Source organism: Agelaius phoeniceus, chromosome 4 (genome assembly GCF_051311805.1).
Source record: "Agelaius phoeniceus isolate bAgePho1 chromosome 4, bAgePho1.hap1, whole genome shotgun sequence".
Lineage (NCBI taxonomy): Eukaryota > Metazoa > Chordata > Aves > Passeriformes > Icteridae > Agelaius > Agelaius phoeniceus.
The window spans coordinates 72188274-72332452 of NC_135268.1; the positions used below are offsets into that span (position 1 = coordinate 72188274).

Genomic DNA, 144179 nt, shown 5'->3' on the forward strand with positions numbered 1-144179 from the left:
GAGAGCCTCTTTAGCAAGTGCAATATCCATGGGCCAGAAATCCCTGAGCAGGGACCTCCCTCACTTCAAATCCTTTCTCAGAATCCTGGGAAAAACCTCCTGGGCTCCCAGTGGAGAAGGATTTAACCAGTTACACATCATGGGGGGAAATAAACCCAGCACTGCTGCACATCGCTGGGAATCCAGCCTGTGCTGCAGGAGAGGGGATGCAGGGCTGGGGGTGAGCTGGGTCTGCCCCTGGGAGGTTTCTCCTCTTAAGCAGGGCTTATCCTGCATTTACACTCCCTCCAGGGAAAGCAGGAGGGGAAATGAGGGAGGATTTCAGATATTTATGTATTTAGGATGTGCCTTTCTCAGGTGGGATCATGGGGAAGGGGTTGGTTTGCATTCTTTGAGGGTGTACTTTGTTTGGGTAAAGTTTGGGGCTTTTTAGGAGCTGAACTGTTGCAGTTTTTAGTTTTAAAATTTCTGCTTTCTGGGGTAACATCTCATAGGATCATCTCATAGGATCATGGTCCCTTCCTGGCTTGGAAGGGACCCACAAGGATCATTGAGTCCAATCTTTTTGGGGACAAGGTACAAACTCCCACCAACAAAGAGGACAGGGAAAAGAGGGGATAAACACCTCCAAAACCAGCAGAGCCCTCAGTCACTGATTAGAGCAGTGTGACAGCACAGGCTGAACCCTCCCAGGGTCAATCAGCAGCTCCTCACTCCCCAGCTGTGCTCTGCAGCTGGATCATTCCTTCTCCCATGGGATCCCCTTGGACCTGCAGGGTTCTCAGAGCATGGCCCAGCTCCAGAGGGACACATCCAACACCTCCCAGGGCCTGCAGCTTCCAGACTTGGCCACTTAATCCCAGAATCAGAATTAGATTTTAATATCAGAAGTGGTGGAGATGGGAGGGAGCTCTGCAGGGAAGGGGCCTGGACACAGGGAATGGCTGCCCACTGCCAGAGGGCAGGGATGGATGGGGATTGAGAAGGAATTGTCCCCTGGGAGGGTGGGCAGGGGCTGGGATGGAATTCCCAGAGGAGCTGTGGCTGCCCTTGGGTCCCTGAAAGTGTCCAAGACCAGGCTGGATGGGGCTTGGAGCAACCTGGGCCAGTGGGAGGTGTCCACTGGAGTGAAACTGGATGAGCTTTAAGGTCCTTTCCAACCCAAACCATTCTGTGATTCCATGAAGATGTGACTCCCATAAAATCAAACATCCCTGGAGGTTTGAAGTCAGTGGCTCTGGTCCCAGATGTGAGCAATGTGATGCTTTAAACCCCAGGGAAATGCAAGCCCAGCTCCCAGGGGAAGCAGCTCCAGACAGGAGGGGACCCAGCCTGGGCTCTGGGCTCCCCCCAGCACTGGGGATGCTCAGGGCACCCAGGGCTGCAGAACCAGCCAGGCCATCCAGCCATGGGAAACTCACCTCAAACAAGCATTCCAGGACACCAATTGCTGCTGCTGCTGGGCAGATGAGCCAACAGCTTGCACTGAGTTTTGGGGGAACAGACACAGCAGAGGTGCTTGAGCCGTCCCTGGATCTGTCTAGGCAGGTGAAATCTGCTCCCAGCCCTCCCAAAATCAGCTCTGAAATCAGTCCCCCACATGTTGAACTTGATGAGAAGAATTTCCTGCAGGGTCCTGCTCACATCACTGCTGTTTCTCTCCACGTGCTAAGAAATCCCAACATCACTCAGAACAGGAGGGAGAGACTTTCTTTTCTTTTTTCTTCTTTTGTTTTTCCCAACTCTTTGCATTTTGCTCCCCTTCTGTGGCCGAGTGCCCCTTCTGTGTGCCCCTTCTGGGGCACTGCTCCTGCAGCAGCAGGGATTTGTCTCCTGGATGAGGAGCAGAGTGTCCAAGTGAGCAGCAGCTCCCTGCAGGAGAGGCAGATGGGGAGCAGAAGGCAGCAGCTCCCCCAGGACAGGCTCTTCAATATTTAATGTGACATCAGAGCAGAGCAAAGCGATCCCAGCTCATGCAGCGTTTTGTACAAGGCAGAGGAAGACACAGCCAGGGAAGTGTGAAAGGAAAACACCCAAAAGCCAAAGAGGAAAGTGCTAATTTGTGATTCTAAAGCTTGAACTGCAACAACTCCCTCCCCTCTGCTCTGCCCACAAGGTTGATGGTTTGCTCTTTGCAAGCAGAGCAAAGTGGGATGGACAGGGATTGGTCCTTCAATGCCTTAATTAGACAGGAAACCCATTAGAGAAGATGATTCTAACATTCACAGGCCTCAGCACAGAAAACAACACAGCCCCACCCCATCATGTCTATTTGGGCTCTTTTGGAAGCTTGGCAGATGAAAGGAGGGCACCCCAACTGGAACAGGGGCCATAAAGGAGATTTTTGAAGAGATGGGGAGGTGCAGGGGCTGCACTGTCATGAATCCTCATCATTGATCAGACACTGAGCAGCCACTGCCAGACACAGGCCCAGGTTCTCCAGGAAAAATTCCCACTCAGCATTTCCCCAGTGGAAATTCCAGAGGGAGCTTCTAGAACGGGCTGGGGAAGCAGAGAGCTGGCTCAGGAGGTGCCAGCAAACAGCTCCCACTGAGTTTTGGGGGGACAGGCACAACAGAGGTGCTTGAGCCACCCCTGGCTCTGCCCATCGATGTTCTAGACAGGTAAAAACCCTGCAAAGGGCAGATTCAGAATGCAACAAACAATAAGAAAAAGGTTGGGAAGGAGTAACATGAATGTGTGATGATGGTGCCACTGCCTGGTGGGACACACAGGAGCTGCTTTTGGTGATGTGACAGCTCAGGTCCCTTTCTGGTTGCTGAGAACTCCACAAAAACCGCCCAAACCAACCCCTGCCCTCCCACCTCCCAATCCATCCAACTGTGGGGGAACTTCCAGCTCCTCCCAGGAGTGTCCACAGAGCAGAGAGCAGCAGCAGCTCCTAAAGCAGCCAAAGATCATCAGCAGAGGTTTGTGAAGTCTCTGGGTGCAGCTGGGGATGTGGAATTTTGGGGAAGAACTTACAAGTGTACAGAAGTGTGGCCATCCCCCCCGTTTCTTTCCAGAACATCCCAGTTCCCTGGATCATCAGGAAGTTCATGTTGTGTCCCACAGTGCTGGGGCTCATCCTGGACCCCTTCACCATCAGCAGCTCTGAGCCAAAGCAGATGAATCCCTTTACTCCATCCCCATCCTTCTGCAGCACATCCAAGTGGAGCTTGACATTTATTAAATAACTTCACATGTTGGTGCCAGGGAGTTTGGGGTTGTTGCAGTGCAGGTGTCAGCTCTGCTTCCCAAGCAATCCCAAAAGGGCTGCACTGCTTGTTCAGCAAGTTCCACCTTTTCACCAACTTCCCTTCATTTACATGGACAAACACATCAAATCCCCCACACAGCATGTCTCCAAAAGCAACAAAATAAAGTCTCAGACCAAGAAAACCAGTCAGGTACAAATCCAATTTTAATTGTCAAGCTCACTTCTAGCTCCTACATTCAACGCAAGGATCAAAAACTACAAGTTTGAGAGTAGAATTTTATTCTATCTCCAGTTTCTGATCGTTTTGGCAGCTGTCAAATGGCAACTTCCAAAACCCACTCGTTTCAGAAGCTTTTCCCTACCTTGCAATGCCAGGTGAAGCCCACAGACTCTCCCAACAGCTCTTGACACCTTTCAGACTCAGTTCTTTGGCAACAGTTACACAGAGCATTGTGCGTATATAAAGAGCTTATAACAAAACTTCTTTTACATTCTAATTGTCTTAAACCTTCACAGAAGTATTAAAGTGCTCAATCAACTCTGAACAAACCCTCCTTCCCTAGTCAGCTACTTCCTGGAAACGCCTGCACTTAAGTCAGCAAAACCAGAAGCAAACAAGAAGAGAAAAGGCATGGAAAAAAATAAAATAAAATCCTCTGCAGGATCATGAAAATCCCTCCTGAGACAAGAGGCCTCGAGTCTCACATCTCCCACCCAAATATTGAGACACAGGTTCAAATGTTCAGTCAGTCCAAGCCAGCACAGCTTTTTTTTTCCCCCCTCAAGCTGTGCTGATTTCCCATCAGTTGATTCTTGGGCCCCTGACTTCTGTAAGAACAAAAAGCCTGCAGAACAGAATCCTACTGATGCTACAAAGAAAACACAAACACTGAAGTCACACCTCTGAAGGAAAAGAAAAGATACAAACAAGAGTTGTGGTTGATATTTAACCCTCCCTGCTGCCTGGATTTTCAATTCTCTCTGCACCATTTGACACTACCTGAAATGGATCTTTTAAAAAGGCTTTAAACGGGGACATTTTTGGCTCTTCTAAGTGGGGGATGGAGGGTGCATCTCAAAATTATTTCACCTGGTAAAACCTGCAGGCCAGTCCACCCCACCGTGGCAAATCCCACCCAGAGCCTCAAAGAGGACCAAAGCCACATTCCCTTGGGGACAACCTGTCCTTCCTCCAGCCACAGCACCCAAAATATCCCTTACACCACCCCCCAAGGTGACTTTTTCCTGTGGAGACAGCAGGAATTCACCCACAGCTCACGTGTGTGTTCCAGCTTTACTCAGCCAGAGGATGACACCTCTGATTGCAGCTTTGCTTCAATCTTTTGACATCTGTGGGAAAAGCATGTTATTTCAGCCTCAGCAGCCCTCTGCACTCCCTGGCTCCCAGCAGGTCCTGAGCTGCTGCCTGTCACCTGCCCTTTTGCTGCTGACTGAAGATCAGAGTTGTGCCACCTCCGAAATCCTGCCCGCCCCTGCTCCTGCACGCAGCCCTTGCCAACAGCTCTGAGTGATCCTGCCTCAGAAATGACTCAAAAGCCAGGCAATCTTGGGGAAAATGGTCAGAAACCACGTTTGGGTTTGTACCTGCTCTTGTCAGACATGCAGGAGCTGCCCCTGAGGCTGCTGAAAGCCAAATTCCCTGCCTTGATGCACTGGGGTGGTCACCCTGACCCTGAGACTTCTCACATCATCCTGGTGCCACATGGAAGTTGTGGTTTTGCTGTCTGTGACATTGTTTTGCTTGCTAAGCTGAGGGGTTTCCCCTACAATTCCCTCAGGGATATAAAATCATGGATAGAGGAACTCTCACTGCTCTCCTTCAGAGTCTCAGTACAAAGGGTTTTGTAAGAAAATGCAAAAATTAGTTCTGCACACGTGTTTGAGAGCTGTGGGCAGCTCCACAAAGATTAAATACCTTCTGATCTTTAGTGCAAATACACCAAATCTGCAGTGGCTTGAGCCTAGCTTAGCATCAGCACAGGAGCTTTGCACCCAAAGCCTTCCTCCCTCATGGCTGGGTTGGTCTCCCTCACCATGCTGGGGTGGGAGGAAAAAACTCTGCATCATTTGCTGGGCAAGTAACTGGTAAGAAACATTTCTCTGTGCTGATAAATTCAGATTTTACATTCCTCTTCTTCCCTCATTTCTACTCTTTTGAAAGTTCACCATCAAGGTCCACAATTTTCTGCACATTTTTAGCTGTGACCTGTGATGTGCCAAGCACTGAACTAAAGGGCAGCTTGTTTCACAGTACTCCAAATAAGAAAACTGACCATAGTACAAGCAAAATTAAATAAACTGAAATATAAAAGACAGCAGAAGTTAAGATTCATCCAGAAATATAATATAACATCTGGGAGGGGCAGGGAGGGGGAAACTGGAAATCAGCTACACAACAGAAACAATGAAATGACCAACAAATATTGATTAGGTGAAAAGAGGAAATTTTTCATTGCATTCTGTACATCAAAATTAAATGAAAAATTCACATGGTGGAGCCTCGAGACAGAATGATGAAGGTCTCAAGCCACAGGAAGGAGAAAGCAAAGAAAACACCTTGAAGAAAGCAACACATGAACAGAACCAGTAACTGAGCAGCTTCCAAAGGAATAAAAGTGACCATACCTCAAATGAGAAAAAGCAGCACTGAAGCAGAGAGAACAAGTATATGGTCAGGACATGGTGGGTAACACTGACTGCACAAAACACTTTGTGAATTTGGAAAGAACCAGGCCTATTTGTATATCTATGCAAAATATATACACAACTCCATATGTATATATGTACACATAGGCACTACTGTACATATGTATATGCAACCTCCACACAACTGCCCTCTGGGTGCAAGCAAAAAATGCTGCAGTTGTGCAAAAACCTACAATTCTGTGTTTGATTACCCAGGAGAAACGGGAGAGAGATCCAAACTAATGCCCAAACAGCTCAAACCCAGCAGGGGTTTCATCCACAGGGCCATGTGAGCCCAGCCTCTGAACGTTCCCAGCTCATCTGCTGGGATTAAAGATTCATCCAAAACTGTGGGTTGTAGCAGTACACATTGCAACTGTTTCCAAAGCCATGAATGTGAGAAAACAGCCACCATCTCTGCTGCCATCAGTGGTTTAGCACGAGGCCATCCCACCCAGAACACCAATTTGGGAACACTAGGTGCACAGGGAATTGGAATTTCCAAGGCCAGGCCAGGGCTGTCATTCTATAAAACAAGGGTCTGTTCTTAGTGTTGGGGAAGAAAAGGATGTGGTGCATTAAAAAATCCCCCCCCACCCTCAAACAAGGGAACACAGGCCAACTCTGGATGCTCCAGCCATGCAGCCAGGCTGATCTTTGGGGTTGGTGTGCTTTGGGGGTGTGGAAAGAAGCATTTTCCATAAAGCTCCTTGGCCTGACAGCTCCAGAGAGCAGCGTCCTCTCAGTCCAAGGCTCCCTTGGTCTGGCACAGGCCCCATGGAGCTGTGACAGGAGTGCATTGCCAACGTCAGAGCACGAAGGAAGTGGTGGAAGGAAGCTGCAGGGATGGTCCCAGGCCTTGGCTGGCCCCCAGGGGCTGTCTCTGCTGCTCTGCAGGCAGGGGACACTCAGTACTCTGCATCCATGGCATCCAGGTACTTGGCCTCGATGATCCTGGGGAGCAGGTTGTACCTAGGGCAGAGCAGAGAGAAGGAGTCAGTCCTTGTTTGTGCAGCGTTTTTCTCTTTGTCCTAAAGCTCCTGGGTGAGATTGGCTGTGGGATTCACCCACTGAGGGGGACAGCAAAACCCCACAGAAGTGGGGGACAGCAAAACCCCACAGAAGTGAGGGACAGCAAAACCCCACAAAAGCAAACACAGCATTTACAGAACAGCAGTGCCAGGCTCCCTCTGCAAGAGCCTCCTCCCTCCTTCCAGCTGGAAAGAGAACATCCTCATCCTCATCTTCACTGGAGGAAGTCACTTTCCTAGAGCTCTGTCACCACCAAGTCCTCAGGGTGACAAAAATACAGAGGAGAAGAGCCATGACTCCAAACAAGACCATCCTGACCTGGTGTCTGGCTTCCCCATGGACAGGGATGGACAAACTCCACATGTCCATGGAGATGCATGGACAAACACATGTAAAACAAATTACTTCAAAAAATTTTTATAAACTTACTTTAAAAAGTAAATTTACTATAAAAAAAACTAATTCAAAAAATTACTATAAAATTTTTTTTTTAAATTTGATTTTTTGCAAGAAAATCCTCACAAATTAATATATTTGGGTTAGAAAGGCACTGCGAAGTTGCTCTTCTAAATCTTGTAAACAAATAAAATTATTCACACGAATAAATAAACTTATACATATAAATTTTAAATAAAACTAAATAATATATTTACATAAATAAGTAATATTATATACATAATTTTAAAGTAAGAGTGAACACTACTTTCATACTACCTTCACGCATTAAAATAAAATTTAAATTTATTTTAAGAAGTGTTTTTAAAAAATATTTTAAACTAATTAAATAGTTTGTAAATAAAATAGTTTGTATTTATTATTATTTTATTATATTATTATTAAAGAGTATTATTTTATTCTATTATTATTATAGGGTATTGTTTTATTTTATTATAGGGTATTTTATAAATAAAATTATTATATTTTATTTTATAAATATTATAAATTTTTATAATATTATATTATATTTTATTTTATAAATAAAATACTATTTTATTTATTATATTTTATTTTATAAATATTATATTATATTTTATATATAAAATATATATATTATTTTATAAATGAATATTATATTTTATTTTATAAATAAAATACTATATAATAAAATACAAACTACAACTCAACAACAACCACAACAACAAAAAAAGACAATTAAAAAAAGACAATTAAAAAAAAACCCAATGCAATGTTTATGTGGCATTTCGCCTTGTTTAACAAGGAGGTGACTCTTCAGCTGTTAAAGTAACTCATAAAGCACCAAAAAATCAGTTTCAGATTTCAACAGCTGTGCAAGAGATCCCAAATATGACTTATTAATGAGAAATACCAGGATGTCCTTAAACAGACCCATCATAGAATAAAATGCTTGAGAGCCCAGATAAGAGAACTTGGTGAGAAGATTCTTCTGTGGGCAACCAAAAGCTCCTCATCCCAAAGTTCTGAATCTAGGCCAGGAACTGGGAATAGCCAAAGAGATCAAGTTTTCTTCCAACAGGCTCTTTTCCACTGCAGTCATGGATTTCAGTGGCTTCTCAGTATCTGTCTGAGACCACACCAGTGATCCCCCCTAATGACAACACAAATCATGTTTCTCCAGCTGTTGGATGGATGGAAATGTGGCTTTGGGACGTGGCTGAGTTCTGGGTAGGATACCAAGCCATGCCTTGTTTGATTCTTGAATTTGCCCCCTGGCTACTGTCCCATCTCCTCTTTCTCCCTTCACTTCTTAAAAAAAAAATTGGAGAAAATATATTAAATTTCTTCAAGTGCTTCATCTATTTAGAGTGCCAAATCTTTGGGAAAAAGTCATTAACTACAGAGCTCATGGATCATGGTGCTGCCTTCTTGGCTGGAGGCCACAGAGACTACATGAAGGCAAAAGAAATCAGAGGAAGCAAAGCCAAGGGCAAATTTCCACGCTGTGCCAGGCAGCAGCATCTTCCCTTTGGCAGCAGGGCTGATTATCCAGCTGCTGGGAAAAAACTGCCCTGGAAAGAGAAATGAGTTAGCAACACAGAGGGTATAAAGTGACAGCATCTGATTTACTGAAAAGAAGATAGATTTGCATATTAGTAGCTAGCTCTGATACTCTCATACAAAATCAGGTTTTTTGACTGCATTCTCTCCACACTAATTGAGCTTTTTATACCATGTCCAATACCTGAATTTGGCTGAGTGTGCCCCACGTTTTCTGTTCTGCACTGAGCTGCAATTCCCACAAGAGCCACTCATGCAGCTCTGCTCACAGTTGGAATATTTACCAGCCACTCATCCAGGCACCCCAAGTGCCACCAGTGTGAAGGGCAGGTGAGGCATTACCACCAGAGGAACAATAATTTCTGTGTTTTCCAAGCCTGTTTATCTTTTAAAATCCAGCCCAAATGGCTCTGACATGATCCTGTTGAAAGCCATGGTGGCTCTAACATTTGCTTTTGTTTCAGAAAGGACTGGACCCATCTTTATCAGCCAAGGAAAACACCACAGCAGGTGGTGCAGAGCAGCAAACTGGCAGCCCTGAACTTCGGGATCAGAGGCAAAATCTCTGAGACTGCAAGCTCAAAGTCAAGCAGATATCACTGGTACCATGCTGGCCTAAAAATAATCAAGTGGACTGGAAACTTGATCTGTTCCTTCCAAGATCTTTTTATGGCCTCTCATTATATCCACAGGACTGAGAGCATGAATGATTTAACTGGAGAATGATGGGCAGTGGCTGCTAATGAACCCCAAGGAAGAAATTAGTTAAATTTCTTAATGATTCTCTCTCAATTCTCTCTGTAGGATATTGTGGGGTCCTCCCAGCTTTAAACATATATTTTAAGTTTAAATGTGGCCAGTTTCACCCAATTGATCATTGTCAGGGGCATCCAGCAGTGCAGGAGGTCTGGGAGGTCACCACAGCACTGGGTAAGAGATGAGGATTCCTCTTAGGAAATGTTTCCAGCTCTGCTGGAAAATCAAATTGCAAAGTGATAAGGAACATTATCAAATACTACCTAGAGGTTTGGACTATGGCTTCTCAGGAAGATCAGGCATCTCCCAGGCACTAAAAAGGAGAGTTTTTGCCTCCTGGGAAGCTGGAAGAAGAGCACTTGCCAGCCCAGAACTCTCTGCACAACTCCCAGCAACAGTGAAATCCTGATTTCTCCTCAGGCTTGAGCAGTTGGTTAAAAAAAACCAAACCCTTGTTATTACCCACTTCCAGGAGCTGCTTACTCTGGAAAATGGAGAAAACCCTCCTGAAGCACTCACTTCATCCAATAGTTGGGATTGGAAGGGACCTCTGGAGATGACCCAGCCCAATCCCCCTGGAGCAGGTGACACAGGAATGTGTCCAGGTGGGTTTGGAATGTCTCCAGAGAGGGAGACTCCAGGGCTGCTCCCACCCTCAACAAAAAGAAATTCTTCCTCATTGTGGTGGGAATTCTTGTGTTTTTGTTTGTGGCCATTAGTCCTTGTCTTGTCATTGGGCACCCTGGAAAGAGTCTGGCACCATCCTGGAGATATTTCTATGGATTGGTGAGGTCCCCTCTCATTCCTCTCTGGACTAAACAAGTCCAGCTCCAGTTTCTCCTCTCCTCAGACTTCCAGCAACCCAAGCCTGAAGACACAAGGCATAGGAGACAGGGCAAAAAATACAACCAAGCTTCCTACCTGATGGGGATCATCCCTATCATGATGAGGGGGAAGATCATCTTCATGTAAGGCAGGGGTGACATTCCAAAGCCACAGAGGATGAGGAGCTGCAGGACCTGCAGGCCTGTGAAGTAGTGGATCTTCCTCTGGGGAACTCTGCGGATGTAATGGGTCGGAGGATAAGCGGTCTGGGAAGAGAAGAACCACGAGTTAGACATGCAGGGACCTGGACTTGTGACCCCAAAATGGAGCTTTGGGACACCAGGGCTCGAGGGAAGTCATGGATTTGTACAATGCATGAATCACCATCAGGGTCCTGGAAAGGTTCAGCAGCTGAACATGGGATTTGTAGGGTTAATTCCAGAAACCACAGCATTGGCAGCAAGACCCAGAGGATGAGTGGGCATTGAGAGCCTGGAGAGAACACAGGACAGCCCTCAGGGCCAGGATTGCCTCTGGGAACATCTGGAGTGCCATGAAATACCTTGGGAAGTGCAGTAATGAGATTCCCTGAGGAGGACTGGGATTGTCAGGGCTCCACAGCCAGAGGTGGGCAGGAGAGCAGATGCATCCAGGTGCTGTTCCTGTCCATGGCTCCTCCCCCTGACACCCAGCTCCTCTTTATTTTAAAGCCTTGCAAGGCTCCAGGCTTGCCCCTGGTGCTCCCATCTCTTGGCTGAATGCCTTTAGGGGTTCAGGAGATGAGGGAAATGTGGGAAGAGGCTGTGCTCACACTGTAGGGATTTTCTCAGCTCCCATAAGCCACCCATTTTTGAGAAATAAGGGGGGGAAAAATGACATTAATAGGCTAAATATGGTGGTTTCTTTTGACAGCTCCTTGCTCATGTCTGAGCACAGGCTTTGACTCACTGTCTATACATCAATGAAGAGGATGAGCGACTGTCTGCTGGCACCAGCACAGCCTCAGTGGCTTTCAGATTGTGCCATGACTCATTAAAAGGTTTCCACAAAAGGGAGTTTTCCATATTTGAGAATGCTTTTTAATTTTGCATGCCAAAACCTGGAAAATTCCACACATAATTCCTACTGAAACCAGAAGTAATAAGTCACATACATCAGTAGCTGTTCAAAAATTGACATGACATGACAAATGTAATCTTTACCCAAATTTCGCAGTTTTGACCTCTGGGATGTAATATTAGAGATCAAGACAGATTAGCAGAGATGTAGAGCCAAATATTGGGCTTATTAAGCCCTTGACCCTTGTTATATAAGAGAAGGTGAGCTGGAGATTGCTCCAGGTACCACCTACACTCCCAAACAACACATTTTTAGCACCTGTAACAGAGACAGGTTTAAAAAAACATCTTCCAGGTTTGTTTTCAGCCCACATCACAGAGGTTTCAATAACACAAGTAATTTCATTTTGAGTTTAAAATCCTATCTTGCTGTATTTTACACAAAATGAAAGTATAAAACAGCACCAAGAAAATACCTGCCTGAAGCTTTGCTGGGGAAATCAAAGATCATAATTTCTTGATGTTGTGCTTATTATATATTATTATTTTTTTAAATGCATCTATTCTGCAGATGACAACTTGGTATTCACATTTTCTGGAAAAATCCCTTTGCTCAGGATTTTTCTCCTGGGAAGCTGAGAAACCTCAGAGAAAAAGAAAAACAATAATTCTCTGATTTGCTTCTCCTGTCTTTTGTTCTTTTGAAATGTGTTTGGAGATTCTTTACCCACAGGTGATTGTTTCATTGGATTCTGCTGGGAGTTGTTTTCACTCTTTGGCCAATCAGGGCCAAGCTGTGTCAGGACTCTGGAGAGAGTCAGGAGTTTTCATTATTATCTTTTTAGCCTTTTTTAAGTATCCTTTCTGTATTCTTTAGTATAGTATAGTTTAGTATTTTTTAATATAATATAGTATCATAAAATAATCCATTATTATCTTTTTAGCCTTTTGTAACTATCCTTTCTGTATTCTTTAGTATAGTATAGTTTAGTACTTTTTAATATAATATAGTATCATAAAATAATCCATTATTATCTTTTTAGCCTTTTGTAACTATCCTTTCTGTATTCTTAAGAATACTATAGTTTAGTATTTTTAATATAATATAGTATCATAAAATAATCCATTATTATATTTTTAGCCTTTTGTAAGTATCCTTTCTGTATTCTTAAGAATAGTATCGTTTAGTATTTTTAATATAATACAGTATCATAAAATAATCCATGTTTATATTTTTAGCCTTTTGTAAGTATCTGTATTCTTTAGCATAGTAGAGTTTAGTATTTTTAATACAATATAGTTAAATTAGCCTTCTAAGAACATGGAGTCAGATACATCATTGCTTCCTTTGTCTGGGGAAAACCCAAATACAATACACGACAGCACAGGGGGGGTTAAAATCTCCCCCCAAAAAAATAAACACCTCACAAAAAACTCCCACACTGAGAGTTCGAACACAACTCCAGGTACCTGTTCCTTGAGCAGCAGAGCCACCCTCTCAAAGAGCTGGTTGCCATCGATGGAGGTGAGGGCGATGTAGAGGAAGAGGCCGAAGAGCACCGGCTTTGGGATCCACTGCAGGGGGAACGGGAGCAGCAGCAGCGACAGCCCCACCAGGAAATTGGCCATCAGACTCGTCAGCCGGGTCTCCTTCACACTCACAATCCTGGCAGCAGGAAAAGAGGGCTTAGGAGATGGGAGAACACCCCAGGATTCCTGTTTATCCCAGTGGTTGCTCCATGGAGCACACGTGCCACCGGGGAAAGGGAAACTCATCCCCACCACTGAAATCAGCACTTCTGGCCCCGTGCTGACATTGAGGAGGCAGAGCCTGGCTGGAGCCAGGCCAGGCACTTAATCCACAGCTCAAACAGAGCAGCTGGAAAAGTGCCAAATTCCCCTTCTGTAAAGCTCTACAGATCCTATCCTGAACTAAATTGCCCTCGAAACTGATTCTGTTTAGCACAATGCAGAAAAGAAAAAAAAACAAACCAGCCAAGAATCCTCTTTCTGGTCTTTCCTTCCCTTGCTTTACCCTGGGCACATGCAACTGGCTCCTTTCCCAAAGAAAACTCATTGACTTCTCCAGGATATAAGGAACGTCTTGGAGGGAAAAAAAAAAAACAAACAAAAAAACAAACAGAAAGTCAGCAGTCTCCTCCTGAGAGCGAGTCAGCATTTCTGATGGATTTGAGGATCTCCCTGTTTACATGGAAGGGGAGTGCTGAGAGCACCACACAGGGATTCTATCCTGCTGTGGGCAACTGCCTATTACCATGCTAAACATGTCATTAATTAATGCAAATTTTCCAGAGCTGACAGGCCACAAATTGAGGTTTTTTTGAGGAGAAGACTGACAGGAAAGCAGGCAGCAGCTTTAACAACCTGCTCGAGGGGAGGCTGCTGTGTTTTCTGTGCACTTCAGCTAAACCTGTGAGCATCTCCTCCCAGTCTGAAAAAAATCACCAGAAACAATAGGAGGAAAGGAAACCCACATCTGTCAAGACTACTTACAAGGCAAGAAAAAGAGGATTCCTTTTTTTTTTTCTTTTTAGAAGATAAATCCAACAATACAGTGGATCAGCCAGTGAATAAATCCCCCTATTAAGAGGGAAAATTTTTGCCCATAGGTTGTTTTGGTGTCATTTAGTGACCTCATTCCCTGGATGAGACCCCTCAAATTCTGAATTAACCCTATACACAAATTTCTCTGAGGATTAACACCAAAGATCTATCAGAACACACTTCCCTCCTTTGCACATGCACTGCTGAGACTTCATAATCCCTTCTGTTCTGAAGAAGATTGAATTATTGCAATATTAAGTTGGAGAGTTTTGCTCAGAAGTAAGATCAGGTTGCACTTCAAATCTGTTTATACCTTCAAGGAGAAAACAGGGATGAAGGAGCCTTCCACACCTGTATTTGGACAGGGAGGGAAAGGGTGACAGCCCAAAGCTTGCTCTGAGGATTTGGACAACAAGGCAGAATTAACAGCAGCAGTCATGAGACCTGAGCAACAACAGGTACCACAAACAGCACACAAAATCCTGAGGACAACACTGGAATTCTTCTGTGAGTAGTGGGGCAGGTCCTAAAAACAATCCAGGATTACCAGGACAGGATGCACAGAGGTGTTAACCTTTAAGTAACCTTCCAACAGGTTTAAACCACAGCTTTTCTCCTTCCAAACAGATTTTTTTGGATCCTCTTGCAAGTCTCCTACATCCAAGGGGTCCCTGTCAGTGCCTAGAGAGGCTGAGGGAGAGCAGAGTGCTCCATTCTTGCCAGCTCCGGTGCAACTGGGACATCACCTAAATGGACAGAGTTTGGCATCTTTCCCACTGCCTCCAGGTCTGGATCACCACAGAATTGCTGGAGATGAACAAAACCAAGCAGCTTAAAGTGCAACTGAAGTGCTGTGCCAGAGTAATTCCAGTCTGGCCACTCCAGAGCTGCCAGAACCACCACGAGCCTGCATGGTGGCTCAGAGAAGCAGGAGTTTAAGGAAGCACTGATTTAACCTCATCCTGGTACAGCAAGAGTTCCTCCAGCACCAGGTCAGCCTCAGAGGAAGAATTTCTGCTGTTTCACACAGAGATCTCTCCTCCTGCTGGGCAGGCTCCTGCCCTGCAAGCACACACAAGTCTGCAAGGGAAGTCATGCAAGTGGAAGAGCTCAGGAACAAAAGGAGCTGCAAAATCACATTTCCATCAGATGCAAGGCTGCAAGAACAAGCTCTGAGTGGCAGCCCTTAGGTAAGAGATTTCTGAAGTTCATGGAGTTTTCTGCAGCCATCTCTTAGGGATGCAGCAATCACAGCACTGTGTTTGATCACAGGCAAGATGTACTGCAATTGCTGCCAGCTCCTGCTAATGCCACTTATTAGTTTGGAATATTTTATCAGAACATTGCTAAAATTGCTCATAATTGGACAAACATGATCTTTTTAAAACTGATGTTCCCAGCCTTAGATTGGTTTTCTGCTAATTCCAGCACCTCATTTCCAGAATAAGAACATCATAGTCACATTAAGTCAACAGAGAAATCCTTGATTTCCATGTGTTCAGAATCTGGTTTGGCCCTTGAGGAAACAGCTCCAGAAAGTCTGTGCTGTGATGGAAATAAAGTAATTAATGAAGATTAAAGAGCATAATCCAGGCTCATTTCCCCAAAATCCTCTAAATATGGCTAGCATGGGATTAGCCATTCCTGAACTTCTCCAAGTAAGCAACAAGAGCCTGTTTGTAGATTGCCACAGGAAACTGAAATCGTTTCTCTACAGGGGAGAAGAAAATTTTGCTTTCAGTGTGACAGATCTTTATCCTTGTTTATATCATCATCCTGTGGGAGCTTTGATTTGAGTGCAGGGAAGGAGCCTGCCAAGGGAGACAGAGTTGATTTTCTAATTGAGCTTCATTTCTTTCTCAGCAGAGCTGGCTAAGAGGGAAAAAAAAAAAAAGAAAAGAAAGGAAAGGAAAATAAAAAGATGACTACATTGCTTGGAGCCTCCTGTTCTAGCCCCAGTGCTTTGCAGAGAACAAAAAGCTTAGGTCTCAAAGGGAGTTCAAAGCACTAGGAAACCCTCATTCCCTTTTTCACTCCCAATATCCAGCTCCCAGCACCAATTTGCCTCCAGCAGAGCAGAGCTGTGCCATGAGGAAACACCCTCAGGGAGATCAGAGCAGCCCTCAGCCCTTCCAGGATAATCCCTGGAGCTGTATCTTGGACAGAGTGGCCAAAAAGGCCTCTCTGGTGCTTTTTTTTTGGGCCAGCTGGGTGAAGGAGGAGAGGAGAAGTGCAGGAATTAGTCCTTAGTTCAGGCAGGGGACTTGACTTGGTCAAAGCAAAGCCAGAATACAGAATCATGACAGTGGAAAAACAGGAAAAAGAGGCACTTGGATATTAAAAGTGACAACAGGAGACACAGGAGGGAGGTTTGGCACATGGGTTTCAAAGTGTGAGTTCTGCATTTCCCAAAGAAACAGAGTGGAGGTATCCCAGAGCAGATCATGGACATGAGGAGCAAGGGCATGGATAAAAACTCTACAAAACTCAAATTTCAAAGGTGATTTTTTTCTTTAAATAGGGTTTAGCATTTATTCAAGAGAGACACAACTGTGGAAACAACCAATAGCAACATATCCTAATGGGAATACAAACCCAAGGGACTGATCTCCCAGGAAAAGATCTGCAAAGAGTTACAGGGAGCAGCAGAACTCAGCAATTTCCAGATGTGGAAGGTGAAATTTGTCCATCCCTGACCCAAAAATCAGCTGTGCCTGGCTGGGCTGGGCCATTTGGCACCAAAACAAGCATGAAGGCAAGACTGAGATTAAGACAGACCTACTCCATCCCCCAAAGTCAATGATCACTTAGCCTCACTTTAGGTAAGTGGCAAGGCAGAAAATGGAAACCAAGGCAGGGTAATTAAAACTAATGGTATGTGAGTGGAAATTACCACTCTTGTGGTAAAAGCACTCAACTGCAACAGACTGAGATCAAACAAACCAGATCTGCTCCAGAGCAGAGATTGTTTCATGAGAAAAATGTTTTTAATTTTTTTTTAATGGGTCTGTGATAAGAATGTGTTGCTCAGCTCAGAGCAGCAGAAGAGTTGGTCTTAAATAGAAACCCATGACCCAGCCATGGCTTCACACTTGTTTTTGTTTAAAACCCAGAGAATTTAAGCATCTCCTTCCCAAAATGTGGTGGGAGATGTTATGGGAGCTCTGAAATAATGGTGCATTTTTCCTCCCCTTCGTAATAACCACCAGACAGGTTTCAGGCAGTGATTCAGCTTTGGATTCTTTCTGGGGAAAGCATCTGGAGAGATCCGGCCAAAGCATCTCCTCAGCTTTCCACAAGGCTGAAACTGAAAATGGCCTTGGCTGACTTTTCCAGAGCAGAATTTGCAATGGAGTGGGTGGGATCCCTGTAGGATGTTGCCACTGGCCAGAGCATGAATTTGAGTGCTTGAGTGAAGGGGATGAAGCCAAATCAAGGCTCATTGGGTGCATCTTTCCATCACTTTCCTATCTGGAATACAACACCCAACACACCAACCCCACTGTTCCCAAAGGACTGGGAAGGCACAAAAACGAATCCAAGGAGCTCTACTTACGTCTCATAGATGTGTCCACTCTCCACCCTCTCCTCCACGTAGGCCAGGGCCCGGACGTGCATGGGGGAATGCGGGAAGGCCGCGTGGATCCAGGGCAGGCCGAAAACCGAGAGCCCTGTGTTGATCAGTGCCACCAGCAGCAGGTCCCAGTGATAGGCTGTGCCCTTCACCAACCTGCAATGAGCAGTTGGGGACAGCAGTTACACCCCACAGGCTGCCTGTGTTGGACACTCCAGTTCTCACAGACACACACCCACCGGGATTTCACACCTCTGGATTTACCGTGTGAACACTAAAGGAGTGAAATGTGATGGTTTGCTCCCCAAAGCTGTTGTCATCTGGACAGAACAAGGCTGAGCAGAAAGGCAGCCCACTGAAGTAATAGCCCATGAAAATTTTATCAGTGTTTTTCTCCTATATTTATTGCAAAGTCTACCCAAAATCCATGCGTGTGTTTGCTCACAGAGCCCACGTAGGGAGTGGATAAAATCCTGAGCATTTGTTGTCAAAGTACTGACACTGAAGTTTCTTGTTTGTTAGAACAAGAAACTGATCTGTCTCCTTCCCCACGAGCAGAACACGTGCTTGGTATGCTGCAGTAATCCCCTAATTATGTAATTGCTACTGCATGATAAGAAAATGGGACAGGAATTCATTAAACTTCAGCTCCTCCTTGGTAGTCACAGAATTGTGGAATGGATCACAGAATGGTTTGGGTTGGAAGGAACCTTAAAGATCATCCAGTTCCAACCTCCTGCCATGGGCAAGGACACCTTCCACAATCCCAGGTTACTCCAAAGCCCATCCTACCTCTCCCTGGACACTTCCAGTGATGGGACACCCACAGCTTCTCTGGGCAACACATTCCAAAAGGCTGGTAGCCAGCCAAGGAAATTTGCTTCTAAGTTCATCAAATGCTGCAGAGCCCCCCTGTTTTATTTTTTAAGTGATGGGGAATCTGACAGCCTTCACTGAGGAGTATGAGCACACCCACTTTGCCAGGACTATGCAGAAAAGCAGCACCAGGACTGAACTCACATCGACTTTAATAATTTTTTCCAAGGTCTGTCCCTTTCCTGAATACTCCTATCTTGTAGGAGATATTATGAGATATTATGAGTAAAGAGAGATATTATACTGAGATATTATGAGTAAACTTTAGAAAAAAAGCTGGGGAAGGATTCAGCTCTCAGACTTTGAACCCTCACTGAAAGGTCTAAGGCTTTATCTTGTGCCACTGGAGCACCTGACATCCTCATACAATGTGAGGGATCAGCTGAATTCTCTGTGGGCACCACCAGCTAGAAAGGGAGCATCCTTTAGATGTCAATGCCACCCAAACAAGCTCCACTGAACACCTCAGCACAGACCTGGAGCCACCCATGATACTGCTGGACACGAGGCACATGGAGCTGGTAGAGCTGACCCAGCACATGAAGATCAAAGCCATTGTTTGGGCAGCAGAAATCTGGGGTGGGGCTTGTTTTGGGACAAAAGCCTGGTCCCACTGGGAGTGTGCCCCTCCACTGACTGAGGAGGCTATGGGGTGAGTGGGTCAGGTAGGTGTGTACCCTACAATGCCTCTGGAAGGTGCTGGCAGGAAGGGTGGGATTGCAAACGCGTTTCCTGCGTTGGCTCACGCCTTGGAAACGCAGCCCCTGCTCACGTGCTGCTTTCTCTGAGCAAAGGCACCTTCAGCACCCTCAGGGTCATTGTTTGTTGTCCTCCCCATTCTTTTCAGAAGGCTTTAAGGACATCAACCTGTTGGAATGAATCCAGAGGAGGCCACCAAGATTATCAGAGGGATGGAGCACCTCTGCTCTGTGAGGAAAGGCTGAGGGAATTGGGATTGTTCAGCCTGGAGGTGACCTAATTGCAGCCTTCCAGGACAAGGGGGAATGGACTCAAATAGACAAAGAGTAGATTTAGATGAGATATTAGAAAATAATCCTTCCCTGTATGTGTGGCATAGGGTGCCCAGAGAAGCTGTGGCTGCCCCTGCATCCCTGGAAGTGTCCAAGGCCAGGTTGGATGGGGGTTGGAGCAACCTGGGATAGTGCAAAATGTCTGTGATGGCACCACAAACAGATGGTGTGAAGTCGTAGTTTTCTAAAAACATCTCTAAAAACCCCTGCCCCAACACCTGATCAGCTCAGCTCTGTACCCAGATGCTCTGAAAAACACTCTAAAAAACTCCAAAGAGTATTTTACATTCCTTAAAGACACTCTAGTGGAAAATACCAAAAGTGTAGAAGAAATTCATCTTAGCCAAGAGATGACCCACTTACATACAGATTTATGCAACACTTAAAGGGATATAATAGAGATAAGAGGTGGTCAAAGGAAACGAAATTAGTGTAGCTGAATTTGAGCTTGTCTCCTCTCTCCTAATACTGTGTCACTCCAGCTACAACATGGAGAATGCTAATGGATATTATGCAAGGAGAGAACCCTCCCACGCATCACATTAGCAAAAAATCCTCGGAGACGTGGTAGTTTCCCTGGGAAAAAAGTCATCCCCGTTCATTCTTGACATCACATCTGATTGCAGTTGGCACAAAAACATCAGAGGGAATATTTTAATAGTGCAACATCTCAAGTTTGCATATAAGTGAGACTTATCAGACATTGGACATATTGTTTTATTGCACTTCCACCTTTTTTGCAGTTGGAATTTACCAACTCGAAACACTCCTGATGCTCAGCTGCAGCACGTTGTGCTACAGCATTTATGTAGGTCATTGACTTCTCATTTTCAAAAATTCTCTGTACTGCAAGAGCAGTGCAAGTGTCCACATGTGTCAGACACTCCCTAAAATATCTTGAGGTGCATCCAAAGACCTCGGACTGTACAGAATATCCACGTCACATTCACTATGCCACCTCTTGTCTCCCAAACTCTTCCTGAAAAATGTCTTGAGAGTTTTAGGGGACAAATGATGGTGCCGGGCAGAGAGTAAAGAAGAAACAGGTTGAGGTGGTGAGCTCATGGAGGATTTGTGGTTTTGGCTCACTGCCACAAGACCAGGCTTTGGGGATGGTGAGGAGTTAAGCAGCACAGTTACCTCCACCTGTGACAACAGGAATTCTTAAAAACACACCCTGAATACATTTCTGATGTTCAGACAAGCTTTGGGCTAGCAGTGGTGGTGGCAGACCCAGGGACATCCCTCCACAGAGGGCAAAGCAGCACCAGAGGCGTTACCTGTTCTCTGGGGCGTTGGTGAGGGACGCGACAATGTTCTGCTCGATGAAGAAGAGCATGGAGAGGAGAAATCCCAGCCCCATGGCGCTCATCACCGACCCAATGGACAGGGACTGCACAGGGGCCAGCACAAACAAGCTGTCAGAGGCGTTGTAGTTAAATTTGGACACTGAAAAGAGGAGGGGAAGGATGTTAGGAGGCACCTTCTTACAAAACCATCAGTGTTTTACCCACACCACGAAGTACTGGGAAGCAAGCAGGAAAGGAGGTGTGATGCTCTGGCATGTGGGAGCCTGGAGGCCATGGAAGATGGGTCCATCTGGCTGGTTTGGTTAATTTTTTTCCTCCATCCATTTATGACTTGGCTGCCATCCTGATAGGACAGACCACTGCTAGTCCTAGCAAGGCATTACAGATATTGGAGCAAAACAAAAAGAGGGAAACTTGTTTTGCACAGATGCAACATGTTTTTAGATGAGGAAGCCTTATTTCTAACCAGCACCATAATGCTCAGCTCATCAACCCACAGAGGCATTTGAGAACTTCCTCATCTCCAACAGGCTGTGCAAGGCATTTTAGTATAAAATCTAAATCAAAACTGCTGCTATTGGAAGCAATCCATGGCTAGGGATAAATCACACATGGCCACACATCATTTTGCAATCCAACTGGATGGAATGGCCATCACAATAAAAAAAAGCCATTTCTTATTTGTTTCCATACATTTCCTCACATCACCCGCTCACGTCACTGCAGGACAATGCAATTCCTGTCCCCATTATCACTTCCTGATATGGAAAAGTTGATCTATCTGGCCAATGAATGGTGTCTCATTTTTAGATTTCCTTGTGTAACTTAGAGCTGCCCAGATGCTCTGCACCATTTCACCTAAATTAGGAAAACAAACTGGAGACAAAGAGGACAAACTGGGATGACCAACTCCATGTTGATATGACTGGCAACAACCCTTCCTGCCTGCTGATTACTCTGCCCTTTGTTCTTTGCCAGAAATTGTTCATCTCCCTTATTATGACACATGCCTCAAACTCATTGAAAAGACACATCTGGATAATTTTTCTTGCCCCAGACTCAATCGGGGTTTTGAATGACATAAATCTAATAGTGAGGAAATCTGAGCTCTTGGTGGGAGGTACACACAGTATTTGTGAAATTATTTGGAAGAACTTTATTAGCAAAACCCTTCTAGGCTTTCACTTCTCTCTTTCATAAACCCCAGTATTCCAGAGAACAAAAACAGAACTTACTTTCAATTTCATTGAAGATAAAGGAACCCACAACAGAGAAGGTCAGGACTGAAATGGGTAAGGCACAGTCGGACAGAATTTCACGTACCCTCGCGTGCAAATATGGGCTGAAAAAGAGAAAAAAAGTTCCCATCAGCACCCCACTGTCAGGATAATCACTCAATCCAGACAACATTTAATGCTTTAGAAGTGAAAATTCAATCCCATCTTGCAATGCTGAAGTGAAAATTCAGTCCCCTCTTGCAATGCTGAAGAGATACTTGGAGTGACGAATTAGTCTTTCACTCAGCCCTCAATCTTCTGGAACCTAAAACCTTTGAAGGTTGATGAGTGCAGAAGCAAAAAACAAAGAAACAAGAACATAAGATACAAGCTAGGAAAAAAAAAAAGGCCTTCAAGCACCAATTTGTGTCTCATTTGCACTTTACTTTAATTGATTCCTGCATCTCAAATGAAGAGTTTTAAGAGCAATAGGAGCAAACCCCAAATCAGAGTTGATGTTTGACTCTCAGAAGCACACTGAAGGTATATTCCCAGTAGACCTTCCTGCACCATCAGGAATTTTTGCTGAGCAAAATGGTTCAATGCCTGTTTGGAGAGAGATACAGGGATCCCAACTGGGAGCTCAAAGCTTTTTAGAAAGTCACTTGTGAGGGCAAACCAAAGACAGAAGGACATTGTCCACTGAACAAACATTTTGTTCTGTTGGGAATATTTTCCTGGTGGCCCAGGCAGGTTCATCTCTGCCTTTGGCTTCCACCTGATTTTCCTGGGTTGCAGAATTGGTGAGGTCACACCTTGAGTGCTGTGTCCAGTTCTGGCCCCTCAGTTTGGGAAGGACATTGAGATACTTGAGTGCATAAGAGGGGGCAACAAGGCTGGAGAGGGGCTGGGAACACAAACCCTATGAGGAACCCCTGAGGGAGCTGGGGGTGCTCAGCCTGGAGAAAAGGAGACTCAGAGGTGATCTTATCACTCTTTACAACTTCCTAAAAGGTGGTTGTAGTCAGGTGGGGTTGGTCTCTTTCTCCAGGCAGCACTGACAGAACCAGAGGACACAGTCTCAAGCTGCACCAAGGGAAATACAGGTTGGATATCAGGAAAAAGTTATTTACAGAAAGGGTGATAAAGTTCTGGAATGGCCTGCCTGGGGAGGTGGTGGAGTCACCTTCCCTGGATGTGTTTAAACAAAGACTGAATTTGGCACTCAGTGCCAGGGTTTATTTGAGGTGTTGGGGCTGGGTTGGACTGGATGATCTTGAAGGTCTCTTCCAACCTGGTCATTCTGTGAATTAAGCTCTAAGCTGTTAATGACTCCCTCAGAGAGAACATGAAACAATCAGCAGTCTGAGCTCTAAACAACTCACCTTTTCTTGAACTGATAGAGGGTGTGGCCGAGCCAGAGGGTTCCCAACATCAACATGAGGCTGAGGACGGCGGTCTCGCGCCCGTAGTGCCCATCGTGAGTGCAAGTCTGGTTCTCGCTCACTGCGGAGTTCATCAAGAAGCTGGTGTTGATGCCAAGGCCTGGGATAGCATCAGCCCCTGATTTCCCATCTCCTTTGTGGTCATTGTGGTAATATTTCTTAAAAACTGCACAAACAACCAACAGGCAAGCGTTAGGAGAGGACAATCAAAGCAAGTAAAATAAAGTGGGTTTCTTGCTTGATCACGAAGTATTAACGTTATGCTTCGCCAGCTCTGCCTCTCAAGCCTGCAGAAAGAAATCAGAGCTGTTGCTCTTAGGAAGTCAGTGCTTCACAAATTGATTTTTTCACTTATTTTAACATGTAAGTTAGATTAATCTATAAAGCAACACTGTAAGGACTTCCAGTGCTAATTATGTGGTTTTGTTCCCAACACTGGAAGCACTGCTGTTACATACACATATAAATATTTCTATCTAGACACCTGCTTTCAGCAGCCTGGCAAACAAATTCCATCAGGATTCTCTGGAAGCACTAAGAGCAGCCAGGCTGCACAGATCCTTAAGTGGATTACACAGTGTACACTAATTACTTTTCTTCCAAGGCTAGTCCAGATTTTAGAGGTAAGTGTTGATATGCAAAACCTGGCAGAACATTTAAATTTACAATGCAAATTAAAGTTACAGGCCTGAAGTAAACCTGCACAAGCAAAACACCCAGTAAAGCCTCTGGAACTGTCCATAAATGTTTTAGATCAGCTCAAAGGCATTTATATAAGGAATGGACAGCTGTAAAGACCATCTTGCTCCTGAGCATTTACTGTGTTCCCATTTCTATGTCACTGGCTGGCTCCAAGTGTATAAATATGGTTTTGGGATCATTTAATCTCTTTGGGGAAGAATAGCCTGAAGGAGCAAAGTAAAACCAAAAGATGGAAATTGGGCTTTGCAGCCTCAGTGTTCCCACAATATCTATTCAAATGGCAACATGCAGCATCCACACTTCCCTGTACCCATGGGAAATACAAAAGCATGGAAACCACCATGCCAGAGCTTTGTAGTCCCATTACCTTTCTTCATTTTGGTCAAAATAACCCTAAATACTTTGCATAGAGAACTTCAGGGCAAGGCCATCCTCTCTAGGCAAAACCACAACCACCTGAAGCTTAGGCTAAAATGCACTTCCTAACATTTCCCTCACCCTCAAATAATAATCCAGGTTCTGAAAGCCCCAAACACTCCAGCTTTTCCATCTGCAGTGGCCACAGGGAAAACAGTGAAGACAAACTAAATCTGAATATTTGAAAAGAAACTTTGAATGCTCTTGTGCAGCACAACCAATATTTGCAACCACCTTGAGTCCGGCTGAAGCCCAGGTTGTGTTACTGCTGCTTTGGAGCTCACCTCGGTGTAAAATGCCCCAAGTTCAACCAAGAAGCCATTTGAAATGCAGTAATGAACTTTCTTGCACTATCTTTGGAAGGATTTAAAGGTGCTTTAAGAGGAGTCTGGGCATTCCACAAGTGGATGAGGCCAGCATGGCATGTAGGCCACGAAAGACAAGACTGCCTCTCACTCAATACATCTCTACATAAATTTAAACATCACAGAAGGTTTACAGATCAAAATGTAACCTCTCAAACTACACCAAGAGCAGCCAGGAGTGAGGAGATCACCTTAAAGCTCCAGAAAGGTTCCCCCAGTGAGGAGCAATTCCATCCTGACCCCGGTCCAGAAAGGTTCCCCATCGCATGCTATGGAAGAGGCTCTGCTCTCCTTTATTTCCTCCCTCTGAGTTCCAGCTGCCTCAGCCCTGGCAGGACACACACACACACACCTGCTCTGAAAATAGGTAAAAAACCCCAAAACCTGGGCCCCAGGGCACTGCCATAACCCACAGCCTGGCACAGAATGGGTGGTTAGAAGATTTGCACTTTCCGGCTCTGAACACCAAAGACGCTTTTGTCCTGACTAAAATGATTCTGGCAGCATTTCCTGGGAATTCACAGCTGGCCAGGGAGAAAAGCCTGCTCACCCTGAGTGCTACTGAGTCCTAGGGACACATCTGAGCATCAGAGAAACCAGCAGCACAAACAAGCCAGGAACTACAGAGAATATATTTGCATTCCTCTGGATTAAGATTTGCACTGGAATGAATAACAAACAAGTGACTTTGTTTTGGGTCTTGTAGATTTTCTCAAGCTCCCACAGATGGCTACATGGTAATAACATATTTATGGCTGGGATATATTGCAGTAATATATTTGGGGCCGATCTTTGGTGCTGAGCTTGACTACATCACTCCATGCTCCATCTCTGAGGCTGCAATTCCATTTATATGCACCAACCCAGGCAGGATTGCTCCAGTCCCTCCTGGATAGAGGAAAAACCTTGCTTTACTCTTGTATTTTAATTCAAGCAACAACAACATGCCAAGACAGAGAGTGGAGGCCTTCATCCCATACCACCTTGCTGGGAAGGATTTGATTCCTGAACATTTCTGGTTTGTTTTCACACCAGAGCTCAGTGAACCTTGCTGCCATCATCCAGAGAGAGCAGCAGAGCCGGGGGTGCCCTGGCTGAAGCCAAGCCCTTCTCCAGCCTCCAACAACATGAGCTGGCTTTGTTTTCCTCTGCTTGCTCACCACCATTTCCTGCTCAGTGCAGATGTCAAGATCAAACAAACACGGCCTCGGTGGCCGGGCCAGGCAGTGAAAACAAAGTGTCACTGGGACTGCGTGAACCCTCACGGCTTTGGTTCCCCTCCCCTCCTTTCCTATGCTCTGAACAGGCTGGGAAAACATCTGGGAAGAGGTGGCATTGTCCCCTGGCACTCAGGAAGCCAAGGCACTAACAGGACACATTTAAACAGCACCGAGAAAATATCAGCTTTCACTTCCTACTGAACTGCTCAACCAAAATTTTGAGTGGGAGGAGGAGGTGGCAGCAGTGAACCATCACCTCCTCAAAAACAGCCAGGGAAGAACAAAGATGAGCCTGTGGCCATGACTTGACTGGTGACATGTTTATAAATATGGGCTCTAAGAGGGTTAAGGATAAAAAGTCTGTGCCTGCCAGCACTGGTGCCCTCCTGTGTCAGGGAACAGCTTTGGTCCCACCTGTGGAGCCCTGAACGCTCCCAGGTGCAGCTGAAGCCAACATGAGCTGGCAAAGGAGTTTTGGTGTGACTTTATTACCATCATTCCTACAAACTCATCCCCTCACAAGTACAAAGAACATTCAACTGGTTCACTAATTACACATAAAATCCCAGAATGTGTTGGGTTGGAAGGGATCTTTAAGATCATCTTGTTCCACCCCATCCCATGGGCAGGGACAGCTTCCACTATCCCAGCTGGCTCCAAGTCCCATCCAACCTGGCCTTGGACACTTCCAGGGATCCAGGGGCAGCCCCAGCTTCTCTGGGCACTCTGCCAGGGCCTAACCACCCTCACAGGGAAGATTTTCTCTCTAATATCCAATCTAAACCTGGTTTCTGTCAGTAAGGCCACTGCCCCTTGTCTTACAGCATCTTCTCCTGTTCCCACTGCAATACTCCAAGGATTTACTTCCATATTCCTGAAAGTCTGGCAGACAAGAGAAGTGGATGCTTCCTGCACTTTTAACCTCTGCTATGGGAGATCAGCTCTGGGCTACAGAAACTTTGTGAATATTTGCTCATTTTTACAGAGCAGCTGAATGCCCTGTTGAGGACCACCTGGAGACTGTCCCATGCCTCTAGGACAGGGCACTGACAGCCCACACTCAGCAAAGCTCACAGAGTCAACAACTAACCCATAAAACCTCTGCCTCACCAAGCTCCAAGCAGGATATTTAAAAGATGCAGGTGTTCTACAGAGAAAAAAACACCCTCTGATTGCACAATCAAAGCACACAAGGCAATTAAGGATTCCCAGTCAAGCGAGAAAGTTTCTCACTTCAAATTGCTCTGCAGTGTCAAATCTCTTGGAAAGCATTCCCTTGCAAGCCTGAGTGTCTTAAAAACAAGGAGTGTGCTTGGGTGTATCCTGAAGGATTTCAAAGGATAGCCCAAACTTTGGGATGTTGGACAAATCATAAAAATCAAGGAATTGTCCAGCTCCTCACTGGGATGAACAGAAATGCTGCCACTCACAAGGTATTTCTGCTACCATGATTCACCTTCTGAAATACCTCCTGCCAATAATCCCCATGGGGAGGGAGAGAAGTGGCAGAGGAATCTGTTAAACCCCAAGGCTCCCCAAGGAGATTTAGAATTTACCCCAGAAATGGGAAAACCAAATGGCTGGAAAGGGCAGAGGAGATTTAGGAAGGTGCTGGAGGCACTGCAATCCTTGTACTGCCATTAGAGAAGGGTTTCAGATCCCAGGGAAAACCAGGAAATCTCAACCCATCTTTCAACTCCCTCCACAGAGTCTGAATAAAGAGTCAAGGAATAAGGACTCCAAACACTGCATTTTTTTTTTTTTTTTTTTTTTTTGCCAGCACTCACATCAATAACATAATGGTTTCTCCATTTGGTGAAAATTTAGAAACCAATTCTGTCTCAACCAACAGAAATTAGAGCTGCTAAAAATTCTGCACACCCAGGTAAACTGCTGACAAAGGGCGGCTTCCATCTCACACACACTGATTTTCTTTTTTTCCCTGAAGACTTTGAACACAGAACAAGCAAACATCACACATTTTTGCAGCCTTGTGCTTGCCTTTGACAAGGCAGCAAAGCAGAGATCTGCTCTGAAAAACACTGTTGCAACACTTACCTTTAACAATGCCTTTGATGGCATCAAGCACAAATGTGATGGATATAAAAAGTGCAATTATTTCTTCTGTTGACCTGTGGAAAAAGCCCAGGAATTAATAGAGCTGCATTCAACTCTGCTCAAAGAAAAATTAGCATATTCATCAATTTACATGAAAATATACCAATTTGAGTTAGGCTCCAAGTTAGAAACAAAACCCAGTAAATCAGAGAACTTCTTTCAAGCTGGAACAATAAGCCAAAATGATACTTTCCTCATCTCACAAAATACATTTTGCAGCAAGTTCATAATTAAGGAGCTTGTGGAATGTGTAATTTTTCCATTTGAAGAATAATCTGATCAAAATACGACTTCTTGAAAATAGCTACCTTTTAAAGAGCTTCATCAGGAGGCTGACATTAAAGAGGGAGTAGATCACAAGGAAAAAGCTGTTCCAGAGTCCAATCCAGGCATAGAATGCACTGAAATCCAAGTTGTAGTCATCACAGATTCCTTGGATGACTGCAAAAGTGAAGCATTCATGTGTCACAATCAACTCCTGTCCCTGCCACCCAGTGATCCCCATCTGCTCCAGGCCACAAAGAACCAATTTCAAGACTTTACCCCAGTGCATTTATTACAGATACCATTAAATCCATATTCCTGCACTTCCACTGGATCAACACAAACTGTTCTCCCCTTCCACCACAAGAAATGGGGAGAGACACTTGGAAAAATGTTCCCCCCCATACTGCTCAAAGCAATTTTCCTTGGGATTGAGGCTACCAAAGCAGTTGGAATTTGCTCTCACTGACATTTTGGGATGCTGTTGAGCAAGGGGTGTCACAGCTGCTCTTTCCAGCCCCATCCTCTGATTATCCCCACAGATACTGAGCTTGTTTCTTTGGCTGATCTCTGGTTCATTGAGATCACCTTGCAATACCTGGAAAGCTGCTGATGATACTTTAAAACATCGATTAGAAAAATTCTAAACTTAAAAAACCCAAAAAACTTTGTCTCAAGCTGGTTAAACACAGCCACATGAGAAAACCATTACTTAAACAGATTTCCTTACTGAAGCTGAAGAAATGCTTATTTTCTTTAAGTTTTTTCTCTGCAAAATGATTTCTTCAGAAAAACAATTTAAATAAACCAGGAGCTGGTCTTGATGATCCCTGTGGGTCCCTTCCAACTTAGGATATTCTGATTCTGATGGTGATGGAAAGAGGAGGAATTTGATTCAGGTTTTGAATCCCAGAACATCCTGAGCTGGAAGAGACCCCCCCAGGATTATCCACCCAACTCTTGGCCCCACACAGGACACCCCAACAACCCCATGATGTACCTTAGAGCCCTGTGCAAGCATTTCTTGACTTTGTGCTTTGTAACTCCCCAGAGGAGCCTGTTCCCATGCCCCACCACCCCCTGGGGGGGGGAACCTTTCCCTGATAGTGGCCATTAAACATCAATTTATCAAACAAACCCAACTCAAGCTCTACAAAGCTCCCACCCAAAGTCCCAATCCCTCAAATCCCCTGCTGCAGACTCACCATTGATGTAGAGGGCCAAGGGAGCTGTGGTCAGCAGCACCACCAGGGGCTGCCCTGAGAAGAGGGCGTAGAGCAGCCCTCCAATGCACTGCCCGAAAATCGTCTTCCGCACATCTGGAATTGGGGAGGGTGGAAACAAAAACAGGGAGGGAGTGAGTTGGGTCAATCCCTGCCTCATCCAGGAGCATTCACAGGGCAGAAAAACCAACCACTAATGAGGAGAAGAAATGTTTAAAGACTGCAGAGGTAACACACTCATAAATCAAAAAGTGACCCTTTATTCGTATCTGTAATTTAGGTTTCCAGCTGTTCAGCTAACTGGTGGACTCTGGGATTTTTTGTGTGCATTGTTATATTTTATATATATATTTTAAATGTATTTCTTTTATTTTAACACCTATAAGACATAACCAGTGCTTGTTTGAACTGTGACTGCAGCACAAACTGCTTCTACAACTGGGATAAAGGATGATGTTTAGCTCTGTCCCAGGGATTTCAATGCTGATAATCAAATCCAGGTCAAAAGCACAGGAGCTTGTGCAAATAATTACATTAAGTCAGCATAATTCAAAGATACAGTAGCATACACCTGTATCAGTCCAAGTCAGATGATGACACCCAAAGCAGTGTTCAATTTTTCTGGTTTTTAATAAAAGTAATAAACTTAATTAGAAAAAAATCCTTCAGTCATGATTTTGGGTTTGTTTTCCCCCTGTAAATAAAAACTATCAGAACTTTCTGTGACCATAATGAAATTTTGAATACATGGAATCAAATGCACAAAACTGGCAAGTTTAAGAAGCACAAAACTGATGAACTCACCAATAGCTCCTCGGGTATTTTCATCATTGAGGGACCCAAAAGCAATGGCTGGAAGGAGGCAGGCAAAGTACAGAAAGATCATGGTTGTGATGTATTTCCCTATAGCTTTGTTGTTCCCAATAATACCTGGGGCAAACAAAAATCATGTTGGTAAAGCACTGAAAACCTTCTCACATCAGCCACAGCTACTGTTAGCTCATCTTGAGAAGCAGAAATTCAGTCCAAAGTTTAAATATGTAACCAAACTGTTAATATTTGATTCTGGACAACCTACACTCTTCTGTTCATCTGGGACCAGAAGTAGCACCAAAATTGCCACCAGACATTTTTGACATCATCAAAACAGGAAATACAAGAAGCCTTGTGCTCAGTTTTGTGACTCTGCAGAGCTTGGAAGAGGTTCAAGGCAGAAACTGTAAGTTTAGGGTTCATAAACCCCCACCCCTGCCTTTTTAACACCAACTTTTCAGGCATACTGGACTGTGTCCCTAACGAGTTTCATGACAATCTCTTGCCTTCCCTACTTTTGTCTCGGGGAGGAAAACATGAAGCACTTCATTTTTCCCTAGACAGATGTCCAAGGCTGTAGGTTTGATCAATAATATGCTACTCTGAGCCAAAAAATGGCAGAAGGACAAAAAACAAACAGAGGTCAGGAATGGCTACACTGAAGTTTGATTTACCAAGCCCTGCTGAAAGAACAGCCTCTCTCTTTTCCATCCACTCACCCCCCTCTCATCTCCATCGGAAAAAAACACGCCAGGCCAAAACACAAAGCAGCCAGAAAGAGAATTAAAGTGTCAGAATATGGATTTAAGAGCCTCTGAAGTAGCTTCCCTTCCCCTTCCTGTTTTCAGGCTGATGTTGATATGAGCTCACTGGGGATGCACAGGAGAAAGGATGAGATGACAGCAGCTGATGTTGCTCCAGGAGAACACAAGTTTTTCCACAGAGCAGAGAGGATGCACTGGAAAAAGTCTCCTCAGCCTCCAGGCTGCCTTTTCCACCATCCTTGATGGTGCTGTTCCTCTGAAACAGCTGGAGGTGCTTGGAGCTGCCCAATTCCCCTTTCTGGAAGGCTCCAGAGCCAGGAATTCCCACACAGGAATCTGCCCTGAGCTCCCAAATGTCCATCTAAGCTTTTGCAGCATCAGTGCCTTGCTGAGAGAGGTAAAACAAAAAAAAATTAGTTGGATCAGATAAAGGAGGGCTTGGCTTTTGAGGTTATAGGTGCCACACTGAAAATCTTTATCACCAGAATGAAAAGAACAAAAATCTCTCAGTGACTTTAGGATCTTATCTAACATCTGCTTTCTGCACCATTTGCAGGGCAGAGATAAGGATGGGAGGAGGATGTAAAAACCCAAAAATCAAAGGTGATGTGTAATGAACAGGCAGCCACATGAATAAAGGACACCTTGTGAGGTGCCTGCTTGCAGGCAGGAGAGGAACAGACACGAAGAGCACTTCTGATGCTCAGCATCCTCAAACTCCAGGCTAAAACCTGACAAGAGACACCTCAAGCATGCAAATATGAGTTTGACCTTTTGGGAGTCATCAGACCAGCTGTTCCCAGGCAAATTCCTTTCCATTTATTGGGAAGATCCAGAAACCACAGGTCACATTACTGAACCACTCCTGGCAACCCAAGGGAATTTAATTCTCACAGATGAAGACATCCTGTGATCCTGACTCCAGCAGCTGCAGGCTCCTATCTCACACCCCAAACTGCTCAAAACCTTTAGAGAAAAGGAAGGATTTGGCAAGACAAACAGGGCTGAGGGGAGGTTCCATGAATAGATACAGTCACACCCTCGTTCAAAGGATTCTGTCACTCCAAAATATTGCTGTTTGGACAAGGGAGTCTTTCCAATATGAAAGGTCAGGGGCAACGATGCCTGGAAGGTTTGAAATCATTTCTGAAAGGACAACCAGGTCCAGAGAAGCAAATAATATCTTTTTTAAAAAGGTTCAGGTGGTTAAACCATAGCATGAGAGGGCAGAAGGAAGAAACCTTGAAGAGCATCACAAAATTTCATTTTCAGTTTCTATCCTGGCAAAGGAGCCCTTGCTGGTCATGGAGGTCTTTGTGCTTAAGGACATGGCCTCAAGCTGCACCAGGGGACCTTCAGCTGAACATCAGGAGGAATTTCCTCATGGAAAAGGTTGTTAAACACTGGAATGGGCTGTCCAGGGAGGCAGTGAGTGCCCACCCCTGGAGCTGTCCAAGGAAGGCCTGGAGGTGGCACTCAGTGCTCTGGGCTGGGGACAAGGTGGGGATTGGGCACAGCTTGGACTCAATCTTGGAGGTTTTTTCCAACTTCAGTGATTCTGTGATTCACCCTGGCTGGGTCCAAGACTTCCAGCACTTTCTTTAATCCATAATCAGCTAGATAAGATTCTAGGATCAAGAATCTTTCTGGTGGGCAGTGAAATTCCCTTTGTAATGGAGACAATAATTACACCAGATTAAACACACTCCTTCCCAAAGCTGACTGCTCACTCCTTAATTGCAGTCACGACCAAACATTGCCTCTCCTTGTACAAATCCACCTGTACGGCAACAGGCACTGAAATCCAGCATTAAGCACAATTTACCCTTCTGCCTTTTTAAAGCCAACATCTGGTGAAACATTTTCAGGATGTTCTGCAGCCCATGGACTGCTGTGGCTTCATTCAGAAGAAGGTGAGGTGCATTATGATGGCACTTCATCTGTGACAAGGCTCATAAAGCCACTGAAAAATGTGTCACTCCACCTGCACCATGGAAATTTATAGCATAAAAATCAACTCTTGGTCCAGCTGTGGAATTTGAGTCGCTGATTATTACAGGAGCATTCCCCTGAAATTAAGGTATAGCTACACATTGGAATGGGGAGCAATTATGTTCATCAACGTGACAGTTCCATTTTACCTGCCTGGATTTCTGAAATGTCACAGTTTGTAGAGACAAGGTTACAGTTTCAGGGGAAACTGCAGCAATCCTGGCCTCACTTTGCTTGGGAGTCCACAGCAGTAAGTTAATGACCAGCAGCTCTAAAAACTGGGTTTACAGCTCCTGAAGTCTATTAATTGTGTATTTACCAAATCAAAATCACAACTGATGGACATTCTCTGAACTGCCTGTTAATGTTTCTTCCCAATTCTCTGAAATATCCTGTGCAAAGAAAGTTTAATTACAATGACCTGCAGCCCTAATTTTAAAAAAAAAATCCTATTAAAAACACTGTAAAACTCAGAATTACAAACTTCTCCTAAAGCCCTCAAAAGCTGGGCTTTCATTTATGTGGTGGCTGCTGGACTCTGCCCAATGTTGTGAAGATGAATCTTCCCTGAAGTCCTGTGAAGAATAAATCACAGAACAAGTGGGACTAAGAACTCAACTGGAAAAGGAAAGGCACTCAGGGAGTTTGGAGCAGAAGCCAAGCATATGCTGAGAGCAGAGAGGCGTGAAAAATCAGATCAAGGTTCAGTCTTTTCCCTTTCCATCTCACTCCCTTCAGCCCATTTCCAAAGAAATCCTGGGTCTCTTGGAAGGCAACATCCATCCACAAAACATGATGCTTTTATGCATCTTTAGAACATTCCCATCCACCACTGACACAAAGAGACCCCAAAGCAACCCAAGTTGGATGTTCTGGGCAATCATGACAAGTTTGGGATGTTAAACTTTGGTACCCAGGTGGGATTTAGGGATGAAGGGCTGCAGGGTGATGCAGGAGCTCCCTCACATCTGAGCTAGGGCAGGAGAGACAGGGAGAAAGGGAAAAGCCTCTCTGCAATCCCTTTATTTCCCCTCCTTCCCCAGGAATGGAATCCTGACTCACAAGGTGGCCAAGGCAACCAGACAGGAAAGCTGATGAGGATTTGGCACACACCAAAACCAGTCCAGGGCCAACATTTCTCTGGGTTCAGATCAAGGTTTAAGCTCTGAGCTACCTTAGACAGCCAGCAAAACAAAAGTTCTCTTTCAAATCCAATTTCTCCAGCACTTTCAAGCCTTCCTTCTTAGCATGCCCACATTGCAGGGAGCTTTGGAGATCTCCCTCCTGCAAAACACCACAGCAAATCCCAAGGATCTGCCAGCAGACCTCAGGAGCTGGTTAGGGACCCTCTGCAGGACCAAGGACAGGGAGAAATCCACACTTCCAGCAGAACTATCCACCCACCACAGCCAGGCATCAAAGACACAAGCTCAGAAAAAAACAGGGAGAAAGAGAATAAACCTCAGTTCTCCTCTTTTTCCTTCATTTTCCCTCCCCAGGAGGTGAAGGAATATGGATGTTTAAGAACACAGCATCAAAGCCTCACCATAAAAATCTCAGGCACCTCACATTTCCCACTGGGCACTTCAGGCACTGCAATTGTGTTTGTTCCTCTGTGTTGTCCCAGAAAATAACACTGAAGAATGAGGACAGCAGCTTTCAGGAGTTTCAGAAATCTTAGATGCATCTGAGTCCAGGCAGAATCCCCTTTCACTCAAATCAGCCTCAATATAAAGAAATTTCTGGAAGCTCCAGTTTGAGGCTTAAAGAGTAATAAAATCGACACACAAGTGCCCTGAGCCAATTTGACAGGATCAGGATGAAGTTCAGTCACACTGTTTTTTTAAGATAGAATCCTACACACAAAGGTCACAGCCAACTGGAATAAATTCCAGTTTAAAGGAAAACTACAGGATTCTCAGACTCAGCATAACCCAGTTGTTCATCTTCAGATGCTCCTGCTGGAAGACATCTATTAAAAGCCATCTTTATCACCAAAATCCTGGAAAAAAAGTTTAGAAAACTCTTCCTTGATCCTTTGACCCATTCAGTAAAGTGCACAAGACTTTGCCACAAAATGAAGTTGATGAGTTCCTAATCTGGAGTAAAAAGGGAAAAAAAAAAAAAAAAAAAGAGAGAAAGACTTTTCCTTTAAGGGAAATTTGTGCAGTGTATGAAGAGGACCAATCCCACAAAACTCCAACTGGCCAAAGATTTCCTGGTCCTACAAAAAACCTCATGATTTATCACCCTGCCCCTGATGGGTTTATCTGTCTAACCCCAAACCCCAGGATGCTTCTGAGATTGAGGATTTAGAGACTCCAACCATCCAAAACCGAGCATCTTTGTAATACAGAGCTCTTTGATGGTGCACATGTGGCTGTCTGGAGTGCAGATACTGGGATAGTTCAAATCCCTCATGTTCTGATGCACCACTGCTTTAAAATGCTCCAGGAATTCCACATTCCTGATCATCTTCAGTCTCAGTGGTTTATGGCAGATGCTTCATGCTCCATCTGCTTTTCATTTCAAGCAGTTCCTTAAAGAATTCATCCTAATTTCTGGTTTCTGGGAAGAAATGGCCATACTAACATGCAGTGCTTTTTAGAAAATCCCTTTTTCCCCATTTCCTATTGAAAGGGCACAACTGCTCCCAAAATGAGAACCTCCCATTGGAGCTGAAGTAGTTCTGGAGTTTCATTGGGCTCTTTTCCACTCTCCAGAAGCTGTATAACAAAACACTGGCACTTTTTAACCCGTGGTTCCATTTTATCCCAATTTTATGCCCATTCTGTACATCAGTGTGTGCAAAGCCTGCAGAGCTCACAGCCAAGAGCCCAGGGCTGAGGCAGCACCCCCAGGGTCCAATATGGATGCAGTCAGAGCCACAATATGGACCCTGAAGGGGGCTTCCAAGTCTGCTGACAGCCAGAATTGGCTGCAGGACCAAAATTTGATGGTTTTGTGCCCGCTGAGCTCAGACAGGCACAGCAGACACTGCTCTGTCTTGAGGCAAACATGGGTCTCCACAAGGCACTTCTGCAGCAGTTCCCTTCTCAAGTGCTTCAATATCCCTTTATAATGAAAAATGAGCCTTTGACAGCTCTAGAAAGCCAAAGGGATGAAGTGTCCAGATTAGGAGCTGAAGTGTCCAGATTAGGAGCTGAAGTCCCCTGCCAGACCTGATGCCAGTGATGCACATAGCAAAAATCGTTTCTGTTTTATCCAAATCCTTGCTGCTCCCCTGAAAATCATTTTACATCCCACATCCTCCCCAAAACACCCTCACATCCCCAGAGAAATCAGCATTAGCCCTCCCATCACACCAAGTCTCCTGAAAATAAGTTTCATCCCAGCAGTGCCAAAGCACCTGGAGAAAGCACCCAGCACTCAACCCCTGTGCTAAGCCAACATCTCATTCATGTTCCTCTGCTGGTTGGAAGGGGGTGAGGACACACATCCACAGCCTTGGCCAGGCTGCTCTGAAGCTTAAGCTGCCTGTGCAAGGTGGCTTTGCAAGAGAAGACTCTGAAAATTGGGGTCTGGGTGTGCATCTTGGTTTTTTTATGCCTAATCCAAAGAAGATCACCTTCATCTCATGAGCCTTCACAGCACTGGTGCACTGAGGGAGGCAGGGACACACGCTTGAGCTAAGGTGGATTTAACAGCAGGAAGAGATAAATTCCTGATGTATCTGATAAATCTCCAAGGTTTTCCCTGCCTACACTTTAATTCTCTGTTTTATTTGAACTTTCTGGGTATGAGATTGAATATATTAACCAGCTCCCCAACAAGCTGCAAGAAACACATTTTGATGTCAGGCTGGGACTCTGCAATCTCACTTTGCCCTGAAGATTCTGCCCAGCCTTCAAGAAAAGTGAAAGTCTGTGAGTGAAAAGGAAGAAAACAAATCTTAAAAACACCAAGGCCACTGTGGGAGCTGCATCAAGCTGAGGCTCACTTTAAACACTGTGTGCTGCTCCTGTGATGTGGTGGCAGCGGACGAGCCGTATCCTGTTTTTCACAACACCGGGCTGAAGTTACCGCAGCTCACATTTTGTTTAAGCATTCTCAACTCCCACAGCATCACTATAATTAGTGTGGAGCCAGCTTGCAGAGGCAGCAGAAAGGGCCTATCAGGCCAGTGCTGAGTAATTAGGTTGCAAGGAGTTGATGTGAGTCTACACACGGTAATAATCGATCCATTTAATCGCCGCTTAATAAAAATTAAAATCCTCATCCGCGCACAGCCAGCACCTTCATTAAGGAAACGCTGCAGGAGCCTCATCTCCAGTGCTCCACGCTGCCCATTCACAGGCTTTTGCCAAAACACCCTTTTAAACAAGGGCCAGGAGAGCTGTTACACATATCAAAGCACACATTGAATGCACACTGTAAACAGGACATCACATCACAAAAAAAAAATCCCCACTCGGGGCAGCGCTTCCATAAACATTGGCCAACGTACCATCGGTGAAGTCCAGCGCGTACACTGGGAATCTTCGTGCAATGTCATCAGAAATCCCCTTGCCAATACTGAGAAAGTCGTGCAGCTGAAGAAAGGAAGGAAGTGCTGTGTCAGTGTAAAGGCTCATGCATTGTTAAAGAGATTAAGCTCCTTATTCAAGCCTGATAGGAGCGAGAGGGCTCGTTTTCAATAGGGCATTCAAATCCCATCTTGTCGTGATAATAAAAATAAACTCACCGGGATTCAATTTATATCCTCGTAGCATTGTAAAGGAGAAAATCCCCCAGACCACCCTGTTTTCCTCCCTTCCTTCCCTTTTCCCCCTCCCATTCCTATCTGCATCCCTGCTTTGCAGGTGAAGGAGCTGAGGATCCACGGGATGGATCAGACATTGGGTGCTCTGGGGTTAAACAGGTCGGAGGTGCCTTCCCCATCCCTCCACACAACTTTTCCTTTAGATGCCAGCACAAAAATTCCCCTAAATCCACCTGAAACCTCTGAAATAGGATCCCCAGCAAGTGCTTCTTCCTTGGCATTGCCATGGCAAAGGGAGACCTCAAAGAGATGTGAGGGAATTCAGGTTGTCTGCACCTCAAACTCCATCAACAGGGAAAAGCTTGAATAAATCCACACAACCATCATTTCTGCCCTTAAAACAGAATAAAAACACTGGGGAAGGGTTCCAAAAACCCAACATGTTCCCTTTTATTCCTGGTTTGGGGGCCTGCAAGGTGCAGTGGGATTGCTGATAGGATCTGCTGCTCACCACAGGCAATGAGGAGCTTGTCAGGAATATGTGACAGCTGCTATTGACTCTCAGCCTCCCAATCCTCACAACTCCTTCCTTATGGAAAGCACATGGAAAGCATCAGGGTAGGCAACACTTACAAATGAGGCACCTGTCAGATTTTTTCCTGTTACTCTCAGAGCACACAAGCCACTCTGAAAATCAAATGCACCTTTATGCAGTGATAACAACCCCAGCTGCCTCAGCTAAAACATTTCATGTATTTATTGCAGAAACAGGCACAGAAGACTTATAAGCTCTGCTAGGGAGTGTAAGGGGGGAAATAAAAATTACAGACACAAAATTTACACTGACAGATCATCTCAAAGCAGCAGGGAGCTCTTCCTTTGGCTGCTTCATGTGGAAAGTGATAAAAATGAGTGCTTTAGAAAGGTACAGTGCTCATTTAATGGACTACACACAGCTTTGCTTTCTCTCCTGGGACTCACCTGTTTGCAGCACCTGGAAAATCAGAAATACAAACAAAATAAAGAAGGGGATATTTTCCTTTAGGAGGAATACACCAGGCACAGCAATCACTGGGTTTGGGGTGCAAAAGAGGAGCAGCTCCTTTATCAGTGACTGTATCATCTCAGATTTCAGCTATTTAAGTCAATGTGCCAATGCACCTGTAGGACTTTTTGAACTTTAGGACAGTTTCAACTGTAACCTGAACTCCCAGGATGAGGAGACAGATGTGTTACCAGCAAAACATCTGCATTTGAAGCATTTCTGAACAATCTCTGCACTTCAACCATATTTGGTGGTAGAGTTGGACATCAAAGCCAGATGCACTCGAAAAGAAATTTAATTTTTCCCCCCAGAAAGAGATTCCTGAAGGCATGAGTCAGCCAGAGAATCACAATGGCCTCAGACTGGGATGTTTACTTATCATGCTGCAGTGAGCACAGGGAAAAGGATGGGGGAAAAGGATGCTCAGGGTGTCTCATCTTCCAGGGGAGGAGGAGCAGTGGCTGCTGCTGGCCTGGGGCAGCAGGGAGGGGGCTCTGGGGAACAAAACCTGTTCCAGGCAGCTGGGAGTGTGCAGAGGAGGAAAGCACTGCCTAACTCATCCCACAAGGCACCAGGGTTATGTTTAAGACCCACCCTGATTTCTTCCATGCACTTATTTCTTGTGTGTGTGAGTGTGAAATGAGGGCAGGGGGTGTCAGTGGAAGCTCACCAGCAGGAAAAGCTGTTCCTGCTGTTGGGCTGATCCTCCTGTGAGCTTTCCTCTCTGCTCTCTACCCTCAGACTCAACCTGGGCTGCACCACAGATATCACAGAATCACAGAATGGTTTGGGCTGGAAGGGACTCAAAGCCCACCCAGGCCCACAGGCAGGGACACCTTCCTCTAGCCCAGGGTGCTCCAAGCCCCATCCAACCTGGCCTTAGGCACTTCCAGGGATCCAGGGGCAGCCACAGCTTCTCTGGGCACCCTGTGACAGAAGGATTTCTTCCTAATATCCCATCTAAATCTCCCTCTTTCAGCTTAATGCCATTCCCCCCTCTACTGTCACTCCATGCCCTCTCCAGCCTTCCTTACAGTAGGAGGCTGCTAAAAGACTGAGTTACAAAAGATGAAAAAAATAGAAAATATAAAAGACTGGCCTCCAAAGTTACAGCCCATTTTTGGTTTCACTTTTATTCCCCCAACCTAGCCAAATAGATGAAGTTCATGAATTTTTCTGCTTTGCATTCCACAAATCTCTCCCAGCTTCTTGCCATTATTTGGGTTAGAGGAAGAGGCTAAGCCAGCACTTAGCAGCTACAAAGCCAAACATAAAAAAAGTGCTCCAACAACTCTGACCCTTCCTCAGCCCTCCCCAAAAGTGCAGGAGTATTTTACAGAGATCAGGGATGTGAGTCTGTGCAAAACCACAATATCCTTGGTATCCCCCTCCTGCTGATGCTGAGCACACACAGCCCCCTCAGCAAATCCACACAGAACACAAAATCACAGCCAGAAAAACATCACAGCTGTTAGGGGCTCCTCCATGAACAAAATCACAATTAGATGCCTCAGTAAACAAGAGGATTTCAGGCTGACTTAATTATGATTGAGTACATAGCCTTGCCTAAATAATCCTCTGAGATGAGCCAAAGCAAAGTGACAGTGCTGTAGGCACAGCAGGGAATGTGACTGTCACATCCCCCTCAGTATTTCAGCAGAGGTAAAAACAAGCACTTGCAAAAAATCCCACTCACACCCAGAATTTAAGGCTTGTTTCCTCTGCCATCACTGCAGGATCCAAGAGGCCAGATTTTCATGTCACCCAGAGACTTTACACCTTCCTGAGAGCTCACTTGTCACAGTCCAGGGGCTCCTGTGAGGGTGTTTATTTCTCTGGGGGTGGCTGACAGGTTGAAATTACACTCCTGGTCTCACATGGGTTTGTGCTCATATTAAATGCTTCTTCTCCACAAGGGAGGAAAAGCAGGAGATGGCTCTCAGGAGTTGAGGAATCCAGTCTAAGAGCTCAAATCAACCTTACTTCTCCAGGCAAACCTTGGCTTGCCAGGAAATCTCCTTTCCCAGCTCTTTGTGCTGGCAGGGTGAGGTGGGGATACAGAGGCTGCATCTCCCAAGAGCTCAAGGATAAAATGGTTTTATAAAAACAAAACACTTCAGCAAACCCAGGCCCACAACTGTCAATGCCAAAAGCAAGAGCTGAAGGAAGAAGTGTCACCCTCCACAGCACTGGCTTGGAGAAATCAGGATTCTGCCTGGCCAAGGCTGCTCTTCCAAGCAGGCCAGCAGGAATCACCAGTCTCAGGGCCAAAATCTATAAGCTCAGTGTCTCATCCAGCCCTCCTCACCAAACCACAGAGCAGAAAACCCTCTGGAGACATTTTTTGCTATTTTTAGCAAAAGACAAAGTCAGACATTTCAACTGCTCTAACAAAAACCCATTTGAAAGGCCAGGTATAGAGGGTTAAACCTACTTTAGGTAAATTACTACTCCAAATATCCCTGCCTTGCATGACCCGGGTTTAAAGAGGGTTTCAGGACTTGTTCTGCAAAGTTAAGAGCAGATCTGGGGTCTAGCAAAGTTCAAAGCACTACCTATAAGCAAGGGGATTCCACAGGAAAAACATGAGCTTTGCTCATTTCCAGATGTGCAGATCAAACCCCTTAAATCTATTCCAGGGGGGAAAAAAATAAGTGATAAGTGAAGCAGCTCCTGCACTATAAGCAACCCAAAGCTTTGGGGTTATTTGTAATGCAGAGACAGGAGCAGCACGCTGGGGATGGCACAGTTTGTTTTTCAGGTATGCTGTCTGCCTAAAGAATGGATTTCTGAACGGAAAAACAAAGCAGTGACCAACACACAGGAAATTCCAGAAAAGAAAGCTGAGTTACAGCATTTCCCTCCAACTTTAAAGTACAAAGCAAGTAATGTTTTACAGAGCTACAGATCAAACAGGGAGAATTCAGGCCAAATACTGACAGGCAACTTTTAAGTGAAATTACCGTGCAGAGATGGCCAAGAAGCTTTTTGGCTGCAGGAAAGACAAGCAGCAGCTTCCTTCAGAGCCTTCTGATTGTAAGGATTAAGTACCTTGGACTGACAAGGAGCAGGGATCCATTAATCCCACCCGCCACTAAGCATCTGGAATCAAAGTCCTGCAACCATTTCAACCCCCAAGTGCTCTGCATCCCTTCAGCACCTTCAAGTGGCTTTTTGGAAATTTATAGCAAATCTGAGGAAGGTGGATGTGCACAAAGCAGAAATTTGGGGAAGCCTTGGTGGTGGGGAGCTTGCTGGGAATGCTGCTGCATCCACTGGACTCAAATGTTCACCTCCTCACCCCAAATCTCCATGGATGATGGATGGATGGATGATGGATGGATGGATGGATGATGGATGGATGATGGATGAGGGATGGATGACGGATGAGGGATGGATGGATGGATGATGGATGGATAATTGGATGGATGGATAATTGGATGGATGATGGATGGATGGATGATGGATGGATGGATGGATGGATGGATGATGGATGGATGGATGATGGATGGATGGATGGATGATGGATGGATGGATGGATGGATGGATGGATGATGGATGGATGGATGGATGAGGGATGGATGGTGGATGGATGGATGGATGGATGAGGGATGGATGATGGATGGATGGATGGATGACAGATGGATGACAGATGGATGATGGATGGATGGATGGATGGATGGATGGATGATGGATGGATGGATGACGGACGGATGGATGGATGGATGGATGGATGATGGATGGATGATGGATGGATGGATGGATGGATGCATGGATGGATGGATGATGGATGGATGGATGATGGATGGATGGATGGATGGATGGGGGATGGATGATGGATGGATGATGGATGGATGGAGGGATGGATGGATGATGGATGGATGATGGATGGATGAGGGATGGATGACGGACGGATGGATGGATGACAGATGGATGATGGATGGATGGATGGATGGATGGAGGGATGGATCGTTGGATGGATGGATGATGGATGGATGGATGGATGGATGGATGGATGGATGATGGATGGATGGATGATGGATGATGGATGATGGATGGATGGATGGATGGATGGATGATGGATGATGGATGGATGGATGGATGATGGATGATGGATGGATGGATGATGGATGGATGATGGATGGATGATGGATGATGGATGGATGATGGATGATGGATGGATGATGGATGGATGATGGATGGATGATGGATGGATGGATGATGGATGGATGGATGATGGATGATGGATGGATGGACGGATGATGGATGCATGACGGATGGATGGATGGATGATGGATGGATGGATGGATGATGGATGATGGATGGATGGATGATGGATGGATGGATGATGGATGATGGATGGATGATGGATGGATGATGGATGATGGATGGATGGATGGATGATGGATGGATGGATTTTGACACCAGGGCATGGCAGAGGTGCTGGCCAAGCCTCACCTTGAGTTGTTTGCTACCGTGTGACGTGTGCCCATCTTTCCTTCCTGAGGGTCTCTGATTGGCCACTGTCAGCAAGTGGCGTTGGTGCACCAAGGCCTCCTTGAACTCCTCCTCAGTTTTGGTTTCCAGAAGCTTCTGCCGGAAGGTTATGTCTGAAAACATCGTGGCAAAGGTCCTGCCCACTTCTGTGGCTGTTTTGGTGCTTTTCTAAGCAGGGAAAAAAAAAAAGAAGAAAAAGTGGTTGTAAAACCATTTAATTTCACTTCTGAAAGGTAAACCCCATAATTTATTCCTCTGAAGAGGAACCTGCCCAGCTCCAAGGATCCCAGAGAGACCTGAGGGAGGAGGGCACATGTGGAAGCTGTTGCAGATGAACACACATCCACAGCAGAATCCTCTGGAGGCACCACCACAGGTCCTGAAGCCCTGATCGATCTTCACTTGATCAACTTCCCAGAAACCAATCCAAAGCTGAATCATGCTGAGTGTGCACTTTATCCCTGGTTTCCCTTCAAGACAAGACAAAAATCTTTGCTACTTAACAGCACCTCAGCATTGCTGCTCCTGGGGCGGAAATGTTTCTGCAGGTACTGATGTCTTGTCTGAAAGACTGAGATTATTGTGCTCATCTGATTCCTGTTTTCTGGGCATTAAAACTCAATTCATTTGGCCGCTCTGAGGCAGTTCTGGCAGCACAAGTGGAGGTTGAAAGCTCTCAGCTCAAGTAACCACTGGCACAGAGGAAAGGATGGGAAAAAACAGCTGGGAACCCACACAAGGAGCTCTTGTCTGTCTTCACTAAATGTTTGGAAGGGACAGGAGTCTTGCAGACATGAAAAAAGTGTTTATTTTCAGGATTTAATATTTCTGCGAGACACAGGCCTGATCTGTGGGGGTCCATCTTCCAACAGGATCCAAGCTGCTTTCCTACTGCAGGAAATTAAATGCAAAGGGAAGAGTAAAGGAGGCTGAGGTCCCCATCCCTGCATGAACACACCAAAGCCAAGCTCTCCAGGCCCTGACCTGCTCACCTGCTCCTACTGTGGCCAGGACAGGTAAGATACTGCCAAGACTAAATTACACAGAACCACAGCTCATTAAAAGCTCCTTCTGATGCCAAGTTTTAACCCACCCACCTCTTCTACACTCCACACTCATCACGCAGCAGCTACCATAGACACCCAAACATTCCCCCAGCCCTGGAGAACCTCCAAGCTCCTCACTCTGCTGTGAAAAGAAGAGTGAGCATCTGTGATTGATCCCAATTGCTTCTCATGATTCACAACCAAGCAGATGAACAATTTCTCCATGGACACAACCAAATAATTCAGTGTGGGTGACGCAGAAGCTCAGGCGTGGGTGGCACTGAGCTGGGCCCAGAGTCATTGCTAATGCTGTCCTTCCTCCATCACTCACATCATCCTCCTCTCTGCCATTTGCTCCGAAAAACTGTGACTGCCCAATCTTCCATTTGCTCAAAAAAATTGTGGCTGCCCCATCTTCACTTGCTCTGAAAAATTGTGGCTGCCCCATCTTCCATTTGCTCCAAAACACTGTGGCTGCCCCATCCCTGAAGTGCTCAAGGCCAGGCTGGATGGGACTTGGAGCAACCTGGGATAGTGGAAGGTGTCCCTGAACATGGCAGAAGTTGGAATGAGATAATTTTAAACGTCCCTCCCAACCCAAACTATTCTGGGATTCCATCACCAGCAATGTCCCTTCAAACACTCACTAGGGCACATTCAGTTTTAGTTTCTAGAGAGAGGTTTGGATTTAAGTGAAGGGTTTTGCCTGGGACTTGCTTTTACAGCCTGGATTTGCCAGCACAGAGGAGGCTCCACCTTTCACCTCTAAGCAGCAACAATCCTTGGGCTGGATGCTGCAAGGATTGCTTCAACATTCCCAATGCCCTTCCCATTTTTCCTTCACTAAGGAGATAAACAGTTTAGAAAGGATAGATATTTGCAGGAAAACTCTTTTTTTTTTCCTTCCTCAATATTAGCAAGGCCAAGAATCTGGATCCCAGCATAACAAATGCCCATTTTGTGGACTTGCCCCCCTTCCACTGAACGTGATGCTGTCAGCAGGTTAATTATTTTAACTGCTGCACCAGAAATGCGCACTTGGGGCTGGCTCCACCAACCCATTTAAAATAAAAAAGCACATTGGCAAGTGCAAGCTCTGTTGGCCTCCACTCCCTTCCCTTAATTTGATGCTGACCATCGGAATTGCAAACTCTGGGGATCCCAGCGGATGCGGAGCCGCTGGCGGGGGCTTTGCACGTAGCTGGCCCCAGATAACAATGAGGGACAGATCCATGGAGCTGCACACAGCTCCAGGTGTTCTCCCTCCTGCTTTGCACAAGGAACATCAATATGTTTTCAGCCTGTTGGCTTGGAGGTCGATGCCAAAAGCAAGTTGGGAAAGACCTGCCAGAAATCCTGGGAAAGAAGGAAACACCAGTATTCCCATTTAAATGTGGGTGGCGGTGAAGGGGGGAGGAGACAGGCCAGAGCAGCAGGTCCCAAGGTCACATAGATAGCATTGAAGAGCAGGAAATTGAATCAGGACATATCCTGTCCCAGGAAAGGTCTTCAACCTCTCCAGCACCTCCCAGGAGCACAGACCCAGCAGCCCCAAGGTGTAAACAGCCAGCTGGAGTGTGAAAAGGTCTTGAGCTTTGAACCACTCAGCCATCAGCTGCAAGAACCACCTTGGTCCGGCCAGGGCTTTCTAGGAAGACAGGATGGTGATCCCCAATTAACCTTGATGCACCCCATGATATCAGAGTCAGACTTGGATGATCCTTGTGGGTCCCTTCCAACTCAGGATATTCTGATTGCAGTAAAAGTGTTCTACTGTGCCATTCTTGTCAACACCAAAGAACCAGAACTTGAGCAAGCTTTAACCTTGCTGTTTCAGGTGTTAAAAGCTCTGAATCCAAAGAGCCTCAGGGACAGTCTGACCTTAAAAGCACCACAGCTCCCAGAAAGTCTCACCCTCACTGTAACAGAGCTCAAAAAAGAATCATCTTCCTCTTGGCTACATTACCTCCAGCTGCTGCAGCCACACGTGCAGGGTAAATGTCAGCCCCATCAGGGAAGTTTGTTGGGAAACAACCCAGACCTTTTGCCCTGGGGCACCAGCTGTAGGCTCACAAGAGCCTTTCAAAAGCTTGGCTTTAGCAAGGAACTGCATTTCTTACTTCTAAAAATAGCAGCTCCAGCTGGAGAGGGGAATCCATGGAGTGTTAAGGGCATCCCAGGTGTGCATAGGGACTAGAGAGTGCTCTCCTCCCCATCAGGATGCAGGCCATGAGACAAGGACACAGCCCACCAATCCACCCCTCACCAACAGCATAAATCATCTTGACAGCTGCTGAGAAGACCTCAGGCCTTTTCACATCCCCTTGTGTTTTAAAAACAAACCAATAAATGTTTAAAAACACTTATTAACCCTTGGAGGAACCCAAGGAAAAGCAAACTCAGGAGAACCCCCTGAAATTATGGAGCAAGAAGAACAAAACTCACCATCTTGGGAGGAGCCAGGACCAGTATGACAAATCTGACTTCACAGGAGTTCTCCCCCCAGTTCTGAGGCCTCTCCAGGCGGCTGATGCAAACGTGGCGTCGCTGAAGGGACTTTATAGTGCAACTGTGGGGAAAATGGGATTGTCACACTGGGCCCCACAACACCAGGCATGATCTCCCCTGGTGCACAAGGTATAAAAACACATTTCACCTTTGAGAAACACATGATGGTGTTGGTTGAAGACATCTGAAGTCTTAAACTTTTAGTTACTATCAGCCTAATTCTGCTCCCTTCTGTATAATTTGACATCCATGTTTTTATAGGAAATACCTTTCAAGATTTCAAGGTGCATTCTGTCTTTTCCTCCAGGTGCTTTTTAACAGCCAAGAAAACAAATGACAGAGAGCACAACACACTGAGTACCTGCAGAGCTACAGAAGCTTCTACACACACACGCACAAAAAAAAAAAAAAAAAACCTCTTATTAAAAACCACCTGCATTATTGGAGAGCAGATTACATTTCATTTCACCTGATCTCCCAAGGTGCTTCTGGAAACACTGAGGCAAAATGCCAAGCCAATATACTCCCACTTCTGCCTCAGGCAGACCTCTCTGTTGAAATGGCTTTCCCCATTTGCTCCCAGCTGTTGTTTTCCCCTTTCTGGCTCCCAAGTGTTAAAGAAACCAGGCTGACCTCCCTGCTCAAGAACCACAGAGATGGGATTAGTGCTTGGAGGGAAATCCTTGGCTGTGATCCAGGGGCTGGGATTAGACTCCCAGAACCAAGACTAGCAAAGAAAGTTGTGTGGAATAAACATAGGGATCATCTCCAGAGGCTGTGAAAGATCAGGTCTGTCTCCACCCCAGGCTATTTAAACAGAGCTGGGACCTGTTCAGCTGCCACTTTTCCTGTTGGGAAATTTTGGGGCTTGCTGCAGGGGCAGCAAGTGGGTAATGCCACCCTGGCATGCAGCTCTCCTGCTCCCTTTAAAGCCACCAACCACTTCCCAACCCTTCTGTAAACCACTGGTGAAAAATGCACACAGAGTTTGCCTACAGACACCTGGAAGAGGTATGGAAGTGTTTTCCTGCCTCAGAGTTATTATTATATATTCCCCTCCTTTTACCTGGTTCAAAGTTATTTCAGCTGCCTCCTGTCTTTTGTTCATCTAACAAGCACCTATCATAGTCCTCCAACAAGAGGATTTATTTCTCCAATTTTTCTTCCATAATCCATCTATTTCTTTCCTTTTAAGATGTATTCTCACCCCCATGCACCCTAAGGGCTGTTCCATTAACAAGGTCTTTGGCTGAAGATATCCTAATCTGGACCACGTTTAATTTTCTATCAAGTTCTTCAATATTTGCATTAAAAAAAAATAAAAATCACACCATCAAGTATTTTCTTACTGAGTTTGACTTCCTGATCTCAGACTGGAAGCAGACTGCTTCTATAAATTAGTCTCATACAGACACTTGTCTGGGAGCAACCAAACAGCTTAATTAGAACAATACAGGGCTTGAGAAAGATGACACTGGTTCATTTATTTCCTAACTTCCCTTCACCACAGCCTCTTGTTCTTTTTGTACTCGAATCAGCTTTGAAAGAGAAAAAGATCAAGGCAGGTCCTAAGGTGAGGAATAAATATCTTTTGAAGTAATTGAAAATAGAGTGCAAGCTACACTTGTTTTCACAACCAAAGCCAAGCCCCTGCTTGCAATCCAGCTGTGGCTGGACAGCAGACAAGTCTCCTTGTGTTACAGCTCAACAAGCCAGAGGGGACATGAACTCTGGGCACTGGACCAACTGGAGAACCTTCAAGTGGGCCAACACCTTCAGTTCTGTCACCTTCACCCACCTGGTCACCAGCAGTGAATGATTACTGAAAGCATTAACATTATTCTGAGCTCAGTTCTCAGCATTTGCACACTTCAGCTGCTGAGCTTGATGCCTTGTGAAGGCTGACCTAGAACAGAGGTTAGACAGAGCTACATAATAAAGTAGGGTTTTATTAGAAGGCCTCAATGGATGCACCTTGGGCAGCACAAGAGCCCAGCCAGGGCTGCACCCAAGAAGAACCAAAATGGTCACAAAAATGCACAACTGGTCATGGGGTCTCTCCCTTGGATCAGTTCTGCTCCATTTGCATCTTGGAGTTCATTGTCCCATTCCAGCTTTAGCCCATGCAGTCCCATCCTTGTTTTTCTCTCTCCAGCCCACGGGGTTTGTGCTCTTGGGCTGAGATTTGGATCATTTGTCCTTGGTGCCCAGCTGGAGCAGGAGTTGTTTTGTCTCCCTGCTCTGTGCACACAGCTCACCATCCCCTCATATAAAGCCCAGACCCACACACTAAAGCAGCACAGAATCTGAAAAATACAGAAGTTAAAACCTGAGGCATCAAGCTCATCAAATAATCTGTTTTGAAAAGGAAGGTTTGCTGGGCATTTTGGACATCATTTCCACCCCAGCCATGGCCAGCAGCAGCAGGGATCAGCACCTGTGCTCACAGAGTTGTACCAACACTTCCCAGACACCTTTCCCTCCCTGCCACGTGCACCAGGCAGGGCCTGACCAAGCAAGAAACCACTCAAGTACAAAGCAATCTGGAAAAGCCTATAATAAAGTGCAATAACAAAGCAAGCCACATGTTCTGGAGTTTTCTTTCTCCCTGGAGTGAGAGGGTTACGTTTCAGCTCCATGAATTGTCTCCAGAGCTGTGTTTTCCAGAGACAGGAAAGTGTCCTGCCAGCAGTGCCACGATCCCACTTCAGCTCAAGAGCTTCTTGGGTACAGAGGGAAAACTGGACTGTGAAAAACTGAGCTTTGCTATTGGGTCTCTCTCACTTACAAGATCATTTGCATGGCAGCCACTAAAAAATTGTGTTTCTCTTGGTCAGGAGTTCACTGTTTCCTTAAGCTGAGGGACTGGGCAAGAAGAGGATCCCACAGCACTGAAAGATTTCACACAGTGGCATTGACAAGACACCAAGAAATTCACTGTCATTATCAACCCTTTTCATCTCAAATGGTTTTATCCAGAGTGCTGGAGTTTGAGGTTTCTCAAACTTCTGAGAGTCTCCTCCAGCTTCTCTGCAAAGAATTCTATGGACACTGACACAGGGATCTAAATCCCAATATCACACCAGTAAAATTGAGAATTTCCAACACTTAGGTCAATGTACAAATAATTTAGATCAATAGCACCTTTACAAATCAGGCTGGAGTTGATTTAGTGAGGACAAACCTGATTAAAACCAGATTTAAACAGGTGCCACAGAGAAGATGGGATGTACCTGAGCCTGGCTGCATGGAGGGGAGGAACAGTGCAGAATGCAGCCTCATCTCAGTCTGCTCTCCCTCTGTTACATCCATTTATTTGGGGAAAAAATGATGTTTCAATACTTTCAGTGTAAGGCCAAGTCACTTCTGCCCATGCATCATTCAGCAGCTCAAGCTTTTCTTCAAATTTAAGCCATTATTTAGCTGACTCAAATCCTATTCCCTGGTGTAGCACTTACAGCTCCCACTTTTGTTTTAATTCCAGAATCCAGATACGAATACAATACAAACCAAAACTGCAGTCCCAACTAGAATTGTGCAAATATTTGTAAAAGACACAAAAAAAAAATAAAGTTCTCTGGTTTACATGGAGAAATCCCAAGCCAAGCAAGACTGCAGGTGAAAGTCAGCACAGCTCAGGCCAAGAAGAAAGTCACTTTCAAAATGAAACAACTTTTTAAAGTAGCACTTAAATTCCCACTAAGAAAAAAAAAAAAAAAAAGCTAGAGTGTAAATTGCCCCAAAAAACTGAGAACTAGCAAGACATTTTCAGCTGACTCTAAATCAAGTCTGGTTTGGTCAAAGCCTCCAAGTTCCTTTTTGGTTTGACTTGAGCTACATTTGATTCTGCCTTGGTTTGGCCAGAAAGCTGAAAAATCTATTTTCACTCCGTATTAGTCAGCCCAGGAAATGCTGGACTATGATTTAATGAGATGCCAGGTTGTGTTCTCAGCAGTTTTATCTTGATGCCCCAATAATTGAGCTTGTAAAAAGGGCATTTAAATGATAGCACAAATTCTGCTTCCCTGTGCTCCTCTCTGCCTCTGGTGGTGCTGAGGGTGGCACTGGGATGGTGAGAACTGGCAGTGCTCCACCAAAATCCCAGATCCACCGAGTCCCACGTGCCCCAGGTCTGCCCCACACCCAAGATGTTATCAGAGTAATAACACATTGCTCAAGCAAATCATAAAAAGGGTCAAATTATGGAGACCTAAGAGAAACAGAAACCCTCTTTTAAAAGGGCAAGAAAGGAAGTTAATTCAGAAACAAATTATCCCTTGCAGTATGAAAAAGTGCCCAGCAGAGGTAATCAGCCAGCCAGCCTTTTCCTGTCCCCACACAGAACAATGACACTTCTTGTTCTCAACCACTGCCAATAAATCTTCCTTTGCTGAGCAGCTCCAGGCACCAGCTTGGAGAAACCAGGATCTGCAAGTGAGGGATGAAGCTGTGGCCAGGCCAGGCAGCTCACCCACAGCCTGGCACAGGCTGGTCTCAGCCACAACACCCCCACTCCAGGCTGGAAGCCCTTCTGGCCTGGGAAATGCACCTTGCTGAGCTCCAGGAAGACTCATCCTCTCCAGGGGGAAGGATTTCCTCCAGGTCAGTGAGTATTGAGAATTCTATTCCATCACACAGCACCTGTAGGAGCTCTCCAGCACCACCTGGGATGGCCCAGCATGGGGGGAGAGGCCTTTAAAAGAAAATTAATTGGTTCTCTAAATTCAAAGAACCCTTGCCAGATGTTGGCTGTGGCACTGGGGTTGTCACTGTGATATTGTCTGAAAAATCCCTTTCCCTGCATTTCTTCTCCTGGGAAGATGAGAAGCCTCAGAGAAAAAAACAATATTATCTCATTTGCTTCTCCCTGTTTTGCTGCTTTGGAATGTGGCTGGAGATTGTTTACCAACAGGTGCATGTTTGATTGGTTTCATGTGATTTGGTTTTAATTAATGACCAACCACCATCAGACTCAGTGGAGTCAGTCATGAGTTTTTAATTAGTATCTTGTAAAGCCTTCTGTCTGTATCCTTTCTCTTTCTTTAGTATAGTAATATAATATAATATAATATTATATTATATTACTATAATATAGTAATATTATATAGTAATATTAAAATATAATATAATATAATATAATATAATATAATATAATATAATATAATATAATATAATATAATATAATATAATATAATATAATATAATATAATATAATATAATATAATATAATATAATAATTAGGTAGCCTTCTAAGAACATGGAGTCAGATTCTCAATTCCTCCTTCATCCTGGGGACCTCACAAACTCAACACTGGGGTCATGGTTTGGAGGTGAACACAGTGGTGCTGTGTTAAGGGTTGGACTTTTCCAACCTTCCTGATTCTATAAGGAGATTTCTCATCCCTGTTCAGACCCTGCAGGGATCAAAACAAGCCATCTTTCTTCTTCAGGACCCAAATCCCTAATGCAGAGGTTGAATTTGAGCTTTTCTTTTCTTAAAACAGTACCTGCAAAAGCTTTGGCTCTCCAGCATAATCTGGGAAAACTCAAAAAGGGTAGAGAGGCCCTTAAAAAATTACATGGTTCTCTGAGCCCAAAGAACACTTGAGAGATGATAGTTGTAAATTCTGCAGAAGAGGCTCTTGCTTACAAGGCTCCAAATCTTGTAATCATCCCTCTAAATGAAAATATTTGTTTTAAGCAGTCCAACTGTTTTAATTTCCCATTTTGCCCTTTAAAAGAATAATCTGAGGAAGAGGCAGCAAGTGAAGCATCTCCATTTGAAATCTATTCAACATCTAAATCAGAGACAATGTGACTCTTCTAGAAACCCACAGACCTCTGGGTCTGGAAAAATCCTTAAACACAAAAAATGGACTGGCATTAGTTCTGTTGAGAGTCACATCTTTCACAGTAATACATTAAATTTGGGATCTAACTCCTCAAATTTTGATTATCTCAACAGCAGCCTTGCTGGTTATCCAATATCATCTCACAATACCTATTTTTGAGAGGCTACCTGGGTTTTTCTGTGTTAAACTCCTCCACAGGAGTCACTGCCATGACAGGCTACATCAAAGGCAGAAATTCTATAGCAACACAGAGCACACAAACCAGTGAACCACTCCTTGCTTGCAGAGAGGCTTTTCCCCCCTCTGCTCTGCCTGTTAAAAGAGCTTTAGGAAATCACTTTAATGCCCAGCCCATGTGCTTTAGCAATCCAGCCAGAAATGGCTCTACAACTACTCCATCCAGACTATGGAGCAGCTTGATTTCACATTTTTCTAAGGATTCAGCTCTGGAAATCAGCAGTTATATCAATCTGCTGGCAGGGAGAATCCAGCCTGGAAGCTGGGATGCCTGGGGAGTTCCATCAGCTCAGGGACATTTATTCCATAACCCACTGAGATGATGTTTTTCCTAGCAGGACATGAGGGAGAAAAATCCACCAGCACCCAGTTAAGCCATTTTATAATCATATATTCTTCACTCCAAGAGGAAAAAATTAATAATCAGGCATTTTCATCTTCATTTTTCAGGCAGTTAAAGAAGGAGTGGGGTGTGATAGGATTTGGCTTGTGATAGAGTCACCTCTTCATGGGACAAGGAGGGGTTTCTTGGCCTTTTTGAGGCACAAAACTGCAACTCTAAAACCAGCAGCTCCCCCTGAAGCTTCTTTCCCATTTATGCCATGGAAAGCATCCAGTTTACCCCTCTGTGCTGGGATCATGGCAGGTCTGGGTGCTTCAGGGGGAGCTCCAAGCACCTCCTGGCAGCACCTCTGCCTGCTTCAGTCATTCCATGCTGCAGGTCCTGTCAGCAGCTGAGCTCCCTCACTTAAATAACTGAGGAAAACACTCCAGCACTCCTCACTCTGGGACAGAAATCCCTCATCCCAGCTTCTCCAAGGAAACAACCAGCAGCAGCTTCCCAGGGAAGCAGAGGAAATCTCTGGGCCAGTTTGTGTCTTTCTGTTGTGGCAAATGCTGGAATAGGAGGAAAACAGAGTTGTGTCCATGGCTGCAAAGGTATGAGATCTTGTCCTGGGCTGATGAAGCTCATCTGTAACTCTCAAGATTTGCTTTCTAGTTAGGAAATGACCATGTACACAAATAGAAATCTTCATTCTTCCAGAGCTGGACCCTGGAGCATGAAAGGCTTTGATCCTCTCAGCTCTCATTTTAACAGGAGAATCCCAAGTTTTCCATAAGTTGATGTAGCCTGCTCAGCCTCCTCCTCTTGCCTCCTCAGAAAGATCAGGTTTTGGTCATTCCTGACAAAACCACCCCTAAAACCTGCAGTGAATCAGAATTCAGTTGTTTTTCTGGACTTCACAGGAACATTGAAACCTTGAGATCTTCAATTCCTCAAGGCTTTATTCGGCCCTGAAGCCCAGATCCATAGGGAATGTCTGACCTTGCTGGAGCTTCCCTAGGCCTGAAACCATCAGGAAAGCACCAAATCCAACAGAAGCAGAACAATTATCTCAACCCCAGGTTTTCCCCACTGCTCTTTTCACAGAGGATAAATCAGATAAGAAATAAGAGCCTTCTTTCCAGCACAAAGGAGAGGGAAACACATTTTTGTCTTCATTAGGAATGTTCTTCTGCAGCCAGGCTCTGCACAACTCAGTGAATATCCTATAAAATTCCTTCCTTTCTCACCCCAACCTAATTTCAGCTGTTAATATTTCCCCTCATCATCTATGCAGAAGCAATACCACCAAAATCTTATCTCTGAGCTGTTCCTCCTCATTAATATAATCTTATTATATCAATTTTATCTCATCCACCAGGAATTAAAAGTTGGTTAAGGTGCACCAATCCAGCAGTGCTAATTTAAAATTTAGCAAAGGGTATAGACCAAATGCAAGGATAAAGAATAGCAGATATCTTAAAGGTTCTTCCCACTCATATGGAAAATTTTTTCATCAACAAATTCCTTTTACTTCAGAGGTTTGGAAGCTGTTTTGCAATCTGACTTCAAGAAAAATGTAAGATCTAAAAATATGGTTCACAATCTGTTGCACAATAACTCCAGCAGAAATACAGTGCAATAATTAGATAATTATGGTTAATAACTCATCATTGCTTTCCCACCACTTTCTTCTCCTTCTTCAGAGCAACAAAAGGAAGAAACAAGGAAAGTTTTGCACAAGACACCTTCAGGCTGTGAGCTTATTTTTTAAATCATCTCTTGTCATGGAAGCCAGGATTACTCACATGGATGCATTTAAAGCTTTGGCTCACTTTCCTAAGAGGCTGAACCCACCCTTTTCACTCTCATGTATGTAATCACAGCATTTGCATCCTGACCTTTAAAATCCTTTGGTGTTAAGGCAACACTCCCCAAAACCCTCCACAGAGCTGCCTCACCCCACAGGACCAACTTCCATCCTCTCATCAGCAGCACCTACATATCCTTACTGCTGTTACCCTTCCTATGGCATCCAAAGAGGAGAAAACTGCCCAAAAGTCCTCTTGGTTGACACCATTTTACTTTATAAACTAGTTTTGTTCATTGTGGTCCTGCTCTGTAAGTGCCAGGTGTAAAAAAGTAGCACAAAAAGCACAAAATATCATCCAGCTCTCCTCTCTCTCAGGACACAGCCCTGATATGCCATCACTTCTTTTTCACATGGAGATCACATCCTTCTCTTTCATAAGAGATTCAAAACAAGGGGGAGATTTTTCCTTGTTTGTTGATGGTGTTGTCTCCTTTTTGATTGGTTTTTTTTTTTAATCCTCTATTTCTCTCCATTTTTCCCCAGCCGTAAGCAGAGGGCAGGGGAAGAAGAGCAAGCAGAAGGAAAAGTATTGTGACAGTTGTCCCAGCAAACTGGCTGTGAAGGCTAAAATATGTGCATGCCTTTAGGCACCTATCCCACATATCCCAGCCATTTCTCTGGGAATTAACATATTTCTTGACAACTCTGACTTTAAGACTGCAGAGGAATAAAGCAAGAGTCAAAAAGGCACAGCTTTGGCTGGCTCAGGGACTCAGGTTCTGGCCTGTCCCCTGTGAAGGGACAGCCTGGCTCACCCCACAGGCCTGACTTGGAGACAATAACTTCAAACCCCAGTTCTGGTCAAGTGCAAGCTGGGGTGAAGCCACCACATCTCATAAATCCCAGGTGACAGAGTTCTTAAGGGCCTGCTCCTCCAATGTTTAACAGTGTTGACAATTAATCAGCGTCCAAATTAATTGTCAGACAAAGTAATCAGTGTCTAAATAGTGTGGAATGTCTGACTTCAATTTTCAGCTACAAAGTTTGGATGGTTCCATCAAAGGACCTAAGAAATCTTTTGGTCCAGGCTCCCAGACTTTGGCAGGCAAAGCAGTCCATGAACCAGTTTGCTTGTCCCTTTGAGAAGTTCCTTTATTAGCATTTCTCAGTAATTAGCATTTTCTGGCTCATTTTTTCAGCATTCTTAGCTTGTTAACAGCAGATTTCTATAACATCCAAGAGCTGAATGCCCTGGAGGGGCTGTGGTCACCTACTGCATGTGTTTGCAAAGAGAAGCAGCCCAGAGAGAGACAGATCCCACAGGGTGGATGGAACAAGCACCACCATCTTAACCCAAAAGGGCACATTCTGAACCTCTGCTCCTCCCAGCAGCAGGAAAAGGTTTGGATGTCAGTGATTTTGCTCATCTAAGCCAGGTACTTACATGATACAGAGCCAGGACTGCTGATACTGCACCCCCGTGACTGTGGCTGTGACCCCTTGAATTGTGTCTGATAAAAGGTGAACTGGGAAGAGAAGAGAGGGAAACATCACAGGCTGTCCTCATTTATTCTGCAGCTGTAAATAACATTTCTGTCTAAATGGAAGCTGACTACTAATCCCAAGCATTCCTATCTGCCCAGTGGACTAATGCAGGGGTGGGGGCTGACAGAGAGAGATGGAAACATTTGCCCTGCTGCTTTTGAACTGTGTCCTTAAACTATTCACAGCTTAGAAAGGCAGCTGCTTTCTCCTCCCAACATCATCCTCCTGCAGTACTGGTTATTAAATTAGCATTATCCACCACACACACACAGACAGGACTGGGAGGGATGTCACCTTCCCAATCCCCTGCCCTCTCTCCCCCTCTTCCCAGCTACTGCTCTCACACTATTTTACAGCACTACTTACTTTTTGTTCTTTATTGGCAGAAAGCCTAAATTTAAAGGGATTACAAATGCGAAGCTCTAAGACAGGTAGCAAGAAGTAACCAAAGCATGAACATGCTTACTACATGCTCAGGACTTGACATATCTGTTAAACAAATTCACTCAGGCTGTGACAGTTACATTTGAGGTGCGCTGGATATGATTGTGCATTCATTCCTGGTGACTCTGAACCATCAAGGGTGCCTACAGAGAAACAATGCTCAGTTAAGCTTCTTCACATCTTGGGCTAAAAGTGTTTTTTTAGACTACACTACAACATTTTTTGATGCTTAAGGTGATACCAGTTGTTGATAGCTTAAGGTGATACTATTTGTTGATAGCTTAAGGTGATACTATTTGTTGATAGGTTAAGGTGATACCAGTTGTTGATAGCTTAAGGTGATACCAAGCCAACAACCTTGGCCAGGGCTGCCCCAGTTGAGCTTCTGGAGGAAAAAAACAAGTGTCTCCAATTTCCTCCAATGGGCTGGGAGTGACATAAAAGGATCAACCCTCCTCAATTACTCATCCAAAGCAGGCAAAATTCCTCAGCCTGTGTGAATTCAGGTGGAGAATCACAAGGCAAAGGAGCCTTTGCTGACGAGGACAAGCAAACCAAAAGGGTCCACACAGACAAGACACCCCAGAGAGCACCACAATGGATGATCTTAATGAAACAGGGGCAAGACTCCACCAAAACACAAAAACCCTGGAGAAATGAGGCCCTTCAGTCTGAATGACATGAGAAAAAAAAAAATCAACCCACGGAGTCACGTGCAACGTGCAAGCCCGGGGACCACACAGTGATTGTCCAGCACACCCCACCATGGCAAGGATGGCAAATGAAGAGCAGCCCAGCAGCCAAAGCAAAGCAAGAGCTGATTACCGTTCCCTTCCCGTGGGGTCCCTGAATCTGTGAATAAAGTGTTCATGATTTTTTCGAAGTTGCAGCTGGGCTCCATGTTCTCCGGATCCTCGGCGAAGTGTTTCAGCATCTCCCGGAGAACATCGTCCAAGGACGTGGCTGTTTCATCCAGGATGATGCTGGCTCTGGCCAAGAAACCATCCAGGTCTCTCTGGGCTCTCACCTCCTCCTCAAAATTCTTTAATTTCAGGTACTGTGTTGAGAAAAGAGCATGAGACAGCTGTACACAAAAGCAGCAAAGTAGAATTTGGGTCCTTCACAAGCAGTTTTGTTGAGGTTAGCACCCAACCAAAGATTCTACAGGCCATTCAGATCACAGGAGAAAAGGCTTTTTATGCATTAATGTATTGAAGGTTTGCATTTTCAAGGCTTATCCTAACAGTGTGCCCACAGGTACCATTTATACCCTGACACAGAAAGCAGAATTTTTAAAAAAAGAGTTTTTATGTGGTTGGATGGCTTTTTTTTTTACAGCCTAGAATAAGTTGGTCTAAAAGCAAAAATACTTAAGGTAGCATTTAAAATCTTTTTTAGATTCAAATAATTCAGGAAGTTTGAAAAAACATGGAAAAGCTATTTGGGAGAAATGGACACTGAGCTCAGCAGCATGAAAAATCACCAGTATGAATCTCAGTGCCAAGTCAACCCCGTGGTCCTCAAACTGGGAACCATCTGTCCCCAGTGCTCCCAGTTAGGGAGCCTGAAGTGGCAGGTGGGAAATCTCATCCAGCCCATCAACTTTGCTGACATTTGCTAAATTTCTGTTCTTTCCACTTCCATGGAAGTTTTCTTCCTTTGTGGATTTAGCTTTAAAGCAATAGTGAGTAAAAGACAGCAGAGGCTGAAACTATCCCAGCTCTCTACTGGTTCCTTCTGCTGTCCCAGACTTACTGGCCTTGAGATGGAAGAGACAGCCCCAGTGTGTCAGGACTCAGTTTCTTCATGCAGGAAAAGTTAATTCTTTATTCACACAACTCATTTAATGCAGTTTTTACAGCCCTCATGGGCAACTTTAACTGGTTAATAGCTTTCTTGCTAATTACTCTATTGGTTAGTAAAAGGTATTTTACTTGTCTATCAAATATTTCTTTTCTTGAATTGTTTACATATTATCTTCACTGATGGGACTGAACTTATTGTTTATCTATCTATCTTCTTATGGGACTGAGCTTATTGTTTATATAGATGTACTTGTCTTCTACCCTAGAAATAGACTGTTGTGTTAACAAACTCTCATTTTCAAGATGTTTTTGCATGAGAACTTGCAAAGTACTTATCTGCACTTAGAAGTGACAGGCCAGCTATTAATTTAGCAGAGCAGCCCTAATTTTATGAGGCTTTTCTTTTATAATTTTTCTACCTGTCTGCAACATATGTTCCAGAACCTCAACTCCTTTCTGTACCTGTCAGCTGGGAAAGTGATTAATTGAGTGATCAAACTACAAATTCCCATTGCAGAGTCCTTGGAAATCCACACACAAGCACTGGACAAGGAGGGCTGGCAGTCCTGGCCCTCTCCTTCAAGAGCCTGAGTGAGGAAATGGGAACTGAGCTGTTCTATGGATCTTCCTTCCCATGGGAAAGCTGCCAAGCTCAATTTGTGATGCTGAGAACCAGATTGTCAAGAGACATTGAAACCCTCAGTTCCCCTCAGGCTCAGGAAGAATCAAGCCCTGATTTGCTTTTACAAATCTGATCCCCAGGTGCCTCCACAGCCAGGACCGTGCCACATTTCCCCCAGGGTGCAGGGCCATCCCTCATGGGTCCTCTCCTTCCATGCACACTCTCTCTTACCTTTTCCATTTATAGACACAGGCAAAAAAATGCTAACATCTCCCTAATTACTGTAATTATCACAGCAACTATCAAGTTGTCAGTACACATCCATTGCAATTAGCACTGTTTTACTTTGCATCAATCACTCTTTCCACAGCATCCTTGAGAGGGAGGATTCTCTGAAGCGTTTCAGCTCCCACCCCCAAGGCTTTGGAGCCATCTGCTCGTAGGAGAGGAGACGGTGACACAGCTACAACTCCACCTCAGAAGTGCAAGGAGTGAGTCTGTCTCAAAAGTGAGAGCACATTAACCTACACCTGTAATAAGAGCCTTCAAAATAGCAAAGGTGGCTTTGTGTCACCAACTTCTGGAGAGAAACAACCAGAAGCAGAACAGCAGAAGGAGAAAGGTGAGGGACAGCAAAAAATTAATCCAAGGCATTCATGTGGGTTATCTGCCCAGATCACAGAATCACAGAATGGTTTGGGTTGAAGGGACCTCAAAGATTATCCAGTTCCACCCCTGCCATGGGCAGGGACACCTTCCACTATCCCAGGTTGCTCAGAGCACTATCCAGCCTGGCCTTGGGCACTTCCAGGGTGGGGCAGACACAGCTGCTCTGGGCAAGCTGTGCCAGGGCCTCACCATCTTCATGATAAAGAATTTTTTTCTAATATCCAGTCTAAACCTATTCTCTTTCAGTCTGAAGTCATTTCCCCTTGTCCTGTCACTCCAGACTATTTTCAGTTATCTCTTCCTATCTTTCTTGTAGCTCCCTTCAGGCACTGGAAGGCCCCGGCTCATCTCAATCAACCCTGATCCTGCAGCAGCAGCTCATTGCAAATCAGGAGGATTCAGCTCCAGCTGAGCCACAGGCTTCAAGCAATGCCTTGGAAAAATAACTTTCCATGCCCCACAGCTGTTTCATTTCCCTGCTGTTGGTCCTTCATAGAAAATAGGGGGAAGACTCATATTTATCATCCATTTATCATTATTATCAGTTCCTAAGATTAGGGAAGGCATTGTAGAGTCATGGAATGGTTTGGGCTGGAAGGGAACTCAAAGCTCATCCAGTTCCATCCCCTGCCATGGGCATGAACATTTTCCACTAGCCCAGGATGCTCCAAAGCCTTGTCCAGCCTGGCCTTGGGCACTTCCAGGGATCCAGGGGCAGCCACAGCTCCTCTGGGCACCCTGTGCCAGGGCCTCACCACCCTCACAAGGGAGCATCCCTAACACCCAATCTAAATCTACTCTCTGAGCTTAAAGAGGCTTTATGCACATTAAACTTCACAAGGCAAGCAGCCACCATGAAAGGAGAGAAATCCATCACTCCCTGAGACACACCAAAATCAAATTACTGGAAGCACTGGCACAGCAAAGCCTCAGAGACAGCTCAGGCACAACTGTTCCAGCCAGGACCCCCACTGGGTTCAGGGGAGATTAATGAATGCTCCCTCACTAATATTTTTAGCTGGATAGTCAAGTCACACCAGGAAACTTGATGCTGGAAATTCGATGCTGGAAACTGCTTAGGATGAAACCCAAGTCAGCTACCCAAGAGCCATTTGAACAGCTCTGGGCATCCTTGATTGCAAAGCTCCACCTTGCACCGTGACAGGAACAGAGGCTGTTGTGCCAAAAAAGGGGCAAAACACTGAAACACCCTCCCCTGACTTCAGATAGTCCAAAATCACACATTCTAACTTATCAACAAGGCACAAATTGCAAGCTCTCTCCTGGCTGGCTGCTCAGGAGGGAGACGCCTTCACTTAGAGCCCCCAGCAGATTTTCTGTGGTGTCCAAAAAATCCCATTCTGCTGAGCAGAGCTCTGCCTGGGCTGCTGCCACGGTTCTTTGGGCCAATTCCCTCAGAACCACTCTGTGATGGTGATTAAATAGCTCAATCTGTGTGAAGAACCTTTATTCCTGCCCTGCTATATAGCAAATTGCCTGAGACACAAACTGCCCTCCCAGAACCACAGGCTTCCACCAGAGACAGGGACAACCTACAGGGAAACCTCTCCAGACAAAGCTTCTCACTTCTCTGCTGGTGATTCCCCCTTCCCAGACACTTGGAGCCATCTCCTCCATGAGTCAGGTCTCAATTTCCTTTGCATTTGAAGCACAAAATTTCCACTCATCCTCCCTGGAGGGAAAAACTGGCAAAAGTGTCTTTTTCTCAAGCCCTGCTAAAGCTCTCTGGTATTTATGGCTGCACAGCACACTAAAATGCTCAAGTATGAACTACAGGCCAGAAACAGCAAAAATCCTACAGCTCTGAAAAGGAAAAACAAAGTAGAAGAGACACTTGTGAGTTAGCAGTTTCCAACTATTCCTTATCAGAGGCAGATCCTGCATTTGGGCTTAGAATTTGCACTTTTAAGTGATTAAGTTCTCAGGTTACTTTCAGTCAAGTGTGTATGACTGAGAACCTTGGCACTGGGACTAGACAAGACAAATTAGGGATAAAGACATTTTCATTCCTGAGCATAGAATTGCCTATTTTAACTTTCCATGATTCTATACCAAACAATGTTTAATTTTAATTTTTTTTGGTGGTGGCTTTGTTTTGGGTGGTGTTTTCTTGGGTATCGATTTGCTTTGGGGTTTTTTCTTAACTTGGGGAAAAGGTTTCTAAAGCTATCACACATTTCCTCCCACTACTAATTCACACTTCTGAAATATCTTTTCAGGATTTGAGCTGTCTTAGAGTCCTAAAGCAAAGGAGAATTAAAGAGCTCTCTGGGATTCCCTAAAAAGCCCCCAAAGCTTATAAGGCTCCACAAACTAAAACCTCAAGTCACAACCTGCAACAAAGCCTGAAATCCAAGATCTCAGGCACTGGCACAGCTGTCCAGGGCTGTGGTGGAGTGGAGTCCCCATCCCAGGAGGGATTTAAAAGCTGTGTGGAAGTGGCACTTGGGGACATGTCAGTGGTGGCCTTGGCAGTGCTGGGGGAATGGTTGGATTTGTGACCTTAGAGGGTTTACCCAACCTAAATGATTCTGTGATTTACCAGGATCAGTGATGCTACAAGTTCCCATGACAACAGCCACTCCTTCAGGCAAGAATTCAGGACAACTTAATGCACCACCAGCCTCACAACCCTAAAGGTGAAACTTCCCAGAGAATCCGAGAATTAAAGAATGGGTTGGGTTGGAAGGGACCTCTAAGATCACCCAGTGCCACCCCTGCCATGTCAGGGACACCTTCACTGTCCCAGGGTGCTCCAAGCCCTGTCCAGCCTGGCCTTGGACACCTCCAGGGACCCAGGAGCAGCCACAGCTTCTCTGGGCACCCTGTGCCAGGGCCTGCCCACCCTCACAGAGAAGTCATTAAAAAAACAACCCAATTCCTCCCTGAGTACTTTCTGAGCCCTTCCACAGCTGAAGGTTTGGAATAACAAAGCCTATTGAGTTTTTTTTTTTGCACTTTCACCTTATCATTAGAGAGTTACAGTCTCAGGAGCAAGTGTAAACTAAGTGTGGGCTCCTAATCCTCCTCCTAGGCTGCTGGTTTCCAGGGATCTCACTCCTGCTGAACCTCATGAAGGATGACCGAATAGCTGGAATAAAGAGGGAACCAAATCCCAGCCATGTCTGCTGGGTGTCTCTGTTTCCAGCTCCAGAGGAACTCAGCAGCCAGGACACACTTGGATCCCTGTGGAGGCAGCTGCAGAAGAGAAAGTGATGAATTAACATGTCAAGGAATTGTCTGGGACAAAAAGCAGTGGAACGATCAGAATTACGGAGAAATTGTTCTGAGATTGAGCAGCACGTGGCTTTTTAGGTTTAAAGAAAGGGAGAGGAATTGAAGAGAAGAAGCATTTAAATGCCTTTTGCTTAGGCCAGCAACAAGCAGCCCCTCAGTGTATTTCATGATCCTTTTCTGTACTTCTGGATGATGAAAAAAGCAAACTGGTCACACAGCACCTCTACTTACCTTCCTTGATGTGTGCAGTAACACGCAGCCAGCACCTTCACTTTCAGCTGGAAAGAAGGAAAAAAAAAAACCCACATCAGAAGAGTGTTACTATCAGAGGTACCTGACAGGCAGCAGGAGCTGAGCAGGAGGCTCAGGAGGAGGTGAAGCATCACTCTCTTGGCAGGGGATGATCTCTAGAGAAAAGCAGAGATTCAGTTTTTACAACATCTCCCATTTTGGAAGCGTGAACCAAGCACGCTTGGATTGGCATTATCTGATCACTCGGGGATTGTGTCTTGCAGCTTTTTTTGGCTTGGTTTTTGTAACTCTGATGTATTTTTACTCTTCCCTTCTCTCCCTCCCTCTCCACCTCCCCAAAAATCTAACTCCTAATCCTTGAAGTAATCATTTAATCCAATGCATCGCTGTTTGATAGATTGAGGCTACGATTTCATGAGTCACCCTCGTTTGGAAACCCTCCTTGTCCTCGTTAAGGAGTCAACAATAACAGCCAGGCACTTCCAAGGGATTGCAGGCAGTGACTCCAAGATGAGCGCATTAATGTCCTGTCAACTCACCACGCTGCCTCCATAAATCTGAGGAGAAAGCAACACAGCTCTTGGGAAAGAAAACTGCTGTTTAGGGACTAGTAAATGTCATTGAATACACAGGACGGGGGAACCCGGGAAATTCCCACTTCAAACTTCCAAGCGCCAACAATAACATTTTCTTACAGTAACTACCAAGAATTTTTTGGGTATCAGCTACAAAACAAAACAAAATCAAGCTGTCTTTGCCAAAAGCCCACTCCTTGCAGCCAAGGCAGCCTCTCTGTGGCATTATTTGTCCCATAGGTACTTTTTGTGCAGAGAATCACAGAACAGTTTGGGTTGGAAGGGATCTTAAAGACCATCAAGGTCACCTTCCACTTGACCAGGCTGCTCCAAGCCCCATCCAACCTGGCCTTGAACACTTCCAGCCTGGCATCCTTCTCCTTAAGTTCTAAAAAAACCCCCAAAAAGCCTGAGCTGCTACCAAAATGAAGCACATGAACAGCTTTAATCTGAACGAGCGCAGTAGCAGCAGCATGGAAAAACCCACTGGAGACCAAAACTTTTCCAGAGGCCAAGCTGTGGAAAACTACAGAGATGTAACATGGAGTTACAGTTATTCAGATGAGGGTTTTGCTTCCTTTCCAGATCTCTGCTTCCAAATCCTAACCTGTAAGAGCTGCTGCAATCCCATGACTTGGCCACTCACCTTCAAGCCAAGCCCTGCTACTCTCCAAAAAATAAGCTGAGGGTGTAACTCACGTTAGAACTCCAAAAAAAAACCCAATTATCTTTTGCATGCAGAAAGCTGATTTAAACAGAATCATTGCTGATCAAACAGAAATTTGAGTTTTGCCCTCGATGGGGTTCAAAGGCTCCAACTCAAAGTGGGAGCAGAGCTGCGGAAGAGAGGGAAAGGATTGACTTCATCTCCCCCTAAACAAAATGAGGTGGTTCAGAGGCTTTGGTTACATCACCCAACTTCTCCCAGATTTCACTTGGATGCTGCACATGTGTTTAAAAGCATCACTTAACCAGACAAGTCTGCTGCTGCAACAGCCCCAATTATTCCTGCTTTTGCTGCGCCTTTTGGAAAACACAAGCTGTTTCATCTAAAAAGTGCAATTTATTATTAAAAAGCAAGCACCCAAATAAACCAGAAACATCAAGCATTTTCCCCAGGCTCTCACATCTGTAGTTCTCCAATGCTCACTTACCCAACTTCCAGCCTAATTACACATGCAGAAGTATGCAGGGAGATTTGGAAGCCCATAAATATTCATTGAGGAGAAAACATGTTTTGGTTTATCTGCTTTTGCAAGAAATAGTTCTGGAGAGACAAAAAATACCCACAATCCTGAACAATAGCAGGCACATGCTGAAGAGAGAGCTGCAGCCTGTCCTCATGGATACATGGAAATGGAACAGAAATTCTTGTTGTGCTTTTATCAGGCAGCAACTCTTGGTTCCTCTTATCATTTTTGAGGTGTATCAATCTTTGCTGACAGCTCTCTCACGTACCCAGCTGGAGGAGCACCAAGTGCTGCTTTATCAACCTAAGCAAAAACATCTCATTACATCTGTTGGAGCAGGATCTGTCAAACTTCTCAAAAAAGCTGTTCTGGGTACAGAGGTGACACTTTGGAAAGCCCAGACCTTCATTCATCATTCATCCCAACAACACATAGCTCAGATTTCATCCAGGCAAGGAGATGGATGGGTATGTCCATCCCAGTTCTGGGCTGGTGTCTTAAATGCTCACTGGAGTGCTACCAAATCACTCAGGGATAGCAGCAAATCCACTGGAACACGACAAAGGGAAGGGAAATATACACAGAGACTTCTCAAGTGCTCTTCTGCCTTGCTCACAATAAATATCCATTTATTTCCTGCTGGGCAATGTGGGATCAAACCCTGCAGGAGGTTGCCCATGACACATCCAAAGCTCAAGTCCAACCACCACCAGCCTGCCACTCATTTTCTCCTCCTCCACAGCACCATCCCCGCCTCCCTCCAGCCAAGGAGGGGGTAAAAAGAATCAACACCGTTGGCCCTTGCTCCTCCACAAAGGAGCCCTTCATGGGAATGACATGGATACAGAAAACCTTCAATTCACCCTACAAGAAACTCCCCATCAATCTCCTCAGCCAAGAGCAGTAACTTGAAAATCTCAGTAATTTGAGACTTCACACCTGAATGTTACAATGAAGCTCTAGGAGGAGTTTGAGATTGAGACCACGTGAAATTTTCACATCTATTTTTGTGGCCCTCCTTGCCGGACAGAGCAGGCAGCAAAAGCCTATTTTAGGCAAGCGAGCGAGCAAGGGGCATTATTGTGTGTCTGAGGGAGAGCTGCCAGGGGTGGCTGAGCTTATCTGTTGGGCTCTGCTCCAGGTCCTGCCCAGGGGAAAAGCCAAAAAGTCAGCAACGCATCCCCGACATCCCCTGGCAGGCAGATCAAGGCGCCACGCGCATCCCGAGGTTCTGGGATGCGTGCACACAGGCACGGAGCCTTACTGGGAACCCCACGAGCGACTCCCAGGGAGCTCAGCTGTGACAACTCTGAGGAATTGTAACCATCAGACCTTGTGGCACACTCTGTCTCTCCTTTTATTCTCCAAACAGGCCCCATCCAACTTCAACACAAATGAGATTTAATGCTTGGAAGTTTATTTGCTCGGTTTCATCACAGCTGCTCTGATAATATCCCTGAGAGCAACCCAGAGAAACAAAATCCCCTCCTTGCTTCCCTTCCACCCCCTGCTTAGGTAACAACATCTGCCATGCAAGCCTGAAAACAAACCCCTGAAAGTCAAATACCAAAGTTTAAGGTATTTCACCTTTTGTCTTAAGAGATCTCCTTTCACCCAGGATCCCTTTCCATCCTTTTCCTCATCCAGGTCCCCAGTGCTGCCCTTAACACCTGAGAAGATCCAAAAGCCCTTGGAGCAAAGCCACCACTGGATGCCTGCAGCATCTTAAGACGGTATTTTATTTTGCAATAAAAGGAGTGGAAATTAGAGAAAAAGAGCTTTTTGGCTGTGCACATTTCTTTAGATCTACAAACACTCCCTGGTGCATCTTCACAGTAAATATATATAAGCACAGTAAAATAGAGCAGAATACTGTATTAGCACTTCCATGTTTTTCCCTGAATAATACCAAGGACCTGGTGTGAGTGGAAGCATTAAGGTTTTGAGGGCTTATTACTTAAAAAAAAAATAAATCTATTTTATCTTTGCTTTTTATCAGGGATAAAATCTAAGACTCAGCTACTTGAGTCGAACCACACCGTGAGCAGAAAAAAACCGTTCTGCTTTTCAAATCTGCCTTAAAAATATTTAAATAAAACCCCATCACCACATGGGGTGACAGGAGTTTGTCAGGAGCAGTGGTGACCCTTTTAACACACCACAGAAAGTGAAGGATTGCACAAACAGGATCTCAGAGGGATTCTTTGCTTTGCTGTCCTGAGCCTGGACTAATCACCATCAGATTTGAATAATTTTGGTCAAATATTGTTAGATAAATAACTGTGCTTTCATTATCCCACATTGCCACAACAGGTGATGAGGAAAAGAGCCTGAACTCTGCTGGGTTCATCCCACAGATCCCCAGGTCAAAGGCAGGTGGGAAAAAGGATTCTGGAGCAGCAAAAACAGCAAAACAGGGGAAGAACCATCCCTCCCTGGGAAGGAGAGGGGACATCACAAAGACTGATTAGGGGCAAGGTGTCACTTGTCACACCCATGTGCTATAAAAGCCGAATATTTAGCGGAGAAACACACCTGTGGCAGATTCTATTGGAGCAGGGGGAAATGTGCATTTTTTTTCCATGCACTTTAAATCCCACAGGGGGGATTTAGCTGCTCCAAAGCACCAAGGTGAAGCACAGAGAAGGGAGGCTGCTGCCTCCGTGCAGAAGCACCCGTGCTCCCCCCACACCTCCCTCAGCTTCCTAAGCAGCTCTTTGAAAACACCCTGGTCAGGAAATTCGGAGGGAGGCCGTCCCCTCCCCGGCACACAATCGCTATATCCACTTTCCATTAGAGGGTAGGAAGCCTCAGGAGCCCAACATCCCACTCTGACATCAAACTGCTAAAACAGGAGTTATCAGATGGAACGCGTGGGTCAGCATTGTGCCTCGAGACATAAAAAGGACCTTGGTATTAATGTGAGGAAATGTGACTATTGTGTGCAGAGTGATACCCATTCAAGCCCAGACCACTTGTCTCTGGACCTTACTCTCTCTGGAATATCCTTGGCGCCAGCATCCAGCTTTTCTCCTCGTCCCCTTGAAGAAAAAAAAAACTCATTTGGGCAGGGGCTGGGCCAGGATTTGGATGCCGTGTTTTGTGGCAGCGGGCGTGCACGTGTGCGCCTCTGGAGCACAGGAAACTGTTGATTCTCTGTATCTAGGAATGATCAGTTTGAGCAGGGTGGAACAGCCTTTAATTTCTCCTGAAGCGTAATTGGTGTTCCGCTGCTTCCCCCCCACACCCCGGCAGAGCCACATCCTGCTTTCCAATTGGCTTCTCTCTGCTGGTAGGAGTTTGGCTTGTTCTCCCCAAAAGGCTCTAAAATCTCCAGTCTGAGCATCAGCTGCAAGTGGGAAAAGTTCAGCAGCTACAGCTCCACAAATCCTTGAGAAACCGTGCCTAAATTTAAGGAAATATTGTGCAAAAACTCCTGCAATGTAAGGAGAGGTTGAATTGTTTCAGAGCCTCAACCTCAAAAACAACATCCAAAGAACTGTTTTAAAAGCCCAAAATACAAGAACAAGGTCCAAATGATTGTTTTAAAACCTGAAACTGAAAGAAAAACCCAAGATTCAAATGATGAAAATATATGCCTGGCTGACTTAAGGGAGCTGCCAAGGAGATAAGAACACCGTGACTGATGGCAAGGATGTGCCCCCACATATTCCCAAGACTCACTTGCATGACCTGTCCAATAAACTTAAGGCCCAGCTAAACCAAACTGCTGCATTTATTTGCAGGGATTTAATTCCAGGTGTGCTGCAGATAAAGCTTTCCTGGACAAAAGCCTGGAGTGCCAGGACAACGGGGAAATGGTTTCCCACTGATAGAGAGAACATTTAGATTATAGACTTGAAAAAGAAATTACTTTACAATGAGGGTGGTGAGGCCCAGTTGCCCAGAGAAGCTGTGGATCCCTGGAAGTGTTCAAGGCCAGGTTGGATGGGGCTTGGAGCAAACTGGTGTAGTGGAAAACATTCCTGCTTACTGCAGGGGGGTTGGACTAGATGACCTTTAAAGGTCACTTCCCACCCAAACAATTCTGTGATTTTACTTGCAAACGTTTATTGTGACTTCAGAAAAAGCCTCAGCCTAAAAACCACCCTGATATTCCCCCAAAAATACAGATCCCAGGTCCAAAAGCCTCCAGCTTCAGATAAACACCCACCTTCCTGTTAGAGCTATGAACATTTGCTGAAAACAAATGTTACCACCAAAATCCAAGTTAGAAGGATGAAAAGCGGAAGAGAATTAGCAAAACCTTCCATCAGTTTACACAAGGAAGCACTAAAACACCCAGGAGAAATGACCCAAATGTCACCACTGAGCAGCATTTTAGTGCTCAGGCATCTGCACTGCTTTGGGCTCAGTACTCCCTGCAAAAAGGCAGCCAGTATTAATTAAAAATAAGACAGACCAAACCTTGAACCCCAAATTTCTTCAAGCCATCCTGTTTTACACACACCTGTGCACAAAGCCCAGTATTTTATGTCAGTGGTCATTTGTTGGAGTTTTATTGGTCGTGCTGTGTTTTGTTGGCTCAAAACTTAATCCCACACAGTGATCCTTTAAAAACAGAATTGCAGTGGAGAGCATCCAATTATGCTCATGGAGAGCTGCACACACATCACACAGAGAGGAACAGCTCAACAGGATGAGGCAGAGCTGTCACTGCATCTGTAATTCCACCTTCACTGCCTGCCAGCACCTGCATCCCAGGCTTCCAACTCATCCCCTCCCTAAATGGGAATTTTGGATCTTTTAGCCCTTTATTAAGGTGGGCAGCAACCTCACAGCAGCTAACCTAAAAAAGTTCTCCAGCAGGAGAGAGTTTGGGCACCACATTCAGCCAAGAGAGCACATTTTGACTCAAACATTTCACCCAGCTTGGAGAACACAGGAAAATTAGATGAGGATGCAAAGATTCCATTTCCATGCTGGTTTTCCTCTGTGTTTTCAGAGCAACAGAGGATTTTGTAGGATTCTGGTGCACCAGTTCCCCAGGGGTAGGAAATGAGGTGTTTGGGGCCTCTGGCATTGCCTGGAGAAATCCTACTTTTATTTCCCCCTCCTTTCCAGCTTGGACAAACCATGCAAAGGTTCAGCTCCAGCTTTGCTCTAGGAAATCAAAACCTGAGTATAAAAACAAACCTCCTAAAGCTTCCAAAGAGTGGCAGTGACAGAAAGGAATTTCTGTGCAGGGAACAATTCCCTCCCAGACACACCTTGGCTCTGGCATAATTAAACCTCAGTTTGGGAATTGGGTATTTTTTTCAGAAGTTCAGGGTATTTTTCTTGAAGGATTTTAAGGGGTTCATCTCAGCCACCCCTCCAGGAGGATCAGCTGTGCCCTGGGCAGCCACAGACTGATTTGATGTGTATAAAATCCAGCCTGGAAGAAACTCCAGTAAAACCATCTCTGTAAAGGAACTGATAGCCCAGATGACTCCTACTCCTGGACTCTGATGAATGCTTTGCATAACAGTGAAAAAGTTGGATTTTGGCTACCTGGATCACTTTGATGTTGTAATAAGGAAAAAAAAAAATATCTCTTTTTTCACCTATGCCCTCATTGAAAGTTTGGGCTTTTGCTCTGTCTGAAACTCATTTTTAAAATCTCCAGCCTTCCATTTGAAACAGGACCCCAGCACACCAGAAATCCATTTTTCCTTAAAAATTCTGATCATCTCAGCTGGAAAAAAAAAAAAAAGGATACAACTAATAGCACCAGCACAAACAGCAGTGCTTCAGGGAAATAAGGAAGCCTTTTTTGTCCTGTTTTGAATGGAAGGGAAAACACAAAAAGCCCAGAAGGACACACAAGGAAAGTGAACTTCTTCAGATGCAGAAGAATCCACAGCACTTGCATTCCTCATCCCCAAACAATGCACCCCACGGCACTGAGTCCTGACTGTCATAGCAGAGCACAGCTCTCTTAAATCTTTCAATTAAGATGGCATTTGTAAAATTGCAGGCTTGGAAATTGCTGGATATTATTCCTAAGTTCAAGTCATTGCTCAGAGTCAAAAAGCAAGACTCCAAGATAGTCAAACAGGGATCCAGGCTGTGCCTAGGGTGCATCACCATTCCCAGTAACTGCTCACTGCAGATCAATTGGGATTTGCATGTAAAAATAACTTTTAACAAACTTAAAGGACTCTCTGACACTGTGACACCAAGAATAATCCAGAGCCTGTGCATTTAACCTCTAAAATAGTCCACATAGGCAGGCTCCAGCTGCTGGGACAAATCCAGGCTGCTCTGTGTCCCAGAGCTGTGTTTTCCCAGGCACATCCCACAAAATCCAAATTTCACAAACTGGGTGGGAAAGGACCTTAAAGGTAAAAGGACCTTAAAGATAACCCAGTTCCACCCCCCATCTGTGGGCAGGGACACCTTCCACCAGACCAGGTTGCTCCAAGCCCCATCCAACCTGGCCTTGAACACTTCCAGGGACTAAAGAAGGTTAAGTTTTGTCTAATTCAGAACTACTTATCTTACTAAAATGGAAAACATTTTCTAGCAAAGTAAAATGGTCGCTACAGCTAAGAAAGATTGTCACAGCTACCAGCCACAAAAAAAAACCTCTTTAGCTGTATTTGACTTGATTTCTGTCTTCTCCTAAAACCTCTGTTTCTCAGACCTGGCTTGGCACTATGTGGGATCTCATTTTAAATCTGTATTCTCTTCCTCTTCCAGCTTTACTTTTCAAAAGATTAACTAAGCATCAGCACTGGATTTTATGGGAAATTAAGCCAACGGGATTTTGTGCAAAAGAAAAAAGTTAAAAATTGTGTATGAAATGAAACAAAATGACAGAAGTTTTTTGTGAAGGGCTTGGCTATTTTCCTCCCTCATCATTTATCAGTACTGAAGATATTAAATCACTGTGCCTGAAGCAAAGGTTCAAGGATGGGTTGGACAGGGCCTGGAGCAACCTGGCCTAGCAGAAGCTCTCCCTACCCTTAAAGAAATCACATTTAAGGTCCCTTCCAACCCAACCCGCTGTGATCCCGTGAAATCCCACCAGCAGGACCAACCCCCCTTTGCCACCCCTGTTTCTTTGGGGCCACTCACCGGTGGCACTGGGAGCGCCCTCGAGGTTGACGTTGACGAAGAAGCGGATGCTGTCCGCGGACACGATGGTGGAGTTGACGCCGTCGAAGAGCTCCTCGCTCGCCGCCTCCTCCTTCGCATCGTCCGTGTCGCACTTGAGGTACCCTGACAACGAGATGGGGGTGCCATAAGAGGGCAGGCTCTCAGGGCCTGTTGTTGTGGTTGTTGTTGTTGGCAGGGAGGAGGTGTCTGTGGTATCCGAGTCCGAGTCCAGGGCTGAGGAGGTCTCGGCCATCGCCGGGGCCTTGTGAGGCGCCGCTCTGAGGCCCTGCGAGGCCCGCGGCGTTCAAGGAATGGCGCCCAGCATGTTCTGGGGTCGCCTCAGCGGCTTTTTCCTCATGTCAACGGTGTGGGCAGCAAGGCTCAGCCACAACACCTTGCTCCCCTTCAGGTAAAAGCCACCACAGGATGAAAATGCTGCATAAAAACGCCACCAAAAGTAAGAGTTGTGCCCCAGCCCACCCCGAACCAAACACCTCGACCGAGCCAAGGCCGCGCCACTGCTTTGTGATGCGGCGATTTGAAACTAGAGGTGGAAAAATTAAAAAAAAATAAATACAAGAAGTTTCCAAGGTGATACCTGATATGGACAGAGAGACCCAGAGTTCCCCACGGGGCAGAGGAGGGCAGAGGAGCAGGTCACTGGGGGTGGCAGCACTGAGAATGCGAGACAAGTTTCTTAATTACACCAGACAACTCCTTAGCCTTTTGCAAGGCTTTAATTAGAGTTTAACCCAGCCTCATCCAACAGCAAAGTGGTCCCTGCAACATCTCATTAGGGAGCAGCTGGAGGACTCTTGTAGCACACTCATGTATCATGTTTAATTAGGAGAATTAGGGACATTATAGAATGTCGATTTTTACATTACCAGGATTATTCAGCAGCTTCTCCTCATCTTCTTACAAGTCTTTTATGCCTAATTTGAAGCAGGAGGGAGATATTTCATTAGCTGGCTCTAGGCACTACAGTGAAATGAAAAGGGGGAGCTTCAAGGCAGAGGCTTGAATGGAAACTAAAATATTGATGGCTTTTTTTAAAGCCTCGTATAAGCAAATGTGGAGGCAGCAGCTGAAAGCAGCACATGCTGCCTCTGAGGGATCGAGCCAACAGTTCTCCACCACAAAACACAAACCCTGAGGAGTGAGGCCACAAACAGGAACTCAGTGACACAGGACAGGGGCTGCAGCATTTCCTGCCACAAGCTGATGGAGCTCAGCATCCCCCCAGAGGGCTCAGAGGGTGCAAAGGGGCTGCAGGAGCTTCAAGCCTCCAGATGACTCCTAAACTGCTTATCAAAGGTGTGGGAAACCCTGGTGGATAAAGCCCCTCAGATTAACCCCCCTCCTGATCTCTGCCTCTTTCACCTTAGAGCCTGACAGGAATTAATGTGAATAAGCCCTGTCAGAAGTGTTCTGAAGGCTTCAAAAAGCATCCAGGGTGCTGCTGTCCCCATCCAGCAAAGCCCACTGAAGATATCATCCTCTGCTGCTGGCAGAGCTTGGGGTGTTTGCAGCCCTGCATGATGGAAACTTGTCCAGACAGAAAAAAGCGAAGTGAGGAAAGTACAGGAAACACCTGAATGCTGAGGGCACCACCAGCTATGGAATCTCTGCTGGCAGATGTGGCAGGGATGGACAACAGCCAGACAAGGTGTCTGCTGCCATCAGCAGTACTACAAAGTCCCACACAAGCATCTCAATCCCCAAACTAAGTCCCAAAGTTGGGGTTTGGTTCCTCCAAAATGCATGATGGACACCATAATCTCTCCTCAAAGCTGAGCACCTACAGTGCTGTCATTCCCCTCAGTGTCAGGAGAGTTTGGGCAGCCCTGCAAAAGAAAAAAAATCAGCCTGGGGAAGGCTTTTCCCACCTCAAGCACATCCAGAATTGCAGCCTCAGGGAAGTTCTGAGCTTCATCTCCAGCCTTCCCACTCACTGGGTCAGATGGGAGACACATAAGGATGGCTTGAGCACCCAGCTCTGAGAACATGGCTGAGCTTTTCCTCCCTGTCCTCAAGGAATGAGATGGGTAAACAGGGAAAAGCCAAGCAGGGAAAATGATTTATTCTCCTCCCCAGCCACTGAAAGGGGTTTGATAAGAGGGTGGCAGTGGTGGAAAGCAGAGAGGGCTGGAGACAGGACAGAAGCAGCCCAGGAGCTGGAAGAAGGGCAAGGGTGGAGTAGGATCAGAGGGTTGGGCAGAGGTCAGCCAGGACTCTGGCAAGGGAAGCATCCTCTGTTCCTCCCTCTTTAGGGGAGGAAAGAGCAGAACAAAAGGCAGCCGAGCCTCGTGTCCCTTGGGCAAGGCAGGGACAAAACACTCGGCCTGCAAATAATCCCCAACCTGGGCTGGGCAGGAACTGCACTCCCAGACAGGTGTCTGCTCTGCCACTGAACCACCTCCAGGCTCAGACCACTCCTGTTTGGAATCCTTCAGCCTATTTCATCTGCCAGGAGCTGGAAACCATGAGCAATTCACGCCTGTCAAATGCAGGGTGACCTCGAGGTGACACAGGCTCGGTGGTGGCAGATGCACCTTCCCTCCGAGCTGCAGCCCTGCCTCCAGCCCTGGCAGCTGCTTCCCCCTCATTCCCTGATGCTCACTGAGTGCCACCCCCGCTGCTTGAAGGGCAGCAGATGCCACAAGCGACAGCAGAAGCTGTTCAGCTCCTCTGGAAGTCTGATGGGTGTTTTGCAGAAGTTCAGAGCAGGATCTGATATTGCTGTTGCAGAATTTGTGCAGTTACCAACCAAGTTTCCACATGGAAGTCCCAGAAACACTTCACAGGCTCTGTCAGGAGCAGTTGCTTCAGAGACAGAGGGCAGAGTTAAACACCTTTTTATTGGCATCAGATTTCCTGGGGGAGAGTTCAAGATCTCCAAATTGGTGCTGTCTCCATCTTTGTCACTGCAAGTTGGCACCTTCAGATGAAGGCAGCGTTTGCTCAAGTGCCAGGAGCTCTGTGAAAGGGCCAGTCAGAGCTCTGAGCACAGAGAGTGCCACTCCAGCCCAAAATATGGTCTGAGAGGGGAAAGAGAGGGGAAAGAGAGAGGAAAGAGAGAAAGAGAAAACGGAGAGAAGAGAGAGAGAAGAGAGAGAGAAGAGAGAGAGAAGAGAGAGAGAAGAGAGAGAGAAGAGAGAGAGAAGAGAGAGAGAAGAGAGAGAGAAAGAGAGAGAGAAAGAGAGGAGAGAGAGAGGAGAGAGAGAGGAGAGAGAGAGAAGAGAGAGAGAAGAGAGAGAGAAGAGAGAGAGAAGAGAGAGAGAAGAGAGAGAGAGAAAAGAGAGAGAAAAGAGAGAGAAAAGAGAGAGAAAAGAGAGAGAAAAGAGAGAGAAAAGAGAGAGAAAAGAGAGAGAAAAGAGAGAGAAAAGAGAGAGAAAAGAGAGAGAAAAGAGAGAGAAAAGAGAGAGAAAAGAGAGAGAAAAGAGAGAGAAAAGAGAGAGAAAAGAGAGAGAAAAGAGAGAGAAAAGAGAGAGAAAAGAGAGAGAAAAGAGAGAGAAAAGAGAGAGAAAAGAGAGAGAAAAGAGAGAGAAAAGAGAGAGAAAAAGAAAAGAGAGAGAAAGAGAAAAGAGAGAGAAAGAGAAAAGAGAGAGAAAGAGAAAAGAGAGAGAAAGAGAAAAGAGAGAAGAGGTTTGGCTGAGGAGGAGCTGCAGTACAGTTAAAGCTGGCTCAGACCAGTGCAGCCCTCCTGCACCATGAAGAACACACTGTGGTCAGGATAATCCCCTCAGTCCACCCTGCAGGACTCATCTCATGGCAAAGAAATGGAAAAACATGGGAAGTGCACGAGAGCAAGGAGAGCAAGCAGCATCCTTCAGTGCTGCAGGAGCAAAACCCCCTCCTCACCCTCTGCAGACAGGAGCAGCAGATGCTTTCACCTTAAAGCTTCCTTTACTTAAAGGGCTTCCCTCAGCCCACACTAGGCAACATGAAAATAAACCAGAATAACTAGAAAATAAACTCAATTTTATGCAGGTGCTGGGAAGAAAAAATGAATAATTAGGATTTCTCTGGTGATTCCCCTCCAAAGCATCAGCCCTTCCTCTGAGGTTCATCCCAGACCTGCTGTGTTCTGGTATCTCAAAATCCACCCAAGATCAGGCTGGATGGGGCTTGGAGCAACCTGGTCTGATGGAAGCTGTTCCTGCCCATGGCAAGAGGGGGATGGATGATCTTTAAGGTCCCTCCCAACCCAAACCATTCCAGGATTCCATTACTCCATCCCCTGCCTTCTCTCTTTCCTCACATTCTCAGCTCCATCTCCCAGAGCTCCTGCTGCTCTCAGCCCTCTCACAGCTCTGACAAGGTGCCTGCCCTGCAGCTATTTTGCTTTGGAGCTGAGTTTTAGTGCCCAGGGCTCTGCAGGGAGCAGCAGTGACTGCAGCTGCTGCCATCAGTGGTGGCACTGAGTGTGTGTCCCACTGCTGCTCTGGTGGCACCTGGCAGCTGCACCTGGGGCAATAAAATCAGCTGAGCAGGAAGCTCAGCCTCAGCCACCTCAGATAAACTCCCTGGAAAAGCTGAAGTGGGAGCAGCACTCCCAGCCCAAGGGCTGCAGGCTTCTCCAGGAAAGCCAAAAACCTTAATCAAACTCAATTTCCTGGGAGAAAAGCAGCTTTATTACTAAAAACATCCTCCCACACCCCAGGTGATGGGAATTATTCCAGCCACAACCCCTGCACAACCTCTCAGGTGACAAAGCCACTTGTGGAGCTTTAACCAACAGCTGCAGGCACAAGCCACTAACTCAGAGCAGTTTTCTGGAAGCAACTGATTTTTACCCTCAATTTCCAAGGCAATCTCTTCTCCAAGCCTGGAAAACTGCTCTCATCTACAGCAATGCCTATTCCCTCTGTCAAATCCAAAACCCAGGCTTCCAAAATCATGGAAATGCATCTCCTCCTCTTCACCCCTCCAAAAAACTCTCCCCAGAAAGCCAGGAACCTCAAACTACATTAAAGGAGGCTTTTTGAGCTATGATTGGCAATCCAACACTATCAGCTTGTCACCTTAAAAGCCATTTCAGATTCCTCAAGTGAGTTTTTAGGCACAGAAGGCAGCAAATTGTTTTGGAGAACCATTTTTGCATCCATTTTCTCAGAGGAATTACAGGTCAAGTACAGAAGGTCAAAGGAATCAATGATAATAATGTATATTCAATAGCTTTTAAAGGTAAAGGAGCATCAGCTGGACATGGGCATTACCCTAAAATCCAGCCTGGTTTTTTTGAGCACCCCAGTGCCTGGCTGTAACAGAGTATTAAGGATCTCAAGAGAGATTTAAGCCTAAAAACTCACTTGATAATGGTGGCATTAAGTTAAAAAAAAGTCATCTTCACCTATTTTTTTTCCTTGTGGATTTTTAACTTGCTCTAGCCAGGAAGAGACACTGATTTTCAAGAAAGGCATGAAGCTGTAATTAACCTGAGCTCTCAGAGGGTTTGCTTTGCTCCCTGAAGGCTCCAATTCACTGCACCACTTGGAAAACACCCAAATCCCCAACTTTGGGTGCAAAAGGAAACTCAATTAATAATGGAGCATCCACCTCCAAGCTGACCTTTCCACTCTGCCCAGAAAACACAGATTCCTGGTGCCTCCATAGGTTAGGTAACCTCCCAGTCAGTTATCTCATGCAGGGAGAGAGCAACTGGAGGATTCAGGAGAGATCTGGAAGAACTTTGTGCAAGTGTTATCAGTTCTCCATCTCCAGAGAATTCTGGAAAAAAAAAGGGTTTGAACAGCACCCTACTCCCACATGAACCAAAGCAAGTTTGTGGGCACATCTCACAGGCTGATTCCAGCATAATCACCCACTTCCTAAAATACCTCTCTTTTTTTTTCCAGATAAAATGAGAGCAATTACATTGCTGTAACCACATTTTTTAGGTAAATGCCCACCGAAATTTCACACATCCCTGCTGAGGCTAAACTGCAAAGTTTGGGCTTTGTTTTGCATGATAAAAGTCATAAAAAAACCTCTTCCTTCCTAACAAATGATTGCATTTCACAGACAAGAACAACTCCAAGGCTGCAGCCAGCCAGCAGCACCCAAAGCTGTCTCCCACCCTGCTAAAACTGGGAGGCACAATGATTAAATAAATCTGGATGCTTGCTAGGATTTTAAACTTTTTCTCTGGCTGAGAGAGTCCCTGGCAAGGCTCACAGGAGATTTCTTTACCACACTGTGCCAGCCCAGGAGCCCACTGAGGGGCTGGGGGTGTCCCCAGACCTCATGGTTGGACTGCTGAGGGTTTGCTGCAGAAAATTCATCAGCCAGAGGAGGACCCAGAGCTTATCTCGAATACCTTGGTTAGAAAAACTCCTTTATTAAGATTCACAGAGAAGTTGTGGTTGCCTCATCCCTGGAAGTGTCTGGACAGAGCCTGGAGCACCCTGGTCAAGGGGAAGGTGTCCCTGCCCATGGCAGGGGTGGAAGAGATGGTTTTTAGGGTCTCAAATTAATCACTCTAGGTTTAAGCCAAATAATTGGGGTTGGCACAGGCAGATCTTCATGTAGATGGGATTTAGAGAAGTGTCCCCCAATGCCAGACCTTCCACAGGTACCTTAAGAGCCAGGGAAGTGTGGGGTGAAGCTTTTTGGCTCTCCAGCACTCTCTATAAAATACAGATTTTCTGCAGCAATGCTCACCTGCTAGGATGATGTCAATCCATTACCTGAGCTCAAGGGCACAGATTAAACCACAAGCTCCTCTTGGAAAAGCGGAAAAAAAAAAAAAAAAAGAAATCCAAACCAGAGGTAGAAAGTGCAGAGCAGGTGAGTCACCAAGAGCAGAGCTCTCCCACATCCCTGCACCACTGGCTGACCATAACCTCAGCTGCATCTTCCCAACCCTACTCCAGCCTTTTGTCATGAAGGGCCAGATGAAAACATCAAACTTCCCCTGTCACTTCAGTGATAATTCATAACAGAGCTCCAAGAGCTGATCTGTTGCTGCTGCAAAAAAAAAAACCCTCCAAAACAAAACAAAAAAATACCAAAACAAACAACACCCAGGCACTTTTGAATTAATTCCAGTATTGTATTTTGCAGCCAGATTTCTAGGAAATGTTGTGAATAATCCAAGTAATTCAGTGGAGTGTTGTGGGGGTTTTTTGTTTTGTTTTTACAGAACACAGGAGCATGTGGAGTTTCAGTGCTGCAGCAGAACCCTCAGAAATCAGGGATGTTCCTGCTCCTTTTAGTATTTTATTAAAGGCCTCCTGATAATTCCAGAAATAAAAATGTGTGAGAGACCTGTGAGCCATCTCCTGGTGTTCTCCCACAGGTAGCAGCAGTTCATCTCCTGCTGGCAAACTGGGCATCTCATGGGAAAAAACCCATTGTGAAAGGAGACTTGTTTCACAAAAACATTTAAATGAATCTCCTTCTTAAGAAAACAATTCCAAGACAGATAAAGTCAAATATATTTTTAAAAAATAAAAAAAGAAGAAAAAAGAAAGAAAACTCCCCCAGAACACATACCAAGCTGAACTGCAAACTGAAAAACAAAAACAAGCAGATAAAATATATCCAAACATCCCAAGCCAGACTGGGGCCTTGGGGCCCTTCAACACAACTGTGATTTATTGTGCCAGCAAAACCAATTAATAAGTCAGAGGAGACCAAGCAGTGAGGGATTTGCTCTGGAAGACCAGAAAAAAAAAATAATTTATGCTGCAGGATCTGTTGAGCCAGCTTTAAAACAATGCAACAATTCAGATATCCCCATCACTGCACTGGGATTCCTTCCCTCAGATTTTGCAAGAGGAACCAGAAAACTTCTGGGTTTGTGTCTTATCAGGGAAAGTTCTTGGCTCAGTTAAAAACCTCATCACAATTTGGGCAGAATTTGATCGCTTGCAGGTAATTCCAGTGCTTTCAGAGCTCCACCTCCACGAGGAGGGTGCAGGATGCTCACAAGAGACAATGAGGGGCTTGATGAGTTAATTCTGAGCCCTGATTGCTGAGCTGCATTTTATCAGGACTCCAATTATCCCCACGTTTGGACTGGGGCTCCACAATCATCTCATTACTCACTCACATTCACCAGGAAGAAAACTCATTTGTCAAAACAACCTTACAGAAGATTTAAGTGACTTTAACATGCAAGGAGGGGACACCAATTACTACCAAGCCCTGCCAGGTTTGTTTGTGCAAGAGGCTTCTTCCAGAGACTCAAAAATATGGATTTTCATCAGCAAGATGGCACAGGACAACTGTTAAAACTGACAGTACACATGGGCTGAAAACAGACCATGGCCATCAGATGTTATCAAATCTGCTGCCACCACCCTCAATCAGAAATGTCCAACTGAGTAGGCACAAATTAATTTCATTTTTTTTTCTCTTAATATTGCCTGTACAGAACGAACTCCTCACCTGATTTTTTTCCCAGCTGCATTGTAAGTATTTACCTCATGCAAGGCACTAAAAGCCACAAAAGTTGCTTTCAAGTTCTTCCAGAAATAAGGGAAAACTTGAACTCAAAGCTGATCTCCTTGATGAACTTTCCAGATTTTTAGCTAGTTAGGTTGGGAGATGGTTGGGACCATAACCTCTGAATTTCCCAAACAGTCACATATTAATTCACTAGAAAATCCTTCCAGGGCTTTCCCCAGCTCCTCAGTAATTACAAGAGCTACAAATTACTAAACACTTGAAGTTTTTATGGATGTAAACGTCCAGGAGGTTCTTCCAAAGCTCTGCTTTGGTGCTGCAGCCAAGTCCATGCTTACTACAGTTCTTTCAACTGAAAATGAGTTTTCAACTTTTAAATTTTAACATTGCTGAGAACACAAGAAGGGTAAAGAAAAGTTAGCTGGCAAAAGACAGACCCAGGCTCCAAAGAGAGCCTCAGATATGCTTAGAAACAAAAACATCCTAATTACTAAGAATACAGAAAACCATATGTATATGCAAGATCCCAGGAGGAGATAAGCAAAAAAGCTCCACTCTACACAGAGCAAGAATATCAAAAGATGCTGCCCTGCTGAGAAAAGGGAGGAAAATGTCCAAAAAACAGAATTAAAGAGGTTTCTTTTTTTCTTTGCCCTCTTCAGGGGGACTGGGGATTTTTATTGCTTCAGAGGTGGGGCAAGAGCATCTCCTGCCTGGCAGATCCCCACAAGCTCGGTGATTTCATAGCTCCATTTCAAAACAAGCTGTTTTGAAACCCTGTGAAAAGGTAACATCTTTATCTGTGGTTTCCTCCAGCCCTGATGACGTTTTGGGGTGAAGGCTTTGAGAATCTGAGGGCACAGAACCCCTGCAGAGAGATCACCAGAGCAGCGCAGCGGGGCGGGAGCGCTCACACCAGCACGCTCCGGGATGTGCTGCCCATGCACCCCAAGGCCTCGGCTCAGTCAAGCAGCAGAAGGTGACTCATCACTCCACAGCAGCTGAACTCTTCCAAAAGGTCACTTTGTAATGAGGAGTAAGAGTGGCAGCAGCTCTGAGGGTGAAATAACCAAGAAATCCAGTGTATTTCCAATCACAACACGACAAGGGCCGAGGTGGAACTTGTGAGCAATGTTCCCTCCTTCCCCAAACCACACAAGCACAACAGGAAAGCACCACAGAGCTCCTCAAAGCCCTCAAAGGCAGCTCCAAGATACTGCCTCCTTAAGACAAAGGAGGAAGATGAGTAATAACTCAAATACAGGGCAGAAATGCCCATTGCCATGGCACCAAGTCGACAAAAGAAGAAGCCTCTCTCAGAAGATGCCACAAGAACAAAAAAAAAATATTCAGAGATCTGCTTTGGGGTTTTTTTTTTGTTGTTTGTGGGGATAGTTTGAGGAAGGCAAGACTGAGTCCTGGAAGGGGACAGGTAGAGGCACCTAAGGTGTCAGGATAGACAGCTGGGCTGTGACAGAAGGGTTTGGGAAGAAGTAGGGGCTTGTCCTGCCTCCAAAACCAGCAGTGTTTCCCCCCAAGCCCTTACACTGCTCTCAGGCAGATGCTGGTGGCTCAGTCACCTCCCCAGGTCCCAGCCTGGGTCACCCTCTCACATTCCCAGTCCTCAGGAAAGCACCAACCACATCCCAAGAGCCCACAAGCGAGGTGGGCAGGAGGGAAGGAGCAGGGCTACCCCAGCCTCACACCCCACATGCCCTCAGAACACCTCCCTGAGGTCAGGCATTATTTTCTGCCCTTCTGCAACTCAACCCAGCCTCCAGAGAACACCTCTGGCTAGAGATGAGAGGACTGGCCTCCAGTTTTGTCCTTTGACTCCCCAAAATTTGTTCTTTGTACGAGAAAGGGAGAGCCAGTGCCAAAGGAAGTACTGTCACCAGTGCTGCTGGATCAGCTGACATCTGGCAGACATTCAACTTCCCCTTCCAGATGTCAACCTAAGGCTTGGCCCCCCCTGGAACAAGAAAGATGAGCCTTGTGACAGCTACAAGCATCTAAGGGCCTAAATAACCAGAGAATTTTAGTCTTTTTTCTCACAATTTGGAAGTCCTGAATATTTCCAGCACTTCCAAGGGCAGGAAGCCCCAAGCCCTCAGGGACTACTTCCTGAAGAGGCTGGAACTCTCCAGAAGACCTCTCCCTAATACCCTAAATACATGCTGGTTTGGGGGAAAACACAGGACAGAGGGTTGGAACAAGATTATCTTTAAGGTCTTTTCCAACCAAAATTATTCCATGATTCTATTTCTCCAAAATCAGCGGAGAAGATGGAACTTCAATACCTCCAAGATCTCAGTCATCTTTGAGGCAGATGATCCAAGTGGAGGCAGATGATCCAAGCTTTCAAATGCCACCATTTCATCTTGCTTCAAAGAAAAAAAAAAATCTTTGCAGTAAAAGATGTGTCTGCCAGAGCCATCCAAGTTTTGCTTGATGCTCTTTGGCAGGATGTCTCCAAAGGGATCCAACACCCACACATGATCCCCACTCCAGAAAAAGACAAGCAGATACACCTGCCAGGCTGTATGACAGGAAAACATCACAAAAGAACTTGAAAAACAAGGAGCCACCCAGAACAGTCAGTGATGACAATGTGGAGTTGATTATTTACTGCCTATCTCAAACATCTACAGGATTTAAAAACACGGAGCCTGCTCCCAGTACTGGATTACACAACCACCACACCAGACTGTTTTCACATCACACTTCAGCTAAATGGATTCTCTATCACCCATGTCAGGATTGCAGCTACCCCTGCAGTGCAGCTCTCCCTCCAATAAGGTGTGTGTGCAAAAAAGTCAAATAATACTTGCCACTCTCTTCAAAGAAGTATCCATTCCTTGACATCGCTGCTGGTGGAGACTCTGGAGAAGACAGAAAAAAAATGAAACATGAGAATCATCAAGATGCTGAATGTCTTCACTTTGCAGCACAAAGCCAATCCCAAAATACTGCAGGCATCAGATTTTCCTGAGCGTGGTAAATGTAACTTTTTGCTTATTGATATTATAGCATTTACCAGAAATTTCCTTTACAGCCACAGGCAGTACTTGGAAAAGTGTCAGACATCCTGGGCTGGGACCACAAAAGAGCAAGGCTAAAGATCAGGATGGCTCTGATCATCTCAGGTATTTATCAAATCAGAACAAGTATGTCAGCAAAAATAAAACTAAACATCTGAAAGGATTTTATAAAAATACAAACCACAACTAAGCCAAGGTTGTACCTTATGCTCTGATAAAAAGAACCAGTTTAATTTAGAAAAAACAACTCAATTTTGATGAAAATGGGAATTCACTTTCCATCCTGCTGCTCCTAATCATTAGGATATCCCCCAAACAGTGCTTGGCACTTGAAGATAAACCCCAGAACCCTCCAGCCTTCCTTGGCCCACTTCCTGAGCTGAGGTCCTGCAGGCAACACCATCTGCACCAACAGGCTCTGGTGAGGAAGCCACAAATGGGAAATGATGCTGAGCAAGAGCAAATCCACCAACACAGCAGCAGCAGGGATGGATCCCCAGCATTTATTAGGGACAGGGGTTTTGCTACTGAGTCAGTTCTGCAATTCACTGCTGGCAAAGCAGCTACTGAGCATCTCTTGGTGTGATAACAGAGCACAGGAGCACCTGCTCTCAGGTGCGACCAAAGCCTGGTGCCCAAACCCAGCCTGGCTGCTCTGAAGGCTGGCAAGAGGTGACAGCTCAGCCTGCGTGGGCACAGGCAGCAGCTCCCCTGGACAGGTGCACAGCCCATTTTACATCAATAACAGAGCTCTTGATTTCAAGCCCTGAGCAAGAATCACCCAAGCAGCCCCTTGGAAACATGGGACTTGATGCTGCCTCTTCACACACTTCTTCCCAGCCAAAATGCAATCAGAAAGAGGAATAGGTTTGCTGTGTCTCTCCCCAGCTCATTAGGCTAATCAAACATTACCTACGCAAGCCTGGGATGAATTTGGGCCAACAAGGAAAGAGGTTTCGCCTGCCTTATTGTTCTACAGATTAGGCTTCCTGCTTTTCCTTTGAGGTATGACACTGTTTCCCAAAGACCCTTTCTCTGCCCCATCACTTCTGGCTCCCAGGTTGCAGGCTCTTTATTCCCTTGTACAGTGTGCCACGTTTTCAGGGCTCACAATTCCTGCTGGTCCCCTGGGAGCCCTTGCGCACGTGACGGATGTAAAGTCACTTGTCACTGACGGCAGCGCCTCCCAGCCCTGTCACTTGTCACCACTCAGACCTCCCAGTGCCCACAGGTTCCTGAAGGGATACCCTGATGGCCATGGAAAAAAATAAAAAAATAAAAGAGCCAGCACATAAAGCAGAGGGCAATTCCAGTGTCTGGTCCAAGGGAGAAACACAATGTTCCAAAGTTCATCCCAGAACAATGGGCTGGAGGAACAAACGGCACCGAACTGTGGCCAAGGGGCACCCATTACACGAGTCAATTGTTTCCCTCCACCTGGAAGGGAAGGAGAAGATCCATCCAGACTGATTAGCATGTTAATGATCAAAGGAAAGTTTTTAAAGAGGCTCTTATTGTGCAATGATTGCATTTACGTATTTCAGGGAAACAAACAAAATACGCCTCGGCGGCCCGGGCGGATTACCCAAGGAACCCACATTCCCAGCAGGATGGTTTATCCATTTCTCACTCCTCCTATGGATTCTGAGGGAGCCTGAAGCAACTTGTTCATCCTTCACTGGGCAAAATGAGACCCTCTGCTCTTCCTTCAACTGAACACAGCTATTTCTGCGGGTCGATGCTGTCTAATAATCAGGAATTGGTTGGTTTCTTCCTCAGAAATTCCTTCCAGCTGCAGCATCCCAAAGGTTGGCATCACACCTTTATGGGAGACTGGTTTGGTCCCTGCTTGGACCAGGCATGAAAAGGGCAAGGCTGGGGTGTTACAGCAGGCAGTGCCATTTCATTAGGTGCCACTGGTTCCTCTGAGTCACTAATGAACCACAGTCCCCCCGGCAACATGCTCGGGTAATTATGGTGGAGGTGCTGTTTTTTTCAGATGAGTCATAAAACAGAGGTCTTAACCTTGTAATTAAAGATGCAATGGCACGTTTGGGGGAAAAAAAAAATTAAAAAAGCCAGGCGTTCATCCTACTATGTCCTGGCAAAAACCCAGCCCTGGTAATTTGTCTTCTCCCAACATAATGCTGTCCCACAGCACCAACCCAATTCAGACTTCCAAACAGCCTTGTTGGCGCCTTTGGAAAAGCTCTTCCATCCCCCACGGAAGGGGCACATTAACATCAGGAACCTGTGCCTGGCGTGCCCAGGAGGTAAAAGGTGATGGGTGTTTATACAAGCCCAGACACAGGCAGGGAGCCACGGGAGCAGCTGAAAGGTCAGGGATTAGCACAAGTGGAGGTGGGAAGGGTAAATTGGGGGCTACAGCATCTGCACCTCTGATGCACTACAGAATTCAACATTCACCTGACATTTTCATACAAAAGTTTGGGTTGGGAGGGATTTCTAAAGGTCTACTCCACCTTCCCTGCCATGGGAAGGGATCCGGTAACCAGATCAGGCTGCTTAGCCATCCAGCCTGATCTTGAACATTTCCTGGGATGGGGCACCCACAAAATCTCTGGGCAACCTGCAAAAAATTTATTCCTTATGTCTAAACTAAACCTCTTTTTGTTTAAAACCATCACCCCTTGTCTTGTCCCAAGAAGCTTTGCTAAAAAGTCGATCCCCACCTTTCCTAAAGGCCCCCTTTAAGCAGTAAAATGTCACAGTAAGTTTACCCTAGAACCTTCTGTCCCAGCTTTGGATAAATTAGGAGAAAATGTCTTAAAATGTGTCCTCTAATACAGGACACCTCTTTTCCAGTTTGAACAACCCCAAGTTTTGAACAGAGCAGAACAAACCAGACAGATCTCAGGGACAGCCCAATTAATCTCTTTCCTCCTTACGCCCCAGTCCCTTTCTCCCCATATTCCTCAACCAGCATTCCTTATGCTGAGGGATGCTACCTAAGGACAAGGCCAGCTGGCTCCTGCTGAAGTGCAGGCTGAGGAGCAGCCAGAAAGACAAACACACCAGCAGCTCCACCTGCTCCCCTCTCCTGGCACTTACAGAATTTCACATCCAAGGTCTCGGCTCCTCAGCCGGGTTTTGCTGCGCTGGGTTTGGGTTGCGCAGAGCTGACAGCAAAGCTGAGCCTGCTCTGCTCCAGCAGCCACTGCCTGGCACACACACCAACCTTGTATTTCCTCTCCCCACCTCACCTGCACTCCTGAAATTAAAATGAGTTCAAGCAAGGGCCAGTTATGAAACACCGCAGTGATCGATGCAATTGCTGGGCTTAGGGAAGCCTGGGCAGGAGTACAAGTCTCCAAATTCATCAGGTATCAACATGATAATGCTCCAGTGTTTGCCTGAAGTTGCAGAAGTGTTTCCATGAAGGATAAATTTTCCTCCAGCCTGCAAAGTGCAGGGGCTCAGGGGTTCCCCCTCCACACACTCTCAGATCCGCCAATCCCACACTGTCAGTTCTTTCACTCAGGTTTTCTTTCAAAGGCTCCAACAATTAAAGAAAAAAAAAATCCAAGCAAAGAAATTTCAGCAAGACAAATGCTTCCAGAGACAAAGCTGGAAAGCAGTACCCCGAGGAGCAAAGATGGAGCACAACAATTCATTCCTGTGCCTCTGAGAGGTCTCAGAGAGGTCCTGCCTCTCTTCAGACTCCTCACCCATCCCCTCCAAGGACAACCAGACTCTCCAACTGTTCTCTCTATACAAAGGCAGAACAAGGTGCCACCTTCCAGTGTCTACACAAAAGCACATGGTGCAGCTCTCTTTTGACAATTTAAGCCGTGCTCTTCTTTTCTAAACATTAATTTACTCCAGAAAACAACTTCCCACTGTCACCCCAACCTTATTCCCTGCAGGGATGCCTGTGAGATGAGACTAAATTGGAGAGGCACACGGTGTTACCACTTCTTTCCTTCCTCAAAATGAAAATTTCTGAGCTTCCCGAGCGCTGAATTCAGAGGTGAAGAGCTGAAGTGCTGCAAAAGAGAAAACAAAGCTGCTTTTTCTAGACTCAAGGATGCAGCTGGAGATTCCATGGCTAAGCCATTACCCTTTGAGCTGAGGCAACAGCAGCGACCCCAAGAGCCACCAAGGCAGAGGAATATCAGGGAATCACAGAAGGATTTGAGCTGGGAGTTAAAAGACCATCCCACACTCTGCCACGGGCAGGGACACCTTCCACCAGACCTGGATATGACATTTATTTTTTAACTGGCAGCAGAGTCAGGGTTGCTGTTGTTGTTCAAGGTGCTGGGATGGAACAGCTGATCTGCCATGGGAAGCACCAGACAAGAAGTGGGTGTATTTCCTGATTTCTTACATTCTTATCATTTTTACATTTAACAACAAACCCCTGCCATGCCATCCTCCATTATTAAATTCCTGTGCACACTGCATCTCCAACTAATAACCCATTTTGACCCTCTTGTTTTAAAGTTAGCAATAAGTTCCCTTGAGCCTTGCAATACTGGAGGATTATGAATAAAAACACATTCTCGGGATACTTGGGTAACTCAATTACAATGTTCTGGTGCTGGCATCTTCCAAATAAACAGCCCTCTGCAGCACAAGCCTTATATTGAAGTGAAACACAGCTCTGCAAAAGCTTTCTACAAGTACTGCCATAGCCTTTGGCATTTATGGATGGCATTTTTTGGCTTAAATCTCTAAAAATTCTAGTGCCTTGATAGTTAATTGGAGTTTATTTTGAGACAACACCAGTTTGAAAGAGGTACTGGGGAGGAACTTTTTTTATTTTCAGGTCCTTTAATATTGGCAGTTCTTGGGTAGTCTGTAAACATGGGCAACTTGTACATCTAGAAAATTTAGTTAGCCCAAAGTTCTGATCAAAAAACATCCTGTAGCTTCATTATCCTTTACTCATGGTGTGCTCCAATACCCTAATTTCACAGAATGGTTTGTGCCAGAAGGGTCCTTAAAGACCATCCAGTTCCAACCCCATATTCCAACACTTTCCACCAGACCAGGTTCCTCCAACCCCATCCAACCTGGCCTTGGACACTTCCAGGGATGGGGCAGCCACGGCTTCTTCAACACCCTCAATTTCCCTCATTTCTCCTGGATCTCTGAGGACATTTCTCAGACTCATCAGCACATGCAATGTCCTGCCTCAAAGCTGATAAAGCAAAACACATCAGCCTGTGAGTGAGAAGTCACCACAAAAATCTCTTGTTTGTGCTGCAAAAGCCTTGAGACTTTGCCCATTTCCTCCCAGGAAGAATTAGCAATTATTGCATCACACTGAACTGCCCAGTCAGATAACTGGGCAGAAATGGGATGGGTAACTGGAAAGAAATCCACTTCCCAGAAGACATGCAGGACTTGAGCTGTGCAGCAAGGTTTTGGCCACTTCCAGCTGACTCCAGGAGTTCACTGAATGCAAAATGAGGAATGTTACAGTTAAGTTGCACCCCCTCAAACTGATCCAGGGATAATTCCAGCTTGGACAAATTCATGGTCTCATCCAAGGCTTCAAGCTGGTGGAAGATGATGCAGCTTCCCCCATCCAAAGCTCCCCAGTCCTGCTGTTCAATATTAAACTCTTAATAAACTCTTATTCTTTGCTCTCTCCACCCCAATGTCCCAGGACAAGGGATTCCTATACAAGGGATTGGGATCTGCATTCAGGTTTCTGCAATTTGGAGCAAGGGTAGAGTCACAATTTATGTGCTTTAAATACCCAATAACCATTTGATTATTGGGTATTTAAAGCACATAAATTGTGATTCTGCTTCCCTTCTCCACCCAAAGTCAGCAGAAAGCCAGACTTTGGAGAAAAATCACATACAGGGGAAATAATACCTCAGGGAAAACCTGTAGGAGAGAAGGAATTTTTTAATTATGTGGAGCATTGACTGAAATAGAGTTTAAAAATCTCAGTGTGCAGCAAGAGCTCAATGGGAGGAGGATGAGGAAGCCTCTAACTCCTTTGATACCACAACTGCATCACAGCAGAACAGGACAGGAGCTTGTCAGGCAGCAAATCTGATCACAGCCAAGATGATCAGCTCCAAATACGTCAATATTATAGTTTTTCTCCAACACAGCCTCTCTTGTGCTCTTAAAACAAGAGATTCTGGGAATTTTCAAGAAGAACCAAGCAGCACAGGCTCTTGGTGGAGACATTCCCTGCAAATCATTTAAAACCACCCAAGTCAGCAAGAATTAATGGACAGCAGCAAGCAAAAAGCTATTCTGGCTGGGGTTGCCACTTCTCATTTCTATCTACACCTTCAGTAGCTGATTCCTTCCCACAGCTCCACCTAATTCAGCTGGAAAAGGCTGGTGAGAGCACAGCTCCTGCTGGCACAGAAATTGGAATATGCCCCTGTGCTGCTGGTCTGGGCAATCACAACTGACAGACAGGAGGACAAGGGCTGGAGATTTGACTTGTTTTTCTCCATGCCTAGAGAAGTGTGACCAAAAAAAAAATAGAAGAAAAAAAGAAGAATCACAGCAGTCAGGGTTTCCAAACTGATCACTGTCATTCAAGTGGAAGATCAGTGAGGGATGCTTGGAAAGGAAAGTGCAAAGGTAAATGGTGTCTGATGCTGCCTGTGGCAAGCCCAAACACAGACCCTTCCCTAAAAAGCAAGGATAAAGGCAAAGAAAAACATCAAAGACAAAATCCCAGAGGGGCAAAAAGACCTTTTTTAAGTCATCAAATGGGGAATATCCGCACTGGGAGTCCCAGGGAGTTTTTTCTTGAAGGGCTGAGTCAAGATCAACTAACAGAGTATTTTAGGCACAGCTTTGCAGCCTGGCTGTCCTCTGGCAGTGCAGCCACACATCCATCCCCAGCAGAACCTGAGGGGGATAATCCTCCCTCCCCAAGGCACAGCAGAGCCCTGTCCCTGCCCAGCTCAGTGCCAGGGCTGCAGGGAAGGGCTCTGCAAGGACACAGCCAGATTCCACAGGCAGCAGCTGGGATCCTGCTCCCCCTGGTTCCACCCATCACAGACAGCAAAATCCCCTCCCAACACAGCTCCCAAAAGCACCAGGAGAAGAGCAAAGAGTGGGCAATGCCCCACAGGGCAGCTGGCACCCACAGGGAGGGCAGCTCCCCTCTGCCTGCATCTGCTGCCCCTCACCTTCCTCAGCTCATCCTCCTCCTCATGAGGCTGGGAGGAAAACCACAGCCCCTGAAGGGAAAAAAAAAGCCCAGCACACCTGGAGATCTAACAGAGGCAGCAGAAGGGTGCCTGGCATCACTGGGCAACAAAACAGGAATATTCAAGGCAGATTTTTACCTAAATGGGCTGATTAAAACATTATCTGCATGCAAATAGCTACAAGAAATCAACTCAGGAGGTCCTGAAAACAGTGTAGGAGATAGCAATGCCCCAGAAAGATTTAAATCCACTCCGAAGCTCTTCTCCCCAGTAAACTTTTGGAAGAGGAAGTGCTGCTCAGAGAGACACTGAGAAGGAAGGTGCTTTTAAAGAGCCCAAATCTGATGACAAATTAGTGCTCCAGCCCAGAGACTCAGACCTGCAGGGACACAGGCTTTGCCCTCCTGATGTATAAACACATCCTCTAGAAAACCTTACAGGAGGGAATGTTTCTGTTAAATAATTCTTCAGAACTCCCTTTATGTTTATCATAAAGGAACCTGAATGCTCCTCCTGCCACAGGGGTGCATGGATGTGTTGCTTATTCCCCTATCCCCTTACCAGAAGTATCCCCAAAGGATTTTCACCATTTCTTTGCTTCCCAGAAGGGTTTCATTCCCCCAGATCCTTGTTTTTAGGACTCAGAACTCAGCATTATCTAAACTTAACATCACACCCCTTGGAAATGTCCCATTTCTGTGATTTTTGGAGAACACAAAGCAGTCCTCTGACATTTCCAGGGCTATCCTGAGTCACTTGGATATAAAGTTTTGCTTCATGGATTTATCTAAACAGTGTCCTCCAGCAGAGTGGGATGACATCCCAGGCAGAAAACAACTCCATGGCTTTGAGGCTCAGCAGGCACTCAAGGCTCAAACCATGGATTATTTGCAAGGAGCTGGGTATTCCTCTGAGGATGGAAATGGTGTGGGGAGGTTTTAAGTTATGCCACGGGGCACTGTGGTAAATGAAACCCCAGAACTCATTTTCACAGTGGCTGGCTGGGAAAAATAAAGCATCATATTGAAGGGATAAAGCAGGAAGCATCCTCCTGCCTGCTCCCTGCCAGGCAAACACCCACCCACACACAGGCTCAGGGATCAGACGTGGCTGTTTTCAAACCAAAGCCTTTTCCTCGCTGCATTGAACAATTCCCCTCCTCAGCTTCCTCCAGCTCACCCACTGCAATAAAACCAGCTAATAAAGAGTCACTGGGTGCAGCAGTGACAGCTCCCACAGACCTCCCCACCCTCCAACCCCAAAAAAAAAGAAAAAAGCTATTTGGATTTAGCAGGAGCACCACGTTCTCCAGGTTGACTCATCACAATTTAGCCCACCCAAACAATTAATATCCGAGGCTGCCTCCCAGAGGTGAGCTGCAAGAGGAAAGCACCCTGCACATCCAGAGTCATGCAGGAGATCCACTCCTCATCCACTGGATTTCTTGGCCAGCATTTCACAGCTGAGCAGGACAATTTCAGCAGCAAGGCATCAACAACATTTGGGATTTGGCTGTTGGACTATTCTAGCTATTCTGCTCCTTTTTGCTTTTTTGGGTTTTGGTTTTTTATTTTATTTTTTTACAGTTTTTTTGAGGTTTTGTTTTCCTGAGGGGAGATTTTGTTTTGTTGGACCCTCTAAAAAGTGATTTAACTCTTGCAAGGATTTCTTGCTTAAGCACTACATGGAGAGGAGAGACAGCAAACACCTCCAGAGATGCCACAAGCTGGCAAAGGCCCAAGATCAGGCCAGTTGAGGCTCTTCAGCAGACTTTTCCTGAAACATTTAAATAATTTAGAAAGCATTAACTCTTACTGACAGCTTCTCAGGCAGCTCTTTCTCTTGCAGGGCCCTATCAGAAGCCTCATCACTCTTAATCCAAAAGAAAAAGAGATACTGCAACAGCCCCAAACCCTGGTTAGGGTTGAAAATGGATTTTAAAAGATGCCTGAGATCTTTTTCTCTGCTGAAATGCCTGCTTTGTACAGACAGGTCTTCCAGAGGCCACCACCTGCCACTTATCTGCAGTGGCACTGTGTAAACCATGCAAAAATGGTTAAGAGACAGTCTGACAACATTTTACTGACTTGGGGCTATTCAGAGGGTGGGAGCTGCTCCCTGGAGGGGTTTAAATGTGTAAATACTGCAAAAATTAAGCAGCAGGGAGGAGTAAACTGGTGGGAATAAGCCTTTCTTGGGGGTTGAGTGGAAGAGATGCTGCAGCACCACCAGTCTCACTCTGGAACATCCCTCCCTCCTCCAGGGTACCAGGGTCATGTTTTGGAACAAAGTGAATTTCTAGAAAGTTTTTTTCCCCCTGCTATCTTATCACCAGCAGGAATGAAAACAGCTGCTGAAAAGGCAGCAGTGGCTGAGCCAAGCTCTAACAGCAAAGTTGTTCCTGCATCCCTTCCCACCAGCACCCCCCAAAAAGGCACTGGATGCAACAGATCTAACCCACAGAAAACCAGAAGTTAGGCCAAACCTAAGGTCTGTACTGGAAACAGAGCACTGAACCCAGCCACCTAATCACCAAACACATTTTCAGTTGTGCTTCTCATCAAGACTCAGAAAGAAAAATTTCCCTCTGCCACAAAAAGCAAGAAGAGCCCAAAGGACCCCCAAATGGCCACAGAGCTGCACTCTGCAGCCTCAGAAACAGGGTCTGCAATTCCCACCAGCTTCAGCAGGACAACACAAATCACTCCATGCAGTTTCCCATGTTTGGGAGCCATAAAACAACATCAGTGACAACAACAACAACAACAACACAGGTGGGGGGAGAGGCAGCAGCAGCAGATCCCATTTTCCAGTCCATCATCAATCCAAAATTAAAATGCCCCAGTCCAGTGATGAAATAACTGCAGACTGACAAGCTGAGAGATAATGTTATTCATTAGGATGTTGTTTGTGGTTCCTCTGCAAGGCTTCCACGGCTACAGCACCAGGGATGATGTTTGGGAGCATTTCAGACACACCACATCCATGATTTTGTCTCCACTCAGCACTGCACTTCCCCCAAGTGAAACAGCTCTATGTAAAGCTCACTGACAGGCTGGGAGGATGTTTTGCCATTAATTAAGAGAAAAACCAGAACAGAGAAGCTCTTCAGTGCTCATCTCCCCATGCATACCTTGAAACTAAATTCAAACCCCGACAGCCAGCGCTCTGGTTAATTTAAATGGAATTCAAAAGGCATTCTCCATCCTTAAACACAGAGACACCCAGCACAGGCAATAGATACCATCACTAAGCACAGCAAAGCCCATAGAAAATACATCAAGCACTGCCTTACTTTAGTGAATTAAATAATTCAAGAGCTGGCAGAGCTGCTTTTTCAGATTTCCTGACCAAATGCATCACCCAGCAACAGCAGTGCTTCGGTCTGGGAGGGGTTTTAAGACCACAACTTACCTGCACTACTTCTCCAAGAGACAGAGATGCCTCTGCTCCCCTCAGGGCTGCTCCCCCCAGCCAGCAGCACTTGTCCCCAAAGGCCACTCGCTCAGGTGGCCGAGGCAGAGCCGGCTCCTGCTTTTTCACTGGCTCCAACATGAATCCATCCAGAGCATCTTTGTCCCTCACTTCCAATTGGCGAGCGGCGGATGGGTGGAGTGAGAGCGCGACCCATTAGCTCCCAGATGGACACCTCCAGCCCAGCTCTGCCAAACCCACACCTGGGCAGCACCTCTGCACATGCCACCACTGCCCCAAATGAGGATTTGGGATGTCTCCTCCTGCAGCCACCCGGATCCCACCACCTCTCAGAGCTGTTTGCCTCCAGGAGCAGAAACAGAGTAGTTAAAGCGACCCAGCGCTCCGGAGAGTTTTGCTGGATGCAGGATGGAGAAAGCTCCTGTGCCTCCTTAAAAAAGAAAAAAAAAGCTCTGTGCCAGCCAGAGCTGAAGTGAGAAGATGCTGTACCTTACAGAGAGAAGTACAGGGAAAGCCAGAGGATGAAAAAAAAAAAGGAGGAGGGGGGAGAAAAAAAACCTGCTGCTGAGAGGGAGATAGAGCAAATTCCTTAAAGATACAGCTGCCCTGCCTGCCGGGCTCTGGTGCTTCATCCAGCTCAGCTGCACGGCAGCAGCAGTGCAAGGGTTAATGCATGCATGCAGTGGAATGAGAAACAGGGCAGCAAGTCTGTGCTCCAGCAGCAAGTTGCAGAAATTAGAGCTGAAAGACCTCACCTCATCCGAGGGGACTTAAATCCCAGCCTGTGTGCCCAGCACTGGACCGTGAGGTGCTTAAAAAGCTTTGGAGGGAGGATGCCACATCCTCTCCTCCTGCTCCAGCCTATTCTACACTGCTTCACTTTCCTTACAATTCCAGATTTTCAGCACAATAAGCCAAGTCTCCCCCGGAGACTTAACCCCCAGAGGAATGGTCTAAGCTGGCCAAACAAACAAACAACAACAAAAAAACAACAACAACAACAACAACAACAAACCTCCCCAAAGCAACATCAACTCAGAAAAGGCAGAACCCTACAAGAATAAGACAGAAATAAACAGCAAATTATCCAAATGCTGGCAAGGCTGGGTCACTCCCCTACTACAGCAACTCTGACAATCCCTGTGAGTTCAGTAAAATAATTCCCAGCGATGATATTTACCAGGAGGCAGCAAACACTTCCCAGAGCACAGCAAGGGGAGGCAGCACCTGGCTGGGGAAGGGGCATCCCTTTAGCAGCCACAAGCCCCCATCCCCAGGCCCTGCCCCAGGCTGGTTTCCTCTGCACAGAACCACAGGCAAAGCGTGTTTTTAAACACCTCCCACGCCTTTTCTCTGCTGAGACTGCTCAGCCAGTCTCCTCCATTTTTATTTTTTTTTTTCTCCCCTTGCCATGCCACCTGACGAGCTTTTCCAGGTAAGGCACATCACAGACTGGCAATAAGATGCTAAGGAGGTAGAGCGTGGTTCAGAAAGTGTTTGAGGATGGAAGAGACCCCTGGAGGTCTCCAGTCCCACTCCTTGCTCCACCTTTAAAGAGAAATCAGGGCAATACAACACCAGACATCTTCCCCAAAGAAAGTTTTATAAGAAGCTGAGACTCCAATCCTTAGGATCAACACTTACAGAGCTCAGCCCCTAAACCAGCAGGATTCACCAAGCTCCCCATACGACATTAAAGCAAGATTTGAACCAAGCTGGAATTTTTAAGGTAACTCCTCATAGTGAGACAAACCTGCAGAGAGCATCTTCAAACCTTCCTGTATCCCCACACCTGATACCTTCACTAACAGTTCAGAGGATACCTGACAGCATCACAGCCCCAGAGGTGAACCGAGCCCGCCGAGCCTCCAGCAGGTATTTCAGGTTTCACACAGTGCCGGATCCATTTCAGCAAGTGAACAAGCTCAGGAAACAAAAGACTGCCTCAGATCAGTTTCTATTTTTAATTTTTTTTCCACGCTGAGGTTGTTTATCAGCTCTCCCTGGTTATAGCAGGGACCAGAGCTGCTCCTTGGTGGAGATGCCAAACTGTGGGACCAGGACACCATCACCACAACCACACCAAGTCCCACCTGTGCTGCTCCCATCTCCAAACCCTCCTCAAACCCCACCTGGGCTGCACTGCTGCCCCGTCCCAACCCTTCCAAACCCTGGGCACGCACCATCCACCGGCCTGCTCCACCTCTGCTGCACCAAACGCTGCGGCCACGGGGCCAAATCCTGGGAAGAGCCAGCACTGGCCCCAAACTGGCCGTAGGGAGAGCGCAGGAAGGTGAGCCGGGGGTAGCAGAAGGACGCCGGCTCCATCAGCACGGAGAAGAGAGGAGAGCCAGGTACGAAGCAAACCGCGTCTCCCTTCGCCTCCTGCAGCGTGTACTGTTGGGACATGCAGTCTCAGAGCCTTCTCCCAGAGAAGTTCCTTTTTTCCCCCAAGGATTTAGTGCAAAAATAATAATAATAATAATAATAAAAAAAAAGAGTAATAAAAGAAAGCCCAAAGACGGCGGAGCAGCCCCGCTGCTGCTGTCAGAGCCCAGCAGAGCACACTGGCAAGGCAGCGTCTCCAGGCTGTATTTAAACGCCCCTCTCAGAAAGCAGAGATGCAGCACAGGAAGAGACAAATTCCAGCTCTGCGTCGGGCTGATAAGCCAGGTTTATAATATTCAAGAAGTATTGGCATTACTACAGTTCCTCCCCCCACCCCAACCTCCTCCCGCAACGAATATCTTGTGCAGGAGCTTGTTGTGCACAATAAGCAAAAAAAAAAAAAAAAAAAGAAAAAGAAAAAAAAAGAGCCCTATCCCTAAAAAAAAAAAACTAGAAAAATCAGCCTGTTCCGGTGGGAACAGCCAACACGTTGAATAAAACAAACACACGCGTGTTAAGCCCTGGGGACGCAATTAGGCTCGGAGCAGGGGGAAGAGGCGTTTCACTCCTGGAAAAGGAGAATAAACCTGGTGCCTCACACCTCATCCCGTGGGGTGGCTCATCCCAGGGGGGCACTGCAGGGTGCCAGCACCTGCCCCAACACCAGGACAGCAGGAAGGTCACCTCATCCTCCTCCCGAGTTGCTCTGTCCTCCTAATTTCCACTCCTGAGCCCCTCTCAGTGGGTAACACCCAGCAACAACTCCATCTCCACCGTTTGCCCAGCTGAACACCTTGAGACAAAGGTTGCCCGGGTCTCAGCATTGACCAGCTGAGATCTTCTCTCCACCAGCTTCAAATCTCGGTTTTCCCCAGCACAGCCCCCATTCAGCACTGCTGGCATCCATTCCCACCATGGCACAGCTGCCACAGCCCCTCCAGCCTTTCTCCTGCCACTTCCAACAGCTCCTTCAAAGCTGAGGAACTCCAAAGGATGTGTGGGGAAGCAAAGCCCTCACCCAAGACCAGCATAAAGTGTAACCCACTCCAATGCCTTGGTTCTCAAGTCTTCCTCCCCATGTTTTTGCACTTTCTCAGCAAATCTCTGACGATTGACACTACTCTTGCTCTGCTCTGTACCCAAATCTCATCAGATTCCCTACCCAATCTCAGAGCTCAGAACCTCCTTCAGTAGCAGAGGTAGAGTGAAGCCCTCAGTCCTGCTGGTTTTAACTGGGAGTCAGAGCCAGGGATGAATTTAGAAAGAGGGAGTAGAAGAACCCATGGAGCACTGAGTGACAGCAAAGCCCTTTGATGGCACAGCCAGCACTGACAGATGCAGGAGCCCTCAGAGCCGTGGTCTGCAGAGAGCCTTTGTGGAGAGCTCAGCCCAGAGCAGAGCTAGGAAGTTGTATTTCTAATAAAAAAGAGAAATAAAAAACAAAACTTGGTTTTCAGCATCGCCAGGTCCCAGCACCAACTGCTGAAGGAGCTGCTCTGCAAACTGCACAGTCACACAGCACTGCTCAGACTCAAGTAAGGATCAACTTTGAGGAATTGCCTTGGCATTCCCAGTTTTTAACCACACTGCATCCCAGTTTGGATGGGAATAGCAAAGGCAGCTTGGATTTAACCAGTGCTGGATGTCTTAACAAGGATTTGCATATTTAGAGGGTAGATAACACCTCCACGGTGATGATGATGAGTTATTAAAGTTTCCCAGGCTTTGTTTCCTCCCAGGGCAATCCTACACAAGGAACCAGGACTGAAGTGGGTTCACATTAGGAGGAGGTAGCTCAAGTGCCACCCAGCCTACTGAAACACAAAGGTTCTGAGAACCCTGTGGCTTCCCAGAGACATCTCAATCACAGCACACTATTAGAATGACTTTAAAAAACCCAAAAAAGCAGCTTTCCCCAGTTAATGTGATTTAACACCTGTCCTTAAGCATAAAATACCTATGCAGAACATCAGTGCAGTTCTGCCAGGATGGAATTGGAGGTTTCAGGCTTATTCAGGCAAATAAAACAGCACCAGGCTAAGCTGGGTAATTCCAGACTAAAATCCAACTTCTCAACTAAATCTTGACCTTGAGCCTAACTCTTACCTCAGCTGCCTCCTGCAAGAATGATCAAACCAAACAACATGCAGGCAAATTGAACAGCACCAGGCTAAGTCTGATAATTCTGGATTAAATTCCAACTCTGAAGCTAAAATCTGACCCTAACTCTTACCTCAGCTCCCTTCTGCTGAAATATCCAACTTCTCACTGACACTTTCCTTTAAGCCAGCGCAGAAAACTTCCCTTGTGGATCCTTTCCCTTTGAAACCCAAGACATCTTTGTTTTCACACTGACTCAACACAAAAATAAAGCTTGTTTTAATAAATGTTTACAGCCTCAAATGATTTACTACAGCTTTACTAGAAGTCAAGCCACTCTGAGCTTACACACAGATATCTTATGCCACCGGGTGGGTCAAGCAAGGGCTCCAGTTAAAAAAAACCCCAACCCTTCTTTTTATCTGCATTTATTTAAACAAGCTGAAGCATTCAAACTGCCAAGGAACAACAGGAGAGCCGGAGGGGAACTTCCTCTGCGGTCCATCATTCTTAGGGAGCACCAACTGTACAAAAGCCACAGATATTTCAAAACTGGAGGGCTCTGGCTGAGATGGATTAGCCAACAAATCCCGATTATAGCCGGGAAGCGGCGACGCGCGGCGCGCAGGGGGGGTGGCAATCACTGAGGTTGCTGTGCAGACAGGACTCCAAGTGTTGCCTCGCTGTTCCAGCCTCCCAAAAAACCCCAAAAAAGCAGCCACAAACCCCAGAGCAGGAAGCCAGGTGAGGCACAGCTGGATTTACTCAATCCTGGGTCAAGCAATTTATCCCATGCGCCAGCACTTGAGGAGCAGGAATTTGGCAGAGGAGGGACAAGGCTGTGCTCACACCTAGAGACAATCCAGGAGAAATCCTGCAAACACTGAAACAGCTTGGGGGAAAGGAGAAAATTCCCTGAGGGTTCTCCACGTGCAAATCCACACAGAGAAGCTGTGGCTGCTCCTGAATCCCAGGAAGTGCCCAAGGCCAGGTTGGACAGGGCTTGGAGCAACCTGGGCTGGTGGAAGGTGTCCCTGTCCATGGCAGGGGTGGAATGAGATGGACTTTAAGGTCCAAAACCCAAACCTTCCCATGATTTTCTATTCTTGCAGGACAGCCCAAACCTTCCCATGATTTCCTACTCCTGCAGGACTGACCAAATCTTCCCATGATTTCCTACTCCTGCAGGACAGACCAAATCTTCCCATGCTTTTCTATTCCTGCAGGACATCCCAAACCTTTCCACGATTTTCTATTCCTGCAGGACAGCCCAAACCTTTCCACGATTTTCTATTCCTGCAGGACATCCCAAACCTTTCCATGATTTTCTATTCCTGCAGGACATCCCAAACCTTCCCATGATTTTCTATTCCTGCAGGACATCCCAAACCTTTCCATGATTTTCTATTCCTGATTTTCTATTCCTGCAGAACATCCCAAACCTTTCCACGATTTTCTATTCTTGCAGGACAGCCCAAACCTTCCCATGATTTTCTGCTCCTGCAGGCACCACCAGGTCTCCAAATGCCAACACGGCCGTGAAAAAGCAGCAGAGCTAAGGCAGAACATCAGCTCTAAATGAAAACTTTTCCATTAAACCGGAGCGGGGAAAGCTCCGGAGGCACAAACCCACCCCGAACACCGATCTTCACCAGAGGTGCGGGGACAGCACGGGTGACAAAGCTGCTGTGCCACCTACAGTCACTTCTGGTCCAACACAAAGTCCCTGCAGCGGTCCCTGTCACTTCAGCCGGTGTCACCCAGCGCTGCCGCGGCCATGCCGGTGAAGGAAGCGCTTCCTCTGCAGGGCAGCGGGGAGACACCGCACAAAATAACTCTGAAAGTTCACCCGAAATCACACAGAGAGCTCCCCAGTTCATTTAAACCCTTCCTCCCCCCCACATTTCAAATTAACTCCTTGCTGGGGGTCTTGCCCAGCACGCACAACTGTCCCAGCTCTTCGCATTAAAGTTTCGCTTTTTCTGCCTTTTTTTTTTCCCCTCCCCTCCTTTTTATTGCGGTTTTTACACCAACACGAAGTCAGGCAACCTTATCCGCTCGGCAGAGCTGAGCAGCACCCGGTGCCCTCCGCCCCATGCTGGGTGCAAAACAAGGCAAAGTAAAAACGGGGCATAAAACACCCCCAGAACAGCCAGAGCCCAACTTTCCATCGCTCCTTTTCCCCTCTGTCCTCCTGTCCCACCGCATCCCCGGGGCTGGAACATCCCGCTCTGCTCAAGCAGCTCAACTTTAGGAGTGTCACCAACACAAAAAAATAAAAAATTTAAAAATTTAAAAAAACAAAGCAAAGGGAAGATTTTTCACCCCCCCCATCCCACGAGGGAAAACCAGAACACATCCCCCTCCAAGCCCACCGCATCCCGCTGCGACCCCTGCGCTGTGCAACAAGCAGAAGCCGGGGTGGCAAGCGGGGGTGGCAGGGGGACAGCCGGGTTCCCCCGGTCCCCCCGGAGCCCCTCGGAGCCCTGTCCCTCACCGCAGGGCTGGAGGTGGAAGAGCCGCCGGGCTGCCATGGCCGCGCCGCTCATCCCGTCCGCACCATCGCCGCGCCTTCGCCTTCCCCGCCGCCGCCGACGGGGGCGGGGGGGGGCAGAACTTCTTTATTTATTTTCCCCCGCCGAAAATAAATAAATAATGAAGAAGGAAAAAAAAAAGAGAGAGAGAGAGAACTGGGTTTTCACCCCCCCCCCCGCACGCGCGCCAATTAAAAAAAAATTAAATAAAATAATAATAAAAAAAATAAAGCTGGAGAAAGTCCCGAGCGAGGAGCGCGGCTGGGAGGGGAAGGGACAGGCGGTGTCACAAGCGGCCGGGTCCTAAAGCCCGCCCGCGGCCCCGGCGGGGACAGCGACACCGCAAAGCCAGATCCGGCCCGCAGAACCCTCCTCGGGCAGCCTACAGAAATTTTTATATCATATATTGCGTTGGAAGGGACCTCAGAGTTCAGCCAGTTCCAGCCCTGGCCATGCAGGGACAATTTACACCAGCCCAGGTTGCACCAAGCCCCATCCAACCTGGCCTTGGGGACTTCCAGGGATCCACAGCGTCTCTGGGCACCCTGTGCCAGGGCCTCACCATCCTCTTATTGAAAAAATCCTTTCTAATATTAATTCATGTCAATATAGACGCATATCCTTCAGGTTAAGATCACCCCCCACCTTGTTCCAGCACAACAGGCCCTGGATTGAGGCTCTTCTCTTCAATGAAAAATTAATTCTTCAGGTTAAAACCATTCCCCCCTTGTTCCAGCACAACAGGCCCTTGGATTGAGGCTCTTCCCTTCAATGAAAAATTAAATCTGTATTCACTTTTCCAGGGGTGCAGGCTGCTGGAAGCATTAGCAGGGCAGATGATGTTCATCATTTCAGAGCAGGGGAAAAGCACAGCTCTGACAAATCTTGCTTCTCCCATCAGGTGTGCTCATGGACACCGTGGGGTCCCATCATCCACACTGGTTTTCTCTGCCACTTCAAAATTCCTCTGAAATAACCTGGCACAGAAATTTTGAGTCAAAACCAACCAGCTGGGGGTCAAAATAAATCCCTGGGGCACAGCACAGAGAGGGAGCTTGAGGTTCTTGACCAAACCAAGCAGCAACAACAAAGTTTGAAAAGCAGGGGCAGAAAAAAGCAACCTGCAGCCTTTGCTGTAGGAAAAACCAGGCACATTTAAGTTCTTATACCATAAATGTTGGACTGGGACTGTTTTGTTTCTATCCATTTCTTGATTTTTCTTTCCTCCAGAAGGGTCTCAGCTGATCCAGCTACAGCAATTTGGGAATCTTGGAATGGTTTGGGTGGGAAGGGTCCTTAAAGACCATCCAGTGCCACCCCACCTGACATGGGCAGGGACATCTTCCACTACCCCAGGTTGCTCCAAGCCCTGTCCAATCTGGCCTTGGACATTTCCAGGGATCCAGGGGCAGCCATAAAATTTGGATATTGGAAATGAGGGGTGAAGAAGGTTTAAAGAAGTCTTACTGACATCTTGGCTTTTGATTGCTACAGATCTTGGTGTAGAGGCAGCATATCCTGAGTGAACCTTCACCATCCTCTAAATCAACAAACCACATCCAGGGGAAAAAAAAATCCCAAATCACCCAGGAAAGCCCTTGACATCATTTGAACTGAGGTGGGAAACACCCAGTCAAAAGTTGAAGGTAAAAGCTATTAGTCCAACATTATTCTCATACTAAATCCAAAACACAGCACTTTACCAGCTCCTGAGGAAGAAAAAAAATCAACTCCATCCCAGCCAAAACCAGGACATCACCAAAAAGAGGAAAAAAAGGGGGGGGGGGATTTGGTTTTAATCCAAATAATTTAATCCAATTTAATTTATGTTGGCGTGGAAGATGCATTTGTTGAGGAAGTGAATGTTTGAGTGGTTTAAACTGTACATGTTTATATACAACATTTAACTCTGTGCCCACACTGAGCAGGTGGCAGCTGCCCCAGGTGAGAGGGAGCCCAGGGGTCACCTTGCCAGCTCCTCCTGAAGAGGACAACCAGGAAGGACTATGGAATACATGACAGCATGCAGGGACAACTTCCCAGGGCCAGCAAGTCTCTTCCAGGAGTTTTGAGATCCCTTCCAGTCCTGCATCCTATGGGCTCTGAGCTCACGGTAGAAAACTTGACCCTGGTATTAACTCCCTTTTAATGCACCAAACCATATTTCCCAATTATGATAAATTACCATTAAAGCAGTGCCTGTCCCATGGTAGAAATCTTAGCCCCCCACCAGTACCATTTTCTGGAGGGTATCAGCTTATCTGCCACCATGCCAGGCACCAGAGGGGACATCAGATACTGCAGTGTCTGGCTCTCTCTGGTCTATCCCAGCTCTGCAGACCTGATCTCTGCAGACATTCTCCACTGTCACAGCCAAGCACAGTCACCCAGGGACAGCTGGATCCAAGGAGCAGCAGTTCCACCCTTCCCCAAGCCCATCAGCTGCTGAGGAGCCTCATCCCAACATTCCCCTCCAGCAGGTTCTTAACTTTATGCACAAAGCCAACCTCCCTCCCAGGCAGAAGTTCATTTTCCTCTCTTATTGACTGACTGGTTGGCATTAAGCAGCTCTTTGTAGCCAGGCTGGTTTGTGGCTGGAAAACAGTGGGAAGTGGATTTTTGCTTCACAACCAGATCATACAGGACCTGCTTGCCTGGTCCAGCAGGATCAGCCAAGTATCAGCAGAAGATACTTGGGTTCCCTCCAAGGCAGGGACAGATGCCAGGTGTATTTGCTTTTTAGCAGGATGCTTTTCCAAGACTCTGATTGATTTTTTTATATTATTTTTTTTTTCTTTCTGGTGGCCTCACATTGGAGGCTGCAAGAGCCTGGACACAGAAAGTAACACTAGGTGGACCCAAGCATTGCAGAGAAACCCTTATCCCATCCTCATGAAGCAGCACTGGGATTCCCAAGCTGTGACACCGCCAAGACTTGAAACAAAAGCAAAGAAATTGCTTAGGAGATCCAAATTAAAAATTTAGGCCATACCACCATACCTGCAGCCTGGGTTGTTTTATTCTGTTTGCATCATGAACTCCTTAAATCCCACCCTACCTCCTTGCTCTTTGAATGCAGCTCAAGGGAAACCTGAGTTCTCTTCCCATCTCCTGCTGCACATCCTGATTGTGCCATCACCTGCAGGGGACACTGCAATAAAAAAGCACAGCAGAGGGAGCAGTGACCTGCTGGGAGCTCCAGGTGACTCCTGCCTTGGAGTCCTGGTCATTTGGGATGGGGTTTAAGTGTTTATCCCACCACTGTTCTCATCAGCCCTCTCTGGCCTCACCCCTGGAGCTGAATGCCACAAGAGCAGCTCTGGGGATCCCATTCCAGGCTGCTCTGAGGAGAACCAGGCTGGTTTGAGGCACCAGGTTTGCTTTCAGGAATCAAAGAAATTAAATTTAGAAGCCAAAGGAGCCAGTGACCTGCAGTTTGAGCAGGTTTTGAGACTTTGAGGTGAGTTTAGCAACTGCCATCTTCTTTTTGGCACAAATGAATATCCCACTGAACAGCGTCAGCTCACCCAGGTGAAAGGGAGCACATCAAGCCCTCCTTGAAAAGTCAAATATTTTAAGGTTGCCCTTACCTGAGAAACTCATCCAAATAAATAAAAGACCATGAAATCCACAAAATTATTCCAGCAAAAGGCACAACAGTCCCTTCAGCACAAGGGGGATAAGGGGAGTTTAGGAGGCAGCTGCACAAGGAGCACAACCAGAAATATGAAGCTTTAAGGTAAAGGCAATATTCTGCTGCCCCTTGCTCATGCTCCCAACCAGAAGGCAAAGAAAAAAGAAAAGAGAAGAAAAAAATCACCTACACTTGATGAAAATGTACAGAAACACTCACTCCTTTGTCTCCCTCCTGTACAATCTTTTCCCCTAGCAGGGGAAGGAGCCCAGTGAGGGCAGAGCTGGTGCTCAACCGAGAGCTGCTGGGAAGGTCAGGCTCCTTCAGCTGCAGATTGCACCCAGATGGCGATTTCCTCCTGGCAGTGGCAGGAGCTGGGGAAGGCAGCCAGGCTCCAGCAGGCTGTGCCAGAGCTGGAGGCAGAAACTCCCTGGCCAAAGCCATGCCAACATGCAGATCTTATTAGGCCAGAGCCTGCAGCCAGCTCCTGCTGCCCCCGGCTAGAACGGGGAGATGAGAGCAGGGCTGAGAGCTCAGACATCACCACTGTGCTCACTGCACAGGCCTGGCCCTGAACACAGCCCCTGCTCAGGCCCTGAAATGTTGATTTGTAAAGATCTCCCACCTCCAGGAGGTGTTTAGGGACATAAAAAGGGAGCAGCTCCCACCTGGCTGTGGCCTCCCTGGGAAGGAGCCACAGCACAGAACTACAGCTTGGAGAGAATCATGGAATGGTTTGGGTTGGAAAGGACCTTAAAGCCCATCCAGTGCCACCCCATGTCATGGGCAGGGACACCTCCCACTATCCCAGGCTGCTCCAAGCCCTGTCCAGCCTGGCTTGGGCACTGCCAGGGATCCAGGGGCAGCCACAGCTGCTCTGGGCACCCTGTGCCAGGGCCTGCCCACCCTCCCAAAATCCCATCCATCCCTGCCCTCTGGCACTGGGAGCCATTCCCTGTGTCCTGTCCCTCCATCCCTTGTCCCCAGTCCCTCTCCTGGAGCTCCTTTAGGCCCTGCAAGGGGCTCTGAGCTCTCCCTGGAGCCTTCTCCAGGTGAGCACCCCCAGCTCTCCCAGCCTGGCTCCAGCCCTGGAGCAGCTCCATGGCCTCCTCTGGACCATCTCCAGCAGCTCCAGGTCCTTCTGATGCTGGGGGAGAGAGGAGCAGCAGCAGATGGACGTGGTTGCTCTCACAGCCACAGTCTGGCCTCAGGCTCCTGAGCACTGCCAGTCCATCCAGGGCAAAACTTGAACCAGAAATAATTGTGGTCAGTTCTGGTATAAAGGAAAAAGTTATTTCCTAAGGAGTGTGGGATTGAAATCCACCTCCCAAGCAGCAGCTCAAGCTCTGCCCTGGCCCTTCAGCACCTGGGTGTCAGTTTTGCCTCCTGCAGCAATCAGAGATCTCTCCATGGAGCTTGTCAGAGCACATCCCCATTCATAGCTGGCTAACAGTGGGATTGGGGTCTCTGTGTCACACAGGGGCTGTCACACACGTGCCTGGAGCCTGCAGAGAGCCCAGGCTGCGTCTCCCTACTGCCAGAGACCAACACATCCTTACAGGACACAGCAAATCCTGGCAGAATATGGAATATCCTGAGCTGAAAGGGACCCACAGGATCATCCAGTCCAGCTCCTGGCCCTGCACAGACACCCCAACAATCCCACCCTGTCCCTGGGAGTGGTGTCCAAACTCTCCTGGAGCTCTGGCAGCCTCGGGGCTGTGCCCATTCCCTCTGGATAAGGAACCTTTTCTTGATTTCCAACCTCAAGCAGCTCCAGCCATTCCCTGGCTGCTGTCCCCGTCACAGAGACCAGAGCTGCCCCTCCTGTCCAGCACAGTGACATTGCTGAGGCTCAGCCATGCCACTGGAGCCACTGAAGAAGAAGGGGACATTCAGCAGAAGATGGTTTTCCACTGCTCTGGTTTCTTTGTGGGGAAAATCTTGGGAAAATCCTACCCTTAAAATGATGTTCCAGCTACACAAAGAGCCCTGCTGCCTAATGAGCACATCTTGGGCAGAGATAAACACAATAGATTTGCACGGAGCCACAGCTGAATAGCTGACTTCAGCCTTAGTTTAGCCTCAGAGCATTAAGAGATTGTTGATTCCAGTAGAGAACACACTTGCCAACCTTTTTTTTTTTTTTGTGTGTGTGTGTAAGAGCACAATTTAAAGTTAAAAACCCTCAGTGACTCCAGGCACTGGCAACCTCAGCCCCTCTCAGGCAGTCAGTGGCCACTCAATGTGAATATTTTCACTTCTGCTGGAGGCAACGTGCTGGTGATAAGGAATTCAGCATGGTGGTTATTTATTTTCAGAACTCAAATGGATTTAGTAAGAAACTCTGCTCCTTGCCCAAGACTCAGCTGAACATGTTCTGAAGCCCAAAGCCCAGAGCAGCAGCTCCAGATGATGTCATGTAAGAGTGCAATAAAGAATTACACAACGAAAGCAGCAGATAAAAAACAGGGACAATCAGCAGCTTCTCAAGATGTAATGAGGAATAACCTTCAATCCCAGCTATGCAGAGCCCCTTGACTAATTATTCCAGTTAAATCACCCATCTCCACAGGCATAAATATTTACCTGAAACCTTCATGACGAGGAAGAGGACACCGGGCAGCAGTGCAGCTTCACACCAGGCAAAGACACACAGGAAGCAGCAGAAACGAAAACAAGCCTAATGAAGATCATTTTCCAGGCAAAAAAAACCCAAAAAAAAGCAGATTTTAACTGACTCAGCAGCAGGTTCATGAGGACTTACAGCACAGAGAAGTCGTGAGCAACTGGAAGAGCTTCCAGACTAGCTAAAACTCCCACTTTTAACACAAAAATGGATCAGATTCTGGGATGTGGTTGTGAAGATTCTTCACACTGGGCATGGTGACTTTCATCTCACTGAGCACATACAATTGCTGGCAGCAAGCTCCTAAGAACAGAAAAGAAAGAAAAAAATAATAATAAAAAGCCCCTCAAGTTCCACAAGCAACTTCAAAGCCCAACGGGGTTTTCCTCACTGCTGAAGGGGATTCAGAGTTCATTGTGCTCGTGGAACTCAAGTTGGGCTGCAGGGAAAACCTCCTGCTTCTCAACCCTTGAGGTGCCATCCTCCCCCAGCAGTGGGACAGGGGGGGCGAGGGGCAGGGATGCACAGAGCACCCCAATAAAACCATTACAGGTTCACACCTCGAGCTCCCACACAGCAGCCTGGTCCAGGATGGGATATTTGGTGAGAGGATGTGGCAGAGGAGGTGTTCCAAGGGATGTGCCAAGCACAGGTACCAGCAAAGGGCTGGGTGGGAGAAATGGGGGCAGCAGCTCCTGGCAGGTCCTTGAGGAGAAGGAGAATTCACTGTGTCCTCCATGGGTTCACCAAGAGCACAGAGTCTCAGGTTGGGGAGCCCATCCCTTCAAACCAAAGCAATTTAAAGGAGTTTTGTACTCTGAAATGAGTAAAACAACAACTCATGAAAATCAATGCAGCAGCACAACCCAACAGTGGGGCTAAGTTACTCTCCCTACTGCCACATTAACCAAAACCCAGCTCTTCTAATGCTGATAGCCCAGCACATGTTCTTCAAATTAATTTGGATCAGCAGCATTCCCACCACCTGGAGAAGGGCATGAATAAAGCCTCAATGCCTTTAGGAAGCAGTTCAGTATCTTATTAATGATATTTTTGCATTAAATGCCACAGACTATTGATGGCAGCAGGGATTTAGTGGCTCCCACTGAACAGTGACAAAGGAAAGGCTCTGACAGCAGAGAGGGTTTTTCCTCCAGCCAAACACCTCCCTTTTCCATGAGAGGGAAGAAAGAACAACCAGCTGGACAAGCCATTCCTGAGGTAAAGTATTTCCAGCCAAAAGGGACCTACAATGATCATCTAGTCCAGCTGAGAGATTAGATCTGCCTTCTGCAACCCTTTCTGGACAGGAAAAACTGTCCCAGAGGGATCTGGAGGTTTGCAGCTTCCTTTTCAGTCTTTACATGGCAGAAAGGGAAACTTTTAAGCACTTGATACCCAAAGTAAGAAGCCTGAAATCACCTGCAGGTTTACAAAGAAAACCATTCCATGAAAAAATTCCAAGTAGGCCACGAGTTTTTGCCATGTTTTAGTGCCATGAGGCAGAGGAACAGGAAAGGACCAGTGAATTTTGGGAATTTTGACTCACTAGCAGGGAAGTTGTCCAACATTAGGCCAGTTCAACACCAGTCTGGTCATCATCTCCTAGGAGATTATTCTTCCTGCACAAACCAGAAAACCCCAAAGGTTGTCATGTAAAAAAACAAGGGGGGGTTTGATGAGTTTTACTCCTTTTTAATAGAGGAGAGCTGGAAGAAAAACAAGTGATTCTTATCTCTGAATTCAGTGCTTCACTATCGGTTCTGTGCCAAAATATAAAATTATTTCCTTGCTACAGGAAAGATTTCTACATGCAAAGAGATGCAAGGCTCCATAATATTTATATTGTATTTATTTAATAGGCAGCCCATTCATGCTCCCCTTTCCTCATTCTCCACCTGAGGCTGCAGAACCATAGGAAATCTCTTTCAATCCTGTTGCTGCCTCTTACCCCAGTGAGCAGAAACAACTTTTACACCCCAAAATGACCAAACCCAACCATTATTTGCCACTTTGAGATCTGCAGTTCAGAGCTGTCCACCACCTGCCAGGCTGCAGCTCCTGTTTCTGCAGAATTCAGCTGAAATTACAACTCCTGCTCCCTGTCCTTCTCTTCCAGGCTGTATTTTGGCCTCTCCTGGCTGAAGAGAATGTGCAGACTTCAAAGAGCCACCTACAACAGTGCTGGCACCTTCTCATCCATTGAGATGCTTCTCTCACAGACAGGCTGGCTCCTGGCTGGAAATCCTGAGAAAATAGATAGAAATAACTGGAATTAAAGCAGAGAGTAACTTGAGAGTCATTTCCTTCTCTGGAGAGCTCCCACGTGCCCTGCCCTTTCACCAGCCCCAAGTCCCAGGATGTGGCAAGAGATTACACCCAAGGACAGAATAAAACACGTCAGGAGCACAATTCCTTTATCACCACATTCTGTCCTTCCGTTTTTTTTGGGGTGGTGCACACCCCGAAGAGCTCAACCAATTTGAAATATCCCCAAGGACAGGTTTGTGGAAGGAGCCTTGGTGTGATTTCTGAGCTTTCAGCACCAGAAGCACCAAAACAAGGGGTTTTCTGAGAAAGGGAATAAAAGCAGTGGTGTAACACCCACCACAGAGCAGCTCTGAATGAAACCAAACATTCTTGGTAGAAAGTCCAAGGTCTTTGCTGCCTCCCCCACGAAGAAAACAGATGAGAAAAATAATGCATTTCAAACCCTCTGCAGACCTCCAGTGTCTGAGAAACTGCAGCAGACTGATATGAAGAGAGGCAGCAAGATTCAGCTCAGACTGGCCTGCAATTCCTGTTCCCACAGGAGAATGTATTTACACCCTGATAAGCTGGGCAGCAGCTTGATTGGGGAAATGTTTTAGTTCCAGAGTGAGAAACAACTCCTCTCTTTGCAGCACTTGCTTCCCACAAGACAGCACCAGCCTCAGATGGTTTTGTCTCCGAGCACTGAAGCCTGCTGGGAACCAGATAAGCAGCCAAAATTAGGGTCAGAGTTGATGTTATTCCACCAGCTAATGCCCAGTGCTGTTCAGAGCAGGATCTTTTAATGATCAAGTTTACTCTCACCCCGCACAGCTCTAAGCTTTGGGAAGGAGAGGTCCAAGGATGCCTTTTCCAGAGCAGCCAAAACTGACCTTGATCGCCTCCCTGGACCAAACACACTGATCCACCTTGCCAAAAACTCCTTCAGGTACCAGGGAATCGTGGCTTGGGTTGGAAGGGATGGTAAAGCTCATCCAGATCCAAATCCAGACCCTGCCATGGGCAGGGACACCTCCCACTATCCCAGGTTTCTCCAAGTCCCATCCAACCTAAGCCTGGAACTTGTGATATTTTTGTCTTTATCCACAAACATGCCAAGCCCTCACTCAGCAGTTCTTCCCTAATAAAACATAAAAATGTTGAGGTGAGAAGCTGCATTCACATCTACCTCATCTCCTTGTCCATGCAGATCACTTCAGGCTGGTTGAGGAGCCCTCCTCTCCCAGCTCCTGGGGGACATGAACTGCATCCCTTTATCACCTTCTCTGCCCATCCCACTGAGACACCCCCTGCACTGCTGCCACAAACAGGGGAGCAAACAAAGGCAGCATTTGGAAGGAGCAAATCAGGGAGGCTGCTGCCCTGGCATGGTTGTTTTCAGCCTGGAGACACAAAACAGACACTCTCAAAGGTTTTTAATAGAGAGTTTGCCTGCCATTGCAAGTATTTATTGATTAGAGACTGAAACACCACAGCAGTTCATTGCCAGCCAACTTCTGGCTCCAGGGCTCCCCTCCAGCTTAGCCAGGCTGTTTTCATTCTTGCTACACCTGAATTCTCACAGTCACAATGTCCCCTGCACTCTAAAATGATGCTACAAACAGCACTAAGTACCAAAAGTTCATTGTGCTTGTGAGAAATGATACTCACTGTCAAAGATCTAAAAGGTTTATTAAAACCTTATCAAAAATACAGCAGAAGACTGAATAGAGAAAATATTATGGTGTTGAGAGTAAAGGATTTTTTCCCCACCATGTGCTCATCCACACAATGGAGGTTTCACCTTTTAACCCTTTACTCCCTTCTGTCCATCAAGTCCTTGCTGTCTGTCCAGTGGTGGAGATCACTTCCTTAAATCTTGATTGAAGGTCAGATGTTGCTGTAGTAACAATCCCACCCTCCCAAATGTCCCAAACCCAGATCACACCCTGATAACAGCACAAGGGGAGTAAAACACAACTATAAATCTATAAATTATATTTGCCTTTTAATTGTGAGAGTCAGCCATCACATTACTCATCTCTCACCCCAGGCTGTTTTCATGCTTGCTGCATCTGAATTCTCACAGTCACAATGTCCCCTGCACTCTAAAATGATGCTACAAACAGCACTAAGGACCAAAAGTTCATTGTGCTCATGTTGGGTGAGTGATGCAAATCCCCCCATGGCTTCTCTCAGCTCCCTGGGCTCGAGGCACTCATTGGGATGGGGATATTCCACCCTGGTCCACACTGATCAATCAGGTGCTCCTGGTAGTTTTAGCAAGAAGCCCTCACTGAGGGTTTGAGCTGAGTTTGTGACCCAGCTTTGTGTGATTTCAGCACAAGCAGCTCTCCCCAGATGTCACATCCCTGGTTTTTTTCCCCCAGCAAGAGGAAGGAGAAGGGAATTCTGTCCTAGCAGAGATAGGCTGGTTCTGTCCCAATACCAGAACCAATTCAGGCACAGCCTGAGAGAGTTCCAGAAATGCTTGGACAACACTCTCAGGCACAGGATGGGATTCTTGGGCCAGGAGTTTGACTTTGACAATCCTTGTGTGTTGTATTTGTGGGGTGCCCCATGACAGGAAGGAATGATGAATCTGACTCCATGTTCTCAGAAGGCAAATTTATTATTTTATGGTACTATATTATATTAAAGAATGCTATATTAACTATACTAAAGAATACAGAAAGGATTTTTACAGAAGGCTAAAAAGATAATAATGAAAACTTGTGACACAGCTTGGCCCTGATTGGCCAAAGAGTGAAAACAATTCACAGCAGAATCCAATGAAACAATCACCTGTGGGTAAATAATCTCCAACCACATTCCAAAGCAGCAGAACACAGGAGAAGCAAATCAGATAATTATTGCTTTCCTTTTTTCTCTGAGGCTTCTCAGTTTCTCAGGAGAAGAATCCTGGGTGAAGGGATTTTTCCAGAAAATGGGAATGCCACACTTGTGGGCCCCTTCCAACTCAGAATATTCTACAATTCAATGATTTAAATTCTACCCCGAGCAAGGTGAGATCTGACAGCTCTAGAGACCCCCAAAGTCTTATCCCTTCTTGCCCAAGGAACATCCTGCAGCTCAGGAAAGTCTGGCCCAATTTGTGGTTGATTCCAGCCCATATCCAGCTCATCCCTGCCTGGATCTGGTGTGGGCTGGGACACCAGGCTGCATCCAGCCTCACTCATTAAAAAGGTTGAAATCACTGAGTGGCAGTGTTCCCATCACACAAAACACCCTGAGGTGCTGACAGCACCATCCTGGCTGGATTCAAGGTCATTTTCTGACTTTCTGAAAGACTAAAAGGTTCACCTGGCACATTTCCTCTGTCGTGATCAGCAACAAGAAATAGCAACTGGGAGGGGAGAGTTGAGCAAGCCCTGTGAAAACCATGAGGAGCTAAAGGCTCAGCCCCTCTCCTTGCAACATCCACCCAGGGTGAGTGTTCCTGGCCACAATTCCCAAACAAACATCCCATTAAGGTTTTGGTTCTGCAGAGAAAGCAAAAGCCTGGAGCACTGTGGGCTGCCAGCCTTTGAACACAGTGGGAGTTACTGGTGATGGGGATGGAGAGGGAAAAAGGGCATCTCAAGTGGGTAAAACCAGCTCCTTCTACTGATCCATGAATCTGCTCCAGCCCAGAGCCCTGGACTGGATAAAAACTACCAAAAATATCAATTAAAGAGCTTTTGGAGCTTCCCAGCCTATGGAGAGGCTCCCTAAGGTGCTGCCAACCTTTGAACACATTGGGAGTTACTGGTGATGGGTATGGAGAGGGAAAAAGAGCATCTCAAGAGGGTAAAACCAGCTCCTTCTACTGATCCATGAATCTGCTCTAGCCCACAGCCCTGGACTGGATAAAAACTACCAAAAATATCAATTAAAGAGTTTTTAGAGCTTCCCAGCCTATGGAGAGGCTCCCTAAGGTGCTGCCAGCCTTTGAACACAGTGGGAGTTACTGGTGATGGAGGGGGAAAAGGGCATCTCAAGAGGGTAAAACCAGCTCCTTTTACTGATCCATCAATCTGCTCCAGCCCAGAGCCCTGGATTGGATAAAAACTCCCAACAAATATCAATTAAAGAGCTTATGCAGCTTCCCAGCCTATGGAGAGGCTTCCTAAGGTGTCCTCCAAGGGTTTAAAATGAGGGCTCACTCATCCTCTGAGGTCATTTCAGCATCTCCAAAAATCCTGCAGCAGGGAGACCTACAGCTCTGCATTGTGTCACAAGAACAGCTACCTTCTGTTAGATTTTTAAGCAAAAAAAAAAAATTTCCATAATATTTCTTTTTTCCCACCTTTGACCACGCTCTTCAGTCTCCTCCCTTGTGCCCTTGGAGATTTTTATTATTTCATGATTTGTAAGGCAGAAACTCCTCCCTGCACTCCCAGTAACCAAGAGAACCCTCAATCAAAGGGAGATCAGATCAGACAAAGCCCTTCAGATCTCCAGCAGCACAAAGAGGATCAGCTATGGCCTGGAGCAACACAACCTTCACAGGCTATTTCAGGGAGGTTAAGCAAATTTGGCTCAATAACACAAGTTTATGCCCCCTCTCCTCCCTGTAAATCATGCCCCATTCACAACACTGGAGCCCAGATTAAAGAAGACAGGGTTGATTAGCACCACAAAACTCAAAAGAGGTTAGATAATTATCCAGTCATTATCCCAGCAGAATACTTGTGGCTAACACGCACAAAAAAAAATGAAAAATTCCCCAAGTTTGGTGCTTGATGAAGCAACAGCACCTCTGCTCCAAAGAGAGGTGATTTGCAGTGATTTCAACCATCTGGAAGAGTTTTTTCAGGAGGCACAAAGCAGAGCAGAACAGGGAGCTCTGAGGGAAGGAGCTGAGGTGCTTTGAAGCAGCTGAAGGTTTCCCTGTAAGAGGGAGAGATACAGAGGCATAATTCCAATAAATCATCCCTGAGCAGGCTGATGTGGGGTGGGATCAGGGCAGGAAAAGCAAAAATCCCCTCCAGGCTCTACAATCCCTGCACTTTGCAGCCAGAACTTCCACGTGCCCTGAGCACACAGTGCCCTCATGGTGGCATTTCCCTTCCCAGTGTGGGATGGGAGTGCTGGGAATGGGATGGGGACACCACAGCTGGGGTCACCAGGCAGCCCCCAAGATCCAAGAGACCCCAAAGCTGCCAGGACCCCCCTCTTAACAACGTTCCAGTCCTGGAGCAGGGTTTGTTGGCACAGGAAAAGGGGAAAGCAAAGCTCTAGTGGCATCCCTCAGGGCTGGAAGCTCTCCAGAAGTTCAAGACCAGCAATTTTGGGGTGGGTTCCAAGCACTTTTCATGAACAGCTCCCAGCCAGTCCAAACTTCTGAGGGCTGAGGGGATCCCAGGCATGGCCAGCTTGGGCTGCTGCCCACGTACCTGAACCAGGAGCGTGGAGTGAGCTCCAGTGAGCTCTGGAGCTATCCAGAGTGTCCCAAAATCCCTCCAGCTCCTCCTTCAGCCACCCTGGAGCTCTGCAGGGCACAAACCTCAGCCCCAGCTGCCCTCCCCACCCCACAGCCTGCAGATGACCCACAGGGCACTCAGCACTGTGACAAAACAGAAAATGAGATTTATCCCCATCACACCAGTCAGGACTTTTCAAGGCACTTTTCATCCAGCCCATGCTGGGACAAGCCCTCCTTGTGCTCCTTAGGCTCTCCCATCCCAAAATTTCCCAGTCTCCAGCCTCACCACCCCAAATCAGAGCTTGGGGTCACCAGTGCTGCCCTCACCACCTCCCCTGGCAGAGCCTGACCGTGGCCATGGGACACTCCACCACCTTATCCCAATCCAGAAGTGGTTTTTTTCCTTCTCCACCACAGCAGCTTCAGGCTGGGCTGATCTACAGGAGTTTTACAGGGCTGTGGGACCCAAATCCTCCAAAAATATCCAGGAAAGGGCCACCATCCCTGAGCAGGAAGGTCCCCAAGGAGCTCCAAGGGGAACTCAGCAGCTTCCTGGTCAGGGCAGCTGTTTGTGCTGGCAGCCCCACCTGGGGACACCCCTGCACTTCATCCCAGCCTGGGACAATGCCCCACATCTCAGGCCAGCCCCGGGGCTGTGTGTGAGCAGTGGAACAAAGCTAAAAGGGCATCTGGGAGCATCCCAGAAGCAGCTCATCCTTTCAGCATCTCCTGAGGAGATACCCCAGGGCATCCCCCAGCTCCTGAGCATCAAGAAAAAAGGGTTGGAGGACATTAAGACAAAGATAAAGCCAAGTTCAAGAAGAGAATAGAGCAGGAGCAAATTTTACTTCTCTGCACACCCAGCAATGCATCTGGATGATTCTTCCTCCTCTTCCCAATGGCCTGTGGCCTCTTCCTTGCTTGGATAACCCCAAACCCCCCATCCCATTCCTTTTTTGCCCACAGACAGGGGCTATCCCTACCAGGAGCATCAGGGAACAAACCTAGAGCTGAGAACAACAAATTCCCCATTCCTGGCAGGAATGGAGGGGAAAGAAGAAGAATAAAAATAAAAAGTTAAGAAGTGTGCACAAGAAATGCTGTCATTTATCAAACAGCAAGGTTGTCTGCGAGGCAGATCCCAATTAAGGGTGTCAGTTTGGAGTGACACAATATTCCCAGCACAAACACATTTAATTCTTGGATATAATCAGGTAGCTGGTAGAGGGAGCAGGCAGCAGCTCCTCAGAGCCTGCTCTCGAGGCTGTGAGCTGAGGTGAGCCCCAGGCACAAAATAAATGCATCTGCTGCTTTTAAACATGGATATTACAGAATCATGGAATTAATTGGGTTGGAAGGGACCTTAGAGACCATCCACTGCCACCCAGGGACACCTCCCACTGGCCCAGGGTGCTCCAAGCCCTGTCCAACCTGGCCTTGGGCACTTCCAGGGATCCAGGGGCAGCCACAGCTTCTCTGGGCACCCTGTGCCAGGGCCTCACCACCCTCACAGTCAATAATTTTTTTTTCAAATCTCTCCTCTAAAGCTGTTCTCTTGCAGAAAGTCTCTCTATCCATAATAGACTTTAAGGTGCCTAAAAAAGCAATGTGGGCAAATTTTCCCCCAAGTGTTTCCCAGATCCAAAGAAATCTAAGCAGGTGTAGACAGAACAAAGCACTCTGCAGAAAAATCTCTGCAGCTATTTCATCTTCAGTTAAAAATCCCTCTGCACATTTGCCCCAATTTCTGCAGCCTTTAGCCCCAGATCCCAGCCCTGAGCTGGCCTTGGGGGAGGTATTTGGGCTTGTGGTGGGGCTGACCCTGAGTGGGTGCCAAAGCAGATCTGTCACACCCTCCCCAGCTGGACAAGGCAGAGAAAACACAACAAAAAGCTCAAGGTTGAGACCAGGGCAGGCAGAGATCCCTCACTGGTTAAATCAAGGGAAAAGCAGACTCAGTTCAGGGCAGTTTGTTTTATTTATTGCCAATCAAATCAGAGCAGGGCAAGGAGAAGTAAACCCAAATCTTAGAAAAACCTTCCCCACACCCTTCCCTTCTTCCTGGGCTCAGCTGGGTCCACCTTGGAGCCTTCCATGAGACATGGGGACAATTCCAGCAGCTCCTCATGGAAGCCACCCTTGTACCCCTCACCCATCCCAACCCCCAGAAAATATTACGGCATCAAAAGCAGAGGATTTTCCCCACCATGTGCTCATCCACACAATGGGGGTTTGGCCTTTTAACCCTTTAGCCCTTCCCAAAGTTCTGTTCATCAACTCCTTCTCTGCTGTCCAGTGGTGGTGATCACTTCCTTAAATCTCAATTGGAGGCCAGCTGTTGCTGTAGTAACAATCCCACCCTCCCAAATGTCCTAAACCCAGATCATCCCCTGATAACAACACAAGGAGTGGGTAAAAAACAACTATAAATCTATAAAACTTCTCCTAACATATATACATACATGATATTTGCCTTTTAATTGTGAGATTGCTCATCACGTTACTCACCTATCACTTCAGGCTGTTTTCATGCTTGCTACACCTGAATTCTCCAACTCAGAATATTCTCTGTGCTCTAAAACGATGCTACAAACACCACTAAGTACCAAAAGTTCATTGTGCTTGTGAGAAATTGTCCTCACTTTCAAAAAAATCTAAAAGGTTTATTAAAACTTAATCAAAAATACAGCAGGAGACTGAATAGAGAAAATATGATGGCGTCAAGAGCAAAAAAACTTTTCCCTCCCATGTGATCATCCACACAATGGAGGTTTGGCCTTTTAACCCTTTGGCCCCTCCTAAAGTTCTGTTCATCAACTCCTTCCCTGCTGTCCAGTGGTGGAGATCACTTCCTTAAATCTTGGTTGGAGCCCAGCTGTTGCCATAGTAACAATGCCCCCAGTGCAGGCCTTTCCCTCTTCTGAGGGACACCAGAGCCACAGCACCACCCACGGGGACAGCCTCACCTCTGGAAGGGTCCTCACCCACCTGTCCTGGCCTCTCAGTTCTCCAGATGGAGCCAAGAAAGCCATTGGGTGTTTTGCTCCTGGGGTGGTCCTCTGAGGGAAACCAGAAGGCTCCTGGGAACCCAAGAGTGGGGTTTTTTGTAGTGGTGGAACCAACACTCAGCCTGCTCTGCTCCCTGACTTTATCAGAGACAATGTCCATTATCCTGTGAGCCTGGGCACGAGGGACCCTCGGGCACAGCTGGGATGCTGGGCAGGTGGCACCACTGGAACACTCCTGGAGACCCACAGGGAGCTCAGGGTGCAGAGGCCTGGACTAACACCCCCTTCCCTAATAACTGAAGCTCAGGAGCAAACTTCATTCCCGATTTTGGCAGCATTACCTCAGCCATGAGTGACCAGAGCAATGATTTTACCTTCACACTCCTAAACCCAACCTTATGGAGAGCTTGGAGAGTCCCAGAGCTTGTTTTAGGCAGACAGAAGAGCTGGTAGACGTCAACATTTTCATTTTAAGGCTAGCCATGGACCTGCACCTGAGTGCTCCAAGTTCTCCAGAATTTGTGCAGAGGTCGACAGGACACCAGAGGCATTATTAAACATGGTTTTTTCCTTCCCATCCACTCTCATAATCAGTGGGGAAAGCAGACTTGTAAATAGTCCAGTCTATCATGCAACACTGTTTATTTTCTAAGAGGTTTCCAGGCAAAACAGGGTGGGTGTTAACTTTTTATAATCCCCTGCTCTGGCCTGGGAGGGGATGAGGACACTGGAGATGTGGGATACCCAGGATCCCTGGGATGCTCAGGCAGAGCTGGCCTGCAAGGGGACAGGGACACTGGGCATGGGGGACCCCTGGGAGCCCCCCAGGAGTCCAGAGGAACCCCAAAATCCAGGGCCACTGGTGCCCATCAGCAGCAAGCACAGGGCACAAAGGCAGAGGTGGCCTGAGGGGACGAGGGGCAGCGACCCTGGGCACATTTCACATCCCCCTGCCCACTCCATGCTGGCACACAGACTCTTCCTCAGGGGTGACCAACACCAACACAGTGACCAAGGCCATTTCAGGAGGTAGCTGCACTTCATTAGTAGTAGTAGTGCACTTTGCAGCAAGGTCAAATCATCAAATTCAAACATCTTGAATTTGTCAGAATGGGCTTTGCTACATCAAAGAGACCCCCAGGGAGGGATAAGGATCAGAGAGGGGCACTCTGTGAAACCACTGAGAAAGCCACAACTTAGCAAATGGGTTTTATGGAAAGTCCAGAGCGGGTTTGTGCTGCAAACTTAACTCTTCCACACAAAGGAGGAGCCCCAGGAGGGGCACGGCCTCCTTCAGGGGGTCACTGCACAAGAAAGGGAGCCCCAGCAGGACTCACAGCACAGCAGGGCCTGCTTTGTGCTGCACCATGGGACTCCTGTTCTGCACATCTGGGCTTGGACTGGGCTGTAGGGTTCTGCTTTTCCTCCTCAAGAGCTTTCTGGAGAGCCAATGCGTCCCGTTGTCAGCACCTCGGCGTGGCTGAGGCGATTCTGGAGGCAGAGGGTTTGTCCAGCTGATGCCTCAGGTTTTGGCTTTTCTATTTTTCAGATTCTGTGCTGCTTTAGTGTGTGGATCTGGGCTTCATTTTATGGGATGGTGAGCTCTCTGCACAGAGCAGGGAGACAAAACAATTCCTGCTCCAGCTGGGGACCAAAGACAAATGATCCAAATCTCAGACCCAAAAGCACAAACACCGTGGGCTGGAGAGAGAAAAACAAGGATGGGACTGCATGGGCTAAAGCTGGAACTGGACAATTAACTAAAGCTATAATTGGACAATTAACTCCAATATTCAAATAGACCAAAACTTATAAAAGTGAGAGACCCCATGACTGGTTGTCCATTTTTGTGACATTTTAGTTCACCTGGGGTGTAGCCCTGGCTGGGCTCTTGTGCTGTCCAAGGTGCATCCATTGAGGCCTCCTAATAAATCCCTACTTTATTCTTTAGCTCTGTCCAGCCTCTGTTCTGGGTCAGCCTTCACAAGGCATCACAGCCACGAGAGGAGGGACCTCGAGCACCAGACCTCCCCCAGCCCAACAAAACAAGGCCCAGAACAGGTACAGAGAATCAGGCTCTTTGGAAAAGACCTCCCAGACCATCAAGTGCAACCTTTAACCACATGGTTCATGTGTTTTTGCTCCTCTCAGCTCTGCCAAATCTCCCCTTGGCCTTGCCCTGACATCTTTTGTTTCACAGCAAAGCCTCCTGTGAGGTGACACACACATGATTTAAGCCCTGGGGGCCTCCCCAACCTCACACATCATTGTCACAACCCCCTTCTTGTGCCACCCCTGCCTCTCAGGGCCACTTGGGCCACCAAACCCCCAGCCAGGATTGCTGGGCTAAAATCCCTCTGAAGTGATCCTGAACTCCTGCCTGGTTGGATTGTGCAGGGATAAATCTGAGATTGTTTTCACACAGCCCCAGCTAAAAGTCTGTCAGATGTAGAACTGGACTTTTTAGCCAGAAAGAGCCCAAGTTTAAAAAACTCTCAGCTCTGCTATAAATTGCCAGGATGTGTCACAAGGGAGAGAGTCCACAGGGATTAAAACACTCAGTGCCTCAGAAGGAGAAGAGTTTGTTCTCCAGTTGTAACACAGGGTGTTATCCCAGGGGTTAATTTTAGATTTTTAATAAGCAGAAATTACTCACATGGGAGCATGCTTTGAGGGGGATTGCAGACACAGACCTGTCTTGCAATCCAGAATGGCTTTTGCAGTGCTTTAAACTTCAGAAGCTTTAATTCCAAAGAGTTGTTTTGCATTTCAGCTCTAAGTTCATTTGGTTGGAAAGAAGCACCAGGGCCAGAGAAGATGGAAGGAATGTTTGAGGCCAGAACATCCAGGGGCATTAATTAATTAACTGAAGGGCCATCAAGATGTGACAACCATGGAGACCTTATCCCTGTTAAACCCATGAAGGGGATGCCCCGCTATGGAAAATTCTTTTAAATTTATCTTTTAAATCCCTCAAGGACTGGTGATTCCAATACTGTCCTAGACAATCCTTTCCTTAATTGAGGAAATTCTGAAAGTGAGGAAATTTTCCTTAATATCCAACCTGAACCTTCCCTGGCACAACTTGAGGCCATTTCCTCTCATCCTGTCCCTTGTTCCTTGTGAGGAGAGCCTGATCCCCACCTGGCTCCACTCTCCTGTCAGAAATCCATGGGTATTACCCAATATTAAAGCCCCAAATGTCACATGGGACCTTCCCCCAGTGCCATTGAAGTGGACCAGGCTGGTGGTTTTGGTCAGCAGGTTCTTGCTGCAAAGTCTCAGCTCCCAGCAGGGAATTTCAGAGGCCTGAGAGGTTATTTTGTGTCATGGAGATACAGCCTAACCCTGAGGGGGTCCTTCAGTAAAATCACTTTTGAAGTGCTCAGATGATACCAGGATGCCTTTATCAAGGTAATGCCTGGTTACATAAGCAGGTATTAAATTGTTGTGGTCATTTAACACAAGCCTTACTACCACCACTGTTCCCTAATAATTGAACCCCAAGAGCAGACTGAATTCTTCATTTCGGGAGCATTACCTCAGCCATGAGTGACCAGAGCAATGATTTTACCTTCACACTCCTAAACCCAACCTTATGGAGAGCTTGGAGAGACCACCAGGGAGTCCCAGAGCTTGTTTTAGGCAGGTAGACATCAACATTTTCATTTTAAGGCTAGCCATGGACCTGCCCCTGAGTGCTCCAAGTTCTCCAGAATTTGTGCAGAGGTCGACAGGACACCAGAGGCATTATTAAACGTGGTTTTTTTCCTTCCCATCCACTCTCATAATCAGTGGGGAAAGCAGACTTGTAAATAATTCAGTCTATCATGCAGCACTGTTTATTTTCTAAGAGGTTTCCAGGCAAAACAGGGTGGGTGTTAACTTTTTATAATCCCCTGCTCTGCTTTTGCTAACACTTGGATGGAGAAGACTGTTTCTATTTATTCATAGGAAGACAGCACACATACAAACCAAAAAAAAAAAAAAAATAACAACAAAACCAAAAACTCCACCACAGATTAATTTTGAAGCTGCCAGTGCCAGATTGGCTCTTGGTTGGACTCTAGGTGCAGCTAAAAATCACATGTATATGGAATTTTTTGTCTGAAATCGTGTTGCAGATGTATTTGAAGCTGCCCTGTCCAGCCTTGTGTCCCCTCAGGAGGAGCTGCTGGGTGACTTGTACAAGGTTGTTCCTTCTCACACTGTGGAGGTAAAATAAAAACCAATGATCTTAGGTTTTAGTTACAATTTTGAAGTTATAGTTTTGAAGTTACAGTTTTAGTTATAGGTTTTTGAAGCAGCTCGTGCTTCAAAATTCCCCCAGGCCCCTCAGAAGTGAAAAGCAAGGCTAAGCTCTCAGTGCTGCTCTCCAGGACACCTTTTTCAAGGTTCCCCTCAGTTCTTCCACACCAACCTTGTGAGTACAAGCAAAAGCTGCAATGAAATAGGAGCTCAGCAGCCAAAGGCCCTGGGGGGGTCACAGGGGGTGTGCAGCAGAGCTGGGTTCCTACACTGAACATTTAAACACAGAGCTCATTAAATAAGCATCAGCCCCACCCCACATCTGCCACTGGAGCTGTTGTGAGAGCTGCTCTCCAAATTCCCATTTCATACTACAAGTGGTGGCTCCAAGCAAATAAACTCACACTCCCCTCCAAGACACACAGCTCTGCTGCCTCCCCAGATGCAGATTTAAATATCAAACCAGCCTGTCCTTTCAGACTCCTCCAAAAACATGTCACTGGCACATTCCCTCATCTGCAGAGCTGGAGAGACCCAGCGGCCCTGGCGTGCTCGTGACATCTGAACGCCCTCCAGCTCGTTTTTATCTGCTGTGAACTTGGAGTCAAGGTCAGGGCTGCACTCACAGACCTTTTCTCCTCCAAGAACCTCTGCTCTGCTCCAGGCAGTGCCTGCATCACACCTTCCCCAATTCCTGACAGGAGGCAGAGCTCCAGCATCAACATCAGGGTCCACCAAACTGCCCATGGGGCATGGGATGAGAACCACGGTGCTGGAGAAGGCTCCATGGAGAACCTACTGCAGCCTTCCAGGGCCTGAGGGGCTCCAGGAGAGCTGGAGAGGAACCTGGGACAAGGGATGGAGGGACAGGACAAGGAGGAGTGGCCTTCTACTGAATGAAGAAAGGTTTAGATGGGATATTGGGAATAAATTCTTCCCTGTGAGGGCGGAGAGGCCCTGGACAGGAAGGAGTCCTTTCTGCCCACACAGGTGGGGAAAGCTCTACAGTTCCTCACATTCCCATTCCTCACTCTCTGGTGAGTCTCTCCAAGGCAATGCTCTGAGGATTTCCCTGAGGGGGAAGGATTCAGAGGATTCCAAACACCAAACTGCTCATGGGGCATGGGATGACAACCATGGTGCAGGAGGAGGCTCCAAGGAGAACCTACTGCAGCCTTCCAGGGCCTGAGGGGCTCCAGGAGAGCTGGGGAGGGATTTGGGACAAGGGCCTGGAATGATAGGACAAGGAGGAGTGGCCTTACATTGAAGGAAGAAAGGTTTAGATGGAATATTAGGCATAAATTCTTCCCTGTAAGGGTGGAGAGGCCCTGGACAGGGTGCCCAGAGCAGCTGTGGCTCCCCCTGGATCCCTGGCAGTGCCCAAGGCCAGGCTGGACAGGGCTTGGAGCCACCTGGGACAGTGAAGGTGTCCCTGCCATGGCAGGGGATAGCACTGGGTGACTTTTAAGGTCCTTTCCAACCCAAACCATTCCATGGCTCTGTGATTTGGTTTCTTGCTGCTCTGTGCAGAGTGATGGATTTGCAGAGCCCTCACCTATTGGGGTTTTTTTTTTTTTTTGAGATGAAAGCTAAGTTACTCCTATTTCTAAGCAACTGGGTTTTCCTAAGAGCCTCAGCTTTCAGCTGCTCTATTTTCAGGGGCAGGTATTCCTGACAAACACCATCCCAGCTCCTAAAGCAGCTGGAATACATCAGGGGCATCATAATTAAAAACTCTCACAGGTGAGGTGTTTGTGTGGCCAGAAGAAGACACTATAAAGAGATGCCTGTATATTAAAAAAAAAAAATCTAGATAAATAAACAATCCACCCCCTACAAAGTGGAAACTGTACTGAGCAAAAGGATCTTTTAGGGAGCAAAATATGGGAAATTTATGGTTTACAGGGCACCCTGGAAGAGCTGAACAGGAGGGTTGGGGTCATTTGGTGATGCAGAATGCACCACATTAAGATTAAACCATGCCAAGCTCAGGTTGAAAGTCAGCTCCACACTTCAGAGGCAGATTTTTAGCTCTGCAGGGAAGTGACAATTTACTGATGTGTCTGTCAGCATGAAAAGAGCTGAAATCCTCCTTCCAGCTAATAGCAACTGGAGGAAAAAGCAGAGGGACTCACAGGACTAAAGAACCTCCTCAAAAATAATTCATGGGAATAAGGAGCACTTGAGATGGGTAAAGCATCCACAGGAGGAATTAATGGTGAACCTGGCTCTCAGCTTGGTAGAACAGCTGAAAATTCCAATGTTTTCAAGGAGGACAAGGGATTAACCAAGCTAACAAGTCATCAGTATCAGCTGAGGAAAGGGGGGTGAAGTCATGGCAGTGAAGACAAAACAAACATGAAATGTGCAATCACAGAATTAATATTCAGACTTTCCTTCCTTCAGTAGAAAGGAGCTGTCACCCACAAATGCACAGTGCTGAGGATGGAATTTAAAAATATCTTTTTCCCCTCTGCCAAAGCAGGTTTGCTTTAAAAAAAAAAAAAAATCATCCTTTTTGCTTATTTAAAATCAGCTTGAGCAAGACTGATATCACCCTCACAGAACTTGTATTTAGCTTTGTATTTTGCTAATTCTGATCTGCTAGGAAAGGATCCACACTTCCCTTCCCTACAAACCATCTCTCAGCCTCTGGTACACCATGTACTATTTAATATACCCACAGAGATGAGTGAGGCAAAAGCTCCAGCTGAAAATTACTCAAGGAACAGTGGTGTTAATAGAAACCTGCCTGGGGGAATTAATGCTCATCATCCCAACCTTCCTGTGCCTGCCTGGATTGGTCTCCATCCTGGATTTCTGTGTCACACTTGGGCTGCAGAACTCCCTGCCAGACCTCCATCTTTTACTATTTTAGGTAATAAATGACTCAAATACCAAAAAGCATCACATTCTTTTTTTTTTTTTTTTTTGCCAGTAGCCAGAAGTCTTATTTCCTAATAGTTACAGCAGGATTTAATGCTTTTGACTTAGTGCTTTTGACATATAAAGTGTTATTTAAGTGTCATCGTAAAGTACTCATGGAGAAAAGCCAGTTAAAAAAAAATCAAAGATAATTCAGCAGGTTTAAAAAAAAATCAAAGATAATTTAGCAGGTTTAAAAAAAAAATCAAGCATAATTCAGCAGGGAAAATAATTTAAGCTTTTCATAAAGGAAAGATCTCACTTCCAAATGCTTTTCCAGCAGAGGTTCCTTCTCAGGGCTGTTTTCATCCCCTGATCATCAAGATGGGAGTCACGCATAGATTTAAATAAGATATGGTGGGGAGCACTACTGTGGCTTGTCAGAGCTCTTCAGGGAACCTAGATCATCTTCATTACCAGAAACAAACCAAAAAATACCTTAAATTGTCAGAAACAAGTATTTATTGCTTCAGAGCTACCCTCATTCAGGTTCACTGTTTCTCTGCTCTGCATGAGCAAAATGATTAAATAAAAATCAGCAACTGAATTCTGTTGTTGCTGACAGAAATTCAATGCTCCAAACTTCTCTGAAATATGTGATTTAAAGGTAATTCTTGCGTTCTCTGGTCAGCTTTTAGGCACTGAAGAGCATTTTCAGTAGACAAGAACTGGTCTCCTCCCCTTCATGTGGAGTCTGTAAGAGGAATACTCAACTCTTCCAGCACAGAAGTTGAAGCCTTTCTAGGTTTTTAGAGGTAACTGCAAAAAAAAAAAAAAAAAAAAACACCAAAAACAAAACAAAACAAAAAAATAAACTGGAAAACCAACCAGCTTCAAGTGTACAAGATGTTTTGTCAGCCTTTAAAAGTCAGAGTAGATTAAAAAAAATAAATTAAAAATAAATCTGACCAACCCCAGCCAGCTATCACCAGGCTCTGATGACAAATGGAAATACTGGGGCTTTGAGGAAATACCATTTTCTTATCTTTTGTCCTGCTGGCTCCTCCATCCCACACTACCAGCAGCAGAGAGATGGTCATGATGAAATCCAAATCAAAGGGTGGTTTTGGGGTTTTTTTAAAAGAAATTCCAGTCCCAGATGTGTGAGGGGTACCTGGAACAGCCATGGCATGGATGTGCTCATTCCTGCCCTTTCTTGGTGCCTTTCCAAACTCACTCTGGAAGCTCTGCAGGGGAAATCTCATTCAGCAGGGATTTGGGGAGGACCAAGACCTGGGATTTGGGGAGGACGAAGACTTGGGATTTGGGGAGGATCAAGACCTGGGATTTGGGGAAGAAAGACCAAGACCTGGGATTTGGGGAAGAAAGACCAAGACCTGGGATTTGGGGAAGACCAAGACATGGAATTTGGGGAAGAAAGACAAAGACCTGGGATTTGGGGAAGACCAAGACATGGAAATTGGGAAAGAAAGACAAAGACCTGGGATTTGGGGAGGACCAAGCCTTGGGATTTGGGAAAGACCAAGCCCTGGGATTTGGGGAAGACCAAGACCAAGCCTTGGGATTTGGGGAAGACCAAGACCAAGCCTTGGGATTTGGGGAGGACCAAGACCAAGACCAAGCCTTGGGATTTGGGAAAGACCAAGCCCTGGGATTTGGGGAGGACCAAGCTAAGCCTTGGGATTTGGGGAAGACTAAAGTGGTGGAATTGGCTGCTCCAGCCTGAACCTGTGTCACTCCTGAGCCAGGCATGTGCTCCTCCAGCTGCAGGGCTGTTTTATAAGAGTGACTGAGCAGAAGTGGCGATTTTTCTTATTAATGCCATTTCTGGTTACCATGGAGCTCTGCTGGGAGTTCAGAGCTGCTCACCCACGCCAGGCACTGAGGAGCATTATTACAGGCAAGACCCTTCAAGGACTTTTCAGGAAGATCATTCAGCCCACCCAAAATGCCAATTTAAAGTTTCCAGTAACAAGTGTAACTGGAATTTGAAGTGACCACTTGTGGGGTGGAAAGAGGGGGAGGAAGCTGGTGGTGAACTGGGTTCATCCCAGGCTGATTATTAAACACTCAGCTGCTTTTTAAGGCTCAGAGAATGAGGAATTTGGACAGTAAAGGAAGGCAAAATAATTAATGGTGCCCTGGGCAGGGCCTGGAGCCACTGGATGATCCTTTTGGGGCCCTTTCAACTCAGAATATTCTGTAGTTCTATGATCAGCAAGCATAATTCAGGAAAAGTTATCCAGAAGTGCTGTTCAGAAAGGGTTATTCACAGGGCAGCACCTCCCAGTGAGGAAACAGGAGGGCAGAAACCCTGGCAGAGAAGAGAAACCTGGGCAGGGGTTTCTCATATTCCAGTATCAGAGATGTGAGACAGCAAAAAAGCAGCAAGGGAAGAAGATGAAGCTGTGGTGGGGCATCACCATTATTATTTTTTCCTTCTTTCCCATCCAGGATGAAGGATGGCAGGGATCCCCCAGTGCTTGTGGGGCTTTTGGACTGCAGAAACTACAAAAATCCTACAGCTCTTACACAAATCACAGCAAAACCCATGGAAAAAAAAAAAAAAAAACAAACCACCAAACCACCAAAAACCAAGTTACAGAATGGTTTGGGTTGGAAGGGACTTTAAAGACTGTCTGGTTCCTGGACACCTCTCACCTGCCCAAGTTACCCCATCCAGCCTGGGCTTGAACACTTCCAGGGATGGGGAGTCCACAACCGCTCAGGGCAACCTGTGCCTGGGACTCATAGCAAAGAATTTCTCCTCATCTCCAATCCAAACCTACTTTCCTTCACTTAAAGCCATTCCCCCTTGTCCTGTCACTCCATGCCATTGTAAAAGTCTCTCCTCAGCTCTCTTGGAGGCTGCTTACACCTCGTGGAACCCTTCAAAAACTAACAAAACCCACTGTGAAGCCTCAAGCAACAGACCATAACCTGAGCTGCCAAGCAGAAAAAAAATCCCATAGTCCCATAATTGGATAATAAATAAAAAAAGAATTTGAAAAAATTAAATAAAAATGTTAAAAATAATGATTTGATAAAAATAATCCCATAATCTCTCTGCATCTCTTTTTCTTCTCCAAACCCCCAAAACTGGGAGGACACAGCCCTCTTCTACAGGCTAATCCACACACAAGCTCCTGTGCTGCCTGTCCCAGAGCTCACACACCCCTGCCAGAATGGAAATCACCACTAAGCTCTCACAGCAAACATCTCCATGGCAAGGCACTGGCTGGAGTGGGTCAGAGGGACAGAGACTGGTGGAGGCAGAGAGGACAAGGAGCAAGTCTTGAGATCCCAGCATTGATAAAACCTCATTCAAAACACTGAGGTCTGGCATATTCACATTTTCTGAAAAATCCCTTCGCCCAGGATTTTCCTCCTGGGAAGCTGAGAAGCCCCAGAGAAAAGGAAAACAATTCTTATCTCATTTACTTCTCCTGTGTTGTGCTCATGTGGAATGTGTTTGGAGATTGTTCACCCACAGGTGATTGTTTCATTGGATTCTGCTGGGAGTTGTTTTCACTCTTTGGCCAATCAGGGCCAAGCTGTGTTGGGACTCTGGAAAGAGTCAGGAGTTTCCATTATTATCTTTTTAGCATTCTGTCTGTAACCTTTCTCTATTCTTTAGTATAGTTTAATGTAGTAATCTTTGATATAATATAGTACTATAAAATAATAAATTAGCCTTCTGAGAACATGGAGTCAGATTCATCATTCATTCCAACGTTGAGGCACCCTGCAAATACAATAGAGGCCAGCCAACTCCAGCCTTCCATTGAAAGAATCACCAGATCAACACCAGGCTTATTCCTTACCATACAGACAGTAGGGGATGAAGTCTTTAAAAAGCTGTTGAATCACACCCATTCTTAAAAATAAATTGATTTTTAAGAGGCATGCTGCTTTGGAGGTACGTATTCCTCATTGTCCTAATGACAGAGCTGGCCGAGGGCAGCCCTTTGGAGGCTGAGCTGGGGCTGCTGTCGTGCTGTTCCAGCAGGGTGGTGTGGCAGAGGAAGTTCTCCAGCAGACAATGCTCTCTCAGGGTCTGATTGTGGAGCTGAGGCAGGGCCACATGGCCCGTGACCCCTGAAAGGCACAGAATGGCTTCCATTCCTCCTTTGTGCTGTTGTGGTGGAGTGGAGAACAACTGGGATGTTTAAAGGGGATTTTGTAGGGGCTGGGGAGGTCTGGAGCGTGGCAAGCCTGAATTCATTCCATCCTTCACATCCTTACAGGAGCTCAGCAGGACTTGAGTTATTTTTTAAGGCTATTTTTTAAGAGATAACCTTCCTTCCAAGAGTGCATCTCCAGGCAGGGTTATCAAGGCTGCCTGACTCTCCCCAGCTCTGCTTTCAGTTGGTTATAAATTCATCAAGCCCTGGCTGTTCAGGGTAGGAGTTTGCATGCTAGGCTGGGTCTGCCTGGGGCACAGTTCTCTTGGAACATGTGAATCCAACTGCTTCTCAGAAAGCAGCATGGGAATAAACACATTGTTTTGTTCAATTTCTGGTGGCTTTTTCCATTTTTTTTCCTTAGAGCCTTGGACCCATGATTTAGAACAAGGGCTTTAATGAGCGAGGGACAAGCTTTTTGTGTCAAATTTCATTTTTGTCATCGCCAAAAATCCAGGCAAATTATAAGCCTTTTGAGAGGAGGAGAAAAAGCAACTAAATTGCATATGCTCAACAGCCCTTAGAGTTCAGGATTTAAAACTCAAGGGCTTTGGCTTTGCTGAGGAAAAATTGGAAGCAGGTATGGGGCAAGCAGGAGGTAACGAACAGGAGGCAGTGAAAAAGTCGAGGAAATGTGCAACAGCAGGGGATACACCAGGAAAATTGGTGACTGGAGGAGATTCAAAAGCCAGGTTTGAAGGCAACAGGGCCAGAGCAAGTGGGAAGAAGAAGGAACAGCATCAAGACAAAGGTGCCAAGAAGTCCTCCACTGGCTCCAACAAAAAGTACAAAATCATGGAATGGTTTGGCTTGGAAGGGACCTTTAAGATCATCTTTTGCATCTTGTTTCCAACCCCCTGCCATCATCAGGAACACTTTCCACTAAACCAGGTTTCTCAAGCCCCACCCAACATTCTATAGGATTGTGGGACCTCATTTCACCCTTTCTCCAGCAGTGGCAAGAGCCATTTACCAAAGTCTATTTTGTATGTCCGATTCAGGGGGAAAAGGGCTCCCAAAAAGCCCTTTGCAGCCTGAGCCTGGAGCTTTGCTGCTGGTTGATTTTCGTTGTTTTAAGGTTATTTTAAGGAGCAGGATCTGCCCAGCAGCCCTGCAAACACAACCCTGCTGCTGGGCAGCCCCACCACCAGAGGCACAGAGCAGCACTTTCCCAGTAGCAGGCAGGAATTAGCAAGTTTTATTTCTGATTTGGGGAGTGAAAGAGCGCCAGTCAGTGTTTAATTATTGCCCCATAAAACATCCAGCTTTAGTTCCATTCTTCTGGGCTCCCCAGAACTGCTTTGGTGGCCTTCAACCATCTGGCACCAAGTTGGGTGTTGGGCCTTGTGCTGGAGGGAAAGGGATCCAAAACTGTGGCCTTGTGAAGCCTTGCCCAACATTTGTCTAACCTTGGATCTGAGGATTATCCAGTTTTCCTTTGTGCTTTGGGACAGGGGTGGAAAAGCTCGGGGTAAAGGCAACAGCCGATGGTTCTGCCACCACAGGAATAAACTGCTCCAGAGATTTCCTGTTGGACTGGGTCCAGAGGAGACACCAACTTGATTTGAGGGCTGCATCACCTCTGCTGCGAGGGAAGGCTGAGAGAATTGGGATTGTCCAGCCTGGAGAAGAGAAGGCTTTGGGGTGACCTAATTGTGGCCTTTCAGAACGTGAAGGGGCTCCGAGAAAGATGGAGAAGGACTATTGACAATGGTCTGGAGTGACAAGAGAAGGGAAAATGGATTCCCATGCCAGAGGGCAGGGTTAGATGGGATATTGGGAAGAAATCCTTCCCTGTGAGGGTGGGGAGGCCCTGGCACAGGGTGCCCAGAGAAGCAACCTGGAAGTGTTCACCATCCTTGAAAGCGTTGACCATCCTTGGAAGTGTCCAAGGCCAGGTTGGACAGGGCTTGGAACAACTTGGTCTGTGGAAGGTGTCCCTGCCCTTGGCAGGGGGTGGAATGGGATGATCTTTAGGGTCCATTCCAATCCAAACCATTCCACAGTTTCCACATTTTTCAATATTCCACATTCCAAAATTTTCCCTCTAGCGAGGGGTTCTACACCATGCTAAGACTTAAATCAGTTGTGCACCAGCAGGAGTTAAAAAGGTTATAAATACAAATCCCCAGTTCAAATCCTGCCCATCACATGTGCAGAACCTCCAGATGGAGGTTGCACCTCCAGTTCTGAGATTACAACACCACAGGCACAAGGTTCAAGAACTTGATCACTTGTGGGGTAGAGGAAAAGTCAAAACTCTGATCTCATCCTCTTCCTTCACAGGAGCTTCAAACAGAATCTGGTAACACTCAGCTCATTTCATGCTTCAAATGAGCCTCTGCTAATGTAGCTGCAGGGGCTGGGCTGGAGTGTTTGAGAACTTCACTATTTGCTGGTGGAAGCCAAGGGTTCCTGCTTCTAATCAGGGGCAGAGCAGAGCTCTGAAGCCCAAAATCTCCTCAGGACCAAGACTTACACACCACCTCTTCTCCTTCAGTTTATTCCTCTCACTTTCGAGCTGAAAACAAAAGAATTTTGTCAAGTGTTTTGAGGTTTGTTACAAGTCTAAGCAACTAGAAGTACACCTTATGGAAAAGTTAACTTCAGATCTGACCCCAGCAGCCTTTCCTTCCCCTTTTGTCAGCCCACACTTTTAAGAAGGTCAGTTTTATATGATTTTGTCTTGTTTTTCAAGCCCCTGCCAGCTTTCCATACACACAAAGTTTATCATACCTTGTTCAGGGTACAATAAAAGCATATGAGAGCATCTAAAAATGAGGCAGAAATGGATCTATTACATTGCTTTATTCAATTTATGGCTTGCAGGGAAAGGTAATGAGACCTAAAGAGAAATAGATAGAACAGGAGTCTACCCCTAAAAGTTACCCCTCACAGTTCAGTTTCACATTTGCAATTCCACAGCACTTGGTGTCTATTTACTGAGACAAAAAAAAAAAACAACAAAAAAACCCAAAAAACAAACAAACAAAAAACCCAACTTTTTTTACAATAGGATAGGTTTCATAAAAACGAGATTTTTTAGATCCCCAGCCTGGGTAGAATCCTCATTAGCAATTCCACAGTCCTGCTGTGCTTCAGACAGCTGTACTTTTAGTATGAGGCAGGTTAATAGCCTCTCTCCCAGTCACTGTCAAGCCAAGTGCTTGTTAGTGGTCTCAGCTCTGTCCCAAATGTGTCAAACAGCTTCCACTTGCTCAGCCACATCACCCTTACAACAACTGCTGGGCACAGCAAATCCCTTTAAAAACAGTCCTTGTAGGTTTAAAGGTAACAAGGAGAGCAGCAGAAAGGTGAAAAGGACAAGCTCTGAAGCTGATGATAACAAGGCAGGGAATGTGTCTCATCCACTTAGGGTCCCTGGGCTTTCCAACCAAAAACAAGTTGAGGAACAAGTCAACACCAATGCTGGGGGAGGTTCGACCCTCAGCTCGGCCTGTTCCTGGATTTCCACTTGTTTCTGTCCTAGGCTCATCCCTTTTCTCTCAGCTCTTACACAACCTGGCTGCATCCTGCTTTCCTGGAGTGACAGAAATGTGGCTGTGTCTCCACCAAAACATCCTTTTTCCCTGTAACCACATATCCATAAATACACTTACACAACTGCTTTGCATGCTCCAAGGTCAGGGTGAGCAAGTTTTTTAGGGGATTGCATTCCCATCTCACATCAACACCCACGTGCTGTGGATCAGTTTTGCTCTTCTGTCACAGAATCCCAGAGTGGTTTGGGCTGGAAGAGACCTTAAAGTCCATCTCATTCCACCCCCATCCATGGGCAGGGACACCTTCCACTGTCCCAGGGTGCTCCAGCCTGGCCTTGGGCACTTCCAGGGATCCAGGGGCAGCCACAGCTGCTCTGGGCACCCTGTGCCAGGGCCTGCCCACCCTGACAGGGAAGGATTTTTATTCCTCTTATCTCATCTAAACCTTCTCTCAGCTTGAACCTATTGCCTCTTGCCCTGTCACATACCATCACTCATCAGGAAATGCTCCAGCCAAAGGATAAACTGTACAGAATTAAGGAGTTTGGCAGAGTAGAAATTGAATACAATCACACTCCCTCCAGCAAATATTATCTAACATCACCACAACACTCTGAACGAGGAAAGGACAACTTCCAACCCTCCCCAACTCCAAGGGGCTGGGGAGAGGAGATTAGGAACAAGTGGCTTCATAATCCACGCTGGACAGTCTGGTATTTGAGAGTGGCATTGGACAAACAAGTATTTCCCTGAGAAGAGAGGTTGTGGAGTCCCCATCCCTGGAGGAGACAGGTTGGATAGGGCTTGAAACAACCTGGGATAGAGCAAGGTGTCCCTGCCCATGGCATGGAGTTGGAATGAGATGATTTTCAAGACCCCTTCCAACCCAAACCATTCCATGATTCTGTTTATCACTTGTGGGATAGAGGCTGTAGGAAAAGTCCAAACTTTATTAATTTAACAAATTTATTATTTAATTGTTACTATATTATAATTATAATATTAATAATATATTAAGTATTATTAATATATTATGATTATAATAATGATAATAGATAATAATAAATAATAATAATAATGATTATAGTAATATATTAAATTTTATTTATATATATATTATAATTATATGAATAATTATATTAATATAATTTAAGGCTTAAATTTATCCCTGGATTCCAAACCCTCAGCATCCACTGGACTGCAAGGAAGCTCCTGCAGCAGGAATGCTGATCAGCAGCTCCCCTTTGCTCTTAGCCTTGCACGAGGCTTTGGGATCACCTGTCAGCCCTGGCTTGCTGCAGGAAGGACTCACGTGGCACCATTACATAAAACCCACCTTCCTCCAGGGGGAAAAGCAGCTGGGAACAGCTCCTCCATCCTTATTATCCTGCTTCAAACACCCAGCGCAGAGACCACGGGAGATCTCAGAGTGACAGGATCTGCTGGGGGCTCCATCAGCTTTGATTCTTCCAGCTCCTGGAGCACACAAATCCAGGGGAGCGTTTCTGAGGATGAAGCACCTCGTTCAGGCACAGCAGCAGCTCGGGAAGACTCTGACATTTGTTTTTATTTCAGTTCCAAGGGAAAGGCATCCCCAGGCTGAGCGAGCTGCCAGCCCCAAGCCTGCAGAGAGCACAGAGCAGCCATTCCAGCTCTGCTGCACGGGGCATCCCCGAGCTGGCTCCTTATTAGAAACTCATTCCTCAATTCCCTTGGCTGGGGAGAGGCTGCCAGGGGGGCTGATGGGGCCAAACCCTCGTGTCCAAGGGAAGAATGGCTCATTTGAAGGGAATCTATAACAGCAAGAACACAGGAATCCAGAGATTAATAAACAAACAGCTTCCAGTATTAGCCCAAGGATCATTTTGCACAGGCAGACTTGAAAAGATATCAATTCCAAGCATGTTTGTTTTGATGTGTGGAGGCTCTGACTATTCCAGATCCCAACCCAATCCTTTTTTGCAAATCCATATCTCCATCAACAGCAGCAGACACAGACATGTTGGTACTGGTGGGACTGGACCAGCAGCAGTGCTCTGGAGCAAAAGGAAACTGCAGCTGAACCCATGGCCTGTGATGGGCAGAAAAAGGAAATCTGGGAGCTGTAGCAGAAGAGACAAACACTGGGAGAAACTCTGCAACACTAAAAGGAAAAGCCCAGCACTCACTTCTTTACCTTTAGCTGATTTAGCCAGGTGATTCAGTCACCTAGCTTGGCAAAAAAAAAACCTCTAAATAGTCCTAGGGGCAGTTTGAACAGACAAGGCCTTGTCCAGCTGTTCTGATGGACACAACCAGGGTGTGTTCACATCTAGGGTGTGTTCCTCAACATGCAAGAAACCACCTGTGACAGACTCACTTTGAACCACCACCGAAAACAGGCAGAGAGATCCAATTTGGGATGTAAACACATCCATGCCTGAGCAAATCTGGAGCAAGGATTCATGTTTGACTTCCCAACAGAAAATAAGTACAAACAAACCTTAACAGAAAGGGGTTCAAACTTCTTGTTAGGACTAGAACAAAACTTTTGCATAACGCTGATGAAATCCTCCTGAGACATCAGATACAGACACTTCTCCTTGAAATCAGTGTCTGTCAGAAATCAGAGTCACCACCAGATTAGGAAACAAGGGAGGGCCAGGCCAGAGTTGCCACATTAATGAGCCTGACCACATGCAAAGGAATCCAGGCAATCACCCAGGGAGTCCTCTGCCCTGTCTTTGCAGGTGAAATTCTCCAAAGGCAGCAGGGGAATTGCCTGCAGGAGCTCGTGGTTTTAGTGCTAAAGCAGCAGTTGGTGCATAAAAGTTTTAAGCCTTTCAATTATGAGTAATCTGAGAGCTCATACCAAGCTCCAGCCTGTTTGCTCTAGACTTAAACCTTCTGTTTATCACCTGAAAGCAAGACAAGAATGAGCCTGAGCATCAGCTCACCTCCCTCACAAGCAAGTGCGTCATCTCTCCCACAGCAGAGGGGGAAGAGAGTTATTTGGGGAAATGCCAATATTGAAATCTATTGAAAGAACGTTCTGAGGTGTGGGATGGCTATTGTCATTCTTGAGGTATCTTGGAGGAGGCCATCAGACACTTCTGATCCAGCAAGTTCCAGAGAAGCAGCCAGAGCTGTGGGTTTGCTCATCACGGAACGGTTTGGGTGGCAAGGACCTTAAAGGTCATTCCCATTCCACCCCCCTGGATGCCCAGGGACAGCTCCACGAGGCTCCCAGTCCTGTCCAGCCTGGCCTTGGACACTTCCAGGGATCCAGGGGCAGCCACAGCTCTGGGCACCCTGAGCCAGGGCCTGCCCACCCTCACAGGGAACAATTCCTAATTCCCAATATCCCATCCATCCCTGCCCTCTGGCAGTGGGAGCCATCCCCCCTTTGTCCTCAATCCCTTAAGAACCCACAGAAATTAAGACAAGGCTCAGCAGCATCAGCACCATTCCTTTGTAGATTCACAGCAACTTTGAAATTTAAACCCTTTTTTTTCCACTGATCTTCTGCTATTTTGGGTTCTGCTTTATCTAGAGCAGGAGGAACTTCTGAGGAGAGAAACTGAGCTCTCCTCATCAGTGCTGTGAGATTTTTAACCTTAAAGCAAGCAGCTGTGAGAGACAATAGAAGTCAAAAATGGAAATGCCAATTCCATCATCAAGTGGGGGGGTTTCTCTCTTTCTGGCCAAGTCTAAGCACTGGATCAGGGTCCCAGTGAGGTGGGAGAATCCCCCATCCTTCACTCTTAGGAACCTGACCTTGCTTTAAAAGCCACCTTGGAGCAGAACCAGAGACCCCCCCCAGACCTCCCTGGCACCATAATTTATTCCATAAATCCCATTTAAGTGGTTACTAATGGGAGATTCCAATCTCCCTGCCCAAGGAATTAAAGGCACTTTCCCTTCAGCACAGCAGGCACACGGGTAAGGCACGGCCCTGCTCCAGACTCCTCCATCCTGCACAAATTAGCAATAATCACATTGCAAGAAATGCTGCCCATTTCTGCCATTGCTGCTGCTGAAAGCACCAGTGACTCAGAGCTCAGAGAGGGCCCAAACAGGTCCTGGCCCTGAGAAAAACTTAAAATCAGGCTTGGAAATTCACCTGGAGTGACCCCAAAGCAGGCACTTCTGGGGCCAAAGTGATGCTGGTGCTGTGATTTGATCTTTCAAGATGGCCAAGGCAAAGATCTCAAGGATTTCTTCCCATTTCTTCTCCCACAATTTCCATTAACATCCCACTCCCAGCCTTTTCCCAGGTTCCACAGGGAAAGCAGATTTACAGAAATATAAATTCTCTTTCAGCCTTGTAGCATAAGATGAACCAGAGGGGTTTGGCAAGGCTTTGGTAGAAATTTTTATATGTATAAATAAAATAAATATATAAATGTTCTATATATAAAAAATCTGCTGCCAAACCCCTCTGTTTTCTCTCACTTATGCATTTTAACCCCTCTCTTAGGAGGGTTACAGACAGTCCCAGCACACACACACCTCTTCCATAGCAGATTCCCTGCTTCCAAGCACTCCCACTTGGAGCAAATGGCATTTCTGACAGCTGCAGATCACAAGCTTTCCTCTCAGATTTTGTTGCTAAATGCTGTCAAATCAAAGGAAATGCTGCCTTGCCTGCCAGGAGATAGAGATCAGAGGCAGACAATACAAAATCTGCTGGGAGAACTGAGTTTAAAAAAAAAAAAATCCAGTCCATTTGCAGAGAATGTGGCCAAGTCATGAAGTAGTTTCTTGGGATTTGAGTTTGTGGCTTGAGCTGTGGGTTTTGTTTGGTTTGGGGTTTTTTGTTTTAGTTGGTTGGGTTTTGATTGGTTTTTTTTGGTTTTTTTTTTTCACTCCAGGATGCAAATTCTGTTTACAACAGACATTGCAAGACAGGAGATCCCAAGGAGCACTGGTTAGTCTGGCAAAGCACAGAATCAACCATCTGGGTTGGAAGGGGCCTTAAATCCCATCTCATCCCACCCCAGCCATGGCAGGGACACCTCCCACCAGCCCAGGTGGCTCCAAGCTCCATCCAACCTGGCCTTGGGCACTTCAGGGACCCAGGGGCAGCCACAGCTGCTCTGGGCGCCCAGGGGGGCAACTGATACTTGAAGTTTTCAGTTTTTCTGTTCTTTGATGTGCAGCTTTTAGGCTTATATAAAGTGTCCCTAGGATCTTGTCACGGGGAGGTGAAGACAAAACAATCCTGTTCCAGCAGGACACTCAAGGACAAGCTCTTCAAACGTCAGGCCCAAAGCATGAACAACATGAAAAGAGGAGGGTGGGCAAGCAAGGAGGATGAAACTTCATCATTTGAAGCTATTAATTGGACAGTTAACTCCTATATGCAAATGGACTAAAGCTTACAAAAATGTGAGATCTCATGACTGAGCCACTTTTGTTTCCACCTTGGAGCCATCCAGGCAGAGCCACGACTCTGGCTCTGGTACTGCCAGGGTGTGGCCTTTGAAGGCACAATACCAATAAATACCAATAAATACCAATAAATACCAATAAATAAATATCAATAAATATCCACTTAATCCCTCTTAACTCCCTCTAGCCTCTGTTCCAGCTCCTTAAGGCATCAGTGCCAGGGTGTCCCCAGCCTCCCAGAGAAGAATTTCTCCCCAGTATCCCATCCATCCCTGCCCTCTGGCAGTGGGAGACATTCCCTGGCTCCTGTCCCTCCATCCCTTGTCCCCAGTCCCTCTCCAGCTCTCCTGGAGCCCCTTCAGGCCCTGCAAGGGGCTCTGAGCTCTGCCTGGATTTTTCCCTTCTCCAGGTGAGCACCCCCAGCTCTCCCAGGCTGGCCCCAGAGCAGAGGGGCTCCAGCCCTGGAGCATTTCCATGGATTCCTCTGGATTTGCTCCAGGTCCTGCTGCTGTTGGGGATCCCAGAGCTGGACCCAGCACTCCAGGTTACTTTAGGGATGGTGAAAACTGACATCCAACAGTGCTGTTTGCCAGCCAAGTACCTGCAGGCAAGGCAGGAAGGCTGACTGCAGCCAAGGAGCTCCCTGAAAAGGCTCCACGAGGATCTGAGCAGCTTTCCCTGCCCCATTCCCACTGCAGCCAAGGAGCTCCCTGAAAAGGCTCCACGAGGATCTGAGCAGCTTTCCCTGCCCCATTCCCACTGCAGCCAAGGAGCTCCCTGAAAAGGCTCCACGAGGATCTGAGCAGCTTTCCCTGCCCCATTCCCACTGCAGCCAAGGAGCTCCCTGAAAAGGCTCCACGAGGATCTGAGCAGCTTTCCCTGCCCCATTCCCACTGCAGCCAAGGAGCTCCCTGAGAAGGCTCCACGAGGATCTGAGCAGCTTTCCCTGCCCCATTCCCACTGCAGCCAAGGAGCTCCCTGAAAAGGCTCCACGAGGATCTGAGCAGCTTTCCCTGCCCCATTCCCACTGCAGCCAAGGAGCTCCCTGAAAAGGCTCCACGAGGATCTGAGCAGCTTTCCCTGCCCCATTCCCACTGCAGCCAAGGAGCTCCCTGAGAAGGCTCCACGAGGATCTGAGCAGCTTTCCCTGCCCCATTCCCACTGCAGCCAAGGAGCTCCCTGAAAAGGCTCCACGAGGATCTGAGCAGCTTTCCCTGCCCCATTCCCTGCCCTACCCAAGGCAGCTCAGCAGAACATTCACTCTCCTACTGCTGTCATGACTGTGGTTTTCCCACCAAGATCCCTCCACCTCACCCCAGGGCTTCTAACAAGGGGCAGAGATTTCAAACAGAGCCCCCAAAGCCCTGATGAAAACCAGAGAGGTCTTTCAAAGGCAGAGCAACACCCGAGTTTGCATTTCCCTTTGTGCTGTCTCTTGGGGAGCCAAGCAGCCCACAGCAGCAGTGACAAGGTAACAGCAGCCCTCCCCAAAACCAAAACCATCCAGCTGGGATTCCAGCAGCCTCCCCAGGCAGGAGCAGAGCTGCTCCCTGAGGATGGGCATGGGCACCCCTGGGAGCATCGTGGCTTCACATCAAAGCTCCCAAACAGCAGCAGAATTGCTGAACACAGACATGAAACACAAAAAGTGTTAACCAAGGCTAGACTGTGGCTTGCTGTCTGTCCTGGAGCCACTCTCAGCTGCTCTCTGGGGCATTGAGTTTGGAGCAGTGCAATTGGGAAGCCGGACGCCAGCAGGAATGGGGAGCTGGGACTCACTGCAGGGCTCCTGGAGCCTCCCTAAAAGATCTTCTCACCTGCAGGCATCAGGGGGAGGTATCCCCAGCACCCCAACATCAGCTCCGGTCCCTCTTCCAGGTGGGACAGTCTTGTGTTTGCAGGGACCCTCGTGGCAGGAAGGAATCACAGAATGATGAGGCTGGAAGAGACCTCTAAGATCATTGAGTCCAACCTGTGCCCTCACACCTCAACCAGACTCTAGCCCCAAGTGCCATGGCCAGGCTTTTTTAAACACATCCAGAGATGGTGATTCTACCCCCTCCCTGGGAAGAGCATTCCAGTACTTTATTATGCTTTTGGTGAAAAATTTATTCCTAAAATCCAACCTACACCTTCCCTGACATAGCTTGGGACTGTGTGCTCTGGTTCTGTCAGAGACCGACCCCACCTGTCTGCAACCTCCCTCCAGGAAGGTGTAGAGAGCAATAAGGGCACCCCTGAGTCTCCTTTTCTCCAGGAGGAGGAACAACCCCAGCTCCTTGAAACATTCCTCACATGATGAATCTGACTCCATGTTCTCAGAAGGCTAATTTATTATTTTATTATACTCTATTATATTAAAGAATACTAAACTATACTAAAGAATAGAGAAAGGTTACAGACAGAAGGTTAAAAAGATAATAATGAAAACTCCTGACTCTCTCCAGAGTCCCGACACAGCTTGGCCCTGATTGGCCAAAGAGCCAAAACAACTCCCAGCAGAATCCAATGGAACAATCCCCTGTGGGTGAACAATCTCCAAACACATTCCACATGAGCACAACACAGGAGAAGCAAATGAAATAAGAATTGTTTTCCTTTTTCTCTGAGGCTTCTCAGCTTCCCAGGGGGAAAATCCTGGGTGAAGGGATCTTTCAGAAAATGTGAATGCCACAGGGACCAAGAGGCTCCTCCAGTGTCACACAAGACATTTCCAACACCATCAGCAGATGGGATCTGCCCCAGAGCCACCCCAAAGCAGCCTCCAGGCTGCAGCCATCACATCCCAGCTCCTCCACACTGGGAGGGAGGCGAGGGGAGTTGTGAAATGAGGTGTCCCTGCTGCCACTGTGACCTCACCATATCCAAATGGGTGTCAGGTCCTGGTTTTTCAGCCTCACCATGGCTGCACACAACCACCCTGGCAAGAGCTGGGGATGCTGCCAGCACCTCCTGTCCCCACCCTTCCTCAGGGGCTCTTCAGACACAGGGAGCCATCCCCACTGATTTGGGAGGCAGGATATTGAGCTGATATCCTGTGAAATGAGAGATCCCAGCCTGATCCACATCCAGGGGTGCACAAAAGCCTGAAAACAGCTGTGGACACCCAGCAGCAGCATCCCCACAGCTCCATCGTTGCCAGGGCGCTTGTTGCCCATTCCCCGATTCCTGGGACTCAAGCTGGGCCCTACCAGGGGGCTCCCCTGTCAGGGGAGACCCTCCTGGAGTGGCTTTGTGCCAGGAAAGAGAGACCCACTGGATGTTTTCAGTCTTCAGGTTCTTGTTTATTGCTATCTAAAGTTTTGCATGCTGTCCACACCAGGCTCAGCACGCTGGAAAAGCACCACAAAAATGGCCAACAATCTCTTGTTACAAGGTCTTTTAAAGCTAAACTATCCAATTAAGAGCTAACACCTAGATTATTTCTCCTTTTAACCCAATAACCGATCCTTAAAATCCACAATGCAGACTTTTCTGCCCAATTACAAAATGCCACCCAAACCCATGAAGAAGGAGGAAGAAGAAGCGTGAAGAAGAAACCCAGGATGACACCCTGTGCCCTCCATCTTGCTTCCATCCACAACATACTAAAAACCCCAAAACCTAAATTTCTCCCCAAGTGCTACACCTGCACTGCTCTCTACAATCTACTTCACACCCTAGTGGATTCCAGTCTGTTTTGGAGTTTAGGAAACTTTCTCCATGAATGAGGGTCAGAGCACCCCAGAGCAGACAGAGAAATATTCCCTGTGTGCCCTGGGTTTCCACACATCTCCAAGAGCTTTGCTGCCTCTCCATTCCCAGCTTGCCTCCTTGTATAAAACACCACTCATCCAGAGTCTGTCCTTGAATTCTAACAGTAAGGGCACAAAAAAAAGGGTTTTAAAGCAATAAAAAAGCACCTGTGCCAAGGGCTCCTTGTTAAACCCATCTCCACTCAGTCTCTGCTACGTGGGGCAAAACACAAAGGTCACTCATCACCTGCAAGTTTCATCAGAGCAATCATTGTAATGGAACAGCAGGGACTCTCCTGAAAAGGAAAAGTCATGTCCAAAAATGTTGTCTACTGGAGGAGCAGTCAGGAAAAAAAATATCAGAGAATAAGGGTTTGCCCAAACTGAACTTTCCAAGCAAAACTCCTTCAGCAGTGCCAGCTGGTGAAGGAGCACAGGAGGTTTGGTGGCAGTTTCCAAACTTGAGGTGGAGAAAGTAAAAGAGTCTGGGGGAGAATAAACCCAATTTTTAAAGTTGCTAAACTCATGGCAGGAATCTGGGCTAGAGGCAGCTGTAAAGCTGTTTCATGTGAAGATGGAAATCAAGTTAAAAATCACTGAACTGCAGAGCAGAGACAGCCCCTGGTGCAGCAGTCCTGGAAATCAGAGCTGAGGCTGCCCAGAACAGAGCAGCTGCACCAGGTACAGGAAAAACTCCCAATTTCCAAACTCCCACCAGACACCTTCAGCACCCAGAGTTCAGGTGTTCTGTGGCTGCACAGCCCAGTGTGTCACCTACTCAAAGGCTCCCAAAGCTCAGCAAGCCCCTTGATAACAAAAACTTCTCAGATTATATTTTATTCTACTAAAACAATCCAGATTTGAGTTGTTCCACACCAGAGATCCTGCAATTCGCCATCGGGGCTAAGCCACTTCTCAGAAAGACCAAAAAGCAGGGAAACATTTTTATTTTTCTCTGCAAACTGATGCTTCCTTCAGCCCCACATGGGTCTGAGGAGCAGATTATCTGCAGCTCAGTGTTTTTCCTCCTGGTGAAGGCTAAGGAGGAACAAAGCAGCTCCTGCACTATTCATTCCAGGAAACTTCTTCCAGAGAATCAGGTGTCACTATGACATTTTCTGAAAAATCCCTTGGCCAGGATTTTTCTCCTGAGAAGCCTCAGAAAAGAAATGTAAACAATAATAATTTGATGGCTTAGAATGTGGTTTAGAGGTTGCTTCCCAACAGGTGCATCTTTGATTGGTTC

The 144179-nt window shown here is 46.5% G+C and overlaps 1 protein-coding gene across 5 annotated transcripts; it reads right to left on the reverse strand.

The window, feature by feature from the left end:
- Positions 1 to 3406: 3406 nt before the first annotated feature.
- Positions 3407 to 108307, reverse strand: SLC4A11 (solute carrier family 4 member 11). 5 transcript variants are annotated; one of them, XM_077177873.1, is made up of 20 exons: positions 108280 to 108307; positions 84227 to 84277; positions 72960 to 73103; positions 64091 to 64137; positions 58331 to 58562; positions 56961 to 57042; positions 47227 to 47350; positions 43697 to 43903; positions 37939 to 38023; positions 30706 to 30831; positions 29884 to 29997; positions 28723 to 28855; positions 28355 to 28428; positions 23533 to 23758; positions 22166 to 22272; positions 20901 to 21069; positions 17696 to 17869; positions 13045 to 13240; positions 10613 to 10782; positions 3407 to 6898 (listed from the first exon to the last, which is right to left on the reverse strand). In XM_077177873.1, the coding sequence occupies exons 1-20, from the start codon at positions 108290 to 108292 to the stop codon at positions 6835 to 6837; spliced, it is 2538 nt and encodes an 845-aa protein (XP_077033988.1). In that variant the 5' UTR covers positions 108293 to 108307; the 3' UTR covers positions 3407 to 6834. The 5 variants fall into 5 exon arrangements, with proteins under 5 accessions (XP_077033988.1, XP_077033987.1, XP_077033986.1 ...); XM_077177872.1 differs by lacking the exon at positions 108280 to 108307 and adding an exon at positions 102020 to 102102; XM_077177871.1 differs by lacking the exon at positions 108280 to 108307 and adding an exon at positions 97218 to 97703.
- Positions 108308 to 144179: the final 35872 nt, after the last annotated feature.

Bases quoted from the DNA above. Each gene is read 5' to 3' on its own strand.
- SLC4A11 (XM_077177871.1), bottom strand. From the start codon at position 97,443: ATGTCCCAACAGTACACGCTGCAGGAGGCGAAGGGAGACGCGGTTTGC. The intron at 30,832-37,938 runs GTACGTTGGCCA...TGTTTGCCCCAG, and splicing joins CGCGCTGGACTTCACCGATG to GTATTATTGGGAACAACAAA. The intron at 29,998-30,705 runs GTGAGTTCATCA...CCCCAATTCCAG, and splicing joins AAATACCCGAGGAGCTATTG to ATGTGCGGAAGACGATTTTC.